This window comes from Dasypus novemcinctus, chromosome 9 (genome assembly GCF_030445035.2).
Source record: "Dasypus novemcinctus isolate mDasNov1 chromosome 9, mDasNov1.1.hap2, whole genome shotgun sequence".
Taxonomy (NCBI): Eukaryota; Metazoa; Chordata; class Mammalia; order Cingulata; family Dasypodidae; genus Dasypus; species Dasypus novemcinctus.
The window spans coordinates 15,456,655-15,600,833 of NC_080681.1; the positions used below are offsets into that span (position 1 = coordinate 15,456,655).

Sequence of the window (144,179 nt, forward strand, 5' to 3'; positions counted from 1 at the left end):
TTTTTGTTAACCTTAAATTGCCATTATAATTTCAGTTCAGCAGAGGAAACATGTTTGGTTATTTTTTCCTCTCTGTGAGGATCTTCTGGTCAAATCGAATAATGGTCCGTACAAAGGTGTGGTAAAATCATATGTCATTTGTTAAGTGACAACCTTAAATTCTAATAGTGAAATATTTATTGACCATCTTCTATGTGCCTGACATTAGAATTAAGACATGTAAGTAGATGCTACACAAAGACAAATTTTGACTTGATAAAACATTTACTGAGTGCCTGCTAAATGGCATACTCTCAACATTAGCTCACATATTCTTCATTACAACCCAATAGTGTGGGTGCTGTTCTCTTCACACTAGATTAGAAAACAGGTTCAGAGGGGAGCCTGAATTCAGGTTTGGGTCTATCTCATGCCAGCTCATACCACTGCACAGCGCCGCCTCAGGGAAAATAATATTGGTCCTTTCACTTCTGTTTTCTCACTTTGGCATAATTTTCTGATAAAGAATATTCACTGATACTTGAAAATATAAACATCATACACATCATATAAAGTTTAAGATTTGATTTTTATTGACCATATATAGGTTTCACCTTAACAGTATTACAAACACTTTACAATAAAAAATTAATATTTGTAAAAAAAAAAAAAAAGAAACATTTCCTGGATTTATCATTGTATAGGTGAAACAATGAAATTAAATATATAAACATGAAGGTCATTCTCCAAGTATTAGAACATAATTCTAATGGCATCACTTCAATAAAGTTTTTTATAAACATTTGCATGATTACCTACACACAGTATCAACATCCAGAGGATAAAAGAAATGCATAAGAGGATGATGATCCCCATAGAAGATGTTATTTCCAAAAAAACAATGAAACTGAATATAGTTTGTCTTCTTCTGGGTGGAATTTGGTCAATGAATATGAGAAAGAGAATTTTCTTTGTTATATTCCTAAGATAAACATAATCATTTCAAATGCAGAATGTTGTCCATGTAAAAATTTTGCCAGCTTTGTCGTATAAGCAGCAGCTTCAGCGACCACCCACATGACCATTTAAAATATACTGTGTATATAGTTATCTTAGGATGATATAGGTCCTTTACTTCCAGAGCAGTATTAAAATAAGCTTAATATAGGTATATTTCATACTTAATTCATATTTTAGACTTCATATTCTTTAACATCTTAGCTATTAAGATTATGTATAGTACCTAAGCCAACATATAAGTAGCAGCAAAACACAATTTCAACTACAGTACTTGATTATATTCACTTGACGTACCATCTGTAAAGACTTGTAAAGAAAATAAAATGCAACCCATCATATAAGCCCAGCGTGTTATATACTGGAAGTCTAACACTTCAGGGTACTTCAAAGAAGTAGTCAATAATACCGTCAGTGTGAGCTTGAAAAGTGGTCTCCTTAGCACAGAAATCTGAAAGTCTAAATTTACTTTGGGATGTTTTAATAAAGACTCATTGCTGCCTGAACTTCAACATGTTTTGACTAGAGGCTAGTTGGAGGTTGTTTTTTTTTTTTTCCTTTCCCTTTTAGCCACAAATGGACTATGTGAAAGACCTCTATGACTCAGTTTTTGTGCAAAAAAAGCACATACAGTAAACCTAGTTTGGATATCATTACTCTGGTGGTATTTTGCTGCAATGAGATGGTGGACTTTAGCATTCTTGGTCAAGACTTTTTCAGATCATAAATAATGATCCACATCAGTTGTTTGCATATAGAAGTCTTCAATAACATCACAAAGGATCATCAGCTGTCAAGAGTGTGAACTGATAGCTCAGGACACACAAACACGAGAACCTCCTCCCCGCCCTTTGCGACCCTCCATGTCCTCTGCTCTCGGTCATTAGCTCAGTCACTCTACGTGGCTCTCCTGCCCAGTCTCTGGGCTATTCCTAACATGGCATTTAAGACTCTTATCTGATCACGAATACAGAGTTTAAAAATACCACTAATCTTTTTCTCTCTCGGATAGAATTAGAAAAAGAAAGCAGCATACATCTGCAAATTCTTCAAGACTGGGTGATTTGAAATTTGACTTTAATGTCTGAAACCAATTTCTTAAGGTCTAATTTTTCAAATCGATTTTCTAAACTCTAAGTGAAATCAAAAGTAGAGTTGGTATTTAATAAGCAGATTTTTTTTCAGTAACTACAATGGTTAAGGTATTACAGTACATGCTCTGAGAAAAACTAGAAAGTAAGGCAGACAGGCAAACTTTAACACAAATATTTTCATAGGACTGTAATGAAATTTGATTGCAAAGTGTGCTGATGGAACACAAAAGAGTGTGAAATGAATCCACAGACTTTCACTGACTATGGAAGACAAAGCCATAGGTTTTATTCTTTTTAATCAATGTTTCTATTTATTAAAATATTTTTTTAATTTACTACTATGTAAATCAAGATGGATCTGGATTTAAAAAAGGTATGATTTTTATGCTTTTCAAAATCTCTCTATACTTTGTTATTAAAAAATAATTCTATACCATTTTAGATACTGAGAGGACTAAGGGCGGCCAAGGATGAGTAAGGCAGAGGCCCTGCCTTGAGTACAGCACCTTTTACAAGTGTGATGAATGTCCTTACTGAACTTTGCTTACGATCTAGATTTTATCATTTTTAAAACTGCAAAATTATTTGTAGAAGCGCCAATAAAAAATATACCCTAGAAATAATATTTGGAAAATAGAAAAATATGTTTTTTAAAGTGTCATAATAAATATCTCTTTAAACCAGGGTTTCTTAACCTTTTTTATTCCACAGCCCCTTTGCCAGTAAGGTGAAAACCACGGACCCCTTACTAAGTCTACGCTGTGTATTATTTAATAAATATATCACACCCGCACCAATACGTCCCCACAAGAATGTTTTTTTTGAACCTCAATTTAAGCTCACAGACCCCTTAAGAATCCCTGCTTTAAGCAATATCTTCACATCTTTATTAAAAACTTTCATTGATTTTTCTCCATAATATATAATGAATGGAACAGTCTACTTCTTATTTATTCCCACAGAGCAAAGCTTTATACCAATTAAGATAACATCTTCCTTGGTTAGACTAAAATGTTCAGGTCAGTGGTTTTTATTTTTTTTTCTTTCTTCAAAATAAATTATTAAAAAGTAGATACTATAACTAATGACCCAGAAACCCTATCTCTCAATATTCAAAATACTCCAAAACCTTAGAATCTATTTGTAAAAATAGTACTGGATTAATGTGGCATACCCAATCCTTGAGACATTAAAACAAACAAACAAAAAAACCCACAAAAGAGCCGGTGGAGCTCAAGTGGCTGAGCGCCGGCATACCACATATGAGGTCCTGGGTTCAATCCCCGGCCCCAGTACCTAAAACCAAAAACCAAAAACACAAAAAGACCATGAAGTTCCCAAACTTCTCAATTTGGATATTAAAATATCTTCTTACAAACAATAAAATTTTTCCCCTATCTTGCCAAAACAAAAATACCTTGACCAAAGTAAGTCTATTCTAACATATTATATTTCTTAGACATGGTTTTGAAAAGACTGGGAATTACTGGTTATGTAGAATCAGTATTTCTCTTCAGTTACTGATTAATTCCAAGAAAGCTGAGCTCTTTCTGCATGGAAAAGTGACATAAGACAAGAAAAGCTCTATGGGTTACCTGCTACACTGCTAAGCTGGATCTAGATTGGATATCTTATTTTAAAAGCTGTATTTGATGTATCTATATTGTGTTCTTGCCTCAAAACAACTAACTTCCGATTTAGTAAAGAAGAAAAGAGAATTTGATCACAGGCGGCTAAAACAGAAAACCACCAGTCCATGTCAGAATGTCAAACAGCTGTCTCCCCGTCTTCTATCTACTACCACCTCAGAATAATTTTCAGTTTCAGATAAGTCTGAATTTACGTAGAAAAGGCTGCTCTGTTTCTGATCAGATGACAATTTTCTTTCTGTTGTTCTAAATTTTGAGTTAAAACAATTCACATTAGGGTGTCTTAAGTAGCCTAACACTGAATATTAAACTTATTTTGAATCTCTTATATAGTGGAGGTTCTGCAGCTCATCTACTATAAACTACAAGTAACAATAGATATTGCATAATAACAGCATTACAACCATTTATGTATCTCAGACTTAAATACACTCGTTATTTGATTCATGATGATATATTTGGAATTATTGCAAAGCATTTTACATGTTTAAATTGTGGTATAATATTTTCCCAAAGCATGAACACCCATATTTTATATCAATATGCACCAAAAAGAGTTAATACATTTTACTACAATACTGCAGGTAATAAAGGAAGATTTCCTTAACAGGAATTAGAACAATTTGATAGAACTTATAGGGTTTAAATTATATTCACTAATTGAATCTCAAAGTTTTTCAAAAAACATAATTAGAATCCAAATCCACTGGGCATCTCTTATCACAAATTTTACACTCTAATACTAAAACCATATTCAGATGTACAGTGCTGTTTTCTCCACTAGGATGGTTCTGAAAGAAAAATCAGGGCTTTTCATTATCCTGTGCAGCTACTGCAGTGCATACTGGGAACACTTCCTTGATACCACCATTCAAATGTTCCCTTTTAGTGGGTGGCAAAGAGATGGCGGTGAGCACTTTCAGAGACGGAATCAGCGTTGGTCCTCCTCTTGATAGATGAACATGCTTCTTTTCCTTAATAGGTTCATTTTCTCCTAAGTGCTTGAATAAAGTGCCTTTATAGCTCAATTGCCCACATCTTCAAACCACAGGGAAGCTTCAGCTCACCAGTTTGACTTTTAGCGTTTGATCACAACTTGTTCATAAGCTCCAGACCCTACCCTAAAGGGAGTGGGAGGGTGGGAGGAATTTCAACAGTTTGAGCTGTAATGTTTAAAACTGTTCTAAGTAACCTCGCCCCCAGCAAGCTAGTACATTAGGTATTGTTCCATTGTATTTGATTAAAACAAGGTTTAAAGGTATCACGGATAGAAAATAATGTTCATAATCAAGATATTAAAGTATATAAAGAAATATATATTAATGTATAATTAACATATTGATTATATAATATATAGAATTTTCCAAATCTTAGTGTAGACCCTGATCCTCTTACACTTATTTTCACAATAGTTTAGCAATGTTTCCAATTCCTAACCTATCACTACAATGCTGCAAGAAATATTTTCTTTAAACATGTTCACATATAAATCTTAAAATCAGTCCCATCTAAGAGCATATATTGACTTTGACTGAGTTAATGAATGATGGTTTTTAGTTGTAACTGTATGTAGTGTTGTGTCTTAACGCATCCTGGAAGGTATGAGAATTCTTTTAGTCAATATGCAAATGTCTTTATATGTGGTCAGTGTTGCAAATTATACCTGTGGAATGTAGATTTAAAGGGACAATGATATTGAAGAGGGATTCATTTCTTCCACTATTTTGGTATAAAATATATTTGGTATGTCCCCCGAATATACCTCCCCCTTCCTCACAGTTCATCTGGGTAGAGGGCTGCTCATTCCCTAACCTCCCTGTGACCAAGTTCTTCCCATGAGGCGTAAACGGAAGACATCTGTCCAGGTTTTGCTTCACTTGATTAAAGGGAAATTGCTTGCCCTGGATACCTACCCTTTCCTGCAGGTTGTAATGCAGATGTGGCCACAACCCAATGTTGACAATGCCAGTAAAAAAAGATGAAGAAGCAACAAAATGGAGGGTTCCCCTCTGGGACTAAGCTGTCCTGATCTGGGGCAAAGCCTAATCGTTGTATTTTTGAGTCTCTTTGTTACAGCAGCTTAGGATTTACCCTAATATGCTGGGTTTCAATTTACCTCTATTAATGAAAACATGAGAACACTAAAAGACTGAAAATTTGTAAGCTTTGTGAATAAGATACTCAGAGATAAGCTATTTAAGAGTTATGTAATAGCCTCATCAACAAAGGATTTTTTGTCATTGATGCACTTAGTACCTCTTGGCCCTATATTATAATGCAATGAATATGCATGTTACCTCTATTATTTCTTCAGCTGGCAGGGTAAAGATTATCTAGAAGCTTGTAAAACACCCAGTGTCTTTTTGATGGTAAGATAGCTTTATATTTTTAGATGAGGACCACTCTACTCTTTCCTTAAAGTCTCTGAGTGATCAGGAAGAGAGGTGAAGTGGCTGTGATGCACGGAGGGAGTGTGTAATTGCTTAGTTATCACCAGGTACCTATCTCCTTGTTTGACAAGATACATAGGGTTATCCTACTATCTGATATTTGACTCTGAGTGTGCCAGAGATCAGTAAGACCAGAAGCAATCACCCTAACTGGTCCCTTCTCTTAGTGGCATTTTAAGAGGAAATCTAAAAGAAGTTAGTGGATACAAGTACACCATGGATTGAGTTGAGCTTCTCAGCTGATTGCTCAGAGACTCTTGTTCTTACAGATTCATTCCGCAGAAGAAAGGAAAACCTTCAGTAAAATATTAGTGAAAGAGAGTACATTCATAGCTACCAGTATTCAGAATTTGAAGGAACTTTGGTGATTATTGGCTTTTAGATGCCCTAAAATCATGCTGCTTCTGGCCATCATGGACTAACAAGGAACTTGACTAGCCCTCCTACCCAAAATAACTAGAAAACTGATAGGACATATTAAATGACAGTTTTCACACACTGGACAAGCAATGTAGGACTGTGATCCCTGAGAGAAGGGAAGTAGATGAAGAAGGTCTACAAACACCCCAGCTTGCTGTCCTGAAGACAGTTTTCAGGCTGCAGCGAGAGGGAGGGGACTAAACAGTCAGGCTGACTCTGAGAAGAGTCAGAGACTAGACCTGGGGACATGTGGGGCTAGAATTTATAGGGCAGAATAACAGAAGGAAGGGTCAGGCATGAGGTATAAAAATTATTTGAGGAAATAGTGGTTGGAGAATTTCCAAATTTAATGAAAATTGTAAACCTACATATCTAAGAATCTTAATGAACCCCAAGCAGAATAAGCACAAAGAAAAACACACCAAGGCTTATCATACAACTTCTGAAGACCAATGATAAAGAGAAATACCAATCAATTATAAAGGAACAATAACAATAAAAAAAAAAAAAAGAAAGCAGGCTTCTTGTTGGAAAAAAATTAAATGTCCCAAAGGCCAGCAAGCAGGAACATGCATAGTCCTGTTAGTAGCCCTGAGCTGCCAGGCTGCTTCAGCAAGAATTAAGATAGATTACTGCAGATATTCTTCCCCAAGCTTCAATCCCTTGTTACTGTTCTCCACATTCTTGTAGGTTCCCTTTATGAATTATGATTCTTATACCTCTTCTCTGCCCTAGGTAAATGATTCTGGTTTCATTCTGTGCTACCATAGTTTATCTCAAAGAAGAGATCTAACACTAACACAGAGCTTCTCGGATAAATACCCACCAGTTACTGAGAGCCTGTATAAACATTATTCTGGGAACTTCGAATAGATTTAATTTCCACAATAATCCTCCAAGAAAGGCCATTAATTAATGTATGTAAAGTAATTGCATGCTTACTGCAAGTCAGAAATTTTAAGCATTTAATGTCTTACACCTCATTTAATTTAAATCTTATAACCCTTATGACATGGGTTTTGCTGTCATTTCTATTTTATAGGCAAGGAAACTGAGGAAGAGCAAAGCGAAGTAACTGACAAAGGCACACAGCTCGTAAATGGTGGACTTTGGTACTGAACCCACCTAGCATAGCTTCAGAGTCTGTGTTTTCAACCTCTGTGATGCAGCTATAATTTTGGTAGAAAGTGAGAGATGTAAAGTAATTTGCCAAGATCATGGTTAAACCAGAGTGAAATATATGTCAGTCTGACTTCATGGCCTATTTTCATTTCACCATGACACTATTTCTGATCGCTCAGCCTTGCTGTAGCATGTAATATGAATCATCAACTTCAATCCCAATTACTGTTTCAGGCTTTCATGTATTCAGTGATAACTGTAACATTTATTTGGGAAAGCAGTGGTAGTCAGAATTCTTTTCTTTACTATATGAATGCCTTTATATCCCAAATTCTATATAAACTCTCGACTAGAAAGAGAAGTTATCTTTCTCTTCTCTGAAATTCATGAACATTAACAGCTAGCATATATCGAGAGGTTTTCATGTGCCACGTAATGTGTTAAGTTCTTCACATAAATTAACTAATTTAATCCTTGCAGAAAATCCTATGAGATAGGTAACATAATTATCATGCCCATTTTACAGGTGAGGAAACTGATGTTTATAGACAGTAAGTAAGTCAACAGTGGAAAAACTAGGACTTGACCGCAGGCAGTCTGAGGCCATAGTCCATGATCTTAGGCATTTACTATTTATAATATTTTTTTATCTTCTGTTGTTCTTCACCAGTACCTAAATTAGTAACAGCTAGGGGTTAATGAGTACATTATCTCATTTACCCTTCAGAACAATCCCATGAAGTAGATATGATTACCCTCATTTTTCAACAGAGGTAACTAAGTGTCTACTGAGGTTAAGTGATTTACCCAGGTCTGAAGAGTGATTTACACAAAACCCAAGTCTCTTTGACTCAAAAAAAACACATGCTCTCTCTATCATACATAGTACTTTTCCACCTGGTTCCTTGCTACTTGTCTCTCCTTGCTCCAATCTACCCTCAAAGCTATGGTTAGTTACTCACCAAAATGCCAATCTGACAGGTCTCTTCCATGCCTAACAATGACCAATGGCTTCCTATCATACATAGGATAAAGGATAAACTTTCTATCACGGCGACTGATGCCCTCTATTACTCGGTTCAAAGATCCTTGTCCTACAACTCCCTTCTACATGTCCCTCTCTTCAGGAGAACCTGTTTATTAGCAATTCTTTAAATAGATTATATTATTCATAAAAGTCAATAATGTATAGTGGTTAAATATAACTGGCTTCGGGAGACATGACTTTGAATCTTAGTTTTATCACCTACTAGTTTTACGGCCTTGGGCAAATTATTCAACTTTTCTGTATCTTTGTTTCCCTTTTTAAAAACTAATGATATGTTGTAACCATTGAAAGAGATACTTAAGAATTAAATGAAACAAACATATGTGCCTGGCACATAATAAATGCTGAATAAATGTTAGTTATTATTCATTATATAATTATGTATTATAATTATTATGCCTATAATTTCATTCTATTTGTTTCTACAGGGAAGAATATTTGCATTTCCTGTGTTTGTCCAATAACCTCCCACTTATCTTTTACTCTCCCAGAGACTCTCTTCAAGTGTCAACTCTTCTATGTTATTATTTGGACTACATACCTATTTGGGAGATGATGACTGCCGAAAGTTGTACTTCCTCCAGGACCAACAAATAATCTCAGTCCTTCTTCTGCAACATACATTTAAAATGTTTGTTATTTGTACAATTATTAGACTATTGTCAAATAATAGTTGTGTTTTAAAAATTCATATTTTTACATTTCAGTTTTACTTATTAAAGAAATAAAAAACTTTAATAAAAATTATATAGATTTTAAAATAGGTAATTTAAAAGATATCCTAACAGTTATTCCTCATCAACTTTCATAAAGCTCTTTTTCTTTTAACTGAGTATATGAAGATGGCTCTTTTTACCATCATAAGTAATGTTTATTTCTTTCTCTTCACAACCAATTACATAATGAAACTAAGCCAATTGTTCAGTGTTCTCTGTTCATACCAGCATTAGTAATTATACCTTTCAAACTGGTGGCATGTAAATTTCCAGTTTCAGTGAGAAGGCTAAGAAGGGAATGAAGGATTCTGTTATTCACTGTGGTTTTACGAGCACCACCCAATCCTTCAAGTTACAACAGTGAATGGAAGCACTTATATCCATTTTTGACAGAAGCAGACCCAGACATTTATTATAAAGTAAATATAAACATGGGAGACACTGATGCATAATTATTAATAAAGAATACAATAGTCTTTTAAAATCAATTTTTAAAAACTAAAATTGATTCCTTACCAAATTCAATATTCATTCTTAGAAAGAAGTGAGCTATAAAGTTTTCTTGAGGGAAACGGACTTGGCCCAGTGGTTAGGGCGTCCGTCTACCACATGGGAGGTCCGCGGTTCAAACCCCGGGCCTCCTTGACCCGTGTGGAGCTGGCCCATGCGCAGTGCTGATGCGCGCAAGGAGTGCCTTGCCATGCAAGGGTGTCCCCCGCACAGGGGAGCCCCACGCGCAAGGAGTGTGCCCGTGAGGAAAGCCGCCCAGTGTGAAAAGAAAGTGCAGCCTGCCTAGGAATGGCGCCGCCCACACTTCCCGTGCCGCTGACGACAACAGAAGCGGACAAAGAAACAAGACAGCAAAAAGACACAGAGAACAGACACCCGGGGGAGGGGGGGGGGAATTAAATAAATAAATCAATATTAAAAAAAAAATTAAAAAATAAAAAAGAAAATAAAGTTTTCTTGAGATTGTTAGGGCACGGACTTTATTTCACATATATGCAACAGTTAGTATCGTGATGCACTGACTCTTTACTGCTGACCACATGGATTACACACCTGGGCTGCACAAATTCATCTTTAACACTTATCTACACACCTTCTGCACTGGAATCTAGGCTGAAATCCTGACTTTGTAATATTTTCTCTACAATATCATCTGCATCCACTCTGGTGGCATCAACTCGCTTCAGTTGAGATTCCACAGAATCTTGTTTCACTGGGTATCTTTGAAAATAAAGAATTAAAAAAATTTTCTTTTTATCATTGAAAACAAAATGTGTGTGTGTGTGTTTAAACTGAGAACAAAAAGGATACCTGTTGACGTTTTCTGATGCTGTATCTTCTTTATCAGTTGAATCAATATTTGGGTCAACTATTCTTTGCTCAATTTCATCGCATGGCTCTAGAATACTTTCAACTCCTGTTGATGTACTTCCCACTGAGGTATTTCTCCTATGACAGAGCTCAGAGAAACTGGATGACCGGGAGTGACAAGTGCTATAGCCTGTCAGAAAAAAATCACTTTGGTTATAATATTAATATCAATATTTGACTGTAATCCAACATTCTCCTCCCATACCAAAGCAGCTTCAAGCTGCTTTAGAATGTCTAGGAATTCGACTTCACTGTGACCCTCTCTACCTGATACTTTTGACTGCTGGCTTGCATAGCTCGATGTTCTGGAATGTCCACAGGCACCAAGTTCATCTGGAACAGAGGCACTCTTTGCTGAAAGATCTACAATATGTCATAACATGGTGTTACCATTTACTGCCAATAAGTTGATGGCCAATTTATATTCTAATATGCAAAATTTATGAGTTTTGTCAATTCATTATCAAAGAAAAGTCGGTTTCAAAGCAACAGAAATCCCTTTAAATCAGAACAATGAAAACAACTGTTGCAAGAAATTTAAAGCACTTAAATACCTTAATTTACTGAAGAATCATATTTTTCATAAGATTTAACAGCATTCTATCTTGAATAATATAAAACTACGTTCAGTTTTTGTTTTCAGCATTTCTCTGATATAAATGGGTCAGATGTACTCTTACAAATCCTACAAAATTGTCAGGTTTTAGTGCGGCTTTTGAGGAAATGTTATTTCCTTAAAAATTCATCACCGCAGTAAACCAGAATACTTTTTTAATGTTAATGTTGCTAGTGCTAGGCTATAATTTGGGCAATGTCAGTTGCTTAAACTGACACAGCATGGAACAGAGCACTGAGAATAAAACTTCTTAAGAATGTGATTATAGTATTTAGTTTCAAAACAAATGTACAAAAAGCAATGCCAGCCATATAATCTCTCCAGTGGTTCCCTGATGATGTGCTTATTCTGGATGTGGACTGTATTTCCAGAACCAGGCTTCTTCCAAAGAAATGTGAACATTTTCACTTTGTTGAATTATTTGGAAACAAAACCTGTTTTTTATTTAGAGGCAGAAAATATCATTGAGTAATAGAGCAATTATAGTCAGTTCTATATATGATATTGGATGCAAATGGACCAACAAATGCTACTGAAGCAGTGTGATATTATTGATGAATTCCAAAAAGAAATATGGATTATGTTTGTAAACTGATCTTTTCCTCTGGGCATATTTGATTATATTGGATTCGTAAACTTCCTTGATTAAGTAATCATGTAAACCTCTTGTGCCTGTAGGGTACTGAATCCCACCGTTGGGTGGGTGGGGCTCACAGATAAAAAGCATGGCAAAGGACAGAGTTGAGTTTTGATGTTGGAGGCTGATGCTGAAGCTGGAGCCCCAGGGAGAGAGACAGAGCCATTCGCCTGATAGTCTACAGCTGACCTTGTGGACAGGGGAAAAGCCTAGAGAGCATCACAATCTACAGCTGACCTTGTGGGGAAAACAGAGGCGCTCAGTCCAGAGGAACCCAGGAAGCCTGAACCCTCACAGATGTTGGCAGCCATCTTGCTCCAACACGTGAAAATAGATGTTGGTGAGGAAAGTAAATTATGCTTCATGGCTTAGTATCTGCAAGCTCCTACCCCAAATAAATACCCTTTATAAAAACCAACCAATTTCTGGCATTTTGCATCAGTACCCCTTTGGCTGACTTGTACAGCTACCAACCAAGTTAGCTACTGGAGCAGCCTAACCCTTCTGCAAAGGTTTCTCATTTTTGGACAGATTGTAAGATGCAAGTTTAAACTAGCATCCCTACTACTGTTTGACAGTGTTCCTCCATCCAAAGATCACCACAAACAAAATCTGAGCTCACAGTTGGTTCATATAAGAATGATATAAGGCTAATAAACCTTTATTCCTGGGGTTAGTACAGATCTTAACTCATCCATTTATCTATTGGTTTTAAAAATGTATTCACATTCAATAAGCATTTATTAAGTTCTTATCAAGTCATGTGCTCAGTACTCTACAAGATACATGGGGAACAAAAATAAATAAGACAGGGAAGCAGACTTGGCCCAGTGGTTAGGGCGTCTGCCTACCACATGGGAGGTCCGCGGTTCAAATCCTGGGGCCTCCTTGACCTGTGTGAAGCTGGCCCACGCGCAGTGCTGATGCGCGCAAGGAGTGCCCTGCCACGCAGGGGTGTCCCCCGCATAGGGGAGCCCCACGCGCAAGGATGAGTTCCATAAGGAGAGCCGCCCAGCGCAAAAGAAAGTGCAGCCTGCCCAGGAATGGTGCCGCACACACGGAGAGCTGACACAACAAGATGATGCAACAAAAAGAAACACAGATTCCCGGGCCGCTGATAAGAACAGAAGCAGACAAAGAAGTACATGCAGCAAATAGACACAGAGAACAGACAACTGGGGTGAGGGGGAAGGGGAGAGAAATTAAAAAAAAAAAAAAAGACAAACTATATGCTCGGCGTTTAGAGGCAAAAGTAAACAAATATAATACGATGAGGCAAGCATTAAAGTATAAGCACTGGGGAGTGGGTGTAGCTCGGTTGTTGAGTGCCTGCCTCACTTGTACAAGGTCCTGGGTTCAATCTCTGGTACCTCCTAAAAAAAAATGTAAAGAAAACCCACAACAACACACCAAGCACTGAGAAGAGGCTATTAGGAGCTCAGAGGGATAGTGCATCTAACACTACCTAGTAATGGGTGAAAGACCTCATAGAGGAGGTTAACCCCACTGCTTAAATAATGTGTAGGAAGTCCTAGGTAGAGCAGATGGGGAGAGGCTGAGGGAAGAGACTGCCTTACTTGTGAAAAAGCAAATAGTTTGGTAAAGTTAGCACACAGGGTAGTTGTGTACATGACTGAGGGCAAAGAGGCTGGATGCCTACAGATGAAGGACCTTTATGCAATGCTAAGGAGCTTAAAGAAGGAAATACTTGAGTCACATTAAGCAAGAGTGTGACGTGAACAGATCCACATTTTGGGAAAACTGCTTTGGCAACAGGGTGAACCGGGGGGGAGGGGGAGGAGGAGAGAGGACTTTCATAACAGTCCAGCTGAGAGTGAGAACTATTTAGGAAAAATATATGGCAGGACTCAATTACTAAATAGAAATGTGAGTCAGGGTAAAGTTTGCAGCTTGGTTATCTGGGTGGATAGTAACATCACTACCTGAGAATATATGTGAGGAAGAGTAAGAGTCGTGTTGCAGTGTTAGGGTTTGAGACACCTGAGGATACTCATTTAATAAAACATTTATTGAGTGCCTATTGTGTCCCTGGCATTATGCTGAGGATACAAAGACAAGTAAACCCTACCATGGAGAACTTTAAAGTCAATCTAGGATTGATGTGGAGAAAGTGGCCACGGTAGTTGCTGAGGGGAGGGAGAGGGAAGAAGAGATGTGATGTGGGGGCATTTTCGGGACTTGGAGTTGTCCTAAATGATAATGCAGGGACTGATGCAGGATATTATATATACTGCCATAACCCACTGAATGGACTGGGGGAGAGTGTAAACTACAATTCATGTGGTGGAGCAGTGCTCCAAAATTATTCACCAAAGGCAATGAATGTGCCACAATGATGAAAGAGGTTGGGGGGCTGGGGTGTGGGGTATGTGGAGCCTCTTATATTTTTTAATGTAACATTTTTTGTGATCTATGTATCTTCAAAAAAAAAAAAAAAAAAAAGTCTAGCTAGGGAGAAAGGTAACCAGATGGGTTGCAGTATAATAGATGGGATTAGGTAGACCTTTCCAGAAAGCATTTGGAAATACATACTTGGAGTTCATGAGCAAGGTCTGGACACAATATGAATTTGTGAATTAAAAGTACTTAGCTCACATTTACATGATCACACTGGCACTTATCTGACATTTATTTTTTATTTTTAAAAAAGATTTATTTATTTATTTAATTTTCCCTCCTCCCCCGGTTTTCTGTTCTCTGTGTCTATTTGCTGCGTCTTGTTTCTTTGTCCGCTTCTGTTGTTGTCAGGAGCACGGGAAGTGTGTGTGGCGCCATTCCTGGGCAGGCTGCACTTTCTTTCGCGCTGGGCGGCTCTCCTTACGGGGCGCACTCCTTGCGCGTGGGGCTCCCCTACATGGGGACACCCCTGCGTGGCAGGGCACTCCTTGCGCGCATCAGCACTGCGCATGGGCCAGCTCCACACGGGTCAAGGAGGCCCGGGGTTTGAATCGCGGACCTCCCATGTGGTAGACGGACGCCCTAACCACTGGGCCAAGTCCGTTTCCCTTATCTGACATTTAAATCTAAGGATAGTTAAATGCTGAGGTAGAGTAAGAAGAGGGTACCAAATACTGTGGAACATCAATATTTAAGAGGACAGTGAAAGAAGCAGCCAGAAAAGTAAAGGTAAGATAGGTGGTGGACAAGAAAAAAAGCTCCAAAAAAGAATAAATGGCCATGTCAGATAAGAATAGAAAAAATGTCCACAGGATTTAGCAATTATGTTACTGGAGAGAGCATCAAGATGATGGAAGAAGATAAAAGAAACAGACCGCAAATACATTTAGGAAACAGTGAGAGGTATAATCTTTCTAAAAGGGTGATATACACACACACACACACCTCTCTAGAAAGGTGTATATATACACACACACATATACATACATGGAGAGAGAAAGAGGGAGAGGGAAAAAAGCAGAAAAAGATGTAAGTTGTGTTTGTTTTTTTTTCAGATGAGAAAAAGTTTAGAATATTTAAATGAAAGGAAAGAGCTAAAGGAAATGCTATAAGTACTAAAGGATTCACTTATTCTAAATCAGACTCAGAAAATTATCCCATTATCTATAAGAAATCAGATCTTTGCATATATGAAAAGGTGGTTAAAATGTTAATCGTATCACTTCACCTTTCTTTCCATCTTTCAAACAACACACCATCCTCACATAACAAGGAATAAGAAAGGAAGCTCCTAAGGTTAGTCTATATTCTCCAGCCAACTTGTCATTTTCACCTGTCTTTTAACCCCTAGGGTAGATTTTAACTATAGTTGGGAGTCTGCAAGGAGAGGATCTCAGAGTGTGGGCAGTATCAGCATCACCTGGTAACTTGTCAGAAAAGGAAATTCTCAGCCGCCACTCCAGATCTCTGAATCAAACACAGGCAATCAAAAACTCTGATTCTATTTTCAGAAGCCCTCCAGGTGATTCTGATGTGTGCATTTGAGAATCACTGACAGAGGGAAGACTACTCATGGGTGAGAAGTAACATTTGGGAGGTCATTACAGAAGTTGCTGGGCATGTGGAATGGCGAAAATTCTGAGAATTCACTCTTGTAACTGTGGGGAATGAGTAGATGCATATGGGGAGAGTCATCACAGTATCAGCTTTTAATTTGTCAGACAAATTGTAGACAAATTTGTAGACAAAATGAACCAATGGCTTAACCAAGAATTACGTAATGAAATCTCTGCTGATACTTATTGGCTCATTTCAAGTCATATATCCATAGAATTTTAAACCTGGAAGGGACTCAGGAATCTTTTAGAACACTAAGTAGTACTGTTCCTTACTAATGAAAAAGAACAGTAAGCTTACACATCCATACCTGCTATTCCAAGATGGACTTTGAGAGTCTCTCCACCTTTTCTATCTTCTTCCAGAGATTCAGATTCACCAGCAACTGGTAAAGACATTGATGTAGAAGGAGGCCTGCAAATAAACATTTCTAAGAATTGGAACCTGATTTATGTGTGAGCCTGAAAGTTTAGTGCTAGAGATGGATTGTGCAGTCAGTACATAGCCTTAGAAAGGTGCATGGTTGTTAGGCTTTGACAGTGAAAGTAATTTTAAAAAATCAACAAATAATATATGAGCAAACTCAAAACTTGAATAAATTTCAATTAAAAAAGTTTTTTACAGAACAAAAAATGTGAGACCATAAAGGGTCTCCATGGAGTCCTGAAAAAGAGAAGGAATTTGTCAATGTGCTTATAGCACTGATCAGTGGAAGTATGCTTCACTCATTAACTCACCCTGAGATGTAACCTGAGATAAAGTAGGAAGGTGGCTAAGAGTATCATAAAGTTGACCCATTACGTGGTAATTCTTAAATTCTCTCTAGGTTATCTCAACGGTATCTTCAGGTCATTTAGGTCCAGTGGGGTTCTGACTATTAAGACTGCCATGAAACCTATTTAATTTAAACTATTTCCAACCAGAGCTCCTAAATTCCAGACTTGAATATCCTATGCGGACATTTTCAAGATTCGTCCTACCAGTATAACAAACTCAATATATTACCAAGTAAACTCATCTTCTTTCTCCAGATGTATTTTCTTCTTTCATTCCCTATTTCTGTGAATGTCACTACAATCCACAAAGTCATCCAAACTAGAATCCTGGATTTTTGTCTCTTTCTCCTTCTTATTCACATTTCCCCATGGCCAATTTCCAAATCGCACAGACTGTCACTCTCAACATCTTTTTTACTCATCTCTTCTCCATCTCCACTAACTAGTTTTGGCCTTTATACCTGTCTCGTGAAAGACTACCAGACTTCTAACTGGTCCATGCTATCACTGTGATCTTTCTGAATTGTGCATCTGAATATGGTACATTCTGATTTAAAAGACTTTAATAGCTCCTTTGGGATAAAGCTCAAACTCTTTAGAATGCCTATTATTTGCCAGTTTTTATTTTGTTACCCCTTTTGTTCCGTAAATTTTTTATATCCCTTATCAGAAATGACTTACATCTTGATCACAGAATGAAAGAGATGGGATGATCTTATTTTAATTTCACAGCAATGTTAAGAATATATTAAGAATGACCTCAAAGAATGACAATACTACTTACTAGCCCTTTTGTAAATATTTCCATGCCCTATCACAATGCCATAAACTTGTGCATACTGTTTTCTCTTCCTGATATGTTTTCTCTGCTTGGTAAATTTCTATTCATCTTTTAAAACTTAACTCAGTACTGCCCCCTCAGTGAAGACTTCCCTGGCATCCAAGGAAAAGGTTTTAGGGGCCCTATCCTCTATGCCTCAAAAACATCATATGTTATGTGTCTGTTTTCCATGTAAATAATGAATCCCTTCAGAGCAGAGGCTAGATCTTACTCAGCTTGGTAAATGTAAGCATGTGAGAGAAGTCAATTCACATGTACTGAATTAGTTCACATGTACTGGACAAATTAGTTCCTAACCTTTAAGCCTCAATGTCCTCACTTAAAAATATGGATTAGACAGTTATTTCAAGAATTAAACTGGAAGATAGTAACATTCATGAAATCATTTTGACAAATGATAATTTCCTTCCTTCTTGAATATAAATGTTTTGGAGCCTTGATATTCAAGATTATCATTAGATTTGCTTTACCACCAAATTATCAAATGCCACTATAGTATATAATTTCTTTCTCAAATATCCTTTTTATTCAACAGCACTAGTAGTTGGCTTTTTTTTCAGAGTCATTTTCATTCCTTTACAAGCGAAAGTTGGTGCATATATAATGAATTGCTGAGAACTACAAAACTGAGTTTAGGGTGGGTGGTTAAGTTTAGTTACCATCATCTTCATAAATACCGGTCATATAATAAACTTTATGTTTCAGAAAAATTATCCAACACATACCACAAATCTTCTGCTTATAAAATATCAAAACTAGAACTTAAATCTGAGAAAGCTAAAAAGCTGCTATACTTGTTTTATTTTCTCTGGTAAATTTTTAAAATCTTTAAAACATGAAAAATTCAAAGACAGACAAAAGAGAATAGTAAAATGAATCCCTCCAGTAATTATTTACATCTATCTGCTGCTACACAGGGGTAACTAAACCAAGTCACTTAACTGCTATGTGAAGAAGTGTTTCCTCACTTATAAAATGAGAACTTGGATAATACCAGTACTTTTTAAACTGACTTCATGAAGCTCTTTTAGGGACTTCTGGGAGCAGGAAGGGGAGTGTGCTCTCCCTTCTCGACCCTCAATAGAGCGATTTATATATTGGGATTCATAATACATTTGAGCAAAGGGTTTTGTGGCTAAATATTCTGAAGGAAAAAAATCACTGGACTAGACAACTTCCAACATTCTTTTGGTTCCAAAAATAGAATGTTTTTTTAACATATTTTATATATGCTCAAATATAACCTGATAAAAATAATTTACTTTTTACCTCAATGATTCAGACATTTTTTTTAGTTAAAACACAGTATCTGCAAGGGCATGGATGTGTCAAAACCTTCCTTTTCCAACTAACACTTGCTCAATTTTAGATACTCAAAGAAAGGAGAAAATATAAACTACTGAAGCTTTGATTTTTCTGAGAAATACTTGTATGTATATTGGGATTAGGTAAGGTTTATTCTCATGAGTTACAAAAGTCCTTCTCTATAAATATCTATGCTACATTGCCAGAATACAATTTCTGGAGATAATATAAAATATTAAGTGATATATTCTAGCTCCTTTATCATCAATATCTGAGTTAAACAAGTGAAGACAGAAAATGGTAGAGAAAGGGCCAGAAAGGGAGAGCCCATGAGAAGGAATCATGAATTAATTTTCTTTTGCTAGACTGTACTGCTCATTTTCTCATTTTACCCTAAACTGATTTTACTAGAAAAACAAATTGTTACTGAGAGACCAAAAATAGTAGAGCAAAAATTGTTTAGTCCAAGAGAGTAGGAAATAAAGAAAGCAGCCAGGAAATTAGGGTTTGTGAGAAGACAGTGCAGGAAGGCCAAGTAACAGAAAAATGGACAGCTCTAATCAAGAATTGATTTATATTAAAAAATATTTTGGTCTTTACAAAACAGTATCTAAGAGAAATATATAGACAGTGCTTTCTAAGTTATAAGAGCTATAACTTAAAACTTTCTGCTTTTCTAAATATATTTTTTCTGATTTAAAATAATATCTAATGGACTTTCAGTTTTAGTTGCTAAGTATCTTCAAGGTTGCTGATAATCCTACTGCATTTCCCTGTTCAGTTCACTCTCCCACTGCCTGAGATGTCTTTCACACACCTTTTCCTCTCTTCTCAAATCCCCACCTCCATCTTTCCCATTCTTGCTCTTGAATAATCACCTTGGTTACTATTTCACTAAAAAATCAGAAGCAATTAGAAGAGATCTTCGATGTGCTCCCACTTCTCATTCACCATACTATCTGCACCTATAGCGATGTTGAGAACCTTCATCTTATTACAAAGGAAGAACTGTCCACGCTCTTAGCAAAGGCCAATCCTCCACGTAGACATATGAACCCATCTTTCTTGACAATTCAAGGACATTGTTCTAGCAACTGTCCCTTTTCTGGTCCGCATTATTATTTTCTCTCTCTCTACTGGACCATTCCCATTAGTATACAAATATGCTATACTATTTCCCACCTTAAAAAAGAAAGCTCGCCCTTGACCCCCATCCTTTTTACCTATGGCTCCATTCTTCTGTTCTTTTTTGCAGCAAGACTCCTCATATGAATTGTTTATATTCCCTGACTCTATTCTTCTCTCCCCCAACTCTTTATAACCCACTCCAATAAAACTTTAGTATAAGAGCATTCTATCAAAATCCTTGTCAAAGTTACCAAGGGCCTCTACACTGCAAAATCCAGAGGTCAATTCTCAGTTCTCATCTTCTATGACTTACTTCTTTAGTATATGACACAGTGGATTACTCCCTGCTTTCTGAAATACCTTCTTCACTCCGTTATCAGGACAGTACTTTCCTTTGGTTCCCTTCTCCTATCTCAATGCTTGTTCTTTTGCTGGCTTTTCCTCATCTCCCCAACTTTTAATATGCTAGGATGCCCACAACTCAGTCAGCAGTCTTTTACTTTTCTCTATCCATACATATACTTCCTCTAGGTTATTTCATCAAGTCTCATGGCTTTAATTACTACATATATAGGCTGACAGTGTCATGATTTCCAAATTTATATCTAGCCTGGACATCCCCACTGAGCTGAGAGTAATATATATCTGACTGCCTACTTGACATCCAGCCTGATGTTTAACAGGGATCTTAAACTTAGAAATGGGATAAACTTATAGTCTTTCTCATCTCAATAAATAGAAATACCATCCTTCTAGTAACTCAGGCCAAAAACCTTCCTATAATCCTGTGCTTCTACAATCCTGGGTAAGCCATCATTTTTGCTTGGATGACTGAAACAGCTTCCTGATTCATCCCCCTATTTCTGTCCTTACTCTCAGCTGTCTATTCTCTACCTAGCAGGCACAAGGTAGATAATTTTACTCCTCTCCTCAAAACTCTTTAGTAGCTTTCTATGACTCTTTATCATCTGATCTTATCTATTATCACCCTACTCCTTATTCACTATGCTCTAAACACACTGTTCTTGCAGTTACTTGAACATGCCAAGCACACTCCTTCCTCAAGGTTTTTGTCCTATTTCCCTCTACTTTGAATACTCTTTCTCCAGATATGTGCAAAGCTTGCTTCCAAATCCCCTTCAAGTCTCTACTCAAATATCTTCTTTACCAGGGACGCCTTCCCTGGCTACTCTCTATAAAATAGCAACGCTTCTCTTCACCGTTGTCTTTCTATCCTGCTTTATTTTTCTCCCAAGCACTCATTGCTACCTTTCATATTTACATGTTTGTTTTCCTCTTAGAAGAGGGGTTCTTAACCTTTTTTGTTTCATGGACCCCTTTGCCAGTCAGGTGAAAACCATGGAGCCCTTACTAAGTCCACATTATACTGTGTATTCTTTAATAAATATATTAAACCTGCACTAACACGTCCCCACAGGAATACTGTTTTGTTTTTTTTTTTTGAATTGCAATTCAAGTGCATGGACCCCTTGTTAAGAACCCCTCTCTTAGAATATAAACTCTGAGATAGCACTTAAGTCTATTTTGTTCAGTAATATTTCTCTGGTGTTTAGAATGGGACCTAGACAGGGTTAAGTATTTGCCAAAGAAATGAATAAGTTTACAGAGACTGAAGTAAAAACTTTAGTTTACATAATTTCATCTAAAACCTGAAGGTAAAAAAAAACCTACAGCTAAAATAATTCAGAGGGTGGAGAGTTCATTTGGTAATTGGTAATTGCAACTTCTATGCAAGTCAGACTCCCAGGAAAAGGACTATCCCTTCACTGGTATTAGACTGCAAACACGATAAATTATTAATGTAAAAACTTGAAGCAACTAAATCACTTTCTACTTTCAGAGGAATAACCCATTTATTGGGCATCAACTTACGTTTTAAAACATGGGTCACCAGACATCAGTTGCATACTGATCAAAACCTAAACATAAGAAAAACAAATACCATGACTGGAAGGAATCTCTTGAGAGCAGAAACCATATTCTGCTAAACTATGCATCCTCCCTAGCAACTTGTCCAATATTTTCTATTTAGAAAGCATTAAATAAAATGATTGTTGAATTGGGTTACCTCCAATATTAAATTACTGCTTTATATATAGATTAAAATCATTTTAATGTTTAAAACCTTTTAAGTGCAAAATAACAGAAAATATGGAAACAAAAAGCAAGTGCTTCATGAGTAATAATCTTCTGGGTGTGTGACTGATGCTGAACTAGTTTACCAATCATTACTCCCAGATTCCCGTGGTGCTTAAGTGTCTGGAAACATTTTCCTCCAACTTGCCATGTTCATGCCTTAAGAGATGCCTGCTGCTGGACTCTAATAGCAGAAAGCTTCTGGACTTTGTTTCAGCTTAAGATCAGGTTTTAAAGATTTTTTAATACTTTCTGAAATGCTGCTGTCCTCTAGTTGCTCACTACTTTGTAAGAGTCAGCTTGAGGAGCTTGTTCAGTTCCTGTGAGAACAATGATTATAGTAATTATGACAACACATTAACAACAACCAGGAGTTGAGAATGTATTATGTTCCAAGCATGAGAAAAGTACTTCATTTAATCTTTAAAAATTCTATGACATAAAAATGCTTTCATTTTAATCCCAGGGAGGTTAAGTTATAATTTTAAGGTTGGATAGCTAGTGAAGGGAGAATTGGGATCTGAATCCCAGTACTGCATAATATCAAAACTTAAGGTCTTAATGAATACCAGTATATTTTTTTACTACATGTGTTTCACTTAATGGCTGACAGATAATCTCATTTCATTCTTATCTCTTCACTCCACTGCCTCTATTACTATTCTTTTTCTCTTTTTTCTTTAACTGTCAAGCTTATCAAATACATGACTGATAAATATTTTGTTCTTTCCTTATCACCTATTCTTTCATAGAATCCTACAATCTGGTTTCCAACTCCATCAAAACAGCAGTCTTGAATGCTTTAGCAAGGAGTTGGAGATAGCATATACAGCTTTTAAGAAATTTTGTAATGAAGTGGAGACAGTGGGTGGAAGGGATGAAAACTGCTTTTTGTTTTAAATATGGGAGATGCCAGAATTGTCCATATAAATGCTGATGAGGATGGTTCATTAGAGGGAGAGATGATTAGAAGAGAGGAAAACACAAGAGGCATAGATGTCAACAGAGGAGCTTTGGATTTTAGAATCTAAGAAGAAGGATTGATTTCTGACAGGAAGAGGGACACTTCATCTATTTTAACAGAGGGTTAATGAAAAGGAAAATAAAGCTAGAAAGGCAATTAGGAATGCAAGCTCTTTGATAGGAAGATGAGGGAATTTGAGTTTAATGGCTTCTATTTTCTAAATAAAGGGTAAGGTAAGACCATTAGCTGAAAGCAAGAGTGGTGTATAGAGATAAAAAGAAAAAGAAGGTATGAAATAGATATTTAGTAAATTGGGAAAGGAAGTTTACAAAGGAAGTATAGTATGGTGGTGAGCATGACTTCAGCAACAGCACCTGGTTTGTGTGATCTTCAGTAATGTTCAGCAACTAGGATACAGACTCAAAGATGATAGACAGTTAGGGACTGAAAGTGAAAAACTAAAGTGAGAAAGTGGTAAGGTTAAATACAGCATGGGCAGTAGAACAAGAAGGCCAGAAGCATAAGATATAGCTTTAAAACAATGGAATGCATTAAATTGGAATTTTGAAGGTGGAAGAGTTTCCAGTGGTGTGAAAGTCTAGAGTGTGACCATGGAGGAAGGAACTGAGATGAAGAAGAAAAGGTTGCTGCAGGTGGAGCGTTTAAGGAACTGAGAACTTTTAGGCACATATAAGACGAGTTATAGAAAGAATATGCAGACAGTCCACTTGGATAGAATACCCACCTAGATGGTGAAGTCACCAAAAAATGATGACAGGAGAGGAATGAAGAAAAAAACTGTGAGCCAGGAATTATGACACCAGTGAATAGGAGAGGAAATGTCTAGATGGACAGGAGATTACAGAGATGAAGAAAGGAGAGAGTGTTAAGTTGAATGGTATCTTCAAAAGGGCATTGTTTTTGTAGGACACTGAGGGAGAATTAATGTGAAGAATCAATGGCGAGTCGGAAGGAAACTAATGCATGAGCTCAACCTGAAGAATGTGGGGTCTGAAGTTAACAAAAAGCTATTTAATTCCCAATGGAAAAACTGCAAAGCAAAAAAGGACTATTTTCATATATAAAACTTCTGATGAAACAATTTAGCAGCTTGTTCAGGATCAGTCTAAGCATGAACGATGTAGTTTACGTTTGAGTCTACTGCTTGGAAAGCATATGATAAGACCACTGGATCAGGTGGCAGAAGACAGGCATTCTGGGCCACTGACTACTTTGTGTGAGACAACTTTCTGAGTCTCAGCTGCCTCATATATAAAATGCATTTAACAATATCTGCCTTATCTCAAAGAGGTATGTGAAAGTGTTTTGAAAACTGTTCAGAGTTATATAGAGATAACCAAAATAAAATGAATATAATGTGCACTGAAGTTTATATCATAATACTTTTCTAACTTCTTCCTTGTCTTCTTTCACATTCTCCTCTCCATTTCAACTACACATACCTTCTTTCTTTACAGCTATCAATTTGTGCAAGGAACAGATAGGCTATAATAATCACTTCACTCATTTTCACGTCTTCAGAGCTAAATACTCACTGCAAACAAAGTGAGGAAACTCTGTAGGTAAAGGGTAATTATTTGTTCCATTAAATTCTGACCACCCAGGTTTAATTCATAATTTTCCTTTCTTTCTATAAGATCATTTACCATCACGGGCTAACAACAAAATTTAGAAAAAGGTTTATCCAGTGAGTTTTACCATGTGCCAGGTACTTTACAAACATTTTACTATTTAATACTCCCACCAACAAAATGAAGTATACATTATAAGCTCTGTGATTACCAAAATACATGGCTCCCGAGGGTAACTTGGTAACAATTGGGCAGATGTCCAGAAATGAGTTCTACCCATCACTTCACTAGTTACAAGAGAACCCAGTGACTTCTATATACCTATCATAGGTGCTATGGAAATTTCTGGACGCTATAAACATTTCAAGGCATTGTAGTGGTTGTGCATATACTTCCCTGTTATGTTCAAAGCACCAAGAGATCACAATGGTTAACATTTGTTAGGATCACAATGGTCAACATTTGTTACTTTTCAACGCTTCTGTGATTTGAATAATTTGTCCCCCCTAGGTAGTTAATATTTCAGTGGTAGGGTCAGCTTATATATCAGTATTGACTCACATTTCAGCTTTGACAGTATATATCCATGCTTATTTAAAGGCAGAGAAATCTCATTTTGTTGACATGTAGATCCTGAAACGTGCTTACTTTAAGAATGGAATTATCCTGTCTTGTATTTTTGGTATCATAGCCTTCCAGTAAACAGCGACGAGTGGTATTTCCAGATCCAGCAAACTCTGCCAGGTTTAGATCTGCAAAGCCCAGCTATGAAAAGAGAATTATATTAATAGAATATATACTGGGATTTTATCATATTGTCCTTAAAATAAGTATTCAACCAATTTTAGTCATTTGCAATTTTTGCCATCTTAACAATACCTATTCTATCATTTGCTTAATGTTTGTTAAATTGGCTCACTTTTTACACATATTACCTATGCTATTTTTGTCTTATGCTACAGATCTTCGAAATCACAGATTTAATGTGCTAAAAATAATTTCTACACACATTACAAAAACAATGTAACTGTTAAAAATAATGTATCTCAAACACTAAAATCATTGCAAGTAGCAGTGATCTTTTGTTTACAAATATATAAGACTGATTAGACTCTCTTCTCCCTGTCCAGCCAGATGGACACCATCAAGTATACCAACAGACACATCATTAGAATTCAAGAAGGAAAACAAAGAGAGAAAGGAGCAGAAAGTATTTGAAGAAATAATGGCTGAAAACTCCCAAAATCTGATGAAACACATGAATAACACATCTAGGAATCTCAGCAACTCCAAGCAAGGCAGACTATAAGAGACCTACACCAAAACACATTAGAGTAGGGGTTCTTAACAGAAATTTCCTGTTGCATGGACCCCTTTGCCAGTCAGGTGAAAACCACAGACACCTAACTAAGTCCACACTATACTGGGTATTATTTAATAAATATATCACACCCGCATCAACACGGCCCCACAAGAAAGTTTTTTTGAATTTCAATTCAAGCTCATGGACCTCTGCATTCGAGTGAAGTTGTCAAAATCCAAAGACAGAGAACTGTGAAAGCTGCAAGAAAGAAGCAACTTGTCACACAGAAGCGATTCCTAATAAGATTAACAGTAGATTTCTCATCAGAAACCACTGAGGTCTAAAGACATTAAAATGGCATATGTAAAGCCCTTAGCAAAAAAAACTGTCAACCAAGAATTCTCTACCCAGCAAAGTAATTTTTCAAAAATGAAGGAGAAATTAAGACATTTAAAGATAAACAAAAGCAGAAAAAGTTCATGACCAGAAGATCTGCCTAACAAAAACTGCTAAAGGGAGACCTTCAGGTTGAAATGAAATTCCCTAGAGGGCTTCAACAGCTGACTGGCGGTTTCAGAAGAAACTATTGATAAACTCAAAAAGAAGACAACTGAAATGATTCACGTTGAGAAGGAGAAAGAAAAAAGATTAAAAAAAAGGTGAACAGAGCCTAATGCCTGTGGGACACCATCAAGTGTACAAATATACACACTATAGAAGTCCCAGAAGGAGGACACAAAGAGGCAGAAGGAATAACAGAAGTAATGACAGAAACTTTCCCAACAGAAGGAAAGACATGAATATGTACATTCAAGAAGCCCAGTGAAAGCCAAACATTGTAAACTCAAAGAAAACAACACCCAGACACCTGGTAATCAAACTGGCCCAGGCCAACAAGACAATTCTTAAAACTGCAAGAGAAAAGCAATAAGTTGTTTACAAGGACTCCCAATAAGATTAAGTGCCAACTTTTCATCAGAAATCAAGAAGACAAGAAGGCAGTGGAAAAAAATACTTAAAGTGATGAAAGAAAACAAATACTAACCAAGAGTTTTATATCTAGTAAGATTTTCTTTCAAAAAATCATAGAGTTTAAGACATTCCAGATAAACAAAAACTGAGGGAGTTTGTCACCACTAGACCTGCACCAAAAGCAATGCTAAAGGGAGTTTTTTTTTTTTTTTAAGATTTATTTTCTATTTATTTCTTTCTTCTTCCCTGCCCTCCCCCAGTTGTCTGCTCTGTGTCCATCTGCTGTGTGTTCTTCTGTGTCCACTTGTCAGCGGCACTGGGAATCTGTCTCTTTTTGTTGCGTCATCTTGCTGCGTCAGCTCTCTGTGTGTGGGGTGCCACTCCTGGGCAGGGTGCACCTTTTTTGTGCTTGGTGCCTCTCCTTTTGGGTGCATTCCTTGTGCGTGGGGCTCCCCTACACGGGGCATGGTACTCCATGTGTGCATCAGCACTGTGTGTGGGCCAGCTTATCACATGGGTCAGGAGGCCCTGAGTTTGAACCCTGAACCTCCCGTGTGGTAGGCGGATGCTCTATCCATTGAGCCAAATCTGCTTCCCTAAAGGGGATACTGTAAATAAAAATGGATTAAACTTGCCAGTCCAAAGGCAAATATTGGCAGAATAAGTAAAAAAGCAGGCTGCAACTATATGCTGTTTACAAAAGTCTCATCTTAAATACAAAGGCATAAGCAGACTGAAAGTGAAAGGATGGAGGAAAAAAAAAAAAACACCACACAAGCAGCAAGCAGTAACCAAAAGAGAGGTTGGGTAACTACATTAAATATCAGATAAAATAGACTTTAAGTAAAAAACTGTTATCAGGGACATAGAGGGTCATTATATTTTGATAAAGGGGTCAATTCAACAAGTAGAAAGAACAATTATAAATATATATATATACTTTCCAGCAGACCCCTAAAATATATGAAGCAAATACTGACAGATTTGAAAGGAGAGACAGATTTATTATTAATGAAACTTTAATTTACTACTTTCAATAATGGATAGAACATCTAGACAAAAGATCAGTGAGGGAACAGAAGATTTGAACAATACTCTAAACCAGCTAGACATAAGAGACATACACAGAAAATTTCACACAACAGCAGTACAATATACATTTTTCTTGAGAGTACATGGATCATTCTCTAGGATAGACCATAGGTTAGGTCACAAAACAAGTCTCAATGAATCAAAAAATACTGAAATCATATAATGCATATTCTCTGACCACAAAAGAATGAAGCCAGAAATCAGTAATAGAGGGAGAACAGGAAAACTCACAAATATGTGGAAATTAAACAACATAATCCTGAACAACCAATGGATAAAAGTAAAAATCACAAGGGAAATGGGGAATTATCTTGAGGCAAATGAAAATGAAGACACATAACATAACAAAACTTATAGGATGCAGCAAAGGCAGTACTGAAAGGGAAATTTATAACTCTAAATGTTTATATTAAAAAAGAAGAAAGACTTCAAATCAGAGATCTGGCTTCAATACCGAAGAATCTAGAAAAAGAAAAGCAAACTAAACTCAGAGTTAGCAGAAGGAAGGAACAAAGATTAGAGTGGAGATGAATGAAATAGAGAATAAAAAAACAATAAAGAGAATCAACAAAACTAAAAGAAAATTAAAAAAGACAAACCTTTAGCCAGACTGGAAAAAAAAAAAAAGAGAGAGAGGACACAAATAACTAAAATTAGAAATGAAAGGGGAGACATTACTACTGATCCCACAGAAATAAAAAGGCTCGACTACCAGGAAGATGGCAGACTAGAAAAGACATGGGACTCTTTTCTCCCAGAAAAATAGCTAGAGGACAGGCTCAAACAGTCTAGAAAAAGGATATTCTGGGGTTTAGGACATCAGGTGAAGGCTGGACACTGCCCAGAAGAGAGAGGGACAAATGAGGGGAATCACGATGGCAAAACTGTGAGTTGAAACCAGCAGCTGCTACTGCTGGCACCCTCCCCACACTAAAGACACTTTAGAATTCTCAGGCCTCTGTGTTGGCAACAGACACAGGGGGCTCCAGGGATCTACCACCCCAGGAAAGAGGAGAGAGAGGGACACACCATCCGCCTGATTTTTGACCCACAGGTTTGGTCTGCTGTGTCCCACCAGCCCTTCCAGGCTGAGTGGGACCACACCATTGTTGGCCCTGGGAGCTGCCTGGGGACTGGAGAGATCCCTCTGAATCTCCCCTTTTCCCATCAGATCTGACTGTTAAGGATGCACCTCTCCAGGAAAGGGGAAAGAGAGGGGCACAGCCTAAGGTTGCCTCAGCTTTTGACCCTGAAATTTGGTCTGCTGGGTCCCAGGAGCTTTTCAGGCCAGGCGGGGCCATGTCGTTGTTTGCCTTGGGAGCTGGCAAGGGACTAAAGAGATACAGGACCAAAGGAATCCCACCCTCTCACCCTCCTGTACTAGCCAGGATGATTGCTGAGGACAGAGCAGGGTGGAATTATTTTCAACCTGGGAAAGGTAGAGGGCTGCCAGAGAAGGCTGAAAACTGTCTCTGAGAAAGTGAATTTCAAGGCTCTTAGTCCTCAGGCAGGAACCTCTAGTGCACTGATCCAGTTTGTGTTGCAACAAACATCCGACCAGGCACTGAACTGAGAGGGCTGCCAAAGAGCACTTTCTACTGGCAGGACAAGGAAGTGCACATGAGAATATTAAAAGTAAGAGAGGTTTTTTTCTAGCCTTTATAGCCTCCCTCCTCAAGGCCCTAGAAAGCAGGTTTGCAACCCTTACTGGATCCAGAGCCCAGTTTTGAATAACTAACAGGGATACTCCTAACAATCCAAGAATCAAAGAGCAGCAGCAACACACAGTCTCCCATTACTAAATCCCTATGAAAGATAAAGATATTAAGTATATGAGTAAACTACCATCCTAATCAGATGCCTGGACATCAGCAAAAAATTATGAGCCACACTAAGTAAATGGAAGACATGGCTCAAGAAAAGGAATATATCAAAGCCCCAGAAGAGATGCAGGATTTGAGACAACTAATTATCAAGATGCACACAAATTTCTAAAATCTAATTAATGAGTTGAAAGACAATATGGCTAAAGAGATAAATGACATCAATAATACATTGACAGAGCACAAAGAAGAATTTGAAATCCTGAATAGAAAAGTAATGGAGCTTATGGGAATGAAAGACAAATTAGGTGAGATTAAAAACATGCTAATAGGGGAGCTGGTATGGCTCAGTGGTTGAGTGCTGGCCTCCAGCATATAAAGTCCCAGGTTCAATCTTGGTCCCAGTACCTCAAAAACCACCACCACCACAACAACAACAAAATATGTTAGAGGCATGCAACAGCAGATTCAAAATGATGAAAGAAAGAATAAGTGATACAGAAGACAGAACAACTGAAATTGAAGAGAGGAAAGAACAGAGAGAGGAAAAAAATGGAAAAAGTGGAGCAGGGGCTCAGGGAGTTGAATGACAACATGATATGCAACAACTGGGAGTTCCAGAAGAAGAGGAGAAGGGAAAAGGGGCAGAAGGAGTACTTGAGGAAATAATAGCTGAAAATTTCCAACTCTCATGAAAGAAATGAATTTACATGTCCAAGAAGCGCATTGTATCCCAATCAGAATAACTCTCAATAGATCTACTCCAAGACACATACTACTCAGAATGTCAAAGATAAAGAGAAAATTCCGAGAGCAGCAAAGGAGAAGCAACCATCACATACAAGGGATGCCCAGTAAGACTTAGTGCAGATTTTTCATCAGGAACCATGGAGGTGAGAAGACCGTAGTATGATACAATTATGAGACTGAACAGAGACTGAAAATTTCCAGCCAAGAATTCTTTATCCAGCAAAATTGTCCTTAAAATACAAAGGTGAGTATAAAAGTCACAAACAAACTAAGAGAGTTTGTAAAATGAATCTACCTTTGCAGGAAATATTAAAGGAAATCTCAGAGCCTGGAAGAAAAAGAGGAGAGAGGGTTAGAGGAGAGAATAGAAGAAAGAATAGAGAAAGGATAACCAAAAGAATAAAAAGACAGACAAAAATATGATATAAGAAAACCAAAGAATAAAATGGTAGAAGTAAATAATGCATTTACAGTAATACCATTGAATGTGAGTGGATTAAACTCTCCAATCAAAAGATATAGGCTGACAGAAAGGATAATAAAAAATGAGCCATCCATATGCTGCTTACAAGAGACTTATCTTAGACCCAGGGACATAAACCAGCTGAAAGTGAAAGGCTGGCAAAAGATACTCCATGCAAATAGTAACCATAAAAGAGGAGGGTAGCTATACTAAAATCAGACAAAACACACTTTAAATGCAAAAAGGTTATACAGATACTGAAGGTCATTATATAATAATAAAAGGGACAATCCACCAGGAAGATATAATAGTCATAAATATCTATGCACCTAACTAGGTGCCCCAAATTACATGAGACAAACTCTGGCAATACTGAAGGGAGAAACAGACATCTTTGCAATCATAGCTGGGAGACTTCAACATACCCCTCACATCATTAGACAGAACTTGACAGAAGATCAAAAAGGAAACCAGTCTTGGGGGCAAAAGACCAAATGTAAGATATGGGCTATAGTTAAGTAGTAATATTTTGATGAGGCTCTTTTATAGTTATAACAAATGATATAAAACAATGCAAGGTGTTCGTGGTGGGATGATGTATGTGAGTCTTGTATGATGGTAAGAATGTTTTCTAAGTTCAAAACTTTTACTATACACTTACATACACATACGTATGTTCATGTATGAATGATACACTTCAATGAAATTTTTTTACATAAAAAAAAAAAGGAAACAGAGGACTTGAACAATATGATAAACGAGTTAGAGCTTACAGACATATACAGAATGTTGCATCCAAACTCAGTGGGTTATGGATTCTTTTCAAGTGCCCGTGGGTCTTTCTCCAGGATAGACCATAAGTTAGGGGACAATGCAGCTCTCAATAAATATAAAAAGACAGAAATTATACAAAGCATGTTCGCAGATCATAATGGAATGTAACTGGAAATAAATACTAGATAGGAAAGAGGTAAATCTGCAAATGTGTGGAGGCTAAACAACATACTCCTAAACAATCAGTGGGTCAAAGAAGAAATTGCAAGTGAAATCAGTAAATATATTGAGACAAATGAAAACAAGAACATAACTTATCAAAACTTACTGGATCCAGTGAAGGCAGTTTTGAGAGGGAAATTTATAGCCCTAAATGCCTGTATTTAAAAAAAAGAGTGAGCTAAAATCAAAGTCCTAAGTGAATAATGGGAGGAACTAGAAAAAAACAAACAGCAAACCAATCACAAAGCAAGCAGAAGGAAAGATATAATAAATATTAGAGCAGAAATAAATGAAATCAAGAACAAAAAAGTAGAGAAAATCAACAAAACCAAAAGCTGTTTATTTGAGAAGATCAATAAACCTTACAAACCCCTAGCTAGACTAACAAAGAAAAAAGAGAGAAGATGCAAATAAATACAATCAGAATGAAAGGGCGGGGGGGAGTTACGACTGACCTCACAGAAATAAAAACAGTCAAAAGAAGGTATTATGAAAAACTGTATGCCCACAAACTAGACAACCTAGATGAAAGATTAAATGGACAAATTTCTGGAAATGCACAAACCACCCACCCTGATGCTACAAGAAATACAAGGACAAACTAATCACATTTAAAGAGATTGAGTCTGTCATCAAAAATCTCCCAGCAAAAAGAAGTCCAGGACCAGATGACTTCACAGATGAATTCTACCAAACATTTCAAAAAGAATTAACACTTCCAAAAAATTGAAGAGGAGTGAAAATTGCCCAACGAATTTTATGAAGCCAATACCACCCTAATACCAAAGCCAGATAAGGACAATACAAGAAAAGAAAATTACAGACCAATATGTCTAATGAAAGTAGATGCAAAAATTCTTGCAAATTGAATCTAACAGCAAATCAAAAGACTTAAACATCACAACAAAGTGGGATTTATTCCTGGTATGCAAGGGTGGTTTAACATAGGAAAATCAATCAATATAATATACCACATTAACAAATTGAAGGAAGAAAAAATACAAGATCATCTCAATCATCACAGAAAAGGCATTCGACAAAAATCCAGCATCCATTCTTGATAAACACACTTCGAAAGATAGGAAGAGAAGGAAAATTCCTCAATATGATAAAAGGCATATATGAAAATCCCACAGCCAACATAGTACTCAATGGGGAAAGGTTGAAAGCTTTTCCTCTAAAATCAGGAACAAGACTAGATTGCCCACTGTCACCACTGTTACTCAACATTGTACTAGAAGTTCTAGCTAGAGCAATTAGACAAGAAAAATTTTTAAAAGGCATCCAAATAAGAAAAGAGAAAGTAAAACTCACAATTTGCAAATGACATGATCTTATATTTAGAAAATTCTGGAATGTCTACAACAAAGCTACCTGAGCTAATAAATGAGTTCAGCAAAGTGGTAGGATACAAGATCAACATGCATAAAAAATCAATAACGTTTCGGTACAGTAGTATTGAACAATCTGAGAGAGGAAATCAGGGGAAAAATTCCATTTATAATAGCAATGAAAAGACTCAAATACCTAGCAATCAACTTAACCAAAGAAGTACAGGGCCTATATGCAGAAAATGACAAAATGATGCGAAAAGAAATCAACAAAGACCTAAAGAAAGGGAAAGACTTTCCCTGTCCGTGGATTGGAAGACTAAATATTGTGAAGATGTCAACCACCCAAACTGATTTATAGATTCAGTGCAATACCAATCAAAATTCCAAAAGCCCACTTTACAGAAATAGAAAAAGAAATTACCAAATTCATTTGGAAGGGAAAGTGCACCTGAATAGCCAAAAGTATTCTAAAAAAGAAGAGTGACCTAGGAGGAATTTCATTGCCTGTCCTTGAAACATATCACAAAGCTATACTGGTCAAACAGCATGGTAACTTGCATAAAGACAGACACATCCATCAGTGGAAAAGAACTGAGAGTCCAGAAATACATCCTCATCTCTACAGTCAAAGGGTTTTTGACAAACCTACAAACTTCATGTTAATCGGACAAAACAGTCTCTTCAACAAATGGTGCTGGGAAATCTGGATATCCATAACCAAAAAAATGAAAGAGGACCCCTATCTCACTTCCTTTACAAGAATCAACTCAAAATGGATCAAAGACCTCAATATAAAAGCCAGGACCATAAAATAACTAGAAGAAAATGTAGAGAAACATCTTCAAGATCTTGTGGTAGGTGGTAGTTTCTTGTGCCTTATGCTCAAAGCATGAGCAAAAAGAAAAAAGGAGGTAAATGGGACCTCCTTAAAAGTAAGCACTTTTGCACCTCACAGGACTTTGTCAAAAGGGTGAGAAGGCAGCCAACTCAATGGGAAAAAATATTTGGAAATCACATGTCCAATGAGGGTTTAATACCCATGATATATAAAGAGATGTTACAACTCAACTATAAAAAGACAAACGATCTGATTGAAAAATGGGCAAAAGATTTGAATAGACATTTGTCCAAAGAAGAAATACAAATGGCAAAAATACACATGAAGAAATGTTCAACATCTCTAGTGATTAGGGAAATGCAAACCAAACATACAATGAAATATCATTTCACACCTATTAGAATGGCTCCTATTAAAAAGAAAGATAACTACAAGTGTTGGAGAGGAGGTGGAGAGATAGGAACACTTATTCACTGTTGGTGGGAATGCAGAATGGTACAGCCACTGTGGAGGACTGTTTGGCAGTTCCTAAAGAAGTTGAATACAGATTTGCCACTTGTTCCTGCAATACCACTACTGGGTATATAATCAGAAGAACTGAGAGCAGTGACACGAACAGACATCTGCACACTGATATTCATAGTGGCATTATTCAAGATTGCCAAAAGTTGGAAAAAACCCAGGTATCCATTAACCAATGAATGGATAAACAAACTGTGGTGTATTCATACGATGGAATATTATGCAAAAAAAAATGAAGGCGTAAAGCATATGACAACATGCATGAACCTGGAGGACATTACGTTGAATGAAGCAAGCCAGACACAAAAGGACAAATATGGTATGATTGTTACTATGAACTATACATATATTGTGTAACATATTCTATGATTCCATTTATATAAAATATAAATATAAATCAATTTAAAAAGATGAAATTTGTTTAGTGGTTATGTTGGGCTAGGGAAGGCATGCTAAGGGGTGTGAAGTTTTTCTTTTTGGAGTAATGAATGCATTACATTGTGATTACACTAAAAGCCATTGATTATACACTTTAGATAGATCGTATGGTGTGTGAATATATCTCAATAAACTGCTTAATAAATAACTGTGCAAGAATAGCCAGAAATAGCAGCTATGTACAGCAGGGGAAACAGAGATTGAGAGATGAAGAATTTTCATGTTTGTCTGTTTATTATTACTACTGAAATAATGAACTCTAATGATTTAAGTGATGAATGCACAACTACGTGATTATACCAAATACCAGTGACTGTACCCTTTTGACGAATTGTATGCTTTATTATATATCAGTAAAATTGATTGTTAAAAAAAAGAAAATCAGGATATGTATGTTTTGTAAATTCACCTCTTTCACATACACTATTATGTGTGTTCATATATGAATGATATAAAATTTTATTAAAAAATAGATTTTAAACCCAAAAAAGGATCATATGAAAATATTATGAACTATACACCAACACATCTGATAACCTAGAGGAAATGGATCAATTCCTAGAAACACACAAACTACCCACACTGATCAAGAAGAAATAGATCTCAACAGACCAATAACAGGTAGAGATTCAATCAGTAATCAAATTTCCTAAAGGGAGATCAGATGGCTTCACTGCTGAATGTGACTAACATTCTAAGAATAATTAGTATCAATCCTTCTCAAGCTTTTCCAAAATGTTCAAGAGGAGAAACACTACCTAACTCTTTCTAATACCAAATCCAGTTAAAAGTACCACAAGAAAATAAAACTATACACCAAATATCCCTGATGGACTTGAATGAAAAATCCTCAACAAAATACCAGCGAACCAAATTCAACAGCACATTAAAGAACTATACAACATGATCAGTAGGATTTATCCCTGGTATGCAAGTTTGGTTCAACATAAGAAAATCAAATAATATAATAAACACACTAACAGAAATGAAGGAAAAACCCACATCATCATCTCCAATTGATGCAGAAAAGGCATCTGAAAAAATTCATAACCTTTCTTGATAAAAACACTGAGAATGCTTGGAAAAGGAGACTTCCTCAACATCATAAATGTTATCTGTGAAAAACCCAGAGCTAGCATCATACTCAATGTTCAAAGACTAAAAGCTTTCCCTCTCTGAGACCAGGAACAAGACAAGGGTGTCCACTCTCACCACTGTTATTCTACATTGTAGTAGAAGTTCTATCCAGAGCAACTAAGCAAGAAAAAGAAGTAAAAGACATCCAAATTGAAAGGAGGAAGTAAATCTTTCCCTATTTGCAATAATATGGCAATAATGAGGATTGATTAGAGAGAGAACAACAAGGCAGGGAGACTTGATAGGAGGCTAATTCAGTTTTTCAATAAGAAATAGAGAGGGAATGACCAAAGATAGTAACCTTGGATTGGAATGGAGGGAAGAGATAGTTTCAGGAGCTTTTAAGAAGGGAAAATCACAGCAGACATTGTGGTTGCCTATCCAACATTTAATGCCCTAATATTCCCTGCTGGTAGGGCCCTGATTTTATTCAGGTGTCCACTCTTTTCAGTTCATCCATGTGCACAAAGAAGTGACCTGACCCCTAGCTCATGGTTAAATTGTGATTAGTCTAAGTTAACCACGGTAATACAATCCCATTGCTCATAGCTGGTTTAGAAGTAGGCATATAATACAGGCTAGCCAATGAAAGATACAGGGAAATCCTCCGAGGGCCATCAAAAAAAAGTTTCCACACTCAAAAACAGTCACACATGGACTGGAGAGGAAGCTAGATTTTGTAACATGAATGTGCTGACTAGACTTCAAGCTTTGAGCTACCTGGTGAGGGAAGCTAGGGAGGACAAAGTCAACATATAGAGTGAAAGAACAGGAAGAGATGGAAATATGGATTTTGATCATGTTAAGTCAGTAGATTAGGCAATCTGGAGCAGTTCTGTCTTACGTCTACTTGTTTTGAGAGATTAAGAAAGTCTCTAGATGAGGAGCATTTTCTGTTACTTGTAGCAAAGAACATCCTAACTGACATTGCAACCAACTGAATTTACAGGGTTAAGTAGTTTTAATTGTTAAAACTAATGCCCAGGTTCTTGGCTCACGTGACTGACTTGAGAGTGATACTGATCACAGAGCTGGAAATAAAAGAGGACTAAGTGGGTTTCTGGTGAAGTATTGCTATTTCTTCTATTCAGCAAAAGGGTGAGCATAATCATTAGTAATTCCATATAGATAGTGAATGTAACAAAGGATGGTAGTGATCATGAATACACAGAGTGCTTAGAGAGCACAGAGTAGGGGTTTTAGTCTACTCTAGGGCAAGGCGGGCCTGAGAATACTTCCCAGGGGAGATGTCTGAATTAACAGTTGCTATGGCTTAATGCAAACCAGTGATCATCCCTTAGTGGGAAGCTAAAACTTAAGAACAGCACTCCATAATCAGCTCTTAGAAAGAATATACCTGTAATTTATTGTTGCCTTCAACTGTTCAACCTCCAGGTTGCTTTATTTAAAAATAGCCAAGCTTGAACAGTAAACCATGTAATTTTTACAGAAGTGTAAACCATTTAATTTTCAGAACAGTAAACCATTTAATTCTTAAGCTTCTAAATAGAAAAGTATAATAAATACTATAGATTCCAAAACCGTTAAAGAACATCTACTTACCTTTGCATAGGCTTTTCCGCCTTTTAATTCCTGCCAAAGATAGAAAACACTATAAAGATATCATATAATTAAAGATTTAAAATTTAAACATATCAAATCATTCTGAAGTAGACATTTACATGCTGGCAAATACTAGAGACAGTAAAATTCCGATGATCTTAAGCCCAGCTATTTGGACCCCACATTTCCCCAAATGATCAGAATTTTTATTTAGCATTTAATTTTAACCTGAAAGAGACAGATAGTGAGATTATAAAGTAATATTTAATCTATGTGCTGCAAAAGAAATTGCCAGAAATTGTCCTGGGCTCACTGTAAGAGCCTGTATCACCAAAGAAAAGTTAAATTATTCACGTAATTAAGCATATTAATATACTTTACAAAGATTTCAACAAGAGGTGAAATCCCTACCCCAGACATAACCACTATTATCAGTTTTTATGAATCATTCAAAAGATGCTTTATGCAAATAAAAGCATATTTTAAAGAGCATAATAAAAGATACAGTATATATCTTTTTTCCCTTTTACCCAAATTTTAGCATACTACATATACTATTCTATACCTTATTTTTTTCCACCTAATATATATTGGGGGTTATTCCATGTCAGTATAGTAGAAACCCTCTTACCTAATGAGAACAAGATGGGCAAAAGTGAAGAATAAAATAATATATAGACATCAATATTTCAACTTAAAACCTACAATTGTACATTAATCTGCTAAACTTTTTGACTTAGGACCTCACACATTTGTGAAGATTAAGTGCAAAATACTGAGAACAATGCAGTATACTCTGTATACATTATACATGCTTGTTATTATTATTAGGGCCAAAATCCTCTCCCCCCAACCCACCCCTTTATTTTCTTTCTAAAACAGCTTTATTAAGATTAAATTTATATACCATCCATCCAATTCACCGGCTTAAAATGATTCATCAATGGATTTTAGTATCTTCAGAGGATTTCGCAACCATCACCACAATCTCATTTTAGAGTATTTTTATCATCTCAAAAAAACCCTGTAGCAGTAATTTCCCATTCCAACCTCTGCCCTAGGTAACCACTAATCTACCTTCTGTCTCCCACTAGGTAATCACTAATCTACCTTCTGTCTCTATAGTTTTCCCTATTTTGAACATTTCATCTAAATGGACTCATATATTTCTCCTTTTGTGTCTGGCCTATTTCACTTACTGTGTCTTCAAGGTTCATCCATGTTGCAGCATGTATCAGTACTATATTCCTTCCTAATCCAGAATAATACTTTATTGTAATGGATATATCACACTTTACCTTCATGTCAGTTGATGGACATTTGCTTTTTTCCCCACTTTTTGGCTATTATAAATAAAGCTGCGATGAGCACTTATGTACATGTTTTTGTGTGGACATGTATTTTCATTATTTTCATTTCTCTTGGGTATATGCCTTGGAGTGGAATTGCTAGGTCATATGGTAACAGCATGTTTAACCTTTGAGGAATTATCAATTTGTATTCCAAAGTGGCTGTATCATTTTACATTCCCTCAAGTGCAAGGTAATAAGAGTTCCAATTTCTCCATTCTCATCAATATGTACTGTCTTTTTTACTATAGCCACACCAGTGGAGGTGAAGCGTTTCCTCATTGTGTTTTGATTTGCATTTCCCTGATGGCTAATGTTAAGCATCTTTTGATGTGGCTGTCAGTCATCTGTTCTACTGGTTTTTGTTTCTGCCACATCCAGAAACATTTTCAAACCTCAGGGTGCATTTTCTATTGCTAAGGCAATTGTTCTGGAGCTCTTTTCCTTGCTCTTTATAACATGCAATGCTCCATGTTCTGATATATTTGTCAAAGTAATGTACATATAAACAGTTAACTAGGCTTTGGGCTGCCCATCCTTAAGCCTAAACTCAGTAAGACATGAAGGTTTAGAAAATCCTTCAGAATAATGCTGCAGTTAAGAGTTTGCTAAAGCAAGTGTTTTTTCTAACTCCTTGCGTTGCATGTTGCTTTCAGTAATCACCATCTGTATTGTATCCTCCTCAGTTGTACTTTTGTTTCTTTTGAATTCTTCCCTTGCCCACTCATTCGGGTATTTGCAAACAGAATTATTTGGAACTTGCCAAATTACTTGCAAAATCCTCCAGTAGAAGAATTTGCGACCTTCTTATGAACTGCTTTCAATTTAGTGAGTTAGTTTTGCCATGGGTAAGTGAGAAGTGGCCATGTCTGTGAGACAGTGCATCCCCCCACCTAACCTACTTTAAAAAATCTATTTGTTGAATGGAATTGAAGCTTATCTTTCTTGCATTACCAGATCTATAATGTAAAAACTATCACTTCCATCTTTAAAGTCGTGACCTTAAATAATTTGAGAAGCTTCTATAGTCAACTTTATTATACATCAATACTTGCTATTCCACCCCTTCCCTGCCCCATTAATGTAAGGCTTGGCTATGCCACTAGATCTCCTCCATAATGAATTATCACGTTTTTTCTTCTTTATTAGATGACAGCCATATGCCTTAATAGTGTCCTTCATTAAACAAAGCAAAACTAAACTTTCTCTAATACTTTTCTCCTTAGCTAGTTCTTTTCTTTGCTCCCCTTTCCAGCCAAGCTCCTCAAAAGATATATCTATATTTCTGTATCTTATTCTGATTAAACCCTCCAAGCAGGCTTTTGTCCTCATTTTCCCTTTGCAACGCTCTTAATATTACCAATACCTGCATTTTTATTAAAGTCAAAAGCTATCTTTGCCCTCTCTTATTTAACCTCTTAGCAGCATTTGACAGGCTTAGCCACTCCAAACTTCTTTCTCCCATCATTTTCTTCTCTAAACTTCCAGAGTGTTACTGTTGCCTCATTTTATTCCTCCTCATTCTCCTTTGTTGGGTCCTACTCCTTTGTTCAACCTCTGCAGAAAGAATACTAGCTGTACCTCAATTATCCATTCGACCTCTCCCCATAGTAGTGAAGTCCTCTATATTCAACTGGGCTTCTGGCTACACTACCCAAAATGAAGAAATACTACATTTTCTATCTTTCTTTTGAGCTGTGGAAATGTGACTAAGATATGGCCAACAGCATTATTAGAAGTGATAAGCATGAATTTTTGCTTCTTTCTTGTACCTGCCAACACTAACTGATATCACCTGTAAGTGTGAAAATGATCCAGGACTTTCTAGGGCCTCTTTTTCTCTATCTATACTTTCTCCCTGAGTGATCCCATTGAGGCCAATAACTTTAAATAACAGGAGTAAGCTGGTGGTTCTGAAATCTCGAGTCTGAACTTCTTCCCTGAATTCCAGACTGATATTTTTGCTCCAAAAGTTTCAGATTTTATTTATAACTTAAAACTGAATGAGATCCATCTTCTCAGTCTAGCTTAATTTTCCCTCACCATGAAATGATTATTTCACCTCCTTAGCCTGGGGATAAGGTGAAAGCAATAGACAAGGCAAAATAAAGAGCTGTAAGTGAAGATGCATTATTATGTTCTCCCAAATACGTATATGACAGATTTTTTCTTCTTGAAAGAAAGACTCCAAGGCTTCCACTGTACTTTTATTTGAATGTAATATTTGGGACAATTTTCCAAAAGGACCAATATTTACCAATTTAATCTGAGTTCATAATAGAACATCAACAAAACAGTATTTGGGATTTCAGTTTTTCATCTTTATTAAGACACAATGCCTCCCATCATCAATATTTATTGAGCATTTATAGTGTACTAGGTACAATAGAACAAACAAAAAACCTTGTCCCTGCTCTTGAAGTGTTTACATTTTAAAAGAAAAAATACAGGCGGGGGACTTGGCCCAGTGGTTGGGGCGTCCGTCTGCCACGTGGGAGCATGTGGGTCTTCGGTTCGGGCCCCAGGCCTCCTTGACCTGTGTGCAGCTGGCCCACGTGCGGTGCTGATGTGCGCAGGGAGTGCCCTGCCACGCAGGGGTGTCCCCCATGTAGGGGAGCCCCGCGTGCGGGGAGTGTGCCCCATAGGGAGGGCCGCCCGGCGCAAAGGAAAGTGCAGGCTATTCACGGGTGGTGCCACACGCGGAGAGCTGACACAACCAGATGACGAAACAAAAACATAGATTCCTGTGCCGCTGACAACAACAGAAGCAGACAAAGACGGCGCAGCGGATAGACGCAGAGAGCAGATGGCCGGGGTGGGGGTGGGGGTGGGGGAGATAAATAAATAAATCTTAAAAAAAAAAATACACCTGTTTTAAAATGGTATTTTCACCATGACTTTAAAATGCTGTTTGACCTAAAGTAAGGGGGAAATGGAAAGGAGAAATGAGTTTATATGGCTACGAGTTTCTAAAAAAGAGTTTGGAGGCTGGCAGAAGGTTTGCCCTCATGCACAACTGAGCAGAGTCAGAGAGACAGATAAAGCAGATACAACCCCCAAATATTGGTTCCTTTGAGGGCTAAAGAGACCCATGGGAGTTATGGTCATGGCCGATGGGGTTAACTACCAGGGCAGATGGCCCCTCTTTGGAAATGGTGTTTATGTGTGATGAATCTGGACTCAGATGGGATCTCCCTTCATAAGACTTTCATGCTAATGTGCTGGAGGTGCAGTTAATGTTGGGGTTTAAGATATATTTAGGGGATTTGAATCTCTGGACTGACAATGTGATAGCCAGATCCTGAGCCTCAACAGACTCCAGCACCTACAATCTGATTTATTGGACTTACCACACTCAGCTAAGATGGAGTTGAAGAAGGACAACCACCACACCATGGAGCCTAGAGTGATTACAACTGAAAATGGGAGGATTGCATCCAGCATCCAGGTGGAATCTGAGCCTCCTCTTGACATAGAGGTGCAATGGACACAACCAATCCAATGTCAACATAGAAGAGGTGGCATTGGATTGGGAAAAGTGGACATAATGGACAAAGGGTATGGGGAAAGGCAGGAAGAGATGAGAGGTGGAGGCGTCTTCGGGACATGGAGCTGCCCTGGATGGTGCTTCAGAGGTAATCACCGGACACTGTAAATCCTCACAGGGCCCACTTGATGGAATAGAGGAGAGTATGGGCCATGATGTGAACCAATGTATATGAGGTGCAGAGGTGCCAAAGATGTACTTACCAAATCCAATGGATGTGTCATGATGATGGGAACGAGTGTTGTTGGGGGGGGGGAGAGGGGGGTGGGGGGGTGGGGTTGAATGGGACCTCACATATATATTTTTAATGTAATATTATTACAAAGTCAATAAAAAATAAAAAAATTAAAAAAAAAATAAAATAAAATGGTATTTTCATTTGGTGTTTTCTGCAAGGCACTGAGGAATTTTAGTCTGTAGGGTGAGCTTTGGGTATAACTTAGCCCCATCATTTTTAAAGCACAGAGGAAGGATTTAAAGGCAGACAATGACGGACCATCAAAGATAGGTAGGGCTTAGAGGAAGATAAACACAATCTCATCAAATAAGGGGAGATTTGCTACAACAAATAGGTTGAGGAAAATAGTTTGTGGGATGCAAGCAAAGGAAGTTGGGTAGTATTTTAGACACTGAGTATAGCCAGAAGATCATGTGGCCTTTTTTCAAGTACATGGCCACCAAATAGGAATGGTTGGTGATGAGACAGAAGAAAGTTAAAAAATGAAGATAATCCTGTGCACCTGACAAATAAAAAAATAAAGGCTCAAAATCAAAGGAAGGCTGTAAGAGTATTGAGAAATTCTTAAAAACCAAAAGTAGAAGCACAAAACTTACAGTTAATGTTACCCAATATCATGATGGGCCAAGAACATTGTGGCTTGTGACTTCTTAAGTTAGAAAATGCCATATATCAACAATTTAAATGGAACACATTATCCAATTGACAGCTCACCCCAAGTATTACAGAAACTGATTGGGGGTGGTGTGTGAGAAAGAAGAATGGGGCATGACTGGGAACAGTAGTTACATGGTAGTATTTTAGTCATTATGATAAATCTTGTATTTAAACCTGGTAAAAGCCCATTAGCTGCCAGAAGGGAATAAGGAACAATTCTCCAAAAACGCACAATTGCTTTTAGAGAAATTTCAGAGCCGAAAGACTTATTTACATGAAAAGTTGTAGAGTAGGGGTACTTAACAAGAGGTCTGTGTGAATTGGAATTCAAAAAAACATTATTCTTGTGGGGACATGTTGGTGCAGTGTGATGTATTTATTAAATAATACAAAGTACTGAGAGCGGGAGGGAGTGAGAGCGCGGGAGCCACAGGCAGGCGGGTGGTGCCCGCCTTCTGGAGCCTGGATGTGTGCCTGTCCTCAGGGCAGCGAGGGGACTCTTCTGTTCACTGTGAGGCAGCCGCTAGGAGCAGGGACCCCACCCTGCGGTCCCCTCGCCATCCCAGCAGTGCAAGTGCGAGCTGGACACAGGGCTCACCAAGTTCCTGCCAGATGAATAAAAAGCGTCTGCACAGCTCTCTGCCAAAGACCCACATGGACCCCAGGCCGGCAGAAGAGTGATGGAATCCTGCAGGAGCGGGCTGTTTTAGGAACCTACAAAGCAGGAGGTGTCTGGCTGTCCATCTGGAGAAGACTGCAACAAAATCAGTACTTGCTCAAGGTAAAACTGCAGGTTTCTACCACCGAACTTGGAAGCCTTGGGAAGGTAAGTCCCTTCCCCCCAGGGCCAAGGGCCCCAGCACTCCCTGAGAACTGCCAGTCTTGTGGCAACGTTCCCAAGCCCCATGTTTCCCAAATGTGTGAACCCCAAGCCCATGTTCCCTGAACCCCGAGAACCCACATTTCACAGACTTACCTACCCCGAGTTCACATTCTCCCGGGCCTCTGTTTCCTGAGCCCAGCACCTGGAAATCCGGCATTGCCCTAGGCCTCCAGTCTCGGACTAACTCCGGGAGTGGGAGGGTTTAGGTGGGAGGGGCAGAGGGGCTGAAGTAGTGCAGGTTCAACTGCCTGGTTCCCCGCTTTTTAATTGAGTTTGGAGGAGCATACCAACTGGCTTGGGGAGAGCCTAGGAAGAGAGGAGAGGTGAATCTGCTGAGAGAGCCTGATTTACGCCCTGGGATAGGAAACTTGGTCTGGGAGAAGGAGGACTCACAAAATTAACTAGCCCCCCAGTAGCACACCTCAGGGAGAGAGACAGTAGGATGTGTTTTGCAGGCTTCCAATAGCATATTTATGGTTCCTGGCAAGGGGTGGGTGCTCTCTCTCAAGAAATTGAGACGTTATTTTCTGAAGTGAGTTGGTTCACCATTTGAATCTCCTATGGGAGCCCTTACACAGCCTTCCTACTGCCCTGGGAGAGAGGGAAGTGATGAAGGGAGAAAGGGGGAAGGTCAGATTCCTAATCAGTTTATTCAGTTGCAAAGAGGATTCCTTGCCTGAGGCCTTGACTGGTCTTTTTTGTTGGCTTGTTTTCTTCTTTTTTCTTCCTCTTTATCCCCCCATGGCCCTTTATTTCTTTCTCTTTTTCTTGTATGCTTTTTTTCCTTCTTTTCTTTTTCCCTTTCTTTCCCTTTTTTTCTTTCTTTTTTTATATTAGGTGCTGCAGGCAATATTTCTTATTTGCTGTGCTTCCTCATCCTCAACTACCTTTTTTCTGTGTACACTGATTTTGGCTAACAGCACTATCCCCATACCTTTACATCTTTCCATCCTCTATCATTTATTGTTTCTCTTACATTCTACCTCTCTGTTTAGCCCCCAATATTTCTGACTTTTTATCTCCAATACCTGTATTCTGATTTCTGTCTTTTATTCACTCTTATATTATTGTCCTTTCTTTTCTCTTTCCGTCTCTCCTGACCACACTGGCCTTTTAATTCATACTATATTCCTCGCCATATTCAGTTTACTATCTCATTATAGGTACTCTACCTTTTTATGGTTATAACTCTACACAGTTTACATGAGTTCAATATCCATTCTGCTAGATCTCACATGGTTCTTCTGCTAACATTCGCTATCAATATTACTATTATATTTTTCTTTTCTTACCCTTTTTGCTTTCTCTGGCCCCAATATTTCCTTCAAGGTAACTCAGCCAAAAACAAGGAAATAGACTAAGAAAAAAGTGAAAAAGAGAAGACTTAACATATACACGAAAACAACAACTAATTAAACCCCGAGACAAAGAAGCTAATCACCTGCATAAACCCAACAAGATAAAATGATCACCAGACAGCAACAAAAAACTACAGACCATACCAATAATCAGGAAAACATGGCTCAATCCAATGAACAAACTAAAAACCAGGAAGAAGAGTGGAACATCGAACAACTAATTAAAGCTCTCAAAACATGTATCATGGACCAATTTAATGAAGTGAAGGAAGAGATTAAGCATATTAAGAAAACACTGGGAGAGCACACAGAAAAAACTGTAACCATACACAAAAAGATAATGGATATAATGGGGATCAACAGCACAATCCAAGAAATGAAAAATACACTCTCAGCAAATAACAGCAGATTTGAAGAGGCAGAGGAAAGAATTAGTGATGTGGAAGACAGTACATCTGAAATCAAACAGAGAGTAGAATTGATTGATGAAAAGATAGAAAAAATCCACCAGGGACTTAGGGACCTGAATGAAAACACAAAACACACAAACATACATATACATCATAGGCCTCTCAAAAGGAGAAGAGAAGGGAAAGGGGACAGAAGGGGTGTTGGAGGAAATAATGGCTGAAAACTTCCCAAACCTATTGAGGGAGATACATGTACATGTCCAGGAAGCACAGCGCACCCCAAATAGCATAAATCCCAACAGGCCTACCCCAAGACATATACTTGTCAAATTATCCAATGTGCAAGACAAAGAGAAAATACTAAAAGCAGCAAGAGAAAAGAGAACCATCACATACAAGGGAGGCTCCATAAGATTAAGTGCTGATTTCTCATCTGAAACAATGGAGGTAAGAAGGCATTGGTATGACATAGTCAAGGTACTAAAAGAAAAGAATTTCCAACCAAGAATATTCTATCCAGCAAAGCTAGCATTCAAAAATGATGGAGAGTTCAAAATATTCACAGATAAAAAGAAACTAAGAAAGTATACCAACAAGAAACCTGCCCTTCAAGAAATATTAAAGGGAGTTCTGCAGGAGGAAAGAAAAAAACAGGAGACAACAGAGTTGGAGGAGAGTGTAAGAACAACTAAAATGACAAAAAGAGGAAAAAAAATGAAACAACATATGACAAACACAAAGCCAAAGACAAGATGGCTAATATACGTAATTCCTTGAAAGTAATAATACTGAATGTCAATGGATTAAACACACCTGTCAAGAGACACAGATTGGAAGACTGCATATGGAAATATGACCCATCTATATGCTGTCTATAAGAAACACATCTTAGACCCAGGGATTCAAGAAGATTGAAAGTGAATGGCTGGAAAACAATTTTACAGGCAAACAATAACCAAAAAGGCAGGAGTAGCTATATTAATATCAGACAAAATAGACTTTAAATGCAAAACTGTTGAGAGAGACAAAGATGAACACTACATATTAGTGAAAAGGATAATCTTCCAGAAGAACAACCATAAACATTTATGTCCCTAACAAGGAAGGGCGCCTCCAAATACATGAGGCAAACACTGGAGAAATTAAGGGAAGGAATGGATGCCTCTACAATTACAGTGGGAGACTTTAACACACCACTATCACCATTGGACAGAACATCTCAAAAGAGAATCAATAAAGAAACAATGACTTTGAATAATATATTAGAGGATCTGAGTGGGGTGGGGAGGTGGGGGGTATACAGGAACCTCTTATGTTTTTTTAATGTAACATTTCTTGAGATGTATGCATCTTCAAAAGAAATACAATTTACAAAAATGATGGGGGTGGGGGGAGTGGATTATATGTGAACCTCATGTTTTTTAATGTAACGTTCTTTCTGATCTACTAACTTTAATTTTAAAAAGTGTTAAAAAAAAAGGAAGTGGAAAAAAAAATACACAGTGTAGTGTAGATTTAGTAAGGGGTCTGCAGTTTTCACCTGACTGGCAAAGGTGTCCATGGGACAAAGAAGGTTAAGAACCCCTGCTGTCAAGAAAGTAGGTGAAAAATCCTTTCATAAAACTTTTATTCCACTTACATAAACTTTTTTTAAAAAGGTTTATTTATTTCTCTCCCCTTCCCCCCTCCCTCTCCCCAGTTGTCTGTTCTCTGTGTCTATTTGCTGCGTGTTCTTCTTTGTTCGCTTCTGTTGTTGTCAGCGGCATGAGAATCTGTGTTTCTTTTTGTTTCGTCATCTTGTTGTGTCAGCTCTCCATGTGTGCAGCGCCATTCCTGGGCAGGCTGGACTTTCTTTCACGCTGGGCGGCTCTCCGTATGGGGCGTGCTCCTTGCGCGTGTGGCTCCCTTATGTGGGGACACCCCTGCGTGGCACGGCACTCCTTGTGTGCATCAGCACTGTGTATGGGTCAGCTCCACATGGGTCAAGGAGGCCTGGGGTTTGAACTGTGGACCTCCCATGTGGTAGACAGTGCCCTAACTGCTTCTCCCACTTATATAAACTTAATACATGTGTTCTTATTAACAATTATGCTTAAGTTGCTCATGAAAATTTCATAAGACATTAAACAAAGCTATCTATCATCAAGTTATTTCTCTGTTAACTATTTTTAGGCAAGTATCAAAAAAATTGCAAAATCAAAAAACCTAAAAAAAAGTTACAGGGTTTTGTTTTTCTGCTGTGCTTGATACACATGAAGTAATGGATATCAAGCAACTCACTTTTACTGCATTGTTAGTTGCACATTTGTTCTTAGATTGCCTAAAACATCTAAATACAAATAAAATGAGTATAGTAAAAATAATGAAAGTAAGCAGCAGGTAATTTTACAAATAATGGAATATGAACAGTTTCTACCCTTCTCCAGAGTAAACTGGGTGAAAACTTTGTCTAAAGGAAGACTTTTGCAGATGTAGTCAAAGATATGCACATTGAAATTGTATATTCCAAAGATACACATGGTTCAACACATGTAGAATCCATAGGATATCTATTTCTACCACAGCCTTGAAAGTGCTTCAAACCTTAAAGTACCCACAACAACTACACTTGTCACTGGAACCAATTATCCCTTTTATCACCCACCAGGACAAACCAGTATGAATGCAGCTTTTTTTGCATAGACATGAAAACAGTTTTAACACTGGCTCCTGTGAAGTCACAATATACCAAAAGGACTAATAACTTATACCAAACATTTATAACTTGTACAAAAATTGCACATTCCCACATTGGCCACCTCAAGATAACCACCTCAAGATAAAAACAGGTAACTCCCTAAATGCTAACTGGCTCTACTCCCCTAATATTAAACATAAAAAACCACATGGGAAATACAGAAATTCAAATAGAATATAAACTTGTCATAAATCATAAACAAAAAACTATTTGTGGGACAGGACAGATGACAAATGGTCTACTGTGTAAATTTTAGAATGAAGCAGACAAAAGTTGGAAGGCCAGCTAATTTTCCCCTCCTGCTTCAGCTTCATTTCCTTGGGTATCTGATGTTCACAATGTCAAGCTGTCTTTCAATAATGCATTATTAGTGTGCTGTCTTTGACTTTTCATTTGATGTATCAAGTTCAGCAATGCCTTCATTAAAAGCTATCTCTACAAGGAGCAGGATTTCTCCAGGAAGTGCAGAATCTCATAATAAAACACAGAAAAGTTAAGGGTCAGACCCAATCTGATTTCAAATGCTTCTTGGTATGCTTGTTGCAACTGATCCACAATCCCTTTCTTGTTATCACCAGCAGCAACCTTGGCTAAGTAACGATAGTATTCTCCTTTCATTTTCATTTTCAAATAGAAGACTTTGCTTTCTTCTTTGAGGCAATGGGGATCAAGAACTTTTCCAAAAGAGACAGTACATCACTGTAGATATCTCTTAGCTTGGTTTCAATTTTCTCTCTGTATTCTTGAGCTATCTGCTCTTTCATCTCAGCACCTTCTGTCTTTTGCTCAATACTTGAGACAACCCTCTAAGATGACCTATGAGATGATGCAACATTTTTATAAGCAACTGAGAGAAGATTCCTCTCTTCATTGGATAATTCAGCTTCCCGCTGATTTATAGACTTCACTAAGGCTGACATCTCATACCACTCAGTCTGCTGGGCCAGTTTGGCCTTCTGTACCACCTCATTTTTATCCATGCTGCGACGTTCTGCATCTGGAGTAGGTGGCAGCAGAGAACATATGGGGGCTCAGCAGTCTCTGTGGATTAGTATTTTTAAATACCTACTTAGTATCTCTACTTGGATGTTTCATAGGAATCTCAAATTTAGTATGGCCAAAATAGGCCTACTGATCTCTGCCTATGTGTCCCCAAAATTGCTCCATTCCAGTCTTCGCCATTTCAGAAATTAGCAGCACCATTCACCTAGATGCTCAGTTATCCCCAATTCTTCTTTTCTTCTTGTTCTGGGTTGAACTGGTTCCCTTAAAAAATATGTTCAAATCCTAACTCCCAATAAATGTTGAGTGTGACCTTATTTGGAAATAGGGTCACTGAAGATATAATCACATTAAAATGAGGTCATATTGGATTAGGGTGGGCCCAAACCCAAAACTGGTATCCTTAAAAGAAGAGGGACAATTGGACAGAGTCAGAGACATATAGGGTCTTCGGATGGAGCATGGCCCTGTCAACACCTTGAATTCAGACTTCTAGCTTCCAGAACTAAGAGACAGTAAGTTTTGGTTGTTTTAAGCCACTCAGTTTGTGGTACTTTGCAGTCCAGGAAACGAATACTTCTTTTATTCCCCTCATTCAGTAGGGTCTAGCTCCAATATATACCTTGAATCCTACCATCACTTCTGTTTTAACTCTATGCAAATATATAAGCATTTCTCACCTGAACTATGTGGTCTCTCTGCAGTTTATCCTGGAAACAGCAGCAGAAGTGACCTTATATAAGATCATGTTTCTCCTTATTAAAACCCTCCAGTGGATTCCAACTATAATTAGAATAAACTCTAAATCCCTTACCACAGTTTACAAGGCTCTACCTGCTCTAATGTCTGTAGCCTCATCACCAAACACTCTCCCTCCCCAAGCTTCTCATGCTCCAGCCAGACTAGGCTATCTTTTAAATCTGCCAGATTTATTGTTTATCCTGCATGGGGTTCACAGTACTTTTGAATCTGAGGCTTGATAACTTTTACCAGTTTTGGAAGATTCTTAGCTATAATCTCTCTCTTCTCTTTCCCCTGTATATTCCATACTTTTACTCTCAAGTGCTTTGGGCTAAATGTTTTCTTCTGGCTTATTTTCCAGTTTATCAATCCTTTGAGGTCTTCTTTCACATACTTAGTTTTAAATTTTAGTTGTATTTTTAAATTCTAGACTTTCAGCTTGCTTTTTTTTTTTTTAAATGTGTGGACCTTGACTGTATGTTTTTCTTTTTCCTTACTTTTTAAAAAATGTTGTATTAGAAAAATATGAGGTTCCCATATATCCCCCATACCCCCTCACCCCACTCCTCCCACATCAACACCTCTTTCATCATTGTGGCACATTCACTGCATTTGATGAATACATTTTGGAGCACTGCTGCACCACAGGGATAATGGTTTACATTGTAGTTTACACTCTCCCCCAGTCCACCCAGTGGGCCATGGCAGTACATACATTGTCCAACATCTGTCCCTGTGGTACCACCCAGGACAACTCCAAGTCCTGAAAATGCCCCCACATCATATCTCTTCTTCCCTCTCCCTACCCTCAGCAACTACCATGGCCACTCCACATCAATGCTACAATTTCTCCACATCAATGCTACAATTTCTTCCAATACTAATTACAATAGTTCCATAGTAGAATATCAGTAAGTCCACTCTAATCCATATGCTATTCCTCCAGCATGTGGATCCTGGGATGGTTATGTCCACTCTTCCTCTATATCAAGAGATGGCTTAGATTCCACATGGATGATGGATGCAAGTTTCCTGCTTGCAGTTGTAGGCACTCTTGGCTCCATGGTGTGGTGGTTGACCTTCCTCATCTCCCTGTTAGCTGGCCAGGGTAAGTCCAATAAACAAGAGGGTAGGAGCTGCAAATCTGCTGAGGCTCAGGGCCTAGCTGTCACATGGACAATCCAGAGATTCAGGTCTCCTGAGCACACACCAACCCAAACACCAACCACAGGTCCAGTAAAAGTAATAGAAGAGGCATGTGTTTAAAGGTCATGTCTGAGTCCAACTCCATCACACTCAGGAACACAAATTCCAAAGTAGGGCCAACGACATGGCACTGAATTCCAGAGCCATCTGCCATGACTGTAGAATCTGTGGGTCTCTGTAGCCCTCAGGAGAATCAGTACCTGGGCTTCTATCTACTTTGGCTATCTTTGGGACCCTGCTGAGGCATGCGTAAGCATTACCCAGACTCTTTTTTGAAGACTCATAACCATATAAACTCATTTATCCTTTCCATTTCCCCCCTTTTTTCCAAAGTCATAAAGCAGTATTTAACATCTGATATTACATGTAGGCTGAGATATTCTGCTGGTCTGAGCTGACCCTTTTATTCAAGGTCTTTTTCTAGTTACATCATCAGCTGGTGGTTGGTAGTAATCCTTTGGCGCTTATCCCCAGGAGTCATGCCCCACGCGGGGGGGTTAATGCATTTACATGCTGAGTCTGGCTTAGACAGTGCCACATTTGAGCAACATGGAGGTTCTCAGGAGGTAACTCTTAGGCACCCTGCAGCTCTAGGCCTAGTTCATATTTCAGGTGCACAGGCTCAAAGTCATAGCTATCAGTATCAAGGGCTCATTGTTGGACCATCCATCTTTTTGGTCTTTGCCATTGCACTTGGGGGATTGTTGTTGTTCCGCTGGGGAATGTGATAGAGCTCCCCTGGTTAGGAACTCAGCACTCCCTCAGTTGTTGTTTTTAAGTTTGCTTCTTTTTTTTAAAAGTTTCTGGTTCTCTGTTGAAGTTACCCATCTTGCTCATTAATTACAGTTATTGTAAAAGTTTGTCTCTGATCACGCCAAAATCTGCTCTTCCATTCTATTATCTATTTTTATTTTTTATTTTTGGTCATGTATCCATCATGCCTCTTGGTGTGGTTGGTAACTTTTGAGTATAAAAACCTGAAGAAATAATTTGAGACTCAGAGTAGTTACTCCTTCCAGAGATGATACACATATGCTTCTGGCAAGTAGTAAGGTAGGAGGAGATCACCTTCATCCAAGCAGGGATTGAGCTGATTGGAAGCTGGGCTTCAGTCTTTATAAGGATGAATCTATGTCCACTACATTCCTCTTCCTAGGTAGAAATTCTTAGAAGCCTGGAGTATTTACCAGGGCCCCCAATCCTTGGTGGGCCCTGGACTTGTTTTCCTTTAATCCTTTAAGATTGTTTTTCCCTTATTCCTTTAAGATTGCTGGCATCTCAGCTTAACTTCTTAGCCACTAGGCCATTGCTTTCTGCTCATACTGTTAGCCACTGCTTGAGAATTAGGCAAATGCTATGCTATGGCGGTAAAAGCAAGGCTGAATGTCAGGCTCACTTCTCTATGCTTCCCTTCTCTATTGATTCTAAGCCCCTCCAGTCCTTACTGCCTTGGCAATTTCTGATGCCTTCAAACAGATGCTTTTAATATTTCAAGAGCTTTTCTGGTTGTTCTCAGGGGGGGAATAGTGGTCTGCAATAAACTAGTCCATTGATCTCGTAAGTATAAATCTCCAGGGTTTTTTTAAATTTTTATTTTTATAATCTTAGGGCCCTTTTCAGATTTATATCCTACTTCTTAGAATGGTCTTTCCGTAGATGTTTACATGCCTCTACATATTACCTCTCAGACAAGTCTTCAGGATCCCTCCCCCAATTTTCAAAAGTAACATCCTTTCCCCAAGGTATTCTCCATTACCCTATTGTATTTTATACATAACACTTATCACTATCTGAAATATTCTTATTTGTTTACATGCTTACTGTTTGTCTCTTCTACAACTCCTCCAGCTTGAAGTGGAATATAAAATCCTTGAAACCAGGAACTCATTCTAGTTTGCCAATGCATTCCTAGTGCCTAGGACTCCACTTGACACATTACATGCACACACAAATTTGTTTTTTTTTTTTTAAAGATTTATTTTTATTCATTTCCCTCCCTTCCCCCATCCCCCCTTGTCTGCTGTCTGTGTCCATTCATTTTGTGTTCTTCTGTGTCCGCTTGTGTTCTTGTCAGCAGCACTGTGTTTCTTTTTGTTGCGTCATCTTGCTGCGTCAGCTCTCCGTTTGTGTGGCACCCCTCCTGGGCAGGCTGCACTATTTTCACGTGGGGTGGCTCTCCTTGCAGGGTGCACTCCTTGCATGTGGGGCTCCCTTATGTGGGGGAACACCCTGTGTGGCAGGGCACTCCTCACGTGCATCAGCACTGCACATGGGCCAGCTCACCACACGGGTCAGGAGGCCCTGGGTTTGAACCCTGGACCTCCCATGTGGTAGGCAGACACCCTATTTGATCTTTGTCAAACTGATAGGTAAAAAAGAGTATCTTTTGTAGTTTTAATTTGCATGAGTGAGACTGAGTTTTCTCTGTATGTTTAAAAGCTACTAATTAACAACATCTTTCATTAATGTGGTACATTTGTAACAACTGATAAAAAAAGCTATCAATAATTTTTTCTGTGAAATGTATATTCTATCCTTTGTTTACTTTTTTAAAGGGTAGTCAATCTTTTTTGTATTGATTTATTTGGTGGCTCTTTCTGTACTAAGGAAATTTGTCTTTTGACATGTTTTGCAAATATTTCCCCCTAACTTATGACTTTGTTTATGGTATTTATTTTGCCATGCAGGAAATGTTTAAATAGTTGAGTTTACTGATTTTTCATTAATGGCTTCTGATTTTAATATAATATTTAGGAAGGCTTCACCATTCTTAATTAAAGTTATAATTATGTATAGTTACAGTTTACCTATAGAAATATGCCCATTAGTATAGACTGATTCATTAGATTCAGAGATTAATCTAGGCATCTTTAAATTAACTGAAATGCCAATACATTTTGAAAGCAATATAAATATTAAGTCTAATTTGGGCTAAGCAGACCAGGTAGTATAAGCTTAGTAAATATCTCTATCTAATGAAGCATGGTTAGAAATATCCATTCTCCCTTCTTTAATGTGGTAGAATCTGTTGGCCACCCAGCTAGAGACTACATTCATCACTTTCCTTCCAGTTTGGTGTGGACATGTGGCTTAGTTCTGGCCTTTGGGATGTGACCAAAAGTCAGCACACTGCTCTTGAGTCATGCTCTAAACAGGAATGCATTTGTTCTCCCCTGCCCTTTTCTCTTTTTGCTGTAGATGGCAGCAGCCGTCTTGAGTCTAGAGATGGACGCCATCTGGTGAAGGTGATGGAGTTGCTCTACCAGCCCTGGATTCCTTGACTATTAGCTGAGAGAGACATAAACTTCTCTCTTCTGTAAGCCACTGTATGTCTGGGTTTCTGTTATACATATATCTCTGTTTTAGCAGTCTGTCCTGTATCTAATTAGTATGACAAATCCTCATAATCTGGGGACCTGGTTTATTTTGGATGAACAAGTCCTACTTAAAAAGAACTATTCTTTTTTTTTTCCCCAAATGAACTCTGAGTTTCTTTAATTTGTAGTTATGTTTTTGTCTAAATAAGTTTTTTTAAAAATTTTTCTTAAAACTCAAAGACTGACAGAACAATCTTTTCAAAATCATGATTGGAACTCCATTCAGAAAAGCTTTCAATGAAAGAACAGCAGTTAAAGGGGAAAGGGAAGAAGATAGGATATTTTACATATATCTCAGCTAATCCTTATAACTCCAGGAGAGAGAAATTATTATACTATTAGATGAGAAAACAAATTTAGAAAAGTCATAAAAATATTCCAAGATCTTATAGTTAGTAAGTGGCATACTTGGGATTCAAACTCAGGTCCATGACACTATATACACTTTCATTGCACCATACTTTCTTTAAGGAAGGCTTCACTCAATTACTGCTGCTCCAAGTATGACCGTTTTAGAGATCTATTTTCATTAGCGGCTTAAAACATGTAAAAATAATTTTATGTATACATGTATATTATATTTTAACAAAATAGACTGGGAATAACAGAATTAAAAATACAGTCACATACATCACAGTGCTATCAGTTCATTCAAAATGCAGAATAAGAAAGATCAACCTATTATGTTAAAAGGAAATATCTAAGAAAGAACATAGACTTGGAATCAGAATGATTTGGGTTTGAGCTTCTATTCATCATTTATTATCTTTGTGAATTTGAGCAAGTAACTTAACTTCCTTGAGCTTCTATTTTTCCTGAAAATGGAGAAAATAACACCTGATTTCAGCACTGTTGTTAGAAATAATATATGTAAATTCCCCAGCATAATACCTAACTAAGAATAGGAATTCAGTGATAGACAAATATTGTCCTCAGACTAATACAAATAAGATTAATACTTATATGCATAGTGGATAGTAAATGAATGTTCTTAAATAATGTTTTAATTTATAACTTCAGATCCTTCTTTATATTTGCTATAGTAATTTAAATTATTGTTGAAAGTGTAAAGTGAAATTACATATATTAAAACAGCTGTAATGATAAAGATAAAGCAGAGCTAAATGGAGTGAGCTGGTGACTATGGAACTAATTATGTTTTCTGAAAGAGAAATAATAGGATATTTTTATACCTTTCTCACAGATACTCTGTAGATACAGGGATCTAGGATGCCTGTAGCAGCACTTGCACTCATTTTGCACATAAATGAGAACTTCTTTCTCCAGTGAACACAGTTTGCTTGCACGACCTCCCTGAAAGGAAATAAAAAGAGCCAGTTAATGAACTATTATTGATGACAAGTTAAAAACATACACATATTTTCATTCAAATCTGTAAGCAAAAAATGATATATTAAAGCCTGTATTTGGAAATGGTGAAACAGGATGAAAACAAATTCCTAAAAATGTGATCTGAAAATCTTTGGAAGATTTTAATTATCCACAGGAAGCTGAAAAAAAGCAAATTTACTTATCAATTCAATCAATATAAATTGAGGCTTTACCATTCATTCATCCAACAAACAAAATACATATTATTTTAGGTGTGTTGGGTATGTGCTAGGTGTTTAAAATGTTAAGATGAGAAGGACATATTTCCTAACCTTATAGGGCTTATAGTTGAAAGTTAGTGCTAGATACAGAAAACACAACTACAACTTGCCGGGGATTAAGAAGACCTTTGAATAATGTCTCCTGAGAAATAAACTTGCATATGTGATAGGAGTCTGAAACAGGCTCTTATGTGACAGTAAGACAGTCTAATGAGCCAAGAGACCAGGTTGGGATGAACTACGGCTCCAAAAAGTATCTATGAATTACAGCTCAACATGGGAGAAACCTGGAAATGATGAAAACAGAAAATAAGAGTCTATCATAATACCCTTGACAATATACTACCAACCACAGTAAGCAGTCAATAATTATTTGTTGACCAAATGAATAAATGAAGTCATGCATGGGCCACAAGTGATCATTTCTAAATGCTAGTTCTTCCTAATGATTTCTAAATCAATCCCTTTGCTGGATATAGTACCATTATCCTAACTAAGACCTTTAATATCTCTTCCCTGAAATACAGGAATAACCTCCTAAATGGTTTTCCCTCAAATCTAACTTCTTCACTGCTACCAGAGCGCTCCTTCTAAGATACAAATTTGATAATACAATTCCTCTGCTTAAAATCCTTCATTGCTTCCCCCTATCTTAAAATGGCATCTTCATGATTAGCCCTGATTCACATTGCTTGTTGTTCCCCATTTTTACTTCATACTACCTCTCATTTGCATGCTTTGTTCATGCTGTTTTCTTTCCCTTGTATGTCATCTACACTCCCTTCTATCTTTCTGCTTTCATTAGTTTAATTCTAACTCGTCTGGCTTTCCTTGACTAAGGCTTTACTAAGGCCTGGTGTCCCAGTGTCCTTCCTTCCCTATTCTAGAGCATTGTCACCAGGGGTGGGGCTGGGAGAAGAGCTGAGCTGGCTTTTGCCATCATTCCATTCAGCCCTCACCCCCAGGATGGAGTCCTAATTTCCTTTGCCCTGCCTTGTTTCTGACAGATTCTCCGACAATTATGTATATTTGAACCAATATTGTAAACTAATTTTAAAAATTTATAAACTTAAAAAAATTACTCACTCTCCCCTTTCTTAATCAGGAACTGAAGCAGAAATAGATACGTTAATATCACTACTTTTTAGTTTTAGAACATCATAAAAATATTCCTGGATTAGTTAAACAATCACTCTAAATAAAAGAAGGGTTTTCTGTGTGTGGGCCTAAGGTAATTACTTAGAACTTTTTGTGATAATTTTTTTTTTTAAGAAGTACCGGGGATCAAACCTGGGATCTTGTACATGGGAAGGAGGCGCTCAAACACTTGAGTGACATCCGCTCCCCTTTTTGTGATAATTTTTAATGCATGCCTGTGCATTTGGACACCTGCCAGAAAGCTATCCAAACTAAATAAACAAACAAAAAAAGTGGAACAGTTAGTTTATGATAGTTTATTATACTGATGTATCACCATGGAAACAAACTCAGACTACTTGGCAACTGAGACAAAAGTCACATTAGTAAATGCTTTCCGTTATATGAGTCATTAATTTCCTATGAGTTTTAAACAGTGCTTAACCACTTTCAAGCAGCAGCAAAAAATGATTTGCGTTGATACTGTGGGAAGCCAAGTATTTCTAAGATAAAATGATAAAGCTGCTGAATGTGAAAAATAAACAGAGAACCTAAAAGAAGATAAATAAATGTTGCTACGGGAAGTGTTTATGCTGCGAGAGAATCACAGAAAATCTATAAAATCTTTAAAAAAAATGAAAGTAATATAAAATAAAATGAAAACCATGGATCCATTTTTTTATGATTACATAGTTACTGTACCAGCAAAATGCATTACTTAATATTCTTCGAATAACCTGCATGTGTCTACTCTCGGCACACATTTAAAATTAGGCCGGGTCCTGGTAATTCAAAGTTTTTAAAAACTTTATAGAAACATTGATAAGAAACTACTAGGGGAAATGCAAACTGTTTTGCCAGACAGCAGTGCATGGAGGTTAAGAGTTTGTATGAGCCTGTGAGCTTGGGTTCAAATCCTGCCTCTGCTACTTGCCAACAGCCACATTAGACAAGTTCCCTGCCCTCTCTATTTTTCAGTTTCTAACTCCATACAACAGGCTTGGTAACAATACCTACCCTTCACGGGAATTTGGGGAAACCAAACGAATAATTATACATAGTGTTTAGAACAGCGCCAATAATTTATCTCAATAATATACATTAGAAGCAGTTATTGTCAGGGATATTTACAGTTCTAAGTCTACTTAAATTTGCTTTCCAGATGGAAATAAAAGTCAAATTTCTAAGTAGAACATTTTCTTTAACACTCATGAAATTTTCTATTTTATAAAAGAAACAGATTCTGGAGAAAAAAGGAATCTTTGAGATCTAAGACAAAACTAATATTTTAAGACTCCCAGATCTCAAATCAGATCTATAGAATTGTGAGTTTTAATTATAACACTAAGGATAAATGAATCTCTCACACTCCAGAGGTTTATTTGGTTTGCACAATAGGGTAGACAGTGATACCATTCCTTGAAAAAAGAAAGGAGGGGAGGGGCGAAGAATACAAGATGACATTTTTCTTATTTATTTACTCATTCATTCATTCATTCATTCATTTAGCCGGTGGGGTAGAGAATGAGGGGAAATGATAATCCGGTATGGGGCATTTTGCACTGAAAAGCCTACGGGTCCTTCACTTGGAAATGTCCAGTAGGCAGACAGCTATACAGACCTAAATGAGAGGTCAGGGCTGAAAACACAAGTGTGAAATTTCTCAGAATGTAGACGGTAATTGAAGTCCTGAGAGTGGATGAGGCCATTCAGGGAGAGTGGGCAGAGTGGGAGGGGAAGAGAGGTGAGCCTAGTAATTCTAGGGAACATGCATACTTAGGATATAGGAGAGGAAGGACGAAGGCAAGGAGACTGAAGTGTCAACAGATAGATAAGGAAAAGGAGAATGTGTTACCACCAAAGCCAAGAAAAGTTTTTCAAGAACGAATTGCTCAACAGCATCAAATGTGACAGAGAGGTCAGGTAAGATAAAGACTAAAAAGAATTCACTGGATTTTGCAAAAAAGAAGCCACTGATAACTTTGGCAGGTATAATTTCAGTAGAATGGCAGAGTTGAAGCCAGATTATGATGGGAAGTGGAGAGAGAGAAAACAGACAATTCATTTCAAATAACTTAATAATAAAGTGGAGAAAATTAGGGTGGGAACTAGATGGGATATGAGGTAGAAATATTAGAGTCAGACATACCTAAGTACTGATGGGAAAGAGCCAGTAAAGAGAAAAAGTTGAAGACTTGACACGGCATGAATAAGCGCCATCCCTGAAAACGCCAGAGGGGATGGGATCTACACTGGGGGGGGGGGGGGGCGGGCGGAAGCTACTGACCCTGGACAGAAGGGGCTCCTTTTCCTGAGGAGGAGGGAAAGAGAAAGAATGAGTTCTTTTTAATTAAAAAAAATTTTTTTTAAAAATTTCTCTCCCCTTCCCCCCCAGTTGTCTGCTCTCTGTGTGTCGATTCGCTGTGTATTCTTCTGTGATCGCTTGTATCCGTATCAGCGGCACCCAGAATCTGTGTTTCTTTTTGTTGCATCATCTTGCTGTGTCAACTCTCCGTGTGTGCGGCACCATTCCTGGGCAGGCTGCACTTCCTTTCGCGCTGGGCGGCTCTCCTTATGGGGCGCACTCCTTGTGTGTGGGGCTCCCCTACACAGGGACACCACTGCGTGGCAGGGCACTCCTTGTGCACATCAGCACTGAGCATGGGCCAGCTGCACACGGGTCAAGGAGGCCCGTGGTTTGACCCGTGGACCTCCCATGTGGTAGGCAAATGCCCTATCCATTGGGCCAAGTCTGCTTCCCAGAATGAGTTCTAATGTAGGCAAGTTTGTCAACTGACAATTATTAACTGCCTGGAATTGTTCCAATGAGAAATTTCATATTAAAAAAACACAGCAACACATCACTACTTGGTACACAGTAGGTCCCCAAATAAATGTTTGCTGAAAACTTTCATGATTATAATCTACTTATAATATAAAAAGTCTTTGTAGCCTTGTATGAGAAAGACTTCTCTACTTATTACTTGGCACATGTCTTAATGAGAAATTTCATTTTTTAAAAAAGTGTGCCTATTTATGTAGTATGATAATCGATTAGTTAATAATTTGGTTTTTTAATGTGTAAAAAAGCTTAAAATCTGAATTTATGTTCACATAAAGTGACATGTATTCTTTAAGTTCCCATATAAATACATATCATTCTTTCCACATACTTTTTGATATTTTTAAATATTCAATATCATTAGAATAATATTAAAAAGAAAAACTAGCTTCCAGTTTACCTATCAATTAACATATCCTTTTATAGTCAGAACTTTCCAGTTTAAAAGCTAGGAAAAAAAAGTGAAAGAAAAGCAGGATGGTATCATGAAGAGCAAAGGATTGAGACTCAATAAGTCTTTTATTTTAAACTATATAAGTGATTTTGGACTAAGCACCTAACCTACTGGTGTCTTGATTTCCTAATGTGGAAATAGAAATGTTGAACTAGATGATTCCTAGCATAAAACTCTCATGATTCCATGTATTGAAATGAATAGTTTTGACAAAAATAACAGTTTATCATCCAGGAAAATTGATTTATTTAGATTAACTGTACAAATTCTAGTTCCCCACTTTCCAGAAAGAAAACGATAAAGAAGATAAAATAAAATTGAAAATAAGAGAAGCCACTCTTACACTAATCTTAGTAAAGATGTCATATTAAAAATTTGAGAGTACACACTATGGTCTAGGAAAATTTAAGAACAGCTACACAAAATTTCTCAATTTCAATAAGTTAAAAATCCTGCAAATATATAGGAAATTAAAATTAGGTTATGCACATAGAAATGAAAATACGTTCTTCACAACTCTTAAAAACAAGGGACAAAGGAACAACTTCATAGAACACAGACATTGGTGTGAAATAAGGAAGCTCTCTACCCAGCCCAAACTATGTATTGTGTACAAAGAAAATAGAAGGATTCTCTTGGATATGCAAGGACTAAAACAAAACAGTTACCCTTTCTGAATAAGACACTTGAACAACTGAGCAATATGAAAAATGAATAAAGAGCTAGAAATTAAGAATCAAGAAAAAGCAAGAAACCAAATCAATAGGTTACCTGCACTTTCAAAAACACCTGACTTTTGTTGTCAGGATCAGCCTTTTCTTTCATTTCTGAATATTCTAAAACTACAAGTGAAAATAACAGCTGTAAACAATTTCTTCAATTATAGATCCAGCCAATTTCCAAATCAAGACATTTATGGTTTCTCACTGTCTGTAGACAAAAGGCTAAACATTTCGACTAAGTATTCAACCCTCCATGTTCTTCCACAACCTCTCAGATTTGATGTTCTATTATTTACCTTCAGTTACTCTTCACTCAGATGCAATTATTCACTATTCCCTATCTAAGCACTATGTACTGGCATCTTCCTTTGTGCTCTTCTCCCCATCTGGGGAGAACTATTCCTTTTCTACCATCCAACCTCATTCACATGGTAAAAAGCAAATTTTAGACTCAGAAGACCTGGGCTCAAGTCTAATTTCAACACTAAATAGTGTTGAATAAATGACTTTCCTCTGCAAATGTTTCCACCTTTATGAAATATTTTGTAGGCAGCTACAAATTTGTAACATGGTTCTACCTATATATATAAACTTACTTCAAAGGGTAGTTTGAGAATTAAATGATATAATACAAATAATATAAAGCATTGTAAACCAAAGAGGGCTATCATTTAAGACTTCACACAAAAACTTTTTATATGATGCATTTTCTGAGTCCCTGGGTAAAATTATTTTCATTCCTGTAAATTCCTGGGGCACTCTATATCCACTCTGGAGTACCTGCCTTGCAAATGGAAGATACTGAGAACAAAGTTAATGAAGATTTTAATGAAGTTTTGCAGTGTGTTGTGAAAGTACTCCATGGTATTTTCACAAGTGTAATTATCAAAAGGGAAATCTACAGTATCAGAGGAAGAAAATGCATTGGGGTTTTCTGCTACAGTAATTCAAAGGAACATGTATAGGTCATCAAGACCTTCTTGGAGATATAGATAAGGAGAAGATCGAAGAATGTTTACATTCTTGAGATCCAGATTGAAATGAGCTAATAACAGAGTTGGAGTTTGACAAGATAGCACAAAGTGTATTACAAACTGTATTGTAAAGGCTCTACTCTGGTTATCTTGGTTATCCTTAAAATACGATATTATAATGAGAAAAACTCATGCCGATCAAGTAAAATATAATCAAAGGCACAGTAAGATGATCTGGCTAGCTCTACTTTGAAGGAAGGTCAGCAGAAGATGAACAGTAAAGGGGGTTGGCTGTATATAAAAGGACTGTACTGAGCATTCATGTTGGGATATTTAAGTGGGACAGACCTGCCTTGGTATTTCTTATGGACTTTAATCACAGTCAGTGAAATAAACTTCATGATTATCTATCACATTGCATTACTTGACCTGTCTAATAACAGGAAGGAAACCCCAGAGGGAACAGGATAGGAGAGTAAGAGAAATGAGAATATATACTTAAAAGAATTTCTAATCTATTTTGAATGCTGCACTGGTGCTGTTGACATACAGTACCAGCAAAGTGTCATGTGGCAGCAAGACTTTACATGGGTTATCTTAGCAAAAATAGCTTTCAAATTCATTTAGCTTATTACCATCAGTCAGTACTTCCTCTGGAATGAGGAAATGGCAAGTGCTATTACTGGAGTTATCACTGAGTTCCTGGTTGTGTCAGGAAGGATTATACTTTATTAGTATAATGATTACTTTATTAGTATAATGATTACTTTATTAGTATAATGATTGAGTTTACAGTTCTCAACTGTATATAATCACAAATACAGATAATAATACAGGTATTATCTGTATTACTAGGTTGAAGTGTGAATTTATCCTTTCAGGAACAGAATCGCATAATCAGAAATGACAAAGGTAATGTATCATCGCTTAAAAGGTTATTTATTTAGCATACAAGCGAAAATTCTGGCAATCAATACCTTGATTTGCAAAGACTATGGACAGTCTTTCCTAATAACCTTCCCAGGACTGTTATTTCTACAACTGTCCTCTGCCTTGTACACAGAGGTAACAATGAGTTTAGCAGGACAGCCCAGGTAAGATAATCATTTGAGCCTTTTGGAAGTCATCCCTTAACCATAAGGAATGACTACAGGAGGAAGCCCTTCATGCCCAGGATGGTACAGGAGGTTGATACTTTTGTATTGCCAGAAATTGGTGTTGAAACATGGTTGCAGGCTATGAACAAGGAAATACATAAAATTTTAACTAGAAAGAAAACGTCACTGAATATTTCAATGCTATGCTAGTGATGACTCACTTAAATGAAACGCAGCAAATGTGCAAAGTCCAAGATCAATATGATGGGTAGTTCATTTCATTAAGACAAAGTAAGTCTTGGGTGTAAGCCAGTTTCAAAACCACAATGTCCAGAAACAGCATTTGCTTAGGAAAAATCTGAGAATCTCTTCTGAAACCAGGAAACAGGTTTCAAGATGTAAAAAAATATTTTTCTTTAAGGCAGCAGATAGATATCAATCATTAGTTTGTTTTAATATCCATATCCCTAATTTCTCTTACACAACTCTTTGCCTATATGCCCATAATAATGTTCAGTCCCCAAATATCAATACATAAAACTGTTTGTTCCTGCTTTCCCCTTTTTACCTAATACTGCTTTTCTTCTCTTCACTAACAAAATTCCCAAAAGGACAGTTACAGGCAATGCTTCTAATGATCCACCACCTGTTCATTCTCTAACCCCTTGAAATGCGGCTTCTGCTACCACGACTCAAATGAAACTTTTCAAACTTCACCAAACACTCGTTGACTGTCAAGTAAAATGAGTAGCTCTCTTATCAGCTGATCTCTGCACACCAGGGTAGCTAAATATCCTGTCTTCTAAAGTTTTTTTTCTCCTCAGCTTCTGCTACTCTACCTTTTTCTCCAAAGCTTTTGTTTCATTTTCCTTAATTAAGTGCTCATCTTCCACCAAGTTTCTATCCTCAGGCCCCTCTGTTTTTGTTCTATATGCTATCTCTGGCTATAATTATCTTGTCCATGTGGATTATTTAAAAACCTAGGTTTGTAATCTTGGCCCCTGCTCAGTCTCAGGAACAAATTTTCAGCTGCCTATCATAGATCATCTTATATCCTTTTTTAAAATGTTTTGTTTTTGAAGATACACAGATCACAAAAAATGTTACATTAAAAAATATAAGAGGTTCCCATACACCCCACACCCCACACCCTCACTCCTCCCACACTGACAACTTCTTTCATCATTGTGGCACATTCATTCCATTTGGTGAATAGATTTTGGAGCACTGCTGCACTGCATGGATTATAGTTTACATTACTTACACCTGACATTCAAGCATTCAAGAGACAGTTCAGTGTCAGCAATAAAAGGAATAAACTGGAAACAGAAATATCTAAAACAGAAGAATCATTGCTTAATTCGCAGGGCATCCATGAAAGAATATTATATATGGCATGATTGAAATAACATTTACTAAGTTTCAATCACATGGACAATACTTATATTACAATGCTCACTAAAAAAGCAGGCAAAACTTGTACATGCAATTTGGCTTCATCTGTGTAAAAACTGAAGTGGAAGAAACTGAAAGATATAGTCCCAAAATACTAAAAGTAATTATTTCTTGGGTAATAACATTTTCTTCTTTGCAATGTTCTGTTTTTTCCTAAATTTTCTACACTAATCTTATATTAATGTTATAATTAGAAAACAGGAGTTTAAGGCCATATTGCCTACAGAATAAAATCCAAGTCTTTATATCATGGCCCCCAAAACATTTTTCAAGCCTTGTTCTTCAGTACAATCCCCAAGCATTCTCTACCCTGCTCCCCTACTTAGATATGTTCTCAACAGTACACAATTTTATAGCTTTGTGCTTATGCTTATAAAATCTGTTTCTCTCCTACACCAGAGCAGGATATTTTGACCCCCAAAATTCTAATGCAGAGCTGGAGGGCAATGCTAAAAATTCTCTCTTCGATTACCTAAAAAAGAAATAAATTCTACAAGTCTTTTGTCCAATACATACTGAATAGTATTGGTAGTATTGGTTAAACGGACATGATAAAATTTGCTCTTACCTATAAATTTCCACAAAAATTAAGAATTCTTAACAGAATGTAGATATGTAAAATCTGATTCCCCATAAATTGGATTTAATAACACAACCATTACCGCTTTCAGATTAGAACATTTTCATCACCCCCAAAAGAAACTGCATACTCATTAGCAGGCACTCCCCATTTTTTTCCAACTCCCAGTCCTAAGCAGCTACTCTGCCTATTCTGGACATTCAATGTAACTCAAAATATACAGCATGCGGTCCTCTGTGACTAGCTTCTTTCACTTCACATGATGTTTTCAAGGTTCATCCAAATGTTGTACTTCATTTCTTTTTATGGCCATATAATGTTTCATTGTATGGGTACATTTTATATATCCATTCATCAGTTGATGGGCATATGGGCTTTTATGAATAATGCTGCTATGAAAATTCACATACAATTTTTTTGTGTGGATATATATTTTCATTTCTCTTGAGTATATACCTGGGAGTGGAATGGCTGGGCCATAGGTAATTCTGTTTACCATATGAGGAACTGTCAGACGTATTTCCAAAGTGGCTGTACCCAGAAAATGCTTTCATGATGAAGATTCAATATAGCCACAGCACCCTTTAAAATCATGGTTTACTTATAAACACAAGTCAAATGTTATTATAGTCAAAATGTCTGACATTCTATCATCCCGTTACCCCTCAACGGTTAAATCCTAATTCTTCAAGGCTTAGCCCACATGCCATCTCCTCTAAAGAGTCTTTCCTAACTTTTGAGCCAGAATTAATAGCTCCCTTCCTTCTTTGAACTTCCATACAATTTTATTTGTACTTTACTGTAGCCTTTGTTACTCTGTCCTATATTATATTTAACAATGTATATATCAGTGCCTCCCGCTAATTGCAAACTTTTTGAGGGTAGAAATTATGTTTTATAGCTGTTTACAGTAATTATAAGGAATATGTTATTTGAGATAATGAAAAGAGTGCATGTAAAAGATGAAACATCATGGATAACATTTACACAGAACAAACTTGCTTGCAAGGTAATATTTAATAAAAGACAAAGTTGAAAATTATCAAGAGGCTGATATTTGTTGATAAGCAACACATCTGAAGAAAAAAAAGAGAGACCTTCCTCAAAGTGTTAAATAAAAATTAATTACCTATTAATAAGCCTATTTCTCTATCTTTTCTTAAATCATATTAATTGGCAGAATGACTGAATAGACTTACCAATGTTACTACAGAAAATTCATGGTAAAATATTCCTAAATTATGAAGTTCAAAAAGGAGAAAATTTTTTTTTAGTATTATTCCACTTAACTTGGATACATTAATATATATTGTTTTGGCCTAATAAAATTTTAAAATACAAGCAAAATTCTTATATTTACTGGATACTCTTAATATCTTCATCATTGTTATAGGCCCGTAACGACTCTTGTTATTCTTCCAATCTACGCCCTTTTCCTTATTTCCAGCCAAGAATGAGGTTACTGTAGTTTGTTATGGACTACGTAGTAGTTTTAGGCATGACTTCCTGGATGAGAAATCAAAACCCTATTTCTCTATTATGTATTGAGGAGGCCATGTAAGATGGTGAATCTTGGTATATAGGCTGGAGTTCTGAATTTTGGATTTGCTCTACCACTTATTATTAGCATAGCCTTAGGTAAATCATTTTTTTTTGTCTTTTTAAAATTTTTTTATTTTATTGACTTTGTAATAATATTACATTAAAAATATATATATATGAGGTCCCATTGAACCCTACCACCCCCACCCCACCTCTCCCCCCCCAGCAACACTCCCTCCCATCATCATGACACAGCCATTGCATTTGGCAAGTACATCTCTGGGCACCCCCGCACCCCATGGTCAACGGTTCACACCATGGCCCACACTCTCCCCCATTCCATCCAGTGGGCCCTGTGAGGATTTACAATGTCCGGTGATTGCCCCTGAAGCACCATCCAGGGCAGCTCCATGTCCCAAAGACGCCTGATCTTAATCAGTCCTCAGTCCCGGTGGGAAATCAGCCTTTGAAAGAGTGGGCAGAGGAAGAAGTACCCTCAGAATTCAGAGAAGGGATCAGAGGAGTGGGAGGGTAAACTGCAGAAGAATATTCATGAAAGCAAAGATTGTCAAGTTTCAGGAAATAGATAAACACAGTTTCAAATAAAGCAGAGGGGTACAAATGAGAAAATACTGATTGGATCTTAAAAGATTGAGTCTATTGGAGATCACTGATGATACTAGCAAGGACAATTTCAGTCAAGCAGTGGGGAAGAAGTCAGAGTCAGAGACAGGGGAAGAATGCTTAGGAGATAGCTAATTTAGATGATTTTTTCATGAAGTTTGGATAAGAGTCGTATGACTGGATGGTAGCTAGAAGGGGAGGGATTCTGTATCATGGGAAAAACTTGAACAGGTTTGTATAGTGAGGTGTAGATGCCCATATTGAGAGAAACCAGAGATTACTTATTCCCAAATAAGAGAGAAAAGTTAGAAGAGTGTGGGATCAAAGACGGAGGGAAATGGCTTGCCAATGAACAGGAGGAATACTTCACCCTCCAAAATGAGATTTAAAAGATTGGCGAGGACAAGATTAAGTTTGTAGGTAGGGCATGTGAGAGACAAAGACAGAGACACAGATGAGAAACGGAGGCAAGGCCTCCTAGGATATGGAAGGCAAGACCTAATGACCTCTTTCTTAGACTCCTATAAGGAGGAGTTGAAGCTTTCTTGCATTATCCGGGTCCTAAATGTGACATTAGAATATTTTATATCAATATTGGAATTCCTAAGGTCAGCCATTTCTATCTACATCTCTCATCCCTGTAATCCACTAAAAAAGATGAAAATACAAAGTCCTAGTCGCCTATTCTCCTTAAATAGAGGGTTCCATTGTTATCTTCTACCTGACTCATTCATTCTCCTGTTGCTGCTCTTCCCCAATTCACTCCACCATGCCACCTGAAATCCTTTGTTCCAGGGTTAACAAACTCTGACATTCTCAACTTCTTCACTTTACACCCCACTCATTACCTAACTGAAACTTGGCTATCTCATGAGGACACCATTTGTACTGAAACCCTGTAGGGAAGATGATGTTTATCCTCCACCTTCATCTTCCAAGGGTGAAGGAGGCAGCCCTGCATTTTCCTAACTCCACAATACCACTTCCAGGTTTTAAGTCTACTCTCAAGCTTGAGGTACGTAATATCGGGCTATGTCACATCATTCTTCTCCTAGTTGATGTCACAATGAAGAATCTGTTTTGCAATCTCTCTTTTTACCCCAACACCTGCTATCAAACTGGCTACTGTAACACTACGCAAATAACGGTCTAGATTCAGAGTTCTTTGTTTTAGACCAGTCTTCATACCACTTCAGCAACCAACACTCTTGACTTTGTCATCTCTTTAGGTTGCTCTATTGAAGGCATCTCAAGCTTTAATAACCCACTCTCTGAGCATAAACTCCTAGCCACCAACTCTGCCACAGTCTCATTCCTTCCACATATTCTTCCTTTGACATCACTGAGGCCTTCATCCTCCAACCTTTAGTTTTTTCTGATTAATCTTCCTGGCTTGGTTTACCTCCTCATGAAGTCTGGACCTGATGACTGATCCCTTAAATTCACTTCTCACCAACACTCTTTTTTAAAAAGATTTATTTATTTATTTCTGGTCTTCCCCCTCATTGTTTGCACTCGCTGTCAGTTCTCTATTTTCTGTTCATTGTATGTTCTCAGTGTCTCCTCGTTGTCGCTGTCTTTTTTTTTTTTTAGGAGGCCCTGGGAATAGATCCTGGGACCTTCAACATGCGAGGAAGGCACCTAATCATTAGAGCCACATCCACTCCCTGCTTGTTGAGTCTCTCATTGTGTCTCCTCGTTGTGTCATCTCCCTGTGCCAGCCCTTCATGTCAGCTCACTGTCCTGCTCATCTTCTTTAGGAGGCATTGGGAACTGAACCTGGAGCCTCCCATGTGGTAGGTGGGTTATCAAATGGCTTGAGCCACATCCGCTTCTCCCTCACTAACACTCTTAATTCTCTTGTTTCCTTAGCCTTCCCACACATCTACAGATCGCTAAACCTGAATCAATCTTACCATCCATTTTCTCCTTTACCTAACCTATGAGCATGGCTAGAGAAAAGTGCATGAACATATACATTGCCTGAAATTAAAATTAATGGTTTTCAATGTCAATTGGGCTTTTGGATTTGTCTTTGGTCAACTTCCTCTCCCATTCTTTGCAGAGACTTTTCCAATTTCTTAGCAATATCCTCATGTCCCTTTTTCTAACTTTCTTGGTTGCTACTGAGAAAGCTAAGGGCATAAGATAAGAATTCTCTTAAATTCCAGTCTAAAATCAACCTAGTAACTTATCTCCCTTCTTTCCTTCCAGTCTCAAAGGATGAAGAGCCTCTCAGAAGATGAACACCAAATGTTCTACTTTTTGCTCTAAATTCCATCCCCAGGACCTTGCTCTGTTAATTGCTCTTCTATATCTTCAACCGTTGTCCCCACTCTCTACAGGCATTTTCTCCTCAGCTGAAAATGACTAGTGCTTTCGCATCTTTTACATGCTCTCCTTCTTCAAGCTCAAAGTCTCTTCTTGATCAGTTACCATGATGTTCACTACTTTGTACAGGATAATAATTCAAATATCTCATTTCTAAGACCTCTCAAGATGTCTGGATCAAAGTAACTTCTGTAAACAAATCTTGTTTATTCTAATGTCCTATAGACAATTCAACTTCAGGGTATCCTTTATTGGTTAAGACTCTCCTGACTGTAACCCATCTTGAAGTAGCTGAAGCAAACAGTGATTCAAAGAACGCAGGAATAGTTAAATAGTGAAACCATGGGAAGGATATAAACTCATCGGAGCTTTCAGAACATCTGGAGAGTTGTCAAGACTACTTTGTTTTCTTTCTCTGTCCTTTGGCTTCATTATCCTTTTGTTGAAGGCTGACTTTTTCCACATGGCAGAAAAAAACACTGCTACTGCAATGACCAACCAAAAAAACCCTGACCTTACTCTTAGGATTCTAGGTGGGATTATGTGCTTATCCACAGAGCAATAAACTGGACAGGGGGCAGGCAGTTTCACGTGATACAAAATATCACGTGATACAAAATAACTGCCTATGCAATGGGGGGTGGCAGTGGCAGGGTATGGTTTCCAGACTAAGGGATGTTGTACAGAGAATTAATCCTGTAAATTTCTACTATATATCTAAAATTGAATTAGTTATATCACCATCAAACCAGCTCCTATTTCAGCTGGTGGTGTTACTAGCTTTATCTAGTAAGCCAAACCAGAAACCTAGGAATCACCCTTAATTTTCACTCTTCGTCACTTACAATGTCCAATCAATCATGACTTCCTGTTGATTTGCACCTCCAGAACCAATACTTGTATCTCCAGCTTCATTGCCAGTGCTTTAGCTCAAATCTCTATAATCTTTCTACCAGACCACAGATGGTTTCCTAGCTGATTCCTGCTTCCTTTCCAATTGCTATAGAGCAATTTCCATTAAAAAAAAAAAAAGCCAATTTACCTTTGCATAAATCACTCCCCCTACTTCTTACTCTCTACACCCTAAAGAATCGAAGCAAGTCCACACTCCTTGAAATGACTACTCCCTCTCCCTCTCTTTATGTGCATCTGTAATATACCACTATACTCATAGCACCCTCAACATGCCATGCTGTTTCATGCCACTGCATATACTGCTCCTCTTACCTTTCCGTTTCTTTCTTCTCTTACCTTTCCATTTCTTTCTTCATCATTTTTTTTTTAAACTTTGCTAAGGAATTCTCTTCCTTGATGTTTCCCTGATTTCACTTCTCCCTCAAAAGACTTAAATCTTTCTCCTTCTCTAATCTTTTCTTGTACTTATCTTTTTATTACTGCAAATTTTATACTGCATAGTAGTTTCTGTTTATCTCCTCTACTACGCTTGAATTCTCTCAGAGTGGGCATGATATCTTTGTAGTCCCACTGCTTAGCAAAGTACTTCTCACATATTAGGCATGAAATAAATGTTCACTAAGTTGAGGCTCTTTCCACAAAACCATGACCTCAAATCAGTCTCACTGCTTTACAGTGATCTTTCAGGAAGATAATTAAAAGAACACATTTGATTTAAAATGGTAGAAACTTAAGAACGATAGGAATTGAGTGAGAGGTAAAATCATAATGAGATAGTAAGGAAACATTTCATTCATTCAGAATGTAACAGACATTTATTAAGGGCACATTATGAGTAGTAAGTGTTGGAGGGAAGCAGTGAGTGATTTGTAGGTTGGGGCAGATGTATCTATAAAGCTGATAAGACATTTGATCTGGATCTGAAGAATGATTGGAGTTTGGATAGACTAAAAGAAGGGTGGAGAACAGGCAGGAAAAGGAGAGAAAGGAGATAAATACACATTTAGCTAATTAAGCTGCCAATCTTGGCTAAAATGAAAGATTTAGAAATAGCAGTATTAGGAAATAAAATCAAAAGCTTAATCATTGAATTGCAGACTTAGAAAGAGCTTAAGAATTATCTAGGTCACCTACCCTTCTAATGAAGGATAGCTCTGCTTATCATTTGTCTGTTAGGAGTTTTCTGAGTTAGCTTATTTCACTATTATACCACCTCTCAATGTTAGACATTACTCTTTTTCTAGTATACTGATTAGAAACATGACTCCATTTAAATCTGCCATTGCTCCTAGTTCTGTCCTCTGATGTACCCAGCTAGGTCTCTCCCTTCTTTACCTGATAGTCTTTTCAATACCTTTCATTTAATGAGTATGTGACTTTGAACAAATCACACTGCTTCTCTGGGGCTCAGTTCCTCATCTCTAAAATAGAAATGCAGCAAAGGCTAACCAACCCCCAACATCTGTCCTCCCCTTCCTTTTATTGTAACTGAATTTTCTGCTGGGCACATGGCCATCTAGCAAAAACCACAATTCTCAACTCTCCTTGCAGTTGGATGTGGCCTTGTACTTAAGTTTTGGTCAATGGCTATGAGCAGAAGATACCTCTCCTTCCCCTCTCCCGATGGCTAGAATTTGGATGTGGAGTGAGCCACATTACCCTGGGTATGAAAAAGCAGCAAGATAAAACGAGCCCGGGCCCCTGACAACTTGGCAGAGCAGAGCCACCAGGGCAGCTTGGTCTCCCCATGAGAGAGAAATAAGGTCTTGCTATAGCCACTTATTATTTTTTGAAAAATCTCTGGTATAGCACCTGACTATAGCCTAACTTAATATGGGAGGTAACAATCGTTTTCTACCACTTCTAAAAGGGTTTTTGTGAGAATTTAACAAAAACAAGGAATATAAAATATACACATTTTTCATATTTGAAGACCATCATTGTTTCTCATCTTTCTTTTCTCTAGAATCCCAATACCATCCCCTGGATCTCTATTGATAACATCCCTCAAAGGCTGTCATTCCAAACTGAACATAATTCTTTGTAAGTTGTATGACTAGTATTGCAAATACACATGAGTCATATAATTTCCCCATATATTTATTTTGGGGATCTCTGTATATGTTGTCCTCAGAAAAGCTACAACAGATCCTTTCTCCGAAGATCCACATTTTTCAATACACAAATGCCTACTGTACAAGGCTTAATGATAAAATAATGGATATTAACTTACTAGGATAAAATGGCATTAATATTTTTATATGGTACACTATCCAGAATTGAGACTGAATTTTGCACACTTACTCCTGGAAACTCACACCTTGAGAAAAAAGTATATTCTTGAGTACGGTTTCTTATCTTTCAGACACAATGGCCTCAGGGCAAATCTAAAGAGGACTGGTATGTGATCTGTTTCATAGTAATACATGTTGAAGACAATTTTCTAAAACCAGCATTCAGAAAAAAAGCATCTACATTTATTTATCTATAGTTTAGTAGCTAAAACATAAAGTTGAGAAAACATACAATATAAAAGCTTATATAAAGTTTAGTGATGAAGTCAAACTGCCTCCTAGCTCTGCCACTTACTAGCTGTGTAACTTTCAGCATCCCTGTACTTTTTTGTTTCCTCAGGTACAAAATGAGAGCAATAACAGAAATGTTAATAGCAGTGGTGTAATAATAATACCTTCTACATAGGAGTGTTTTGGGGATTAAATGTAAAGGCTTAGAAAAGTTCCTAGGACACGGGGAAAGTGCTCAATACATTTTAGCTAATATAATTACAGTTATAATATGAATTGATGACCCCATTTCTGGCCAAAGAATTCTGTGCTATTATGGTCAAACAGCATTTACCAGTATTGATTATTTTTGATATTTGCTACTTATGAGTGATTTTTCCATCTTAAAAATATCAATGCACTGAAGGGCATAGCTGGCAATATATACCAAAAGCTTTAAAAATCTGCATGCCCGTTGACTTCATTATTTCATTTCTAGGCCTTACCCTTAAATAAATAATAGTGGCTATGCAAAAAATTTGGCTATAAGGATGCTCACTGTTATTTATTTTTTAAAGTATTAATTTAAGGAAAAAAGAAAGACTATTTCAAAAGGGGCTTGGTTCAATAAGAAATCTATATGATGAAATGATATACATCTATTAAAAATCATTTTGTAATTGAGTATTTAAAGACATGGAAAGCTACATTAAATGAAAAAAAGTAAGGACAGTATGAGCCCATTATGTTTTTTAAAAAAAGTACTTATAAGTGCATATGGCAGATGAGTGTGTACATTTATTTGTGTATGGATCAATAAAGACCCCTAGGTTATATAACACCAAAGTGTTAATTATAGTAATTACCTGGGTGGTTCATTTCTGGGCAGTTTTGTCATTTTGTTTTTGTTTTTCTATTTTCTAAGTTTTCCACATGAATCTACCTTATTTTTGCAATAAAGTAAAAACTTATTAAATAGAAGTGTGTAATACGCAGTGAATTAAAATCTTGAAGGCATAAAGAAATCCTTCTGTCCAAACAGAAGAAATCCTTCTAGCTTGTTTACAAAGTAAAAGATTCAATACACAGATGTGCTCATTGCTTCCCAGACACTCCCTGAATTCACAAGGGGTTTTTCTGGCCACAAGTTTACGTGAAATTTAGAAAAGTATTTTAGCTATCAGCAACAAAAAAGATGAACAAAATAAAAGAAACTGGGGGATCCTAAAAATAAACAGGAATAATTTCTTATTATTCCTTTTTTAAAAGTTGACCTGTTCTGATAGCCTTAATCTTAAAATTGATTTGCATGCATTTACAAAGGAATGTCTCTGATAAGATGTAATCTGGTTTTTTTTGAAAGATCTTCAAAAATGTCTTATTAGACAATAATTTGGCTTTGGTTTATTAAATCACTACGACTGTACAATGTATTTTCTGAATATTTAATTACTATGGTATTCCAAATCTGACCATTTAACCAGGTCATCTTAATGACATTTATTACAAAAAACACCTTTTTAATCTTTATTTTTTCTAACCTCTTCACTGAACAAATATTCCCAGGAGGATCCTTCTAAAATTAATTTTTATAATAATCTTTATAAAATTTAAGGAAATTCTAAATGAGAATTTCAATAAGCAGGTCTGTATGGCTTCAATGCACAACCAGAAACAAAGAAATCCACAATAAATACGTCTCCATCTGTTTATCTCAGGCCAGTCACTTCAAATGTAATATGTCAAACATAAAACCTACCTCCTCATATTACCCACAACCACACACAACATTCCTTTTTCAAAAAGGAACAAAATAAAGCAAAGATCCTTCTTCCTTCTGTCACAGCACCAAGGCATTTCCATCATAGCACTATCATTTCATCTGTCACTTATATTAGAAACCTTAGAGTTCAGGTTCTCATTAGCTCCTGCCTGGATTGTTTTAATGGCCTCCTAATTTGTTTCTCCATCGCTAATCTATCCCCACTTGAATTCATAAAGCATTAGTCAGCCAGCCCGCTTAAATACTACTTTAATCACATAACTGGGTTAAAGAATCTAAGATTGAATTTTATCCTTTGAGCAGTCAGTGCAAAGTAAATTCTTTCCAATGGTATTCAAGGCCTTTTAAAAAAAATCTTCTGCTTCTGTTCAACAAGATTCCTCTCTGCAATCAGGGTCATCTATCACCAACTCTATTAATGACTTGCTCAAGCCATCCACCAACCTCCACTTTCTTGTCAATGTAAATTTATGCCCTCCTAGCATTCTCAGTTCAAATGTTAACTCGGTTTGCAACGGTATATAAACTCTTTTCCTTCAGAATCTCAACAACTGACATATTGTCTGCTCCACTGATTAGGCACTAAATCATACTTCTCCTAATGTCAAGGAGTTATATACCTATGATCTAATTTCATTAAGTAGGGGTAATTTCTTTGTTGGCCCTTATATCTTTTGTACTTTTCATATTCCCTAACAGCTAGGAATGTAGTAAATGATCAATTAATATTTACTAAACAATGAGTGACAAGCATCTTTAGAATTTAAGGCCAAATATACATATATACATACATACATACATACATATATATACACACATAATATATCTCTAAAGGCTTTTCTTTAACAAAATGAGTATTATTTTATTCATGCATTAGGAGTCCAAAACTACCCTCAGGCTTGATGATTCATTAGGACTCTCAGGACTCAGCATATAATAATCATACTCATGGCTAAGATTTATAAAAGCAAAAGGATACAAAGAATAATCGGCAAAGGGAAAAGGGACATGAAGTGAAGTCCTGAGGAAACCAGGCTTCCAAGAGTCCTCTCCCAATGGAATCAACTAGGGAAGTTCATTAGAGACTCGGCGCCCAAGGTTTTTATGAGGAGCTAGACAAGTAGACACCCTCTACCTAGCATGGCCCAAAATTCTGGACTCCCAGAAGGAAAGCAGGTGTTTAGCATAAACCATACTGTTTATAAAGTCTAGGCCCAGTAAGCCACTCTTATCATTTAGGGAAAGTTTTATATCACCTAGTGAACTGTTTATCATTCAAGTTCCCAGGGCCAACCTTGCAAGCAGACCTTTGTAAGGCCTGTTATGTTAATTCTCTTCTAAACAGTTCATTTCATATTTTTATGAGAGAAATTTTACAGTGTTAACTATACCTGATTTAAAAGGGGTGCATAAAGTGATTTTTAAAAATTAAAATTAAAATCTAACATTTAACTATAGATATTCTGCTTAGACTGGTATCCATGAATTAAGAGCTAGGCAATTTTTTAAACAATTCACATCCTTTAGGGACTTCCAGCATTCAAGTTATTTTTTTTTTCTTTTGAAAAATATGACAGTCATGAGAAAAATGAGGTATCTTCCTCAAACCAACATTTTTTTAGTTGTCAAGATAAAGGAATTAAGTATAACATCTAAAGGAAATGGATTCTTTAGGACAAGTTCCTTGTCTCTTCTTTAAATACCAACTGGGTCCAAAGCACCGTGCTAGTTGTTTTAGGTACAACCTACTGAATCCTCACAAAAACCTGATGTGCCAGTCATCTCTTTACAGATGTGTCTCTTTACAGATGGAAGTTTTGAGAAGTTAAGTAATCCACCCAGCTTTACCACGGTGGAGCTGAGATTCAGGCTCAGACCCGCTTCATTCCAAACCCTTTCCCATACTTTCACACCAATACCTCCCTAACTTCAAAGACAGGCTCCTTACTAAGAATCACTTCCCTTAAAATATGGCTTGTTTATTTATACAGAGCACTATTCTTAACTTTATTGGTCTTGATTAAAGAATCTGAAGAGAAAGGAGTAGGTTTAACCTAGGATACTCTGCTTTTCCCTTTCCAACTCTTGGCAAAGTACAAATAAAATTAGGCCCTTTGATTTGTAAAACCATTAGGAAGTTCCCTATTCCTAAACTCTTTAGCATGGCACACAATATCTTCCTTTATCTGGCTTCAGCCAGCTCAAAATTAGAACTGTATCAGAATCTTCACTGCATGTACCAGCTGCAGTGACCTTGGGGAAGTCAGTTATGCTCTCTGAGCCTCAGTTTTTCTTCCGTAAAATGGGAAGCCCTATCTCATTGGCTTTCTGTGAGAATTATATAAGACAATATATTTAAAAGTCTCAGTTCATACATGTTTGCTGAATAAATGATTGCCTGCTATAGGAGTACCTGACTTGTGAGAAGCAAGCTAATCAGGGAAGTGCCCTGACCACCAGGTGTCACCACTGGCACAGAAGAGGGGGTCTAACTGCGGGAGTTGGGGGTAGAAACCTGCAGCCTCAGGGTGAGAATGCACTTAGAACTACAGGACTTTTGCCATCTGGCTTTTCAGCATTTTCAGAGTGGGTAAAATATTTGTTTCACATTCTATGTTGCATTGTTCTCTTACAGATGTGTTGAAAATGATTACGATATAATTAGCCTAATAGCTACAGAAGATCTGTCATCACAGTTTAATTTTAAAAACTACCCTCAGCAGAACTTTTTAAAAATTTGAGACTCAACAGTGTTTCATACATCCTCTGGTTTGCCCAACTAGATATTTACATCTTCTGACTTCCAGAGGCGTCAATATTGTCACAGGGGACAACTTTGTGGCTCCAATTCCACAACCCGGTGACATTATTTCCTTTGCATTATTCCTAGGGATGACAGATAAAAGGAAAGCAGAACTTGTTAGGGTAAAATATAAAGTCTAGAGCCAGTAAATTTAGGCAAAATAAACATCAAGTGTTAATCCTCCTTAATCTCAGGAACTCAAAAAATCATTAAAAAAAAAAATTCTTCAAGTTTTCTATTTCCTTAAGAAGAAAAACATTTACCTAAAGTTCCATTTGTCGACCTGCAAATGGCCTTGAAACTACTCGAGGAACATCGCCACACCTGGCTTCATTCCGTCCTGGACAAGGATTCTGCCAGGGAGGCTCCCCTTCCGGTCCTAAGTCCTTCGTGCTGAAACCCACTAATGGCCACTTCAAGGGTAACTCCCGAGCGACCGTCAGCACGCCCGCAGTTACGAGAAGGAGCAGACCTGCCCCGGCTGCATCCAGGGCCCCGAGTCCCCACCCCACCAACGAGGGAGAAGGAGCTGCGCCAAGCACAAGCCTGGGTGCAGAGCGCGCGCCCTCGCAACCCCGGCAGTTTGGGTTGTTTTTGTTTTGTTTTAACACGGGCTCAAATTCCACTCCTCATTTCACAAACATGGAAACGGTTTAGGGCAAACCAGGAGCACGCCCTCCCCCCTGCCCCTCGCTCCCGTTCCCGGGGAATTTCAGGAAAGAAGAAGAGATCCGAGGAACCGTCTCGAGGCAGGAGCGCAGGAGCCCAGCCCAGCCCGGATGAACCCATTTGCGAAGCACTTTGTGGAGATCAATACATTCCTGCCTCATTTCAGGCTGGCCCCCCGAGAGAGCGGCGCTCAGGACGCGGGCCGCCCTCCCGGGGGAACGCGCCGAGGGAAGCGGAGCTGCCCAGTACAGCGGCCCCCGGCGGGCGGGCGCGGCCGAGGCGGCTCCGCGGGGCGCGGGGGGCGCGTTACCTGGAGGACTCGGCGGTGAAGCTGCCGCCGTCCAGCAGCCGCATCTTGCAGAAGAGGACCCCGTTCACGAAAGGCACCGAGGAAAGCTCCTCGAGCTCGAAGTCCACCTTAAACTTAAACTTCTTTTTCTTCATCATCATGAGAGCCAGGCGCCGCCGAGCGGGGTGCGGAGGCGGACCCAAGGGACGAGCGGGCGGGCGCCGCCGCCTCAGCTCTGCCGAGCCCCGGGCCCGCCCAACCCCATGGCCGGGGCCGCGAGCCGCGCGCGGGGGCGCGGCCGGGGGGCGCCGCGGGCCGCCCGGGGACGCCGCCGCCGCTTCTCGCGGCAGCTCGGGCCGGTGCGCGGCGGCGGCCGCAGCGCGGACCCCCGTCGCCCGCGGGGAGCGGTCGTGCTGCAGTTTCGCCCGGGGGGTGGGCGCCTCTTCGGTGAGCAGCTCGCAGCCCGCAGCCCGCAGCCCGCCGCCGCCGCCGCCGCCGCGCGTCTGAGAGCCGCGAGAGGAGAGGCGCCGAGAAACGCCGCTGCCGCCGCCGCCGCCTCAGCGCCTCGGCTCCCGGGGCGCCCCCAACGGCCGCGGCCGGCAGCGCAGCAGGGCGCGGGCGGCGAGATTCGCTGCGGGCGGGCGCTTGGCGGGGAAACTAATCCGCGATGGCAGTTAGGGAGTCACGCCTCCCTGAGGTTAAAAAAAGACAAACCGTACTAAAAATGCGCTTCCCGCCACCGCTTCCTCTCCGTCTTTCTTTGCAGTTTTTGCACCGCCTCCTTTCTCCCCTCCCCCTCCAGTGATTTTTCCACCCTCTTGGATGTGAGAGTCATGAGTTCTGGGTTAAACAGAATCTCTACAATTCTCTTGTTTTCGTCCAACTGAAAGCCTAAAACTAACATTTTTAGGTGCTCTAAATAAACGATCCTTCATATATAAAACGAGGGTGAGTTGGGTAAAAGGAGAGATCAAAGTGTGTTGAAGCACGACCAGCTGCCCGGGCACTGTACTTCTGGCATTTGCTTGTGGTCATACCTTACCTAATTCCTGTCACCCAAGATAGAAGACAGAAGGGTTTCAAATACCTACCCTTAAAAAATTTGACTGTCAAATAAGAGCTGAAAAAGAGCCTAAAAATAAAATTCTGCAGGACAGACTTTAAAAAATATCTTCCTGGTACAAGCTGGAATGTATGATGTCTACTTGGTTACACTGTTGTTCTTTTAATTCAAAGATTCCCTCTCGGTGTCTGAAAAATTGTAATTCAAGAGATTCTTCTGGAGAGGATCTAGCTCAAGTATTTGAACGTCTGCTTCCCATGTAAGAGGTCCAGGGTTCAATCCCTGGTACCTCTTGGAAAAAAACAAAACACACACACACAAAACCCCAAGAGATTCTCTTTTACAGTTCACTCATTTATTCATGCATTCATTCACATAAAAATATTTTGAAGTGCCTAAAATGTCAGTGACTGATCAAGAAACGATGCCTGCCCTCAAGAATTTTTTAATCTAGTGGGGGAGACATAAATCTGACATCAAAAATTAAGAACTAGCATTAAGGTAAATTCTGAGGAACTGGGAATTCAGAGAAAGGAGCAATTTATCTAGAACGAAGAGGAAAAAACAATTAACTGAGGTTAACGTGTGTGCTGAATCTCAACAAATGAACAGGATTTGGGACAAAGTGGAGGAGCCTTTTCCAGGTGGAAGAAAAGCCGGGAAGTAAAAACCTAGAGGCAGGGTTTAGGAATTTGGGAGTGGGGCAGGTGTGGTGATGTAATATACCCAGGAGGACAAGGCAGAGGGAAGAGTTAAGCTGACTTTGAGGTTTTCAGCTTGGAAGCCTGGATAGATGTTAATTACATTGAGGGAGCGTTGGAAGGCAGGAGGAGGGCAAATTAGAAATGGAAGAGATAATGAGACTTTTTTGTTTTGTTTTCTTCATGTAGCATACTGCTTTTTAAAAATTTTTGTCTTTTCATTTTTTTACTTTTTAAAAGGCCCTTAGATTACATAAATGTTACAGACAATTTATAGGGGATTCCCATATGCCCTGCTCCTCACTCTTCCCACATTTCCCCACATTAGCAACATCTTTCATTAGTGTGGTACGTTCATTGCAATTGATAAACACATTTTGGAGAATTGCCACTAAGCATGGATTATAGTTTACATTGTGGTATACACTCTCTTCCACTCAATTCTGTAGGTTATGGCAAGATATATAATGGCCCATATCTATTGTTGTAATGTCATTCAGGACGATTCCCAAATCCCCAAAATGTACCCTGTGTTGCACCTGTTTTCTCCTCTCTCTACCCTCAGAACCTCCAGTGGCTACTGCCCCGACATCAATATTTCTTCCATTGCTAGACTCACAATAAGTTTATAGTAGAACACTAGTAAGTCTACTTTAATCTATAGTTCATTCCCCAATCTTGAGGATTCTGGGATGGTGATACCCACTCCACCTTTAATTGAGGGAGGGCTTCGATTCCATGTGGCTGATGGATGGGACTGTCTTGCTTGCAGTTGTAGACCCTTTTGGTCTTTGGTATGTTGGTTATCCATCATCTTCCTCCTTGTTAGGTGTCCTGGGTGAGTCCAATGAACTGGAGAGTGGGTGTTGCAACTCCATTGAGATTCAAGGCCCAGCTGGCACACAGATAGCCCAAAGATTTAAGTCTCTTGGACGTACACCTACCAACTTTAGTACTAATTATAAGTTCAAATAGAAGGACAGAAGAGCCACGTGTAGGGAAATCACAACTGAGCCCAACTCTGTCACATTGGGGAGCATAAATTCCAAAGTAGGCGCACTGGCAAGGCACCAAACTCATGAGCTATTTGCCCTGACTGTAGTGTCTGGATGTTTCCAGAGCCCTCAGGAGCCCCCCTATTTGGGTAGTATTTAGTTTGTCTGTCAATGAGATCCTGCTGAGACATGCAGAAGTGTTACCTCCGGAATGACCTCCCAACTCACTTTGAGGTCTCTTAGCCATGTAAACTCATTTGTCTTTACTTTTTTCCCCTTTTGGTCAAGATCTTTTTTTTTTTTTCCTTTCCCCAGTTGCATTGCTAGTTAGTGCTTGGTAGTAATCCCTTGGTATCAGGGAGGCTCATCCCCCGGAATCATGTCCCACACAGGGGGAAGTTATTGTGTCAAGCTGAGTTTGACTTAGAGAGAGACCACATTTGAGCAATCAGGAGGTGATAATGAGACTTTATTTGAACTGTCTGCAGGACAGCCAGGGAGAGAGATTCAACAGGCGGCTGGGAGCTCAGTGGAAAAGTTAAGATTGAAAATATGCACTTGGGAATTTGAGTATTCCCTAATGGCTGAAACCCAAAAGATAGATTAAAATAAGTTACTCTAGAACATTTAATGGGTAGACTGAGGAAGAGGTGTTTGTGAAGGAACCTGAGAATGAACAAAGAAAGAGGAGGCTAAGAAAGAGAGAGAGCCCAGAAGCCAAGAGAGAGTTTTAATTATTTAACATCAGTAGTTATTAAGACTTACTATTTGACAGGCACTGTGCTAAGAATTAGAGAAATATGGGGACTTATAAATGAGTGGTGGAAAATATGGCTATGCAGTTAGATAAAGTACTAGAAAGAGAAAAGATCCATAATCCATGGTATGCAGAGGAGGGAGGTTCAAGAAAATTCTGCAGAAAGATCCTTCTGAATTGAGGAACTAGGAGGCCTTTGGTAATCTTGGCAACAGAAGTCTCCATAAAAGGTGGTGACAAAGTAAAATAAAAGATCTGGGAAGTGAGTAGAAGATGGTAAAGAGAAGTGGATGACCGACATCATTTTTTCCCCTGATATTTGTCAGTGAATGAAAGGAGAGAGAATAGTGGAGGAAGATGGTTCAAGCTTTTCAATAACTAATCATATTATTGAGGAAATAACCAATATTTATTGAATGCCTATTATGGGTCAAGCAACTTACTAGGGGCTGGAGATTAGAAATGCAGTCTCTGTCCTCTTATATCTTACAGCCAATTGGAAGACACGCATGAGAAAGCAGGCAATAGAAGTAAAATATCATGTTGAACGCTATCTATATTTGGTGGCAAATAGAGGCTGCTGTGGGAGCATATAATAATATTAAACCAGCATTAGTAGGTTTTAGAAGGTTTTCTGGCCTAAGTGACATTTGAGCTGAGGCCTGACTGATGACAGGGGGGGTGGGGAGCAGTTTCCAGGAAGAAGGTATTGCATGTGCAAAAGCTCAGAGGAAGAGGGACCTTGCTGCAGAGGGAACTGAAAGTAGCTCAGTCTGGCTGCAACTTAGAGTGCAGAGTGGTATAGGGGTATAACAAGGAACGACTGAAGTTTTAAAACAGAGGAATGATGTATTCAGATGTTTTAGTTTCCTGGACTGTTCAAGCAAATACCATGAAATGGGTTGGGTTAAACAATAGGAATTTATTAGCTCACAGTTTTGAGGCTAAAAGAAGTCCAAAACAAAGTGTCATCAAGGCGATGCTTTCTTCCCAAAGACTCGCACTCTGGGGCCAGCTACCAGTGATCCCTGGTCCTTGGCTTGTCACATGGCAGCATCTCCTGGTTTCTCCCCTCTCTTCCAGATTCCCTTGTTGTTCAACTTCTGACTGCTCCTTCTGTAGCTTTCTTTCCCTATGTCTATTTTTCATGCTGCTTATAAAGGACTCAATAGGATTAAGACCCCTTCCCATACCTTAACTGAAATAACCTCTTCAAAAGGTTCTATTTACAATGGGTTCACACTCACAGAAATAGATTAGATTTAAGAACATGTTTTGGTTTGGTTTTTTCCTGGGGTACATACAGTTTCAAACTACCACATCAGATTTGAGTTTTCTAAAGCTCTCTGGCTGCAGTAAAACTGCAGGAAGGGAGACAGTCTGTTACTCTTTTTTATTGAAACTTTTTATTTTGAAATATGTTCAAACTTTAAAAATAGTTACAAAAATAATATCCATAGAGAGAATTCTAGCATACCTCTATGCCCCCCCGCCCCCCGATATCCAGATCCACTAGTTCTTCTTGTCACATTTGTTGTATTGTGCTTTCTATTTATCTACTCATCCATTTTCTGAACACTTGAGTGTAGGCTGTATACCTCATGCTCCTTAAACAATGGATGCTGCCATGTACATTTCCTAAGAACAAGGATTTTCACTTGTGTAATCACCTTAAGTGCAATTATCAAATTCAAGAAACCTTAGAGTCAATATTCATATTTACATATTTTTCATATATCCTAATAATGTTCTTGTTTTTTTATATTTTTGAAGAACTGTCCTCAGGCAACTGTAAGACTGTATTTATTTTTTATTTATTTCTTCCCCCTTCCTCCATTGTCTGCTCTTTGTGTCCATTCGCCATGCCTGTTTGTACTCTCATTGGGCAGCTCCAGGAACTGCTTCTGGGACACTCCAGAGTGGGAGAGAGGCAATCATTCTCTGTTGGGGACGATTGGTGAGGGCGTGCGCTAAGATCAGCAATGCCAATAGCATGGCCGCCAGAGCGGAGCCCATTTCCTGGTTCTTCTCCCTCCCTGCTCCTTTGTTCTCTGTTCCCGCCACTGCCTAGGCTAATACAGTAACGCGCAGGCGCAAGGCACGAAATTGAAGTCTGCCCTCCACCCCAGCAACGGCAACAGCCAGTCCCTGGACCCTGCCACTTCCCCTAGTGACAGCAATAGCCAATCCCTAACCGCCATCCCTCCCACTACCCCTCCCCTTCCCAAGAGTATAAATGCTTTGTTCTCACAATAAAACTTTGCAGCTTGATCCTCACCCTGTCTCGCTGTCATTCCTCGCGTCTCCTGTCTCACCATTCTCCTCCGCGCGACCACGAGCCCCCGTTCCCTGCCCCGCTGGCCAGGGCATTCACAATTCTCTTGTCCCACCTCATCTCTGTGGTCTGCTGCATCTCTTATTGTCCCTTCTCTGTGTCTCTTTTTGTTGCGTCAGCTTGCTGCATCAGCTCTCTGCATGGACCACACTCTGTGTGGGCCAGCTTGCCACATGGGCCAGCTTGCCTTCACCAGGAGGCCCTGGGAATCGAACCCTGGACCTCTCTTTGGTAGATGGGAGCCCAATTGCTTGAGCCACATCCGCTTCCCAATGATATACTTTTCTTTTGAACCATTTATCATCCCTTGCTAGCTCCCATCCAGGATATGTATTGCATTTAATTGTCATTTTCTCTTTAGCTGCTCTTTCTTCTTCTTCTTTTTATTGTGAGAACATATAGACAACATAAACTTTCCCATATCCACCCTCCCCCCCCAAGCATTCCATTCTGTTGGATTAATCACATTCACAATATTGCACTACCCTCACCACCTTCCATAATTAAAACTTCCCCATCTTCCCAAATGGAAACCATATAGCCATTATGCACTAACTCTCCATTTCCCCTGCCCCCTGGTCCTTGGCAACTTGCATTTAATTTCTGTCTGTATGAGTTTGCATATTTTCTATTTTCTTTGTAATTACCAAGAGGCTTAAATTTAACATCCTAATAATCTATAACAATATTATTTGCTTTGATACAACTTAACTTCAGTAGTATACACAAACTATGTTCTTATACCCTGCCATTCCCCCCAACTTTAGTTCTCATTACAAACTATGTGTTTATACATATGCATCTAAAACCACTCATTTACCATCACATTTTATGTATTTGCTATTTAGAACTTATAGGAAGTAAAAAGTGGAGTTATAAACTAAAAATAAAATAGTATTGCATTTGTATTTGTTCATGTTTCCACCCTCACTGGAGATCTTTATTTCTTCAAGAGGCTTTGATCTTATATCTACCATCCTTTCTTTTCAATCTGCAGAACTCTCTTCAGTTTCTCTCATAGGGTCACTCTAGTTGTGATGAACTCCTTTAGCTTTTGTTCACCTAGGACGGTTTTGTTGGATATATAATTCTTGGTTGGCAATTTTTTGCTTTCAACACTTTAAGTATGTCATTCCACTGCTTTCTTGCTTCCATGGTTTCTGATAAGAACGTAGTATTAAATCTTATTGAAGGTCCCTTGTACATGACATGTTTCTTCTATCTTACGGCTCTCAGAATTCTCACTTAATCTTTGGCATTTGACTGATTATAATATGCTGTGGCATGGGTCTATTTGGGTTAATCCAGTTTGGAATATGTCAAAATGTTGGATGTGTATATTCATGTCTTTCATTGAATTTGGGAAGTTTTCAGTAATTATTTCCTTGGATATTCTTTCTGTCCTTTTTTCTTTTTCTTCTCCTTCTAAGACTCCCACAATGTGCATATTGGTACACTTGATGGTGTTGCACAGGCTCCTAAGACTTTGTTCACTTTTCTTTTTTCTTTCTGCTCCTCAGACTGAATGATTTTAATTGTCTTATCTTCAAGTTCACTGATTTTTTCTTCTGCAAGTTCTAATCTGCTATTGAACCCTTCTAGGGAATTTTTAATTTTTGTTACTGTGATTTTCAGCTCTGTTTAGCTTCTTTCATAATTTCTGTTTCCTATTGATATCTCTTTGTGTTCGTTTACTGTTTTACTGATTTCCTTTAGTTTCTTTTCCATGTTTTCCTTTAGCTCTTTAGGATTGTGGCAGTTTGAAATTATTTATGAGTCCCCAAAAGAGAAAGATTATGTTTGTAAACTAACCCTATTCCTCTAGGAGTGATACCCTTTGGTTGCATTAAATTCAGCTGAGATATCTTTGATTTATTACCTGTTAAAGTTAGGACTTTTAGATTTGACTACATCGGAGGGTGTGACTCAGGTTGAGTGCCTGCCCTCTTGCTGGGCCTGACATAAAAGGACACTCACTCAAGAAGACACACGAAGGAGAGAACTTTGTCATTTTTGATCCTGCCATGTGACAGAAAAGAGAAGGCTCAAACGGCTAAAACCCCAGGGAGAGATGGACCATTTGCCTGATTGCTTACAGCTGACTTGGGAAGAGAGCCAAGAATGATATAGGGACCCCTGAGAGATAAGCCCTATGCCAGCCTGCAGCTGAGATTGGGAAGAAGCTGGGCCCATGGAGCCTCAAGAGGAAGAGGAAGCCCAGAGCAGGAGGCTGAAACCCGGCAGAGATTGCCCACCATCTTGCTTCCACACATGGCAGCTGACTTTGGTGAGAAAGTACCATGAGCTGGACTTTCCACAGCCTTCGGACTGTAAGCTTTTACTCAAATAAATACCCTTTATAAAAGTCAACAGATTTCTGGTACTTTGTATCAGTACCCCTTTGGCAGACTAATACAAGACTTTTTTTTTTTTTGGAGGTACCGGGAAGTGAACCCAGGACCTGGTACATGGGAGGTAGGCACTCAACCATTGAGCTATATCCACTCCTCACAAGGACCATTTTAAAATGTCTTTATCTTGTATGTCCCAGGTCTGATCCTCCTCACTCATGGTTTCTAATGTCTGGGACATCACGTCCTGATTTTTTATATGTTTTGTATCTTTTATATTGAAACCTAGACATTTTGATAACACATTTTCATGAGTTATCACTAAAATGTAGACTCTGAGGCATCTGTTCCTTAAGATTATATTCAACTAGTGTTATGACCAAATTTTCCTTGAATGCCAGGAACTAACAAAAAAAAAAGAAGGAGAAAAAGAAAACATCTTCCTAGTCTTTGTGGACTGACATGTGCAATTGCTCTCCTTCAGGGCTTATTGAACAATGGATTGTATGAGAATAGTTCAAGGTCAAAGCATAGAGTCATTCCTGATCTTTTCTGTGCGTTCTCTTGTCTTGGGCATGTGCACATGTTCCTAGGAATTCCCCTGTTTACATGGTTACAAATGTCCCCTCTTCCCTAGGAAAGTTTCCTCATGGTCCCGAGCACTGGAGTGTAAGCCCCACAGCCAGCAGCCCCCTGCCCTAGGTAGCACAGCCTGACTGCCCTCCCCCAACATCAGTAGGAGATATTTGTGAACTGTGTTCTACAAACAGGGCAAGTTATGGAATGGCGAGTCCTTTAGGGCACCACCAGACAGATTGACCCTGACATACATGTTCCCAGCATGTACACAACGGCCACTCTGCTCCCTCTGGAACCAAGACCAGAGACCCACACTCGGAGCTCAGGCCAGTTCTGAGCCAAGCCCGTGAGTGTGGGAGAGGGACCAGCCAGGTCCCCTATTGCTTTTTTAAAAAAAATGTATTGAATTATATCATTCATACATAAGCATACATAAACAATAAGTGTACAGTAATAGTTGTGAACTTACAAAGCAAACATGCATTACATCGTACAGGGGTCCCATACATCAACCCTCTACCATCACTTTGCATTGTTGTGAGATGTTTGTTACGAATTATGAAAGAATATTGTCAAAATTTTACTACTAATTATAGTCCTTATTTTATATTTGGTGTATTTTCCCCCCAACCCACCCCATTATTATTTTTAAAATATATTTTTTATGACAGAAGTTGTAAACTTAAAAAACAATCATGCACATGTGCAGAATTTCCAAACAATGCCCCTCTGTCAACACATTGCACTGTGGTGGAATATTTTTTACAAATAATATAATATCATCTGATTGTTACCATGTCCATAGTGTATATTTGGCACACAATTTCCATATGACCCCATTATCAACACAGTATATCTTTGGCATAGATGCAAGAATATTATATTATTACTGCTAAGCACAGTCTGTAGGTCACTCCAGTTGTATCTTTTCCATGTTTCTCCACATTCCCACCTCCCTGCAAAAGTGATGTACATTTGCTCTAGCTAACAGTGGACACTCTTTCATCTGTACCATCAACCACAATTCTCATCCACCTCTTGGTTTACTGTGCTATTCTATTCCTAGAATATTCTCTAGCATTCTGTCAATTGGCATTTACATACCTAGACTACCATTTTCAACTACATCCCCATTTATAAACTAGCTGTTACAATGTGTTACCATCCACTCTACACATTTCCACACTTTTACAGTAAAGCTAATTAAAGCTGTTACATACATTAAATATCAGTAGTCCATCTCAGTCCTCTTCTTATCTCCTTTAAGAATCCACCACCTACCACCAGGTCTTGAAGATATTTTCCTGCAATTTCTTCTAGAAGCTTTATGGTTATTGCTTTTATATTTAGGTTTTTTAAATCATTTTGAGTTAGTTTTTGGATAAGGTGTAGATAGGGGTCCTCTTTCCTTCTTTTGGCTATGGATATCCGGTTCTTTCAGCACCATTTATTGAATGGACTTTTCTCCCTGAGCTGTGTGGGTTTGACAGACTAATCAAAAATCACTTGACCATACATGAGAGGGTCTGTTTCTGAACCATAAATTTGGTTCCTTTGGTCTATCTTTATGCCAATACCATGCTGTTTTTACTGCTATAGCTAGGTAATATAATTTAAAGTCTAGAGAGGAGAGTTCACTTTTCCTTTTTAAAATGTTTATGACTATTCAGGACATACCCTTCCAAATAAATCTGATAGTCATGTTTTCAAAAAAAAAAATGCTCATGGACTTTTTATTGGGATTGCATTGAATCTGTATATCAATTTGAGTAGTGTTGACATCTTAATGATATTTAGTCTTCTAATCTGTAAGCATGGAATATTCTTCCAGTTATTTAGGCCTTTTTAAATTTCTTTTAACATTGAGTTGCAGTTTTCTGAATACAAGTGCTTTATATTGTTGGTTAAGTTTATTTCTATTTGAGTTTTATCTGTCATATTTTATTTTCACCGCTCTTTTCACACTTTTAGTTACTTTTATTGATATAATGTTCATTTCTAGACTCTCTTCTAGGCCTCGCTCTCCTTTATTTTTTTTCAGACTCTTACATACCCTTTAGAATTTACTGAAAATCTGGTCTCTTGGCTAGAAATTCTCTCAATTTCAGTTTATGTGTGAATATTCTAAACTTGCCCTCATTTTGGAAAGACCATTTTGCTGGATATAAGATTCTTGACTGAAAGTTTTTCTTGGTAGCATCTAAAATATATCACACCACTGTCTTTTTGCATTCATGGTTTTTGGTGAGAAATCAGCACTTAATCTTATTGGGTATCCCTTATGTTATGCATTGCTGTTCTCAGAATTATCTCTTTGTCTTTGGCATTTGACATTCTGATTAGTATGTGTCTTGGAGTTGGTTTATTCAGATTTTGTTGAATGGGAGTACATTGTGCTTCTTGGATATGGATATCTATGTCCTTCAATAGGGTTGGGAAATTTTCTACCATCATTTTTTCAAATATTCCTTCTGCCCCTTTTCCCTTTTCTTCTCCTTCTGGGACACCCATTACATTTAGTTTCCTGAAACCTTGTTCAATTTTTTCAATTTTTTTCTTCATCTGTTCTTTTGCATGTTCACTTTCAGAAGCCATTTCTTCAAGTTCACCAATCCTTTCTTCTGCCTCTTCAAATCTGCTATTATATGATTCAATGTTTTTTTAATTTTATTTATTGCAAATTTAATTCCCATAAGATCTGCTATTTTTCTATGTATGCATTCAAAATCTTCTTTGTGCTCATCCTCCAACGTCTTCTTAATATCCTTAATATCTTTAGCCATCTCATTGAATTTATTAAGGAGATTTGTTTGAACATCTATGATTAGTTGCCTCAACTCCTTTATGTCATCCGGAGGCATATCTTGTTCCTTTAACTGGGCCATATCTTCCTGTTTCCTAGTGTGGACTGTGATTTTTTATTGGTTTCTTGGTTTTGGCTTACTAGAGTATTTATTCTGGGTGCAGTTTTTCTCTTTAGTTTAGGGCTTCTTGCCCTTTCTCCCTTGCTGGTTGTGCAGTTGGAATCAAGGATGTAGTTGGTGCTATAAACTGTGGAGGCTCAAGTTGCTATCATTACCCCAGGCATCAGTGAAGCTTCTCCCAACTTTCTCCTTTATTAGGGTTAGGGACAGAGTCACAGCTGTGTGGAATAATCCAAGTCATACAGGCCTAGACCGTAATTGCCCTGTGAGACTGATGAAGCTTACTGCCCCTTTCTCCCCTGCCTGGGGCAAGGATGGAGCTGCAGGTGTGGGCAGCAATCTATGCAGTATGGGTTCAAGATGACCATGGTTGCCCAGATAAACTTCCAATTATTATTATTATTTTTTTAAAGATTTATTTATTTATTTAATTTCCCCCCCCTCCCCTGGTTGTCTGTTCTTGGTGTCTATTTGCTGCGTCTTGTTTCTTTGTCCGCTTCTGTTGTCGTCAGCGGCACGGGAAGTGTGGGCGGCGCCATTCCTGGGCAGGCTGCACTTTCTTTTCATGCTGGGCGGCTTTCCTCACTGGCGCACTCCTTGCGCGTGGGGCTCCCCCACGCGGGGGACACCCTTGCGTGGCACGGCACTCCTTGCGCGCATCAGCACTGCGCATGGCCAGCTCCACACGGGTCAAGGAGGCCCGGGGTTTGAACCGCGGACCTCCCATATGGTAGACGGACGCCCTAACCACTGGGCCAAAGTCCGTTTCCCCCAATTATTCAGTCTGTGCCAGCCAATGTACCTGCAGTTACCTAGATAGGCTGGTGCAGGGCCTGCCAGCCTCTCCCTGCCAGAGGTGGGGCTGACTCCTAGGCTGGGGCTGCAGGCTGATCTGGATGAAAGACACTGGTTCCTACCAGTCACTGTGATTTTCAGTTAGCCAAGCTCCCCTCATGCTGGAGGAGGAGAGAAAATGGTGGCTACCAGCCTCTTTCCAACCTGGACAAGTTCAAACTTTAGCTGTTCTTAGGGTTATACTCTAGCCAGCTGAATCCACTAATCAGTAGCTGAAATCAGTGGCCAACTGTCTCCTCCTCCCCTGTTCTTGAGAAATGGAGCTTCAAATTCCAGCCCTGCAATAGCTCCTGGGGCAGGTTGTGTTGCCAAAGTAGGATATCACCGGCCTCTACGACTTGGCCAGTAATTGCTCAAAGAGCCTGGTGCAGGTCCTGCCAACCTCTTCCCTACTGGAGGTGGGTTTGGGACTTATACTAGAGCTGCAATCTGATCTGGATGGAAAGAAGCTGGTCCCCACCAGCACTGTGATTTTCAGTCCACCCCCCTTACCCTCATGCCTTGCACTGAGTTAAGATGGCGGCTACCAGCCTCTTTCTGGCTTGGACAGGCTCAAACTTTAGTTGTTCTCAGGATTATACTTTAGCCCACTGAATTTACTCATTAGTAACTGAAGTTGGTGCCCAACTGTCTCTTCCTCCCCCATTTTTGAGAAATGGAGCTTTCAGTTCCAGCCATGGATCAGCTCCCTAGGTGGCTTGTGCCTCCAGTGGAGGATGGGTACTGGCCTCTGTGGTGTGGAGTGCTCTACTTACGAATCTTCTCTGCCGATGGGCAGTCTCCTCCTTCCATTCCTTCAAGACATTGTAGGATGTTCTTCTGCTCTCCTGGAGACCCCAAACAGGTGCTTCAGCTAGTTCCGGATAGCTCTGGTGTTTACTAACTGCCTTGTAGCAGGAGGTGGCTCTAGGAGCTCCTTACTCTGCCACCATTATGCTGGTTTCCTTTAGCCTCTATGACTTTTTCTAGTGATTTGGTGCTGGGCCTTGTAGTTAAATGGGGTCAGGTGACTAGTTCCTGCCAATGAAATGTCAGCAGAAGTGATGAGTCACTTCTAGGATGAGAGAGTGAAAAGTTTTTAAGCAGGTCTCTAGACTGTCTTTTCCTTTCCCACATCAGGAGGACTTGGATTGTGATGTAGTAGCCACAATATTGAAACAGCCCAGATCTCTGAGTCAGCACATGGAGAGCAATTGTCCACACATGCAGTGTACTTTTTGCCGGTAAGAAAGAAACTTTTGTTGTATTAAGATAATATAGCTGGACAGGGAGCTGAAAATTGAACATTGTTCTTGCTGCTGTGATCATAACTAGCTCTCACATCCGAGAAGCCTATACAAGGAGTCTGGAGGCCACAAACAAGTCATTGAAACTTACTTGCCAGCGGCCACTGCATTAAGAAGATGGCTTCAATTTAAATTGTATCTTTTTTTCCCCATAAGTATGTCTTTTTGGCAGGACCTTATTTGCACTTAGAACTCGAGTACCAAGGGAGTATGAGAGATATAATTTTTAGCTTTCCAACTTCTATAAATAGAATGGTGGAATGGAAGTTGAGATACCAGATTGGAGCATCTATCTCAAGACCTATAATGAAAATTCTGCAAAGGCAGGGGTGACTTGCTAATCACTTTTGTATCACTTGTATCTAGCCTACTACCAGGCATTAGTAGGTAGTCAATAAATATTCCTTGAAATGATCTAAATTTATCCAATCCTTAGTGTGCTTCTCATGTAACACACTAGAGTTTCTAAACACACTAGTGCTTCTACACATGTGCTAAGACTACTTGCTAATAGAGATTTGACAGTTATGATAGTATCCTTTACTATGAGAGGGAAATATTAGAGGTCTCCAATGAGAAGGGGTAAGGGGAGCAAAAAAGTAATACATACAAAACAAGGTATAGTTATTTAAAGTTAGGTTCAGCTGCAAATAAATCTGAAAAACAACAGTGGCTTAAATGTGGCAGAAGCTTGTTTTACTTTTTTTTTTCAGGAGGCACCAGGAATTGAACCTGGGACCTCATCTGTGGGAAGCAGGCACTCAACCACTGAGCTACATCTGCTCCCTGTTTTTCTCTTTTTTTTTTTTTTTTTTAAAGATTTATTTATTTATTTTAATTTCCCCCCCTACCCTGGTTGTCTGTTCTTGGTGTCTATTTGCTGCGTCTTGTTTCTTTGTCCACTTCTGTTGTCGTCAGCGGCACGGGAAGTGTGGGCGGCGCCATTCCTGGGCAGGCTGCACTTTCTTTTCACGCTGGGCGGCTTTCCTCATGGGCGCACTCCTTGCGCGTGGGGCTCCCCCACGGGGGGGACACCCTTGCGTGGCACGGCACTCCTTGCGCGCATCAGCGCTGCGCATGGCCAGCTCCACACGGGTCAAGGAGGCCCGGGGTTTGAACCGCGGACCTCCCATATGGTAGACGGACGCCCTAACCACTGGGCCAAAGTCCGTTTCCCTGTTTTTCTCTTAATTAAATGAAGTCAGGAGTTAAACAGTTCATGGTTGGTATGGGAGCTCTATGACCATACCACAGGCTTTGTTTCTCCATCATCCTTAATAAGTGGTTTTCATCCTATAGTCTAAGATGACTACTCAAGCTTCTGCCACCATTTCTCAATTCCAGACAGCAGGAAGATGGAAGGAAGAAAGGCATGCTCCCTCCCTTCATGAACACTTCCTAGAAGATACGTACTCCACTTTTACTGAAAACCCATTGGTCAATGGAATGTAACAGAAATGGTATGCACCAGTTCCAGGCCTGTCTTCAGAAACCCTCCACATGTGATCCTCCCTCTCTTCCAGCATCTGCTGGTTGGATTTTGATGTCAAGGAAGACCCTGGAAGTTACATGTTGAGTCTGACAGAGACTCCATAGGCCTGGGTCACTAGGTGACTGTGTCAAAGGATGATTCCCTCACTCCTGCACTCCTGTCCAGGAATACCTGCTTTGAACTGTTGTGTGAGCAAGAAACAATTGTGTTAAGCCACTCACCTTTTGAAGTTTTTTGTTATAACAGCTAGCAGTGACCCAACTAATAGAAATTGGTGCAGAAATAGAGTGTCATTATAGTAAAAATCTAAAACTAGTCAGGAGGTGGGCAAGAAGGAACTCTTACCAGACACTGGAAAATGGCACCCTATGGCAAAACATATGGTAAAAAGAGTTGCCTGCAATAATCTAAAAGGGAAATAGGGTGCCTACCAAGCTCCTAGGTCTACAAGAGGTTGGAAAATAGAATGTTAGTAGGGTGCATGTAGCAAGATGTTAGAAGAACAATATGAGTTCATACAATAATTGTCAGGTTTGCAAACATAAATAGAAAGGAATATAGAGAACCCAGAAACTTGGAACCTCAAGGGCATGGAAAAACTGCTCTATACTTCAAAGAATAGGAAATAAAATGGAAAAAGCATTTTGAGCAATAATGACCTATTAAGACAAAGCACTGTAGCAAAGGGTGTGGCCTTCACACTTAGGCAATCTTAAATTGAGAGGAAGAGAGGTATGGGGAGAAGAAGCAAAGAAATGAATCAGGATTGAGAATTATCTTCAGGAAAGAATTTTAGTGTGACTAGCACATGGAACTGATGGGAAGACTTTTCAGTTTTTGAGGGGCTGTATTGCTGAAGAAATCAAGTACCTGTATTAAAAAATTGTACTCTCCTTAAGGAGGTCAGTCTCCCCAAAACTAACTTCAAATGTTGCACTTGGAGAAAAAAACTTCCAGAGCACAGAATCAGTGACCACAGAAGACAATGGAAAGGTATTTTCTTCCAGAGAGTGGAAATAGGTCTCACCCAGGAACTTTTCCCACTGCTAGCTCAGGGCCATTGCAGTGACTCAGGGCAAAATTTCACCTTTGTGGTGGACCAGAGTTTCCTTTCTTACTTTCCCCACATGGAAGTATTTACTGTAATACATTAGCTCTATCGTGATATGTTGGGTATGAGTCAGGAGAAGGTATCTTATTAGTTTATATGTCACAACAGGATTTCTCGGCGTCAGCACTATTGACATTTTGGACCATACAACTCTTTGTTGTGGGGGAATGTCCTTTCTTTTGTAGGATGTTTAGCAGCATCCCTGATATCATTAGATCCCAGTAGCACTCCCTCAGTTGTGACAATCAAAGATGTCTCAAGACATGGGGGACAAAATCACTCCCGTTGATGGAGATCCTGGACTTTGAACTTGATACATTCACTGGGTGGGACTTTAGGTTATCTCCTTTGGGGAGGGTGTGAATGTATTATTTGTTTCGGAAGAAGGGTAAAATGATTATTTGGGGACAAAATGATTGGACCATGGCACAGACTACTAGGTCATCACCAAATCTCTTTTTCCTAGGCACACAGACTAAATTTTTCAGCCCATCTTAAATTAGGTGTTGCGATAACCAGTGGAATGTGTGTCACTTCCAGGCCTGGTCGATAAAAACCTTCATTGTGTGACCCTCTCACTCTTTCCTCATCTAATGGCTGGATGTTGATGTCCGGAATGATTTTGAGAGTCAAGAGTTGAAGATGGTAAAGTCTTTGTTAGTCTGGGACTAATTTATAGCAAAGCAGCTAAGTTACTCTTCTAACCCACTGACCAGGAGAGGACATTTGGTCTGCAAGGGGAGTGAGAAATAAGCATTGAATGATTGATTGACGTACAGGCCAGGGATTGAACCCGGGACCTCATATGTGGGAAACCGATGCTCAACCACTGAGCCACATCAGCTCCCCTGAGTTGTTTATTTCGTTTGTTTTCTTGTTGTTTGTTTTTTCGTTTTTAAGGAGGCGTTGGGACCTGAACCCAGGACCTCCTATGTGGGAAACAGGTGCTCAGTCACTTGAGTCACATCTGCTCCCCATTTATTTTTTTCAGCCACTGAAATTTGGGGTGTGATTTTTAAACCAGCTCGAGCTGCACACTATGTGCCTGGAACAAAGTAGGTCCTCAATATTTGCTGAATGAATGAACATTCAATTATTGTTGCTGATTTGAAGCATTTGTCTGTGACATGCATCACTTAATTTACAACTTTATGTTGTTTTATAATTATATAAAAGTTATAAGACACCTAATTTTATGTTTAATATTCATTTAGGAATTGTTATAATTACAACAATTTAAAACAACATCAAGAATCCATGACATGTTTTTTTTTATACATCATTCAATTTTAGGAAATATCCTGATATTCGGTTGCTTGGAAAAGCATATATTCTCAGAAAATTAAATTCATGTACTTGCCTTAATTTTCTGTTGCCTAAAACCATTCTAGACTATTGAGGAATGATTATAGGAGAATGTCATAGGAGTTTGAATAATAATAGTCCCAGCCAAGTAAAAGCTTTTTTAGTTCACTTTAAAGGAAATATGGCAGTAAAAATATATCCTGTTTCTTTGGGCCTGTGGTTAAAGGGGCATTATTGATAATCAAAGTACTGACATTTAATTGTTGATTGCTAAACAAGGACATAAACTGATATATGCACACCAATGTTCATAGCAGCATTGTTCACTATTGCCAAAAGTTGGAATCAACCTAAATGCCCATTAACAGATGAATGGATAAATTAAATGTGGTATATACATACAATGGAATACTATTCAGCTTAAAGAACGAATACACTACAAACACACGTGATAACATGGATGAATCTTGAGAACCTTATGTTGAGTGAAGCAACCCAGGCATTGAAGGACAAATACTATATGACCTCAACGATATGAAATAAGTAAACCAAGCTGCCTCAGAGAGCTAGAGACTGGAAAATGGGGGGTAGAGGAAGGATGTAAACTTGACACTTACATGGGTGAAATCTATGATAAGCTGGAGGTAAGTATTTGTACAAGGAAGGGATAAAATGGGGGAAGAGAGTTACCTTTGGGTGGGACTTTGCAGGCTTGAGGGGGGCTAGGGATGGGAGGATGGGTAATATTGCCCAAGAAATTGGGGAGAGGGTGGGGCAACATATGAACATAGGAGATTGTCAGGTATTTGGTTGAGAGTATAATGCTGAGAAAACTTTTTCAAAAATATAATAAGGAAGGTTACCTGTTTAAGATGCTTAAAGGGGACAATCCGATGCAGGACAGGCTCCTAGGGATATGTGAATGCTCATTTTGCCATAGTGGGTTTTATCATTGGATAGAGACCCATATAATTAGAGTGAAGGCATGCCCACATCCTGGGGAGGACTGATGTTCTCAAATAGAGAGAATTGTTATCTCTTGAGAGAAATGGTGGCTCCCAGTGCATTAGGGCAGTTGAGCATGTCAAGCCCTCAACACTGTTGCAAGTATCTCTGAACATGGCCCTTCAAGCAATGAAGATTGACTGTCACTGTGGGCCCTGAAGGCAGGGGGAAAGAGGTATTGAATAGAGGGAACCAATGTAACTGTGTGGACAATAGAAGTGTTCCACAAGAATACGCAAGGATGGATATAAGACATGTAAAATTACACCAAAAATATATAGGGGCTGATAGGCTAAAATGTAAATCATAATGTAAAACATAAGGTAACTAAAAATTTAGAAAATTGTATAGTCTAAAATATAAACCACAATGTAAACCCAAATGTTACCTTGTTTGAAAGCTATTGTATCAATATTTGTACATCAGTTTCAGAAAATATAGAATGAATATGTAAAAAGATCGCTGTGGAAGGGAAAAGGGTTTTATGTTGGATATGTGGGAGTACTGTATATTGTATATATTAATTACTGTGATCTAAAACTTTCGTGAAGATAAGCTTAATAATTAGGAAAACAAGAAAAAAGAAAAAGATAGGAAATAGACACTGAGGAAAAGACGGAAGCAGTTGCCTTGCCAATTTGCGTACAGGACAACACTTACTGCAATGATGGAAGGCAAAACATCAAAAACAAAGCTTTTGCATTTTTAAATTTTTTGATACCCCAATTTATTTTTACCTTAATTTTTCTAAATTAATATGTATTTTATATCTAACCTTTAAACTCATCACTATATTCCATTTTACTATTAATGGAACCTGGCAATATACTGGGCTTCACTTTTCAGGAAGTTTTGGATCACAGAGAGGTTCAACAATGGCAGGGAGGAATACTGGTGTGGGATGTTACTGACAGGGGACACATGGTTGACAGGGAGTTCTACAGGGCATATATCCAGGGTACATAAAAATGTCTGGATATTTTCATAGTGATTACAATTAAAAACAACAACTGAGGGAGTGCTGAGTTCCTAGCCAGGGGAGCTCTATCACAGTTCCTAAAGGAACAGGAACAATCCCCCAAGTGCAATGGCAAAGACCAAAAAAGAAGGAAGGTCCAACAATGAGCCTTTGATACTAATGACTGTGCTTGTGAGCCTATGCACCTGAAATAAGAACAAGGCCTAGAGCTGCAGGGGGAAATGGAAAGGACAAATGAGTTTATATGGCTATGAGTCTCCAAAAAGAACCAGGAGGTTATCAGAGGAGTTGCCCTTATGCACACCTGAGCAGAGTCCCAGAGACAGATAAAGAAGATACAACCCCAGGTATTGGTTCTTCTGAGGGCTACAGAGACCCACAGGTTCTATGGTCATGGCAGACGGAGTTCAGTGCCATGTCAGTTGGCCCTACTTTGGAGTTTGTGTTTCTGTGTGATGGAGCTGGACTCAGATGTGATCTTTGTCCACAAGTCTCTCCTGTTACTTTTACTGGAACTGTAGTTGGTGCTGGGGTTTAATGTATACCCAGGGGTCCTGAATCTCTGGACTGACCATGTGATAACCAGGCCCTGACCCTCAATGGACTTGCAACCCCTACACTCTGGTTTATTGGACTAACCCCACTCAACTAACACAGAGGTGATGAAGGTCAACCACCACACCAGGGAGCCAAGAGTGCCTACAACTGAAAGCAGGAGAATTGCATCCAGCATCCATGTGGAATCTAAGCACCCTCTTGATATAGTTGTGGAGTGGACACAACCATTCCAAGGTCCACAGGATGGAGGAATTTTTTTTTTAAATTTTTAAAAAATTTTAATTAGAGAAGTTTACAGAAAAATAATGTAAAAATATAGCATTCCCATATACCCTGATTATAGACACCTTGCATTAGGTGATACCTTTGTTAAAATTGATGAAAAATTATTAAAATTGTACTATTAACTATAGTCCACAGTTTATATTATGTGTATTTTCCCATCTACCACCCTATTATTAACCCTATTTATAATTATTTATTTATTTATTTTTTCTCTTTCCATTTTTTTCCCAAATTCTACTCAATTTATTCATTTTTTAAAAAGTTATTACATTAAAAAAATATGAGGTCCCCATTTGCCCCCACCGCCCCCACCCCACCACTCCACCCCCAATAACACTCTCCCCCATCATCATGTCTCATCCATTGAGTCTGGTGAGTACATCTCTGGGCATTGCTGCACCCCATGTCCCGTGTTCCACATCATAGCCCACACTTTCCCTCGTTCCATCCAGTGGGCCATGGGAGGACATACAACATCTGGCAATTGTCCCTGGGGCATCACCCAGGACAACTCCAAGTAGGAGGGAGGAATTGAGTGTGGATTAGAGTGGACTTACTGATATTCTATTCATGAACTATTGTGATTAGTAATTGAAGAAAATGTGGCATTGGTGTGGAGAAAGTGGCCATGGTGGCTGTTGGGGGTAGGGAGTGGGAGGAAGAGATGTGATGTGGGGGCATTTTCGGGGGTTGGAGTTGTCCTGGGTGGTGCTGCAGGGACAGTTACCAGACATTGTATGTCTGTCCATGGCCCACTGGGTGGACTGTGGGAGAGTGTGGGCTATGGTGTGGACCATTGACCATGAGGTACAGTGATGCTCAGAGATGTATTCACCAAATGCAATGAATGTCTCATGATGATGGAGGAGGTTGTTGTTATGTGGGGAGGAGTGGGGTGAGGGGGGTGGGGAGTATATGGGGAACTCATATTTTTTTAATGTAACATTAAAAAAAAAAAGACAAAAGAAAAAAGAAAATAAATAATTGTTGATTGCTGGTCTGCCTGATGGAAGAATTAAAGATATGCAAGGAAAGGAAAGAACCAAATAACCTTCCAAGGTGCCTCCTTTAATTCTAAAATTTGTTCTCTCTCATGACTAGTTTTTACCTATTTTCAAATTTCTATGGAAATATGGTGGATACACTTTTCTATCAGAAACCACAATGTTTATTCAATAATTTCTTTCCACTCAGGATATAACTAGAGTGGATCAAGGAGGGTTCTTTTTTCCACACCAATGCAAGATGGTGGTTGTGATGTGGTACATGGAAATCTTGATTTTTATGCATGATTATTCTGTAAACTCAGAATTTCTCTAATAAAGAAAAAAAAAAAGGGCTTATTAGTTGAGTTATGTATGCCCTAGACTGATAGCATTTGGGAAACCCTTAAAGTCCAGTTTGAACCATCATTTTCCTACCTCCTTGGTAGTTTAATGGTAGGGTAGCTATGAGAATGATCACTTCCTTACCTCTTTATTCCTGTATAATCAGGATCTGGATTTCTCTTTCCAAAGAACACTAAATACTAATTTCATAAACAAATAAATTATGGAAGTTGTAAAAAATAAGGCTCTTTCTCTAAAAGCATTTCAGAAAATACTGATGAGAAATCTTTAAACATTTCAAACCAAATCAAATCTTGAATCCCCAATCTGAATGAACCTCATTAATTTGTTGATTTAGATCCAAATAATTTTTTTAAATTAGTAAACCAAACAGGAGTGCTTTAAAGAAAACCAAAATGAGCCTCTGTGTTCCCCAAATGTGGCCACTCTCTAAGCTGAACTCATCATATAAATGCATTACCTTCCCCCCAGTGTGGGATGTGACTCCCAGGGATGAGCCTCCCTGGCACTAAGGGATTACTACTGAGTACCAGCTAGTGATGTAACTAGAAAAAGACCTTGAATAAAAGTGGGGAACAGTAAAGACAAATGAGTTTATATGACTAAAAGGCTTCAAAATGAGTTGAGAGATCAAGAGGTCTGGCACTTATGCACGTCTCTGCAGGATCTCATAGAGAGCCAAAGTAGGTACTATCCTGAATAGTGGGACTCCTGAGGGTTTGGAAGAAACCCAGGTCCTATGGCTATGTTAGATAGCTCCAGAGTTTGGTGCCTTGCCAGTGAGCTCTACTTTGGATTTAGTGCTCCCAAGTGTGATGGAGTTGCACTCAGATGTGATTTCTCTACACATGTCTCTTCTGTCCCTTTTATTGAACCTGTGGTTGGCACTGGGGTTGGTGGGTGTATGTCCAGGAGACTTGAATCTCTGGGCTGTCCATGTGCCAGCTGGGCCCTGAGCCTCAGCAGAGTTGCAGCACCTACTCTCTAGTTCGTTGGACTCACCCAAGACAGCCAGCAAGAAGGTGAGGATGGACAACCACCACACTAAGAAACTGAGAGAGTCTACAACTGCAAGCAGGAGAGTGCCGTCTGTCAGCCATGTGGGATCAAAGCCCTCTCTCAATTAAGAGGTAGAGTGGGCACCACCATCCTAGCATCCTCAGGACTGGAGAATAAAATATGGACTAGAGTGGACTTACTGGCATTCTACTATAGACTTAATGTGGAGACGGTGGCCACTGGAGTTGCTGAAGGCAGTGAGATGGAAAAAGAGGTGTAATAAGGGGGCATTTTCGGGACTTGGAGTTTTCCTGAATGACATTGCAGGGACAGATGCAGGACATTATATATCCTGCCATAACCTACTAAATGGACGGGGAGAGAGTGTAAACTGCAATGCAAACTATAATCCATGCTGTGTAGCAGTGCTCCAAAATGTGTTCATAATTGAAATGAAGGTCCACATTAATGAAAGAAGTTGTTGATGTGGGAAAAGTGGGGGAGGTGTGGGCAGTAGGGCTTATGGGAATCCCCTACATTTTTTTAACGTAACATTTTGTGTGATCTATGTATCTTTTGAAAATAAATAAAAAATATATTTTTAAAAAATAAAGAAAACCGAACCAAAAACACTCATAAAACTTGAACCTACTGTATGCATTTTCTAATTGAATTGACACTAAGCCAGAATACTTTAAAGTTTGTTTAGCTAGGCACTGGGAAAACATTTTAAAAATCAGCATTATTTTTTCCAGTGTATGGAACTTCCAGTTACATTTTTTGCCTATTGAATTTTTTATTTGTAAAACATGCAAATTGATTAATTAAAATATAAAATAATTAAAATAGCCTCTGGGGGAATCTTAAGACAAAGAGCATGCCCCTCCTAACAGCATTAGAGCTCTAAGTTAGGGCTTCATAAAATTGTACTTCTGAAATGAATCAGACATGACTTAATAATAGTGGATATTGATGTAGGAGTTAATCCCAGAACTGGTCTTAATCCCAGTTCTGCTTCTGATGGTTTCACTTTAAGCAACTGACAACTTACCTGATTCAGTTTATTCTGCAAAATGAGGGAAATAGTCTAGACCAGTGCTGTACAATAGCACTTTCTCAATGATGGAAATATTCTCTGCTCTGTTCAATATGGCGGTCGCTAGCTATATGGGGTTAATGACCACTTGGAATGTGGCTAGTGTGACCAAGGAACTAAATTTTAAGTTTTATAAAAAATTTTAATAATTTAAATTTAAATAGCTACATGTGACTAATAGCTACCATATTGGACAGCACAGATCTAGACACACTCTCACTCGGTTGTCCCTTACTTGCCAAGTATCAGATTAAGTGGGAAGGATGGGGTCATCACAATGTCTTTGCCTTCAAGGAATTAACATGGAGAATAAATAAATACTTCTAGTATATTTACATGCTTCAATAAACATAGGTATAAAGGGCCATGTGCACATGGAGGAAAGAACAGTTACCAGAAGGGGTATCATCTCAAGGTCCTCTTCAGTTTTAAAGTTATATGAATTAAACAAGTATTTATGGAGTACCTTATTCTCTGTCCAGCTCATTATCAGCTCTATTTCTTAGTACAACATTATCACTCACCTACAGTAGCTGATTGGGGCTATCTGCACTTCCTTTTGTAGAGTAGATTCATTCATTCATCTATTCATTCATTCATTCATTCAATATTTAGTGAGTGCTTCCCAATGTATCAAGCACTTTGCTACACATGAGGGAAAAAAAAGGAACTTGATGATGTTTAAAGGTGATATCAAAAGTTTATTGTGGGAAGCAGACTAGGCCCAGTGGATAGGGCGTCTGTCTACCACATGGGAGGTCCGCGGTTCAAACCCCGGGCCTCCTTGACCCGTGTGGAGCTGGCCCATGTGCAGTGCTGATGCGCGCAAGGAGTGCCGTGCCATGCAGAGGTGTCCCCTCGTAGGGGAGCTCCACACACAAGGAGTGCGCCCCGTAAGGAGAGCTGTCCAGTGTGAAAGAAAGTTCAGCCTGTCCAGGAATGGCGCCGCACACACGGAGAGCTGACGCAGCAAGATGACGCAACAAAAAGAAACACAGATTCCTGTGCCACTGACAACAACAGAAGTGGACAAAGAAGAACACACAGCAAATGGACACAGAGAGCAGACAACAGGGGCGTTGGGAGGGGGGAAGGGCAGAGAAATAAATAAAAAATAGAAAATAAAAAAAGTTTATAGTAAAACAAAAACAGACTTTAACTTTATTTTTTAGGAAGTGAATTACCAGGTGATGGGTTCACTTTGGCCATATTTAGAATTGATGGTATTTCAGCTACCTAGTGCCAAATTAGCAGGGTTGACTAGAATTTAATAATAAAGTGGAAATGAAAGAATTAGGCATGTTTTCCCATTAAAAGCTTCTCATCAGCTTCACATTGGAATATATCAGAAAAAGTGTTTAAGGGGATCTTAGAAAATATTCTTTTATATTGTTATCAAGATATAAATAACTTTTTCTTTCTCAATGTACTTTTTTCTTTTTTGTTGGTTTCTAACTAGCTACATTATCAAGTCCAGTATTTTTCTATGCACTAGATCTCTCCTATCACATAAAACTGAAATGATGTTGCCTTCTATTCATTGGATATGTACATATTTATTACTTCAAGTATTATTTATTTAGTTGACCACTATGCAAATAACACTGTGCTATTCAATTAGAGAATACAAAAGCAAATAAGAATTGGATCTTTTTCTCAAGGAGTTAATGATGGGGTAAATAAGATTCAGGAGAAAGCTGAGAAGGAGCGTTTATATAACTACCAGGATACTTCAGAGGAGGAAGCAATTATTTCCAGATGAGACTTAAGAGAAGGTTTTTGAAGGATGTGACATTGAGCTAGGCTTTGAGCCAGAAGGAAGTTTATGGTTTGCAAATGCAGAGAAGGAAGGAAAGGCTATTTCCTACTTGAGCCAAGGCAGAGAGGCAGGAAAGCATAAAGTAAAGGAGGAAAGGAGTCTGAGTTGAAACAAAGTCAAAATAGTTGTGCGAAGGAGTAGAGAAAAACTAAATTGGAAATCTAGATTGTGACTTTTAAACATTGCTTTTAAATGCTGGGCTGGGGCCTGCAGACTTTATTTTGTAGATTGCGAGGCATTTGAGCAAAGGAATGACAAAATCAGAGTTGATCATTAGGAAAATTAATCTGGCAGGAGTATTTAAGACACATTGGGCTAGGCAGAGGGTAAATGCAGGGGCCAGTTGGAAGGCTAGCTATTATTGCAATGCAGGCGATAGGTAATGAAAATCTGAATTAGGATCCTAGGAGGGGATTAGGGACTAGAGGACTGGTGACAGATTATTATAAAATTTAGAATCAATAGGACCAGGTGACCCATTGCACATGATGATGGAATAAGGGGAAGAAGAGACCAAAAATGACTCCAAAATTATAAACCTCCACGACATAGAGAATGGTGGTATTTCAAGCAAATTTAAGGAATGCAGGAGGAGAAACAAATTAAGCAATGAAAATGTAAAGTGCACTGGGGGGCATCTTGAATTTTTGCATTGTGATAAAAATCTGGGTGTCCAGGTTACTTACAGTCAATATTATTTCCTTTAGCACTTAGGTATATTTATTTTCTCTGATGGATTGGAGAAATGCCTCCAGCAACCTTACCTCGACCTTCTTGATTATCCAAGTGTCTGAGGTATATAGATTTCTTACTGCACTCAAAACCTTTAGCCAAGGGGATTCTTAAAATAGCACAAAAAATCTTTAAGGAAAAAAACGCCCATTTGTGGATGGACTCAACTTAAAGTTTTTAGCTTACTTGAACTAGATGTGGTTAATGTATTGAAAATAAATAGCCCATAGACAATTACTGTCATTTTCATGACTAATGCAATCAAACATAATTTCCCAGTTAGAAAACATAATCTTTATTATACAACCTTTCTAAGAAGGAAGATTCAGGTTTTAGTAAAATTGGTTAAGATAAAGGAAATTATAAGGGGTTTAAAAATTGTTGTATTAGAGTATTTTCTAGATAGATAGATAGGGGATATTTATTTTTGAAATTGTGTCCATTTATAACAAAATATATTAAGCAGTACTTTACTCTATATCCACGATTTTTCATCTTCAATCTGAAAAGAATTGCAGTATGGCTACACAGTAGGCCTAGTTAGTCTGAGACTTTAAAAGTTAAAAATGCCTTATTTAAGTTTACTCATTTTCAATTCTCTTAATCTTAAGAATTATCTTTATAAGAAGCTATTCTTTTTGTTTTAGGGGTGGAAAACCAAACTTAAGTTATGTTGAGATACCCAGTATCATTTCCTTTCTTTGGTAAGCCTCTAAACACCGCCCAAGAATACATTAAGCATTGTTGTGTGGGAACAGGAAGACTGCTACATGCTTGGCAAGTCAGTTAGGCCAAAGGATATTGTAGCAGAATCTCACACTGATGGTTGTAATATGAAGGAAAAACCATAACAATAATATAGATGAAAAAAAAAAGAAGAAAAATTTCTGGCATACACACAAAGAAACTTAGGTAAATGTGCAAATGACTGAGTTAAAAGCAAGTTTTATAAATACTACCTGGTGGTTTGCTTCAATTTTTGGCATTATTTTTAGTGCAGACTTGATTTCTTATTTAACACACATTTTAGCAAATCAAGCATCTTCCTTATGGAACCCTCTGACCAAATATATTGGCCTAATTCAGGGGTTCTTAACAAGGGGATTAGATTGAAATACAAAAAAACCCACATGATTCTTGTGGGGATGTGATGGTGCAGGTATGACATATTCATTAAATAATACACAGTGTGGTGTTGACTTAGTAAGGGGTCTGTGGTTTTTCACCTGACTGGCAAAGGGGTCTGTGGGACAGAAAATGTTAAAAGCCCCTGGAATTGCACTGCTACGATAAGCCTGGGCTAGAGCTAGAGTGATAATGCTGCCTCCAAGATAGAAGTTGTTAGCAAAAAGGGGATGTAAAGGGTTAAAGAGTATAGATGCATGTTTTAATACGCTAAACGCTGCTGGAAGCTATATACCAGAAATGGGTTGGCTTTAAAATGGTTAAAAACTTCAGCTCCGAGGCCATGAAAGCACCCAAATCAAGGCATCATCAGGAGCCCCTTTGTGGCCATGCAGCTGGGGGCAGTCAGGCACATGGCGGTGTCAGCTCACGTCACCCCTCTCCTCCCATCCTGTTCCTTCACCATCTGGCTAATGTGGCTTTCTCCCAGCTTCTGGGTTCCACTGATCTCAGCTTCTGACTCCAGGGGCCTTTTCTCTCAGCTTCTGGGTTTCTGTCTGTCTCTGCAGCTTTTTATTCCTCCATTTACAAAGGACTCCTGTAAGAGGGTTAAGATCCACCCTGGGTCCCACAATCTAAAAGAGTTAAGGAACTGAAGTAATTTAATCAATTTACAATAGGTTAAGTGTAAAGGAATGGATTAGCCTCAAGGACGTGATTTTCTGTGGTCCACAAAAGCTGCAGACTGCCGTAATGGGGCAAAAGCAGAAGGAAGGGGGCGCATCTGTCTCTGCTGATTGGAGTGACTCTTTTTTAAAAAAGTTTTATTTATTTATTTATTTATTTATTTCTCTCCCCTCCCACCCCGACCCAGGTTGTCTGTTCTCTGTGTCTATTTGCTGCATCTTCTTTGTCTGCTTCTGTTGTTGTCAGCAGCACAGGAATCTGTGTTTCTTTTTGTTGTGTCATCTTGTGTCACTTCTCCTGGGCGGTGCCATTCCTGGGCAGGCTGCACTTTCTTTCATGCTGGGTGGCTCTTCTTACAGGGCGTGTGGGGCTCCTTTACGCGGGGGACACCCCTGCATGGCAGGGCACTCCTTGCGCGCATCAGCACTGTGCATGGGCCAGCTCCACCCGGGTCAAGGAGGCCCAGGGTTTGAACAGCAGACCTCCCATGTGGTAGGCGGACTCCCTAACCACTGGGCCAAGTCTGCCGCCTGGAGTGACTCTTGGCATTAAAGAATACAAATATGCTTTGACTTACACTGTAGACACTTTCCTGAAACATTTTATGTAAACTGTTGTTAATCAAATCTAATGTTAAGCAAATGGCTGCAGTATGTTTTCAGAAATCCCTTATCTTCATTTCCAATTAATCTTTAATTGGCAGGGGTTTCTAAAGACTTTAGTTCTAAACTACTTCTTAGCCCTCACATAGTTAAGGCCCCAAGGTAAATCGTAACACATATTTATTGGTTACGATTTTTAAAGTAATTTGAATGTAAAAAATGACCCTTTACTTTCTCTTTTTAAGCTTTTCGAATCTGGATTTCTGCAATAAGAGCAGTAATCTTAACAGCAAACATTTATTGAGCACTTCCTCTGTACTATGCTTGTTATAAGCACGACTGTAAATCATTTATTTAAACCTCACCACTCAGTGAAGTAGATGCTATTATTCTTCCCATTTTACAGCTAACAATTAAGCACCTCTTCAAGGTTCTACAATCAGTAAAAGGCAGAACCACTGGAGATCAGGATTTTCTAAATGAGATTCATTTTAGTTTCCTAGCTGCTAAAACACATACCATACAAATGGGCTGGTTTAACAACAGAAATATATTGGCTCAAGGTTTCAGAGGCCAGAAGGATTGCTTCCTCCTGGGTCAGTATCTTCTGGCTAGCTGGCAGTCTTTGGCTCCTTAGTTTTTCCATTCCATGGAAATGCACATGATGACATTTCCTCATTTCTCTTCAGGGTTCCTTTGGCTTCCAGCTTCTGGCTGCCCCCTGTGGCTTCTCTCTCTGTGGCCTTCTCTACAAAGCCTCCAGGAACAGGATTACTGCTCATCCTGATTTAGATGGGTCACATCTTAACTGACATAACCTCATCCAAAGGTGCTACTTACAACAGGTTCACACCCATAGGAATGGATTAAGATTAAGAACATGTTTTTCTGGGGTACATAACTCCAAGCCACCACATCGCTTATAACTATAATTGAGACAAACTTGGAAGGCATTATGCTCACTTATTTAGAATTAAGTAGTTCATTTATTTATTCAACAAACATTTATTGAGTTCTCTTTCAATGCCATGAACTGTTCTACACACTGGAGAAAATTCCCATCCTTGTAGAGCTTACATTCTGGCCAGTGAGACATATAATAATAAAACTAACAAGGAAACACACAAATATGTAATGTCAGGTGGTACTGAAGAAAGCAAACAGGGTAAGGGTGACAGTCAAAGCAGGTGGGTGGGGGGAGAGAGGGAGGAAACAAGGTATTACTTTTGATGGAGTAGTCCTGTGAGGCTTCTCAAGGAAGTCTAATTGAAGTGAGGGAGAAAGCCACAAATAAATGTGGTGTAAGAGCTTTCCAGGCTGAGGAACATTAAGTACAAATGCCTGACACAGGAAGGAGGTTGGCATTTTCAAGGAACAGTAAGAAGGCTGGAGAAGAATAAGGAAGTGGGAGAATGGTAGAAAATGAAGTCAGATAGCAATGCAACTGGAAAAAGACCTTGACCAAAAAGGCAAAAAGGTAAAGACAAATACATTTATATGGCTAAGAGACTTCAAAGTGAGTTGGGAGGGTCTGTGTGCCTGAAATATGTACTAGACCTAGAGCTACAGGGTGCCTAACAGTTACCTCTTGAGAACCTCCATGTTTTTCAAATATGGCCACTTGCTAAGCCAAACTCAGCATGTAACTGCATTACATTCCCCCCAGCATGGGACATGATTCCCAGGGATGAGCCTCCCTGGTGCCAAGGGATTACTAGCAAGTACCAGCTGGTGATGTAAATAGAAAAAGACCTTGAATAAAAGGGTCAACAGCAGACTATCTCAGCCCACATGTAGGATCATGTGTTAAAAACTGCTTTTTGACCTTGAATAAAAGGGGGAAATAGCAAAGTTAAATGAGTTTATATGGCTAAGAGTCTTCAAAAAAGAGTCAGGAGGTCATCAAAGGGGTCACGCTTATGCAGTCCTCAGGAGGACCCCAGAAACAGCCAAAGTTGGATGCAACCCCAGGTACTGGTTCTCCTGAGGGCTACAGAGACCCACAGGGATATGGTCATGGCAGATAGCTCCGGAGCTTAGTACCATGTCATTGGGCCCTACTTTGGAATTTGTGTCCCTGGGTGTAATGGAATTGGACTCAGATGTGACCTTTCTACACATGCCTCTTCTGTCACTTTTAAGGAAAGATTGGTTGGTGCTAGCATTGGTGTATAGTCAGGAGACTTGAATCTTTGGACTGTCCATGTGCCAGCTCAGCCCTGAGCCTCAGCAGAGTTGCAACTCCTACTCTCTGGTTCGTTGGTCTTATGCAGGTCAGCTAACAGGGAGGTAAAGACGGTAAATCACCACACCAGGGAATTGAGAGTGCCTACAATGGCAAGCAGGAGAATTGCATTCATCAACCACGTGGAATCTAAGCCCCCTCTCAATATAGAGGTGGAGTGGACATCACCATCCCAGGGCCCACAGAATGGAGGAATAAAATATGGATTAGAGTGGACTTACTGATAACTCTACTGTAAAACTTTTGTGACAACTAAACAAAACAAAACAAAAACTGTTAATTATTCCACTCCTTTGCTAATGGTAGGGTAGGGGGTTCCAGCTGAAAAAACAAAACAAAACAATAAACAAAGTTAGTCGGGATGCCGTTCCAGAGGTTACACTTATGCATGTCTCAGCAGGATCTCAATGACTGCCAAATTAGACACTACCCCAAATAGTGGGGCTCCTGAGGGCTCTGGAGACACCCAGGCACTGTGGTCAGCGCAGATAGCTCATGAGTTTGGTGTCTTGACAGTGGGTCCTACTTTTTATTTTTTAATTTATTTTTGTCTTTATTTTTTTAATGTTACAATAAAAAAAAATGAGGTCCCCATATAACCTCCACCCCCCTCACCCCACTCCTCCCTTAACAACAGCCTCCTCCATCATCATGGGACATTCTTTGTTCTTGGTGAATACATCTCTGAGCACTGCCACATCACATGGTCAATGGTCCACATTATAGTTTACACTTTCCCCCAGTCCACCCAGTGGGCCATGGGAGGACATACAATGTCCAGTAACTGTCCCTGCAGTACTGCCCAGGACTGCTCCAAGTCCTGAAAATGAGTGGGCCCTACTTTGGAGTTTGTGCTTCCCAGTGTGACAGAATTAGAATCAGTTGTGGTTTCCCTACACATGGTTCTTCAGTCCTTTTTATTTGAATCCATAGTTGGTGCTGGGGTTGGTAGGTATACATACAAGAGACTTAAATCTTTGGGCTGTCCATGTGCCAGCTGGGCCCTGAGCTTCAACAGAGTTGCAACACCTTCTCCAGTTCATTTGGACTCACCCAGGAAAACTAACAAGGAGGTGATCATGGACAACCACCATACCAAAGAACCCAGAGAGTCTACAACTGCAAAGCAAGAGAGTCCCATCCTTGGGCTGTAGGGGACTGAAGCCCCCTTTCTATTAGAGGTGGAGTGGACATCACATCCCAGAATCCTCAGGATTGGGGAGTGAACTATAGACTAGAGTGGACTTACTGGTATTCTACTATAGACTTATTGGGTTCTAGCAGTGGAATGACTTACATCATTGATGTGGAGGCTGTGCCCACTGGGGTTCTGAGGTCAGGGAGAGGGAAAACAGGTTTAATACAGGGGCATTTTTAGGACTTGGGTATTGTCCTGAATGACATTGTAATGACAGATACAGGTCATATACAGAGATATCTTGCCATAACCTACAGAATTGCGTGGGAGAGAGTGTAAACTACAATGTAAACTATAATCCATGCTTAGTGGCAATGCTCCAAAATGTGTTCATCAATTGCAATGAATGTACCACACTAATGGAGGATGTTAATGTGGGTAAATGTGGGTGGTGTGGGGAATAGGGCATATGGGAATCCCCTATATTTTTTTGTATAACATTTATGTAATCTAAATATTTTTTCTAAAAATAATTTTTAAAAAAAGTCAGAAAGGAAACCAGGAAGCAGAAGGCCATGAAAAGAAGTTGGAATTTTATGGGAGTGAATGTAACTCAAGTGGTTGAGTGCCTGCTTCCCACGTACACGGTCCCAGGTTCAATCTTTGGCACCTAAGAAAAAAATAACAAAACAAAGTAAAATTAAAAAAAATACCTTAAAAACAAGTTGGAGTTTTATTCTGTGACTAATGGGGAGCTGTACAAAGGTTTTGAGCAAGAGAGTGGTATTATCTGATTTATATTTTGAAAAAAATCACTTATTCTGGCTGTTGTGTGTAAAACTCATTATAGGAGGGTATTACCAGGTGAGAGATGATGGTGACTTGCACTCATCTGCTGAGATATGGAAGACAAGGGGAAGAGAAGAATTTTTGAGGGAAATAAGAATTCTGCTGTGGGCATGTTAAGCTTAAGATTTCTTTAGACAACTAAGTAGAGGCTTTGAGAAGGCAGTTGAATATAGGAGTCTAAACTTTATGGAGGTTGGAGCTGGAGATAAAAATTTGTAAGTCATCAACACATAGATGTATTAAGAATTCTGGAACTGGATGTGATCATCTGGTGGTGAATATAATTAGAGAAGAGAGCCTAGAACTCAATGAAGTAGTCTTAATATTCCACGAGTATTTTCAAAGTCTCCTCTAACCTTCAAAAATAATATTGATGATCATTGCCTACATTAATTAATTCATAAGGGCTTAAAATGGTGATAATCTAATTCTGTAATTCCTTCTTTATTTACTAGCAGCATTACTTCTATAAAGAGAATTTTCCACTAGTCAGCTATTTGGTTACCCTGAGTTATAGAGTAACCATATAGGAAAGGAAGGATAAATGCTTGATTCTTCCCATTTATTTATCAATTCCCTAAAATATTAAGCTGGTTCTCTAATATCCTCCAAAAGTGACCAATAAAGTGTGAATGTGTGTGTATTATAGCAATCATTATGATTTATCATTATATCATGGATTTAAAGATACTTGATGTTATTGTTCTTACTGAGCACAAACTATGCCATCTTTGGCCAGTGGGAACCTTTTCAGGTGGGCTTCTGTGTCCTTTTGACATGACCCCAGTAGGTTTTTTTTTTCCCATTTTATTTTATTTTTTTAATAATATAGTTTTTATTTTTTCAAAGAAGAAATTTAGATTACATAACAATTTTGTAAGTTATGACAAGATATGTAATGGCCTGTATCAGTCATTGCAATGTCATTCAGGACAATTCCCAAGACCCAAAAATTCCCCCACATTAACCTGTTTTTCCCTCTCCTTCCCCTCAGAACCTCCAGTGGCCTCTGTCTCCACATCAATGATAACAGTTCTTCTATTGCTATAATCACAATAAGGCTACATTAGAATAACAGTAAGTCTACTCTAGTCCATTGTTCATTCCCCAATCCCGAGGATTCTGGGACCATGACGCCCACTCCACCTCTAAGTGAGAGGGAGCTCAGATCCCATGGGGCAAATGGATGGGACTATCTTGCTTGCAGTGTAGACTTTCTCTGTTTCTTGGGATGGTCTTTGCCCATCATCATTTCCTTGTTAGTTGTCTGGGGTGAGTCCAGTGAACTGGAGAGTAGGTGTTGCAATGCTGTTGAGATTCAATATGGGAATCATCTATATTCTGTACGTGACTTTTCTGTAATCCAGTAGTTTTTAATAGCCTTCTTGCTATATGGAATGACAAGTTGTCCCAGGCTCTTGTAATTTCCTGTCCTAGACCTGAACTAAGCCATCTCTCTAAGGGGCCTGTTTTCTTTTAGAGAGGAATGGTATTTAGAGAGCTGGGCTCCAGAAATACTGCTACTGGGGGTGGGGAGGTATTTCTAGGACCTTTCAGTAAACAGAACTAAGAAATATATATATGTATGTGTGTATATATATATATATATATATATATATATGTATTTAAAGATTTATTTATTTATTTCTCCCACCCCTCATTGTTTGTGCTCACTCTGCTCTCTGAGTCTGTTTGTTGTGTGCTCTCCATGTCTGCTCGTCTTCTTTTTAGAAGACACTGGGAACTGAACCTGGGACCTCCCATGTGGGCAGGAGGTACCTTTCACTCGAGCCACCTCTACTTCCTGCTTGTTGTGTCTCTTATTGTGTTTCCTCCTTGTGTCATCTTGTGGCGTCATCTTGTTGAGTTAGCTCATGGTGCCAGTCTGTTGCATCAGCTTGCTCTCTTGCTTGTCTTCTTTAGGAGGCACTGGGAACCAAACCCGGGACCTCCCATGGGGTAGGTGGGCACCCAACTGCTTGAGCCACATCCACTTCCCAAATAGATAGATTTTTAAGAGAAAATAATTCTTAAGTCATAATGTTACTTTAATTTGAATTAAAGACTACATGACTTATTTATTTTTAAAGATTTATTTTTATTTACTTGTCTTTCTTTATCACCCCGTTCTACCAGATGGTTCACTCGTCTGACTGCTCATTGTTTGCTCTCCTTCTCCAGGAGGCACCGGGAACCAAACCTGGGACCTCCCATGTGGGAGGCGGGTGTCCAAGTGGTTGAGCCACATCCACTTCCCTATATGGTTTATTTTTAACCTCCTTGTCTTACATCTGAATAATTTTTCTCCTGTGTTGAGACTTGCAATTCTCAACAACGCCAACATAATTTCTTATTCAGTTTATTTAATGATACACATACTGTAGTCTCTCAATAACAATCCTAATACTACCCTGGAAAATATAGTTGTTAAAAAGAGATTTTTTAGCTGTTCTTTTTGTCTTTAGACTATATCCCACTAGTGACGTGTAGTCAAAGTTCTGAGTTTTAAGTCATTTAAAATATTTCCTCCTTCCCTTGCGGCTCCTACACTCTGGTTTATTGGACTTACCCCACTCAGCTAACATGGAGGTGAAGAGGGTCAACCACCACACCAGGGAGCCAAGAGTGCCTACAACTGAAAGCAGGAGAATTGCATCCAGCATCCATGTGGAATCTGGGCCCCCTTTTGATATGGATGTGGAGTGGACACAGCCATTCTAGGGTCCACAGGATGGAGGAATGGAGTGTGGATTAGAGTGGACTTACTGTTATTCTATTCATGAACTATTGTGATTAGTAATCAAAGAAAATGTGGCATTGGTATGGAGAAAGTGGCCATGGTGGCTGCTGGGGGTAGGGAGTGGGAGGAAGAGATATGATGTGGGGGTATTTTCGGGGGTGGGAGTTGTCCTGGGTGGTGCTGCAGGGACAGTTACCGGACATTGTATGTCCTCCCATGGCCCACTGGGTAGACTGTGGGAGAGTGTGGGCTATGGTGTGGACCATTGACCATGAGGTGCAGCGGTGCTCAGAGATGTATTTGCCAAATGCAGTGAATGTCTCATGATGATGGAGGAGGTGGTTGTTACGGGCGGAGGAGTGGGGTGAGGGGGGTTGGGGGTTTATGAGGACCTCATATTTTTTTAATGTAACATTAAAAAAATAAATAAAGACAAAAAATTATATTTCCTCCTTCTGTCGATGTACTGTCAACTTGATAGCTAATTAGGTTTAGTTGCTTAACTTTGCTTTCTATATTTTAGTTTAAACTTTTTTCATTATCATGAAATTTTACTCACGTTAACTATTATATATATATTATTACAGAATTTGTGAACTTACAAAACAACTGTGCATAATATGCAGAATTCCAGTACAACATCACTCCACCAACACCTTGCATTATTGTGAATCATTTGTTACTGATTATGCAAGAATATCATCAGACTATTACCACTAACTATGATCCATAGCTTACAATTGTTATATTTTCTCCATATACCCCCTATTATTAACACTGTGTATTAGTATTGTGCATTTGTTATAGTTTATGAGAGAACACTCACATATTTGTCTTGTTAATCACAGTCCATCTTTCACCACATGGTTCATTGTGTTATACAGTCCCATGATGGGCATCCTTTTTTTTTTTTTTAAACAAATCAATTTTATTGATACATATTAATAAAGCGGAGAATCCATCCAAAGTGTACAACCAATGGTATTTGGTTTAATAACATAGCTGTGCATTCATCACTTTAATCATTATGAGAACATTTTATTATTCCAATAATAATGATAATAAACAAAAATAGATACACAAACAAAAATCATCACCTTTTAATCTCTATATGCTTCCCCTGATGTACATAGCTGCTATTCTGTTTCTGTCTCTCTGGTTTTGTTGAGAAATAAAAAGGATAACCTTGCAAAAATATCTAACAAGTCACTCCTGGCCCCTGTTTCTGTAAATCAGCCTATGAAAACATGGCCTAGCAAGAAGATATCAAACGAGTGACTCTCCCCCTTCTGTAAATCAGCCCACAACCTTGCACCTGCATTCTGCTTCTGTAACCCTGCTTGCAAAATTTTGCCTAGCAATATGTTAGCCAATGTGCAAAAGTTAGGCAGATCCCACATAAAATCCTATATAAACCTATCAAAACTGAAAAACGGGGCTCAGAACTTGGAGATTGACTCTCCTCTAGGCTGGCATGTAATAAATCTGTTCTTTCACTTCTCCTGAGAGCCAGTTTTGGGTTTTTCTGTAGTTCAGAACTCCTGGCTTAGCCGCCGCAACATTTGGTTCTCTGACCGGGAAATCCAACCGCGCTGGCCCTTTGAGCCTCCAGTTTGGGACTGGTGGGCGCGGCTGGTGGAGATCTCCACACGAACAAGGTGGCGGCACCTGTCCCCTTGATGGGACCTTCTTCAGGGAAAGGATCCCTGTGGGCTGTGTTCTCCACCCCGGCCCGACTCGGTGGAGAGGTGGATTGAACAACATCAGGAGACGTCGGAAAGGTAAAGCCCCGGGGTTCTGAGTCCCAGTCAGACCTGTCTCCAGACGGAAGGGGAGACTGATCACCTCCCCAAAATCTTGAGTTTTGAGATTCCAGGATAGGGCAGTCCTTTGGGTGGGACTTTGTAACCTCTGAGAGACTGAGTGCATGAACGAGGACTGCAGGGCTTGCCTCTGCTGATCCAGTCTGTGGCTCCACGGCCTGCGCTACGGAGTCTGAGTAGGCTCCAACCTGCACTCCACGGCTACGTCATACGGCATAACGGCTAATCCAGACTCCACATGGATGCCTTAGCTAAGACAAGCCTAAGTTCTCGCGAGAGACGCGGACAGGTGGGCATCTGAGTGGCCTCGTGAGATGCACCCCTCCTTTGTCCTGCGACAACCAGTTTAGGGATGGGATCATCACAGTCCAAACTCACAATCTTAGAATGCATGTTAAAAAAAAAACTTCAAGAAAGACTTTTCTGGGCAGTACAGTGTCCACATGGCCCCCAGAACTCTCTGGAGTAGAGCGGCCTAAGATTAGTGTTAATTAGCCCTCAGAGGGGACCCTACAGTTGGCCAAGGTTCATGCAGGTTGGCAGGCAGTCACTGAAGCTCCCGGCCACCCTGAGCAGTTTCCCTACATCAATTCCTGGTTAAAAATTGCCCAAACCCTGCCCCTTTAGGTTCAATTCTGTGTTGGAAGGAAGGGTCAGAGTAGGTTCTGGTAACTCAAATGGCCAGACCTTGAAAGCCTATTATTCTACAAAAGTCTCCAGAAGAAAGCCCCGTTACCCCCGCCGAATGTTCCAGCCATTCCAATACACGTCCCTGCCCTGGAGCCCCCACAAGCAGATATTCCAGAAACTCCTCCACCTTCAGTCACCCTGGGCCCGTCAGCTGTGCCCCCAAGGGGTTTCCTGAATCCCCTTTGGCAAGGAGACTCTGGTCAGCACAAACTGTGTTTCAGATGTCCATCCATAAAACACAGGGTCCAGCCCAGGTCAGTGCAGGTGAGCAGCCCAACCCGGGAGGCCACTCCTGCTTTATCAGCCTTTCACTACTGCAGAGCTCTTAAACTGGAAGCACCACGGCCCGTCCTATTCAGAAAAGCCTCGGGCTCTTATCGACCTCATGGAGTCCGTTTTCCAAACCCACCGCCCCAGGTGGGATGATTGCTGCCAACTCCTCCTCACCCTGTTCAACACGGAGGAGAGGCGCTGAATCCTCACAGAAGCCAAAAAGTGGTTGCAACCACAGGCCCCCGCAGGTGTCTTAGAGCCACAGGAATGGGCCGGAGAAGCAGCACCGGAAGCTCACCTGGCCTGGGTCTTTAACACAGAGCAGGGCCGGGCTGCCCTTCAGCGGGATTGAGAAGCCCTCCTCAGAGGGGTACGGGAAGGAGCGAGGTGGCCCACAGATTTGTCCAAAATGGCCTCTGTCACTCAAAGCCTGAAAACCTCTGGGAAATTTTTATAAGCCACTTTGCAAAGCCTTCAAGATGTACACCCCCTTCAACCCAGAACCCCCAGAAAGCCAGAAAATGGTCAATGCAGCTTTTGTTGTCCAGGCAGCACGAGATATCAAACGAAAACTTCAGAAGCTAAACGGGTTCATAGAGATAAACATCTCCCAGCTCCTCAAAGTCGCAAACAAAGTATTCGTCAGTTGGGACACAACTGCTGAGGGGGAAGCAAAAAAGCAAATAAAACAGCAGGTCTCCCTGTTAGCAGCAGCCTTAAAAATCCAGACCCAACCAGTGGAGAAAGGCCACCCCAAAAAGGGGGGAATACTTTACCCTGAAACTCCCCACTTTGCCAGTACCGCCTGGGGCCGCCTGGTTTAGGTGTCTGGATTTAAAGGATGCTTTTTTCCTGCCTGCAGGTAGCTCCCTGCAGTCAGTCACTATTTGCTTTTAAATGGGAGAATCCCAAGACTCAAAAAAAAAGGACTCAATTAACTTGAACTCAGCTCCCGCAGAGCTTCAAAAAAACCACCCACCTCTTTTCCTAATCCCTGCCACTTTCCTGCTGACCAAAAGAGGAACTCCTGACCACAACTGTGCAGAAATGACAAAAAGGTTTATACCAGCCGCCCCAGCCTCCAGGATGGGCCACTTCCTTGCCCAGATCAAACCCTATTCACAAATGGCAGCAGTTTTATCAGAAATGAGAAGAGGCTACTAAGTGCATAGTAACCACAGCTAAATAAGTAATAAAAGCAACTCCCTTACCTAAAAGGTAGTCTGCACAGCTGGCAAAACTCTGGGCACTAATTCAAATCCTGTAACTGGCCACCGGGCAAACGGTAAACATTTACACTAACTATAAATATGCCTTCACTACTGTACATATCCATGGAGCAATTTATAAGGAGAGGGGACTCCTAACTGCAGGGAAAAAAATCCTTCAAGTATTGAAGGCAGTCGGAAGTCAAACAGGGTCACCGTCATAACATTGTCAGGAACATCAGAAGAAAACGGATGCAGTTAGTAAAGGAAATACACGAGCCGATGAAGTGGCTCAACAGGCGACCAAAAAGGCACTCAAACTGCAACCCCACCACTGGTGCCTCACCTGTCCCTTTTAAAACAACACATTAAAAAACTAAACTATACCCAGGAGAAACAGGAGTGGGCAAAGAAAAAGAAAGGCACCGGACCCCAGAGGGAAACTGGCTACTCCTGGATGCCAAGTCTTCGTCCCAGAGGGGGCCGCCTACACCCTTGTTCAACAAAACCACGAGCTCAGCCACTTTTTAAAAAACTGCTGTAAAAGCCCAAAAAATATTACTCAAAAAATATTACTAACCTCACTCTGCACCACTGTTAGCAGCAGCCAATAGCAAACCTGCGCTAAAAACAACCCCTCCCACGGCCCCCAGGCCCCGGCCGGCATCCAACACACAGGAACTGCCACTTTTAAAAACTTAACAGATTTTACAGAAATAAAACCAAGTCGAAAGTATAAGTGCTTACTAGTAATAATGTGCACCTTCTGTGGCTGGGTCAAAGCCTTTCCCACCCGTACTAAAAAGCAAGAAAAGTAACTAAAGCTCTGCTCCGAGAAATAATGCCCAGACATGGGATACCCTTATCCATGGGCAGCAACCATGGCCCAGCTTTTGTAGCAGCCATCATCCAAGAGCTAGCAAAAATGTTAGGAATTAAGTGAAAGCTTCACACAGCATATAGGCCCCAGAACTCAGGGAAAGTAAAATGCATAAATCAAACCCTCAAAACCACCCTAGCCAAGGTCTATAAAAAAAAAAACAAACCAAAAAAACCCCCCAAAAACCTGACCTCCTGTAAATAAATCTGCTCCCATTAGCCCTCCTAAAAGTCAGATGCACCCCCAGGCCCTCAGGCTATTCACCTTCTGAAATTCTGTTTAAACAACCACCCCCAATTATTCAAACCTTCAAGGGAAATCTCAGGCTCCTAGGAAAAACTGGCCAGGATTCTATCCTCCAGCAGTTAAAAAAACCCTGGCCCAAATATACAAAACTGTTCTGACTCAGGATCCTGTCCCATTAGGCCACCCAGTACACCCACACTTGCCCAGAAACCTAATGTGGAATAAACACTGAAAAAAGAGCCCCTCCAGCCCACCTGGAAGGACCCATATACTATTATCCTTGTAACCCGCCCTGCTCTCAAAGTTTCAGGTATCGCCCCTTGGGTTCATCATACTGGAGTTAAAGATCACACTCCAATGAAAAACAAGATGACTGGACAACTCACCCTGTACCTGACTGTCCCTTGAAAATCCTGAATTACCTAGAGCCACTGAGAATCACCATCACCTGACTAGTTGAGCTCCTGTTCCCTATAGTTCCTACTCCTTTTCTTTTTTGTTTTTTTAAGATTTTTATTTATTTATTTATTTTTCTCCCCTTCCCCTCCCCACCCTGTTGTCTGTTCTCTGTGTCTATTTGCTGCGTCTTCTTTCTCCACTTCTGTTGTCAGTGGAACGGGAATCTGTGTTTCTTTTTGTTGTGTCATCTTGCTGTGTCAGCTCTCCGTGCGTGCGGCACCATTCCTGGGCAGGCTGCACTTTCTTTTGCACTGGGCAGCTCTCCTTATGGGGCGCACTCCTTGCGAGTGGGGCTCCCCTATGTGGGGGACGCCCCTGCGTGGCACAACACTCCTTGCGCGCATCAGCACTGTGCATGGGCCAGCTCCACACGGGTCAAGGAGGCCTGGGGTTTGAACCGCGGACCTCCCATGTGGTAGATGCACGCCCTAACCACTGGGCCAAGTCCGCTTCCCCCTACTCCTTTTCAAACTGCTCAGATTACTGTTTGAGACTGAACCAAAAACTACATCTCCCAGAAACTGGAATGTAGTTAAAAAAAATATGAATATTAATAATGTACTTGTGTTTTTTAAATGCTTTACTCCCTTAAGTTGTTTTTCCACTTAGCTTGAGTAATGCCCTATAAAAATTATTAGGGCGTTAGAGAGGGGAGTTGTTGAGAAATAAGACGCATAACCTTGCAAAAGTATCTAATAAGTCACTCCTACCCCTGCTTCTGTGAATCGACCTGTGAGGGCATGGCCTTGCAGGAGAATATCAAATGAATAACTCCTGGTCCCGTTTCTGTAAATCAGCCTGTGAAAACATGGCCTAGCAGGAAGATATCAAACAAGTGATTCCCCCCCTTCTGTAAATCAGCCTGCAACCTTGCACCTGAATTCTGCTTCTGTAACCCTGCTTGCAAAATTTCACCTAGCAACGCGTTAGCCAATGAGCAAAAGTCTTGCTGATCCCACATAAAATCCTATATAAACCTATGAAAACTGAAAAGCGGTGCTCAGAATTTGGAGATCAACTCTCCTCTGGGTCTGTGCGTAATAAATCTGTTCCTCCACTTCTCCTGAGAGCCAGTTTTGGGTTTTTCTGTGGTTCAGAACTCCTGACTTTGCTGCAACAGTTTATTCGTATTTATATTTTTTTGTTTTTTTAATCAATTTTATTGATACATATTAATAAAGCATAAACCCACCCAAGTGTACAATCAATGATATTTGGTACAATCTCATAGTTGCATATTCATCAGTTCAATAATTATTACGGAATATCATTATCCCAATAAAAGTATAATAATTAACAGGACAAACAAACAAAAACCTCAATACCTCTCAATCTCCCTATGCTTCCCCTGCCATATATTGCTGCTATTGTTCCATCTCTCTAGTTTATTTGTATTTAAATTTTGTAAAAACAGTCTTACACATGCAGTATTACCCATATTCATATTTCATATGAGATTTCATTATGTTATACAGTGTTACATTTTTAAGCTTTCCTTCTAGTAATATAACAGGTCCTTAGACTTTCCCTTTCAACCACTGTCATACCCCTATATTACCTCTGCTAGTCATAAACACTGTGATGTGCTTTCACCATTCCTATTCATTTCCAAAGATTTACAAACAACATTTTAACCAATTCTGCACAGATTAACCCTCAGCTTTCCATTCTCTACCCTCACTGATTTTCTGGTGACCTGTATTCTAATTATTACTCCATGAGCATACACAATGTATTTATTCATAATAGCACAATTATAAAATATTTGTCCTTTTGTGTCTGGCTTGCTTCACTCAACAGAATGTCCTCCAGTTTCATCCATATTGTCCACATGCTTCACAACTTCATTCCTTCATGTAGCTGCATAATATTCTATCATGTGCATACACCACAATTTGTTTATCCATTCCTCAGTTGATGGACACCTGGGTTGTTTCCAACGTTTGGAAATTGTAAATAATGCTGCTATGAACATTGGTGTGCAGATGTCTATTTGTGTCACTGCTCTCAGTTCTTCTGGATTTGTACCTAGCAATGGTATTGCTGGGTCCCATGGCAAGTCTATATTGAACTTCTGTAGGAACTGCCAAAGAGTCCTCCACAGTGGCTGTAATATTCTACATTCCTAACCAACAGTGAATAAGTGTTCCTATCTCTCCATATCCTCTACAACACTTGTACTTTTCTGACTTTCTAATAATGGCCATTCTAATAGGTGTGAAATGACATCTCATTGCAGTTTTGGTTTGTATTTCCCTAATTGCTAGTGACGTTGAACAGTTTTTCATGATTTTTTTTTTTTACCATTTGTATTTCTTCTTTGGACAAATATGGTTTCAAGACTTTTGCCCATTTTTCAATTGGGTTATTTGTCTTTTTATTGTTGAGTTCTATAATCTCTTTATAGATCATGGATATTAAACCCTTAATGGGTATGTGATTTGCAAATATTTTCTCCCTTTTCATCTTTTTGAAAAAGTTCTGTGAGGTACGAAAGAGTTGAATTTTGAGGAGGTCCTATTTATTTATTTATTTATTTATTTATTTATTTTTCTTATTTCTCCTCCCTCCCTACTCCCCCTTGTCTGCTCTCTGTGTCCATTTGCTGAGTGTTCTTCTGTGTCTGTTGTATTCTCATTAGGTGACTCCGTGAACCCATCCTAGGACCTTCCAGAGTGGGAGAGAGGTGATCCTTCTCTGAGATCCACCTCAGCTCTCTAGTTCTCTATGTCTCATCTCTGTGTCTCTTTTTTGTTGTGTCATCTTGCTGTGTCAGCTCTCTGTGTGGGTGACACCACTCCTGGGTGGTCTGCTCTACGCAGGGGCTGCACTTCTTGCATGGGGTCCACTTCTTGCACAGGGGGCACCCCTGTGCAGGGTGACACTCTTTCTGCATGGTAGCACTCTACATGGGCCAGCTTGCCACATGGGCCAGGGGTCCTGGGTATCGATCCCTGGATCTCCTATATGGTAGGCGGAAGCTCTATCCATTGAGCCATATCCACTTCCTTTATCTATTTTTTATTTTGTTGTAAGGTTTAAGAAACTTTGGGAGTAAGGTTTAAGAAACTATCACCTATAACAAGATCTTGAAGGTGTTTTCCCACATTTTTTCTAGAAGTTTTATGGTTGTCGCTTTTATATTTAGGTCCTTGATCCATTTTGAGTTAATTTTTGTGTAAGGGGTAAGATAGGGGACATCTTTCTTGGTTTGGATATAGCTAACCAGTTCTCCCAGCATTTGTTGAATAGACTGTTCTGGCCCAGCTGGGTGGGCGTAACAGCCTTGTCAAAAATCACTTGACTGTAGATGTGAGGGTGTATTTATGAGTTCTTGACTCGGTTCTATTGGTCAGTCTATCTATCTTTATGCCACTGTCATGCTGTCTGTGTGTGTTTTACCACTGTATTGTAAAGCACTACTATGCTTTAAAGTTAGAAACTAAGTCTTCCAACTTTGTTCTTCTTTTTAAAGACATTTTTGGCTATTTTAGGCCCCTTACCCTTCCAAATAAATTTGATAATTGAATTTTCCATGTCTGCAAAAAAGGCTGTTGGAATTTTTATTGAGATTATGTTGAATCTGTAAATCAGTTTGGGTAAAACTGACATCTTAATTATATTTAGTTTCCCAGTCCATGAGTACAGAATGTCCTTCCATTTATTTAAGTGTTCTTTGGTTTCTTTTAGCAATGTTTTTTAGTTTTCTAAATGTAAGTCCTTTGAGTCCTTGGCTAAGTTTATTTCTAAATATTTGATTCTTCTTGTCACCATTTTAAATGGATTTCCCCCCCTGATTTCCTCCTCAGGTTGCTCATCAATAGTGTATAGAAATGCTACAAACTTTTGCTTATTAATCTTGTATCTCACCACTTTGCTGAATTTGTCTATTCATTCTAATAGCTTTGCTGTGGATTTTTCAGGATTTTCTAGACGTGGGATCATATTGTTAGCAAATAGCAAAAGTTTTACTTCTTTTCCTCTTTGGGTGCCTTTTCTTTCTTTATCTAGCCTAATTGCTCTAGCTAGAACTTCTAGTGCAATATTGAATAACAGTGGTGACAATGGAATCCTTTTCTTGTTCCCGATCTCAGCAGGAAAGCTTTCAGTCTTTCACCACTGAATACAATGCTAGTAGTACGTTTTTCATATATGCACTTTACCATATTTAGAAAATTTCCTTCCAATCCTATCTTTTGGAATGTTTTTATCAAGAAAGGATGATGGGGAATTGTGGGAAGATGGTATTGGATTAGGCAGGCAGAGCTCATCTCTTTCACAAGAATAATGGAGAAAGCGCCAAAAGCTGTCTGAGCAACCTGCTTTTGGGGTCAGCATACCAGGACAGTGCTTCACAACTCCCAGGAAGGTGAGGGGCAGAGAAAGGAAGAACCTGGAACAACAATGAGTTATCAACCCCTGGGGGCAACTGGGAAGGGCTCCTCTCTGCTATCACCAAGATATTAAGCTGGGGTAAAATCCTTGGCTCACTGTAGCTGATTGAGAGGGGAACACACATCTCCCTCCCTGTCAGCTGTTACAAGGGAAAAGAGAAGGGAAGTCAGGGACTTTTCTTCAGTGAATTTGGCCAGCAGAGCCTGCTTTGATTCTCAGCTTTGTCCAGACCAAAACAAAGGAAAGCAGAGATTTTCTGACTGTGAAAAGGTACACCAATGAACACCATCTGCTGGACTGTCTGGAAATTGAAGGGACAAAAGCTGCTATTGGGCCTCTGTGTTATCTAACTCTTTGGGAGAAAATCTGTGCCCCATTAGTGAGTGTTTGGCAAAATTTTGATTACTTAAACTAGGAAATTTTAAAGATTTAGAAAGAGTTGTGTAAAATATCACAGAAGAGCTGTGGACAAGAAAACAATAGGTAAGCGAGAGAAATTGGCCATCAGATTAAATTCACCAACATATTCAGATGCCTAGACATCAGCAAAAAATACAAGCCATACTAGGAAACAGGAAGAGATGGTCTAGCCAAAGGAACAAACCAAACATCCTGAAGAAATACAGGATTTAAGACAATCAATGATAATCATACAACTCTCCTAAATCAATTTAAAGAATTGAAGAAAAATATAAATAAAGAGATCAAGGATATTAAGGAGACACTAGGTGAACATAAAATACAATTTGAAAGCTGCAAAGAAAAGTAACAGACCTTATAGGAATGAAAGACATGATGGATGACATTAAAAATACATTAGAGAGGGAAGCAGACTTGGCCCAATGGATATGGCATCCGCCTACCACATGGGAGGTCCATGGTTCAAACTTCGGGCCTCCTTAACCCATGTGGAGCTGGCCCATGTGCAGTGCTGATGTGTGCAAGGAGTGCCCTGTCACGCAGGGGTGTCCCTCGTGTAGGGGAGCCCCACGCACAAGGAGTGTGCCTCGCAAGGAGTGCACCCCATAAGGAGAGCTGCCCAGCGCAAAAGAAAGTGCAGCCTGCCCAGGAATGGTGCCGCACATATGGAGAGCTGACACAACAAGATGATGCAACAAAAAGAAACACAGATTCGCAGTGCTGCTGATAAGGATAGAAGCGGTCACAGAAGAACACACAGTGAATGGGGCAGGGGGGAGATATAATAATAAATAAATCTTAAAAAAAAAAACCAGTAGAGGCACATAAGATCAGATTTGAATTACTTGCAGACAGAATTAGTGATTCCAAAGACAGAACATCTAAACTGGAAAAGACAGGAAGAGAAGAGAATGGAAAAAATGGAACAGGATTTCAGGGACTTGAATGACAACACAAAAATCACAAACATATAGATTATTGGTGTCCCTGATAGAGAACAGAGTGGGAAAGGGGCAGCAGAATATTTGAGGAAATAATGACTGAAAACTTCCCAACCCTTATGAAAGATATAAATGTCAATATCCATAAAGGACAACACATACCAAACAGAATAAATTCAAATAGAATTACCCTGAGACACCTACTACTCAGAATGGCAAATATCAGAGATAAAGAGAGATTCTGAAAGCAGCAAGAGAAAAGCAAAGCATTACATACAAGGGAAATTCGATAAGATTAAATGTTGACCTCTCATCAGAAACCATGGAGGAGAGAACAAAGTGGTATGATGTATTTATGATACTGAAATAGGAACACTGTCAGCCAAGAATTTCTGTATCCAGTAAGACCTTCCTTCAAAAATGAGTGTGGGTTCAAAGTCTTCACAGAGAAACAAAACTAATAGAATATGTTACCAAAAGACCAGAATTACTAGACATACTAAAGGGAGTGCTCCTGCCTGAAAGGAGAAAACAAGGGTGAGAGACTTGGAGAAGAGTGTAGAAATGAAGATTATTAGGAAGGGTAAATTAAAGGATAAAAAGACAGGAATATGACAACAGAAAGGCAAAGGACAAAATGGAAGAAGTAAGTAAGGCCTTTATAGTAGTAACATTGGATGTTAATGGCTTGATCTCCCCAATCAAAAGAAATAGACTGATAGAATGGATAAAAAAATATAAGCCATCTATATATTGTCTATGAGAGACTCACCACAGACATAAGGACACAACCAGGTTAAAACTGAAAGGCTGAAAGAAGATATTCAATGCAAATCATCACCAAAAAAGAGCTGGAGCAGCAGTACCAATATTGGACAAAGTATATTTTATCTCTATTTTTTCTCTATAAATTAAAAGTCTATGATTGTCCTTCCCAAATAAGAAAGATGAAATTATATTCAGAGATAGGTAAATGACTCTGAGATATTTGTTTCCATGGAAAGAAATAATTAAGAGTTAGCTTAATTTCATGTATGAAAGTATGAAGGTGATTAGTTTTGCTGTGTTTCTGTAAGTTTCCCTGACTAAAAATGCAGATGGGCATAACTAACCTAACTTAAGATGGCAAAATTAATTTCGTTTAATAACATTAGCCAAAGGATTGGGAGCTGAATCATATAATCTAGGAGTTCTGTGCTGATGGCTCCCTTTAATCAAAAGGATGGTGACCAAGTTAGGTGCTTCGGGAGGATATTATTTCCCTAATGTAGAATTTATGATCACTGACTCTTTAAAATAAAATGCTGAGTAAAAATAATGCAAAACTATTATAAGAGAGGAGGAGGGTTATTATATTAATAAAAGGGGCAATTCAGCAAGAAGAAGTTGTGGGGAGCCCTGCAAAGCAAGAATCCCCAGAGGCCTGCAAAGCAGGCTCCAATGTTCACAGAAAGAATGCAGATAAAGAAGGAAGTACACCTGGAGAGAATGGAGATAAAGAAAGAGGCGTCCCTGGGCAAGGTTATGTGTTGATCAAAGCTATGTTGATTATGGATAAGGAAGTCTAAGAAAACTGTGTTATCAGAGGGCTAATAAGATCAAAGAATAACTTGTGCGGTAGTAATGACCTATTAACAAGAGCTTCCTGTGAGAACAACTGTATGCGCTATTTGTATTAAAGGTATAAAATAAACTGCCTAATTAGGCTGGGCGCCTGTGGTAGCTGTTGCATTCCTGCAGCTTCTCACAGCCCGCCTGATCCCCACTATTTTGTGTCTTTCATTTCTCCATCCCTTCACCTCTCCTTCCTCGGGACTGTGCAGACCCTGTTCAACTGCATCTACACTGCATGGGTTGCAACAAGAAATAACTGTGCTAAACATTTACCTACCTATCATCAGCGCCACTAGATATATAAGGCAAAGCTGAAGGGAGAAATAGTTGTATTTACAATAATAGAGACTTCAATACAACACTCTCAGTATTGGATAGAACATCTGGAGAGAGAATTAATAAACAGAGAGCTTGAATAAATGAACTAGATGGAACAGACATCTATAGAGCATTGCTCCCCCAAAGAGCAGGATATGCATTCTTTTCAGGTGCTCATGGATCCTTCTCTAGTATAGACCATATGTTGGGTCACAAGACGAGTCTCAATAAATTTAAAAAGATTAAAAATTATACAAAACACTTTCTCTGATCATAATGAAAGGAAGCTGGAAATCAGTAATGGATGGAAAAAGGGAAAATTCATAAATATTTGGAGATTAAACAACATACTCTTAAATAATCAGTGTGTCAAAGAAGAAATTGAAAGAGAATTCAGCAATTATCTTGAGATGAATGAGAATGAGAACACAACATATCAAAACATAAGGGATACCGCAATAGCCATGCTGAGAGAGTAATTTATAGCCCTCAATGCTTACATTAAAAAAGAAGAAAGAGCTTAAATTGAAGATCTAACTGCACACCTGGAGGAACTAAAAAATGAATAGCAAATTAATCCCAAACCAAGACCAAAGAAAGAAATAGTAAAGATCAGAGCAGAAATAAATGAAATCAAGGGAAAAAAAAGAGAATCGACAAAACCAAAAGTTGGTTCTTTGAAAAGATCAACAAAATTGACAACCCCTTACCTGGACTGACAAAGAAAAAATGAGAGAAAACACAAATTATTAAAATCAGAAATGAGAGGGGGGCACATTACCACTAACCCCACAGAAATAGGAGATATTATAAGAGGATACTATGAACAACTGCTCACCAAAAAACCAGACAATATAGACAAGGTGGAAAAATTCCTAGAAACAACATGAACCATGTATACTCACCCCAGAAAAAAATAGAAGACCTCAACAAACCAACAGTCATTAAAAACCTCCCAAAGATGAAAAGCCCAGAACCAGATGGCTTCCCAGGTGAATTCTACCAATCATTCAAAGACAATCTAACACAATCTTTCTCAAGCTCTTCCAAAAAACCGATCAGGAAAGAATGCTACCAAACTCATTCTATGAAGCCAGCGTCACCCTAATAACAAAACCACATAAAGATACTATGAAAAAGAAAATTACAGGCCAATATCGCTAATGAATATAGATAGATACAAGAATCTTCAACAAAATACTTGCAAACTGAATCCGAAAGCACATTAAAAGAATTATATACCACGATAAAGTGGGTTTTATCCCAAGTACATGAGGATGGTTCAACACAAGAAAATCAATTATTGTAATAAACCACGTTGATAAATTGAAGAAGAAAGATCACATGATCCTCTCAACTGATGTAGAAAAGGCATTTGACAAAATACAGCACAAATTCTTGATTAAAAACAAAAACACTCCATGATATAAGAATAGAAGGAAACTTTCTCAATATGGTAAAGTACATATATGGGAAACCTACTGCTAGCATTGTACTCAATGGTGAAAGACTGAAAGCTTTCCTGCTAAGATCAGGAACAAGACAAGGATGCCCACTTTCTATTATTCAATATTATGCTAGAAGTTCTAGCTAGAGCAATTAGGCTAGATAAAGAAATAAAAGGCACCCAAACAGGAAAAGAAGTAAAACTTTTACTATTCACTAATGATATGATCCTATATCTAGAAAATCCTGAAAAATGCACAAGAAAGCTACTAGAATTAATAGACAAGTTCAGCAACATGGTGGGATACAAGATTAATATGCAAAAATAAATAGCATTTCTATACACTACTGATATGCAATCTGAGGAGGAAATCAGAAAAAAAAAATCCCATTTATAATAGCAACTAAAACAATCAAATAGGAATAAATTTAACCATGTACATAAAGGGCCTGATTCAGAAAACATTGCTAAAAGAAATCAAAGAAGACTGAATAAATGGAAGGACAGTCTGTGTTAATGGATTGGAAGACTCAGTATTGTTAAGATGTCAATTCTACACAAACTGATTTACAGATTCAACATAATCCCAATAAAAATCCCAACAGCCTTTTTTTTGCAGAAACTGAAAAGCCAATAAGCAAATTTATTTGAAAGGTAAGGGGCCCTGTATTAGTTAGCCAAAGGAGTGCTGATGCAAAATATCAGAAATCTGTTGCTTTTTATAAAGGGTATTTATGCGATAGAAGCTTATAGTCACCAGGCCCTAAAGAGTCTAATTCAAGGTTACTCCCTTACCAAACCCTGTTGCCACGTATTGAAGCAAGGTGGTGGGCGGTGTTTGCTTCCTTCTTCCTCTTAAGGTTCTGTGGTCCCAGCGTCTTCTGATCTCAGCTGTAGCCTGGCATAAAGCTCATGTCTTTCCCTGGGGCTGGTTTCTTTCCAGGCTTAGCCGCTTTGTTCTCCTCACAAGGTCAGCTATAGACTATCAGCCTCATCTCTCTTCCCAGGGCCTCTGCCATGTCTGTTGAGCTGTCTATTCCTTTGTGTTCTTCTCCTGGGTATCTACTTCTCTGTGTTCTTGATTGAGTGTCCACTTACATAGCTACCAAAGGGGACTATATAACCCTGCATGCCCTAATGAAGTGGTCAAATCAAAGCCCTAATTTTAGTTTATTTAATCGAAGGCATCTTATTTGAATTCAATACAGTCAAACGGTTATCATGCCCAGAGGAAAAGACCAGTTTACAAACATAATCAGTATCTCCTTTTCGGAATTCATAAATAATATCAACTGCCACAGGTAGCAAAAATGTCTTAAAAAAGGAGAATGAACTTGGAGGACTCCTACTTCCTGACTTTAAAGCATATTACTCAGCTACAGTGGTTAAAAAAACAGCATGGTACTGGCATAAAGATAGACAGATTGACCAAGGGAACCAAAATTGAGAACTCAAAAATAGACCCTCACATCTATAGTCAAGTGATTTTTGACAAGGCTGTTAAGCCAGCTGGGCCAGAACAATCTATTCAACAAATGCTGCTGGGAGAACTGGATAGCCAAATCCAAAAGAAAGAAAGAGGACTCCTCTCTCACACTTTATACAATAAGAAGACTGAGAGCAGTGACATGAACAGATATCTGCACACCGATGTTATTCATGATTGCCAAAAGTTGGAAATAACCCAAGTGTCCATCCAATGATGAATGAATAAACAAACTGTGGTGTATTCACACAATGGAATATGCAGCTGTAACAAAAAATGAAGTCATAAAGCACATGACAACATGGATGAACCTGGAGGACATTAGGTTGAGTGGGCAAGCTAGACACAAAAGGGCAAATACTGTATGGTTGTGCTATTATGAACTAAATAAACTGTGTAATATATTGTATATTCCATTTATATAAATTGTAAATATAAATCAATTTATAAAGATGAAATTAGATTAATGCCTATGTACGGTTGGAGAAGGCATACTAAATGGTGTGGAGTTTTTCTTTTTGGAGTAATGAAATAGTTCTAAATTTTTTGTGATGATGAATGCACAACATTGCGATTATAATAAAAGCCACTGATTACACACTTTAAATAGATCATATGGTATATGGATATATCTCAATGAAACTGCTTAATAAATAATTGTATGAGAATAGCCAGAAGTAGCAGCTATGTACAACAGAGGAAAAGGGAGTGAATGAGAAATGAAGAACTTTCTTGTTTGTCTGCTTTTTGTTTATTATTATTATTATTACTGAAATAATGAAAATGCTATAAGAATGATTGAAGTGGTGAATGCACAACTAGGTGATTATATGAAACACCATTGAGTATACACTTTGGATGAATTGCATGCTTTATGAATATGTATCAATAAAATTGATTCATTTGAAAAAATGGACCAAGGGTCTAAATATGAAAACAACAACCATAAAACTCTTAGAAGAAAATGTAGGAAAACATCTTCAAGATCTTGTTTTAGCAGTAGTTTCTTAAACCTTATACCCAAAGCATGAGCAACAAAAGAAAAAATAGATAAATGGGACTTCCTGAAAATTAAACACTTTCACTCCTCAAGGGATTTTATCAAAAGGGTGAAAAGGCAACCAATTCAATGGGAGAAAATATTTGGCAATCACATATTCAATAAGGGTTAATATCCGTGATATATAAAGAGATCATACAACTCAACAATAAAAATGTCCAACTATCTGATTTAAAAATGGGCAAAAGTCTTGAAAAAACAATTGTCCAAAGAAGAAATACAAATGGTGAAGAAACACATGAAAAAAATGTTCATCATCACCAGTGATTAGGGAAATGAAATTCAGAACTACAGTGAGAAGTCATTTCATTTCTATTAGACTGGCTGCTATTAAAAAGCCAGAAAACTGTAAATGTTGGAGAGATGTGGAGAGATGGGAACACTTACTCACTGTTGGTGGTAATGTAGACTGGTATAGCTCCTACGGAATTTGAATATAGACTTGCCATGGGATCCAGTGATACTGTTGCTAGGTATGTTTCCAGAAGAACTGAGAGCAGTGACATGAATAGATATCTGCACAATGATGCTCATACCAGCATTATTCACGATAGCCAAAAGTTGGAAACAACCCAGGTGTCTATCAATTGATGAATGGATAAACAAATTTGGCGTATACACACAATAGAATATTATGCAGCTATATGAAGAAATGAAGTTGTGACGCATATGACAACATGGATGAACCTGGAGGACATTATGTGGAGTGAAGCAAGCCAGACAGAGAAGGACAGATACTTTATGATTGTGCTACGATGAACTAAATATATTGTGTAAATTCATGGAATTCATAATCAGAATATAGGTTAATCTGTGCAGAATTGGTTAAAAGGTTGTTTGTAAATCTTTGGAAATGAATGGAAATGGTGAGAGCACAATATGTTGCATTTAAAATCCATTTTGTCTGATATTATAATGGCTACTCCAGATCTTTCTTGGTTACTATTTGTGTGGGATAAATTTTTCCAATCTTCTTTCACTTTCAGCCTGGTTGTGTCCTTACATCTGCAGTGAATCTCTTGTAGACAGCATATAGATGGCTCATATTTTTAAAACTCTATTACATCACTCTATGTCTTTTGATTGGGGAGTTCAAGCCATTAACATTCAATGTTAGTACTGTAAAGATACTACTTACTTCATCCATTCTATCCTTTGGCTTTCTGTTGTCATCTTTCTATTGTCTTTTTACCCTTTAATATACCTTCTAATAGTCTTAATTTCTACAGTCTTCCCCAAGTCTCTCACCCTTTTTTATCCTTTCAGGCTGTAGCACTTCCTTTAGTATCTCTTGTAATTCTAATCTTTTTTTTTTTTTTTAGGTCAGGGCCAGGGATTGAACCCCAGACCTTGTGGAAGGAAAGCCAATGCTCAACCACTGAGCTACACCAGCTCCCCTCTGGTTGTTTGGTAAAATATTTTCTTAGTTTACATTTGTCTGTGAAGACTTTGAACTCACCTTCATTTTTGAAGGACAGTTTTACTGGGTACAGAATTCTTGGCTGGCAGTTTTTCTCTTTTAGTACCTTAAATAGATCATACCACTTTCTTCTTGCCTCCAAGGTTTCTGATGAAAGGTTGCACTTATTCTTATTGAGGTTCCCTTGTATGTGATGCTTTGCTTTTCTCTTGCTGCTTTTATTTTTTTTTTAAAGATTTATTTATTTATTTCTCCCCCACACCCCAGTTGTCTGTTCTCTGTGTCTATTTGCTGCATCGTCTTCTTTGTCCGCTTCTGTTGTTGTTAGTGGCACAGGAATCTGTGTTTCTTTTTGTTGCATCATCTTGCTGTGTCATGCACCCAAGGGGTGCATGGAAAGATTCCAGGGGTCCAGGAGCTTGAATTGAAAATTTAAAAAAAGATAACATTATTCATGTGGGAATATGTTGGTACGGTTGTGATATTTTTATTAAATAATACACAGTATAGTGTGGACTTAGTAAGGGGTCCATGGTTTTTACCTGATTGACAAAAGGGTCCATGGAACAAAAAATGTTAAGAACCCCTACTCTAATGTATTTTCAATCTAATCCATTGTGTCTTTCATTCCCATAAGCTTTATTACCTTTTCTTTGCAGGTTTTCAAATTGTTCTTTATCCTCACTCAGTGTCTTCTTAGTATCCTTCATCTCTTTAGTCATATTTTCCTTCAATTCTTTGAATTGATTTAGGTGATTTGTGTGATTAACATTGATTTGTTGTCCTTTTTTAAAAAAGATTTATTTCTTTCTCCCCCCTCCCTCCATTGTCTGCTCCTGTGTCCATTCACTGTGTGTTCTTCTGTGTCTGCTTGTATTCTCATTAGGTGGCTCTGGGACCTTCCAGAGTGGGAAAGAGGTGATCATTCTCTTGCACCACCTCAGCTCCCTGGTCTGTTGCATCTCTTATTGTCTCTTCTCTTTGTCTCTTTTTGTTGCATCATCTTGCTGCATCAGCTCTCCACGTGGGCCAGCACTCCTGCATGGGATAGCACTCATGCACGGGACAGCATTCCTTGCATGGGGCAGCACTCTGTGTGGGCCAGCTTGCCACACAGGCCAGCTTGTCTTCAGCAGGAGGCCCTGGGTACTGAACCCTGGACCTCCTATATGGTAGATGGGAGCTCAATTACTTAAGCCATATCCACTTCCCTGATTAGTTGTCTTAAAACCTGTATCTTTTCAGGATATTTGTCTTTTTTCTTTTGCTAGGCCATCTCTTCCTGTTTTCTAGGATGGCTTATAATTTTTTGCTGATATCCAGACGTCTGAACATGTTGGTGAACTTACTCTGACAGTCAATTTTCTTTCTTGCCTAGCATTTTTTTAAAAAAATGACTCTTTTCTGATTTTTGGTTAAAATTATTTTGAGTATTTAAAACTGTCCAGCTTGGGAAGTGGATGTGACTCAAGCCGTTGGGCACCTGCCTACCATATGGGAGGTCCCAGGTTTGGTTCCTGGTGCTTCCTAAAGAAGATGAGCAAGACAGCAAGCTGATTTGATAGGTTGGCACAGTGAACTGACACAACACGATGATGCAATGAGGAGACATGATGAGGAAGCACAATGAGAATCACCACAAGCAGGAACTGGAGGTGACACAAGTGATTGGACACCTCTTTCCCACATGGAAGGTTCTGGATTTGGTTCCCAGTGCCACCTAAAAAAGAAGAGGAGCAGACTCAGAGAGCACGCAATGAATAGACACAGAGAGCAGACAGTGAGTGCAAACAATGGGCAGGGGTTCTTTGAATTCTTCTTTATTAATCCGGTCAATGGAAAAGAGAATGGAGAAACATTTGTGGTAGGATTTTACTGCTTGGAGGTAGTATTTTCCTGCCTATGTTCCATTGGCTAGCCTCAGTCACATGGCTGCAAGGGAGGCTGGGATATATAGTCTGATTGTATGACCAGGGGGGAAATGGTAAATAGTTAACCATATGGACAGAAACTAGTAAACATACAATTACTCAATTATAATCTAACTTATAAATGTTATAAAGTAAAAGTGTGTACGTGTGAAAATAATGGGATAAGGGAGAAGCTATTTCCTTTTTTATGAGATTAAGATGAGAACTAACCAATGATAAGGCAAAGAGTGGTGGGAGAAAGAATATTCTAGGTATGTGTCAAGGTCCTGAGGTTTGAGAAAGAGCTTAGACTATCCAAGGATCTGCAAAAGACCAGTGTGATTGAGCCCAGAAAAGAGTGGCATAAGACAAGACTGAAGAGATAGGCAAGAATCACATTATGTAGTACTCCATGTACTACATTTAATCCTACAAGCAATGAAAAGCCATAATATAGTTAGCATTTCTAATAGGATGTTAAAGTGGAACTCTTTCTGGCTCAGTCTCAACTGAGGGCACAATTATCCCATATTTTAAAGTGAAACCTTAGAGTCAGATCATCAATGGCAGAATTACAAAAGAGGTGCTAAAAACCAATTCTCTGTATCTTTACTGCCTACCACCCATCTTAAGGCTATGTAAGTGTTAAAATTGAACAGGAGGAGAAGCTAGTTAAGATTGGATGCCCTTGAGAGACTCCACCCTGGTTTGTGGGTCTCCCCTAACCATGGGACACAGGTGGGACAGGTGCTTTCACCTCACTTCAGACCTCGTGAGGGAGACTTTAAGACCACTGTATGGAGAGTTTGACTTGTATCCTCTGGATTCCATGGGGCACAGACATACTCAGAAAAAAGTTTACCTGCATCAGTGTAAGAAACAGCAATTGGAAATAAATGTAATCCTTGCATTGGTCGCCCAAAGGTCAAACCCTTAGTAGCAATATATGCCTGGGGTCATTTAAAAAGGGATTATACCCAGGAGGCCTTCTGCCTAACCCAGACAACCTTAGCAGAAAGAAGCTGGAGATGTGTCATAAGATTTGGAGGCATAAGTCTCCAGGGCATAAGTATCCAGCCAAAGTAGAGTCTTTGCCCACTTCAAGGGAATTACAGTCAGAGGAACCCACAGGAGGCACCCAAGGTGCTCTCAAAGCAATCACAAGAGCAAGAGTCACCTGTAAACACCTGCCTTGCCAGGGTCTATACCATAGATTGTGTCTGTGATAGTCCAATGTGTAATTTCCTGCCTCTTATCTCTCCTGCTTCCCTGGCCCTTTCAATCCTGGCCAAAGATCAACTGAGAGAGTGAGGAGGAGGGGTAGAAGAGGAACCCCACCTCAAAGGCCTCTAGGCCCACCAGGCTTGGGTGGGTGGTGGGGAGGAAGGGTTGACTTCACTGAAGTTGAGTTTCAATCAACACCGTGGCTGGGCATTTATATGAATGAAATGAAGTGACTTTGTGAGTAAAAAGGAAAATTTTTAAAATTAATTGAGAGTCAAAAAAAAAAAAAAAGAAAAACAGTTAAGGGACTCCTAGGCACTAGGAAAGAACTTGCCATGTAGAACTGGTTTGATCAGGGTGCGGGGAAGAAAAGAATGACGTTGTTTGCTCTTCTCACCTTAAGGGAGTTTCTGTTTAGTAAGACAATTACTTGTTTTAAACTATCACACTGTCCGCTGTGTAGAATGCAGAGGGTCAGTTAGGAGATGACTGCTGACTCCTCTGCTTACTAGCTGTGTGACTTTGGGCAAGTCACTTAATTTCTCTCTTATTTTCTTCATCTTAAAAGTGGTAATGTACTAGAATGCCTTACAGGGTTATTGAGAGGAATAAATGAGCAAATACATGTAAAGTACCTAGAAGAGGGCCTGGTCTATAGTAAGCATGAGGAGGTGTTAGTTACTGTTTTATTTTTAAAATCTTTGTAGCAGTCCAACTGAGAGATTGTGTATTTTAGAATAAGAGGCAATGGAACTTTTAAAGAAATGATTGAATGTGGAGAGTGAGGTAGAGGGAGAAGGCAAGAATTGCTCACAGGTTTCTGATTATTTGAATATCTGAATGGAAGATTATTCAGAATGAGTCCAGGGATTGCATATATAAATATATGCTTAATATTTTCCTGGTTATCGATGCTATAAAAAAAGCTTCTGCATCTAAATAGCATTGAAAGATTTGGGTATAACAGGAATTGTTTTCTGAAGTTTAAAATGATTTAAAACAAGGTTGCTTTCTGACCTTGTGCCCCAGTATTTTAGAGAATGGGGAGGGGAGTAGGTAAATATGTGATAATATGGTTTTTTACTTTTAAGAGCCAAGAATGATCTCAATGAACAATGAACCCTTGAGTAATAAACATTGCCAGTAAAATGGCATAATTCTAACTTTTCTAAAACTAAAGTTGTAATTTTTGATAGATGCTCTCTAAAATTTAATTGCAGTATGTTTAATAAACTTAATAAACTATGTAATAAATTTACCCAGTAGGGGCCGCAATATAGTCTTCAAGTCTTTTTTTCAAAAGCACATACATGCATGCACAGTTCAGCATTTGTATTTTCAGGTGCCTTCAATGGCTTGTCACCTTACCTTTGTTGTAATTAAGTTGATCTCTGTAACCAGGGAACGGTTTGCTTCCCATCCTAGAGAGAGACTGTGGAGATAAAGGAGCCCTTTGTTTTCTGGTTTTATGAACTCTTTCTTTCCTTCCCTGCCCACTGTGACACAGTCAATGTCATCAACCAGAATTTCTCTTTCGCCTGAGGTTTTGCCCAAGCTGTCTTTATCACCCTATCTGCCTTGCAATGATATCAGATGATGAGCAATATATATATCAGATGAGCAATTATATCAGATGCTAGGACTGGCCAATGAATAGGTGGCTAAGGGCCATTTTTTGGTTCCAGTCCTTGAGTTTTGCAGAAACTGTAAAACTGACTCGAAGACCCCTTTTATGCAGATGCATATCCTGTCATCCTCAGGCCCCTTTCTGATTCTCTTTTTTGACAGACGCATAGGCCAGGACTTTCCATGTGACGGGATGTTGAGGGAAGAAGCAGGAGTTCCCTGAGACCGTGATGACTGCTGTCCACCATGGGCCTCATCTCGGCCTGTTGCAACAAATAGTTTCAGGTAAAAGTAATAAATCTTCGGCTGCTTAAATGTCAGATGTTTGGTTTTGTGTGTTACTTTTGCTCTGGGCAAACTCAGAAAGCAGGAAAATCAACCCACATGATCCAGACAGGAGAAAATAAGGTCAAATGTTACAATACTAGACTAATTCCCAAGCAGCTAACAGGTGGATAGGAGAGGAGAACTTGACTTTCAAACAGAGAATCTTTTTAATGATAAAAGAACATTTCAAAATCCATACAGCTATATATCAGGGAGGAAAGTGCTCAAAACCAGATATTTAATGTTATTTCATCTCATTTTATTTTTTATAGTCATGGTGGTCAACTGATGTCACTTGCTTTAAAAATTTCTTAGGCCAACATCACGTTGGCGGTGATGGTAAGGTGCTTTGGGGACTCTGTTGGATGTTTTTTTATGTGCTAGAGTGAATCTAGAACTGTTTTTTTCTGTTTCTTCTTCATTAATTTTTCTCTTTTACTTTCCTCATTTTAGTTATAAATGCCTACCTATATATTTTAATTGATTTTTTGCCTCATACCATATTAAGTGTCTTCTTATTTCTATCTGGATATATTTTTCATATGTTTTTGTTGTGATTATCAGGGAGTTAAAATTTGATATCCTAAATATATAAAATCATATTTGGTTTGTTTGATGGTTAGGCTAATGTGTCAACTCAACCAGGTAATGGTGCCCAGTTGTCTGGTCAAGCAAGCACTGAGCTAATTGTAATACAAGGGCATTTCATGGACTTTAATCATCAGTGAGCCAATTGTATAGATGGCTGGTTACATCTACAATCAGTTGAGGAGATAGCCATCAGCAATGAGTAACATCTCATCCAAACAGCTGAAAGCCTTAAAAGGAACAGTGATTTCAGCATTCAGAGAGAGAATTTCCATCTCAACTTCAGACAGCCAGCGTCTCCTGGAGAACTCATCAAGGTCTTTCTTGGTTTTGGAGCAAAGCCCTGCCATCCTCTGCAGATAACCACTCTCCTTTTGAGAAACAGCTTTTGGCCGGCCAATTGGCCTTAGTAGAGACTGAACACTTAACCGTGGGCCACCAAGTTACCATGTGACCTGAGTTGCTTATCAGGAGCTGGGTTTTGTCTGACCTGCCAAACCATAGAGTGGGGCATAGTCAGTAGTACTGCGTCATAAAATGGAAGTGGTTTATATGAGATAGGGCTCGAGTGGGTCCTGAAGGCACAAGTTGAAAGCCTTAACAGGAAGAAGTGATTTCAGCATTCAGAGATAGTTCCAATCTCTACTTTAGGCAGTCAGTCCCCTGGGAACTCATCAAGGACTTCATTAGAGTCCCTGGTTTGCAGCCTGCTCAGCAGAATTTGGACTTGTATAACTCCACTGTTGTGTGAGACAATTTTTTTTTTTTTATAAAATCTCGTACTATTTACAGGTATCTCCTGTTGGTTCTGTTTCCCTAGAGAACCCTGACTAATATAGCTTGATACCAAATTGACTTCAATAGCATATACATACAATTTTCCTATATCCCTCTGTCCCCCCACCTTTTTTTTGTTCTTGTTACTACTTGTGTCTTTGTAGATTTTACATCCAAAGGCATATATTTATCATCACTTTTTATGCATGTGCATTGTAACACCTGAAAGAAGTAAGAGTGGAGTTACATACCAAAAAGTACATTACACACCAAAAAGTACTGGCATTTATAATTACCCAAATGGTTACCTCTACCAGTGTTGTAGAAGTTGAGAGAGGTTCAATTATTTACACATAGAAAGGCCAGGACTCAGGAATAATTTTGGCAAGGAAAAAAAGATTTATTTACAGCCAGCCGGACTCGGGAGCTTCCTGTTCCAAACTCCGAGCCTCAAATAAAATTTTCAAGTTTCTTTTGTACAGGGTGGGGAGCCAAATGGTGCTTTTATGAAAGAAAACAACATTCTTTGTTAATTAAGTGTTTGTCTGAGTACCAGATAAGTTTTGAATTAACATATCGCCCACATTCCCCCTGGATGCAACCTTGAATACACATCCTTTCTGAACATTCAATGTCTAAAGGGCCTATATTACTTAATTGGATTTCTAGGCACACTTGGTCACAGAATTAGATAATTTTTAATTCATGCGCAGGCTATATTATATTTCCCCATTTGAGGTCAAGTCCAAGTCTACTTAAACTTTAGCATCACCACCATCAGAATCTCCCTGGACTGACTGGTATGTATATAGAATTTGCATTGCTAAATTGCCTCCTGGAAGTGGAGTCGTTGCCATGGTCACCAAGGGCAGGGCTGCAGCCTCTCACTGTCCCACACCCACAGCTCAGGACACATACAGTTTAGGTTATCTATGAAGAGACGAATCGCCTCCCCCTCATAGCCCACATCACCAGAAGTCTTTTTTCTTTACGCTGCTTTGCAGCGCTCTCTAGTGTCCTTTCCTTTCAGTCTGAAGAACTCCTCTAGCATTGCTTGTAGAGTAGGTCTAGTGGTGGTGAACTCGCTCAGCTTTTATTTATATGGGAATGTCTCACTCTCTCCCTCATTTTAGAGGGAAAGTCTCACCGGATATAAAATTTTTGGCTGGCAATTGTTTTTTTTCAGCACTAAATGTATTTCAACACACTGTCTTCTTGCCTTCATGGTTTCTGATGAGAAGTGGGCACTCAATCTAATTGGGACTTCCTTGTACTTAACATGTTGCCTTTCTCTTACTGTGTTCAGAATTCTCTCCTTGTCCTTTACATTTGACAGTGTGATCAGTATACATTTGAGTATATTTTTCTTCACGTTTGTCCTGTTTGGTTTTCTATGGAGTTCTTGGATGTGCATATTCATGTCTTTTGCCAAATTTGGGAAGTTTTCTGTCATTATTTGTTTTACTACTCCTTCTGCCTCCTCTTTCTTTTCCGTCTGGAACTGCCATAATGCATATATTGGTACTTGGTGTCCTGGAGTTCTCTTAGACTACTTTCACTTTTTATAATTCTTTTTTCTTTCTGATCCTTAACCTGACTCATTTCAAGTATTGTCTTCAAGCTTGCTGATTCTTTCTTCTGCCAACTCCAATCTGCTGTTGAAACCCTCCAGGGCATTTTTTATTTTGGTTATTGTGGTGCTCAACTCCAATAGTTCTGTTTGGTTCCTTTTAAAATTTTCTATCTCTTTACTAAGAATCTCATATTGCTCATTCTTTGTTTTCCTGATATCCCTTATTTTTTCTTTGTATTTTCATTCATCTTGAGCATTTTAAGATCTTTTTTTTTTTTTCAATCGAATGTCCACATTCTGGTCTTCTTTAGTGATATTTTCTGTATTATTATCTTTTTTCTTGGGATTGGTGATCATTTCCTGTTTCTTTGTCTTGTACTTTTTTGTTGCACACTGGACATTTTAGTATTTTAAAATGCTGACTCTGGGATTTATTACCTGTTTCTTGATTTTGTAACCAGTTGGTGATAAGAGAGAGATTTTCTGGTTGTCAGTCTTATCAGGAAGATCTGCCTAAGGCAAATGCAGAAGCTTCTCTCTGTCTTTTCTGGGCCTGTGTCATATCCTGTGTTTGTGCTTATTAGTTATTTTGGAGTTCCCCCGTTTATAGGAGTTTAATTGCCTGCGCGCTCTATTTCCCTGGACACTAATATCTCTCTCCTGATTGGTTAAAGCAGGCACACATTTGCTATAGGCTGTCTGCTTCTATAGTTTCTTACATTCCTTTTATTGCTTCAAGCAGCATTCACCTGGAGGGAAAGTTCTAAGAGGCACAGAGAGGAGTGCCCCAAGTCAGCCTATCCCACCCATATCAATGCTGAGGACCCAGGAAGGGAGTGAAGGCTGGCTCCAAACTGCCCCGGGGAGGGGATCAGGAACTTCTTCACTGCTCCCCACAGCTGAGCTTTCTTGACCTGCCCAGGAAATGCAGCCCTTCAACCAATTGTTCCCTGCAGCCCTGAGGAAATGTAGTGTCTTCAGGTCTCGTCAGCTACCTTTGTCCAGGATAGGTTGGAACAATGAGCCCCTCTGACCCAGCACTCAGCAATTCTTTCTTCTGCCAAGACATTAGCCAAAAGTGGTGATCAGCACTGGTCTTTGGGAAGAGGATCTTAATGTTTCTTTCTGTCACTAACAGGCTAGCCAGGGGCTGTACCTCAAGGTGGCTGGTAACTGCTGCACCTGCACAGAGAGAACAGTTTATTAGTCTTTACTGCAGTTTAACAGCTTTTTCTCCTACTTTCCCCTGGATGCTACACAGTGTTCTTCTGGACTCTGGAGTTCTGAAATAATTGCTTCAGACAGTTCCTGCCTGTTTAATAGTTGCTCTGGTGGAAGGACAGAATCCTGGAGCCTCCTTCTCCACCAACCTCCTGCGGTCCTCTCGGCCATCTTGTCAGGTGGCTTTCTTGCATGAGCTGATTACATCTGTGAATTATAGCCAAGAGGTTGATGTAAATGAGAGTTATCAACTGTTATGTTCAAAGTGATGTTACCCATAGATGCTCTAAAGATT

General features: G+C 39.0%; 1 protein-coding gene across 1 annotated transcript; it reads right to left on the reverse strand.

Annotated features, from left to right (window-relative positions):
• Nucleotides 1-549: 549 nt before the first annotated feature.
• EEIG2 (EEIG family member 2) lies at nt 550-80,276 on the reverse strand. The gene is made up of 11 exons (XM_058303103.2): nt 80,018-80,276; nt 56,856-56,976; nt 38,158-38,187; nt 25,575-25,691; nt 22,107-22,153; nt 16,474-16,577; nt 11,143-11,238; nt 10,816-11,005; nt 10,598-10,725; nt 9,321-9,390; nt 550-4,860 (listed from the first exon to the last, which is right to left on the reverse strand). Exons 1-11 carry the CDS (start codon nt 80,155-80,157, stop codon nt 4,818-4,820), a joined length of 1,086 nt encoding a protein of 361 aa, XP_058159086.1. The 5' UTR covers nt 80,158-80,276; the 3' UTR covers nt 550-4,817.
• Between the last annotated feature and the right edge of the window lie 63,903 nt (nt 80,277-144,179).

What these genes read in the sequence shown, in the direction of transcription:
- EEIG2 (XM_058303103.2), bottom strand. Translation starts at nt 80,157, where the DNA reads ATGATGATGAAGAAAAAGAAGTTTAAGTTTAAGGTGGACTTCGAGCTC. An exon ending in GGTGACCCATGTTTTAAAAC is followed by an intron (nt 16,578 to 22,106) that starts GTAAGTTGATGC and finishes GTTTATTTGCAG; the next exon opens with GCCTCCTTCTACATCAATGT. An exon ending in GCATCAGAAAACGTCAACAG is followed by an intron (nt 10,726 to 10,815) that starts GTATCCTTTTTG and finishes TTATTTTCAAAG; the next exon opens with ATACCCAGTGAAACAAGATT.